This window comes from Sus scrofa, chromosome 10, assembly GCF_054392235.1.
Source record: "Sus scrofa isolate SSC_HxYL_T2T_F1_AM1 chromosome 10, Sscrofa_HxYL_maternal_Yorkshire_Landrace_v2.0, whole genome shotgun sequence".
Classification (NCBI taxonomy): domain Eukaryota; kingdom Metazoa; phylum Chordata; class Mammalia; order Artiodactyla; family Suidae; genus Sus; species Sus scrofa.
This window is the reverse complement of record NC_139392.1, coordinates 14,262,035-14,381,449: the sequence shown is the minus strand read 5'-3', so window position 1 is coordinate 14,381,449 and position 119,415 is coordinate 14,262,035. Positions and strand designations below refer to the sequence as shown.

The following is a 119,415-nucleotide window of genomic DNA, read 5'->3' as shown; positions in this document are numbered from 1 at the left end:
TAGGATGAAACAGACTTGACCTGGGAATCTCCATATGCCACAAGCGGGGCCCTAAAAAGCCGAAATAAATAAGTAAATAAAATTAAAAGCCCAGCCCAAGGAAACCCCTTGTCTGTGGAGCTGCTGTAGCCTGTGAGCAGTGAGATCCAGGGACAGAGTCTTAGCCTCGCCACTGCCACCCAGAGACTGCCGAGCCCCAGCCTGTCTGCCGCCACCCACTCCAGACACAACATCCAGTCGTGGATAAAAATGCAGAAGAACCAACTGGCTGAGCAGGCTGAGCGATATATCGATGACATGGCAGCCTGTGTGAAGTCTGGAACTGAGCAAGGAGCTGAATTATCCAATGAGGAGAGGAATCTTCTCTCAGTTGCTTCTAAAAATGTTGTAGGAGCCCGTAGATCATCTTGGAGCGTCGTCTCAAGTATTGGGCAAAAGACAGAAGGTACTGAGAAAAAACCAGCAGATGGCTGGAGAATACAGAGAGAAAATTGAGACCGAGCTGAGATATCGGCAATGCTGTACTGTCTCTTGTTAAAGTACTTGATCCCCAATGCTTCACAAGCAGAGAGCAAAGTCTCTTATTTGAAAATGAAAGGAGACTCCTACTGTCACCTGGCTGAGGTCGCTGCTGGTGATGAGAAGAAAGAGATTGTGAATCGGTCACAGCAAGCGTACCATGTATTTAACTTTTTTTAGGTTTTTTTTTGCTTTTTTGCTTTTTTTTTTTTGATACTTGCCTGACATGCATGTGCTATAAAAATAGTTGACAGGGAAATAACGTGAGATGATGGCTAGCTTTGTTTAATGTCTCATGAAATTGTCATGAGCAATCCAAGCATAATTGTGAAGGACACGTGTACTAAGTTCAAGCAAGTGGAATAAAAGTTTTACAAATGGACTTTTCAACTTCTTTCTCTACAGGTTTCGTGGAAATTAGCCTTTTGGTTCTGAAACTTCTCTAAAGGAAATTGTACATTTTTGGAAATTTATTTCTTATTCCCTCTTGGCAGCTAATGGGCTTTTACCAAGTTTGAATACAAAGTTTATCATAACAACAAAATACTGCTAATATAACTACTACTGTTCCCAGCCATATCCTATACTCCCCTTTCCCCCTGGGGAAAGAAAAAAAATTTTTTTCAGAGGCAGGGGGGATAGATTGAAAAAAAAAATAATGTGTTCCCGTTAAAATTTTGATATATGGCATTTTCTAACCTAGGAAGCCACAACATTAGCCCATCATGACATTGGGTAGCATTAACTGTAAGTCTTGTGCTTCCAGATCACTTTTGTTTTTAAGAACTACTTGATACTTGGAGTTCCCGTCGTGGCTCAGTGGTTAACGAATCTGACTAGGAACCATGAGGTTGCGGGTTCGATCCCTGGCCTTGCTCAGTGGGTTAACGATCCGGCGTTGCCATGTAGGTTGCAGATGCGGCTCAGATCTGGCATTGCTGTGGCTGTGGTGTAGGCCAGCGGCTACAGCTCCAATGAGATTCCTAGCCTGGGAACCTCCATATGCTGCAGGAGTGGCCCCAGAAAAGGCAAAAAGACAAAAAATAAATAAAGAAAAAGAAAAAAAAAGCTATGTCCATACAGAGCCGTAAGTCCTATGACAGGTGCAAGAGAGAACACTCGGAAGGGACATCCAGCTGAGTGTCAGTATCGTCAGCTGTTTGGTGATGTGGAGGTAGCTACCTGAAGGATGGGAACGAATGGGAGTGTGGCGCTTGCCGTCTGCCTCTACGCGGAGAACAACGAGCCCCTGCCGCTACCGACCGGCCGCATCCCCTGAGCAGAGCTCCGGGTGGAGACCGGGAGCGAGGCCCTCTGTGCTCTGGGAAACTGGAGGAACAGGTCTTCAGAGAGTTAGATATTTTTAGGAGACTTGATGAGCGCAGTTCTTGCATCTGCTCCCATCCAGAAAACCACTGAAATCCTTCCTGGTGACGGAGGCCCGAGGCCCGGACCCACGGGAACGCTCACGAGCCCAGCAGCAAACTCTGTGAACCGTGGGCCTGCTGCGTGACCTCCCCTTCACCGTGAGGACTTGTGTCCCCAGGGTCCCCTTTCCTCTTTGGGGCAGAATTTCAGAGCTCTCTGAACCACCGCCTCCGTTAAGAGGACAAAACCAAAGATGTCACGGTCCTGAGACCAGCCACTCCCGAGGGTGGGCCAGTGAGCCCCGAGGGAACTCAGGGGAGAAACAAAGACTGGCCCCCAGCTGAGGTGCAGATCAAAGGGGTGATTCCAGGAAGCCCAGCCTCTTACATCTTCCCACAGAAACCGGCTTTCTTTAATCTGGTTTTCTGTAAATCTTTCGTTCCTGCTAACGTCCCTTCTGTTGCAAAAACTCATATATCTTAGCTTCCTCCCTCACCTCCTGGGAGTGGTTTCTCAGGGCTCCCTGAGATGCTGTCTCCTGGGCTTAAGTCCTAATTTCACCCCAAATAAAACTTAACTCTCAACTTTCAGGTTGTGTTTTGTTTTTGTTTTTTGTCAACAGCTTCTTAAATGTAAGGAGGGAGGAGGGAACAGGAGTTGGGAATTACAAGGAGACTTCTAAGCCGCCTGAGGAGTAGAGAGTGGTTAATGGAGATAAATCTACTACAGCCTCGCTCAGCGGGTTAAGGATCCGGCTTGGCCACGAGCAGTGGTGTAGGTCACAGGATGTGGATTAGATCTCGTGTTGCTGTGGCTGTGGTGTAGGTTGGTGGCTACAGCTCCAATTGGGCCCCTAGCCTGGAAACCTCCATATGCCACAGGTGTGGCCCTAAAGAGACAAAAAGACAGGTGTTCCCATCGTGGCGCAGTGGTTAACGAATCCGACTAGGAACCATGAGGTTGCAAGTTCGATCCCTGCCCTTTCTCAGTGGGTTAAGGATCTGGTGTTGCCGTGAACTGTGGTGTAGGTTGCAGACGCGGCTCGGATCCCGCGTTGCTGTGGCTCTGGTGTAAGCTGGCAGCTACAGCTCCAATTCGACCCCTAGCCTGGGAACCTCCATATGCTGCCGGATCGGCCCAAGAAATGGCAAAAAAAAAAAAAAAAAAAAAAAAAAACCAAAAAAACAAAGAAGCTACTACAAAGTATGTGAGTAGATATGGGGGAGAAAATGAAATGGCAAGGTGCTGGAACACACACTGGCATGAATATTTGACAAGTGAGGGATCCAGAGTGCTGGTAGGAAAAGCGGATCTGATGGAGAAAGAAAGGAATACAGGTGTGATGATGGGAGGAGGTGGGGCTGGGCTTCCAGGGATCCGAGAGGGACCCCAGCCCTCACCAGGCAGCTTTCTAACTTTGGGCAAGTCAGCTAATTTCTTTAGAAATTAATTTCTCGTAAGGTTGAAAATCATTCCCCATCTCAAAGTTTTGTGATTCTGCAGTTTGCAAAGTGGAAGTGAAGGGGTCCTAGACTCAGGCAGCAGCTGGCAGAACAGAGTGAGTCTTCATTTAATCCAGGACACAATTTTTGTCACAGGGACCGTACTATTCCAAGTGTCTGATGCACGTGATGGTCAGTAATGCTCATTGACTAAATGAGCAGATATTTAGTAAACACGTAAGTGGCAGGAAGATTGAGTTTTGGAACGTGGTAGAAGGGAATACTTTAGAAAATGGTAATATAATAGCAAATAATGGATTTAAATTCAAGTTGTAATACGAAATTCTGGAGACAATATCGTTAACTGTGCTGTCTTCTGGCCATAGATTCTGGTGAATCAATTTTCACCTTATAATTTTTAGTTACCGAAAGACTGATTCTATCTTTTCTTTAACCGATTATATTCATAGAAGAAAAACTAAAAGCTAATAGCATAATAAACTGACTTAATAAAGTACTATTCATTTTATTTAGTTCACAAACTCTCTTCTTAAATATAATGTTGTTTAATAATATACTTGTCTTTAAATGTTCAAGTGTAGTTCTATCTTCAGATTCAGTTAATTTACCTTGAGTGTCATTTAGTCCTTTACAGGCAAGGAAACTTGTTGCAAATAATTTGGTTGTAGTTTAGCAAATCTCAGTGTATCTTACAGATGGATAGATGTGCTCTTATGGTTAAAACAATGAGCTGATACAATTTTTTTTTCTTCTTAGGGTCACACCCATGGCATATGGAAGTGCCTGGTCCAGGGGTCGAACTGGAGCTGCAGCAGCCAGCCTGTGCCACAGCCACAGCCACAGCCACGCGGGATCTGAGCTGCAGCACAGCTCACAGCAATGAGTGGGGCCAGGGAGTGAACCCGCATCTTCATGGATACCAGTCAGGTCTGCTACCGCTGTGCCACAAGGGGAACTCCAGGGAGGGCATTTTTGACTGGAGGAAGGACGTCCAGAAGGGCGAAGGGATCCTCTTCGAAGCCGTCTGAAGAACCGCTTAGACTTCAGACGTGTGAGGAGGTAGGACAGTCACTGTGGGCTCGTGCCAACTCGACCATGCCTTCCGGGCTGTTCCTAGTCCACGCAGGGGTCTTCAGTTTCTTCCACTAGTGTTTTTCTTAGTAGAATTTTAAAAAACAGCATATATTCTCCTATGTATAAAGAACTATATTTTTTTTCACCTTCAGTTTAAAGAGTAACGTCAATGTAACACTTAAAATAAACTCCCTTATGCTTTAAATGTATCCAATGACTCATAAATGTTAGAATTTCATATGCACATTCAGATCTATATTTGTGTGTATCTAAACATACATGTGTTACATATAAATGATCATATAAATGATCAATTTTTTTTTTTAACTTTTTAGGGCCACACATGTGGCACATGGAAGTTTCCAGGCTAGGGATCAAATCAGAGCCTCAACTGCAACTGCCAGCCTACACCACAGCCACAGCAGCACTAGGTCCGAGCTGCATCTGTGACCCACACCACAGCTCACGGCAACACCAGATCCTTAGCGCACTGAGTGAGGCGAGGGTTTGAACCCACATCCTCATGGATATTAGTTGGGTTCGTTACTGTGGTGACACCATGGGAACTCCTGTGGAAAATTTTAAGAGAAAACTATTGAATTGATGAATGGGGGGGTTTATCAAGTAGGCAAGGGTAAGGATGTCTCAAGGCCAATGATACAGTGCAGATAAAAGCATGGATGTGAGAGGAGGTATTCGAATGTTAACTCCAGGCACCAGTTTGAGTCCAGTAAATTTCTTTGTGATATAACTTGATGGTTATGCACTATTATAATGTTTATCAACTAGCATACAGCATGCACACAAAATATGCCAGGGACCAGGCTAGGTAATGAAAAAAACAAAGATGAATTATAAACCAAGAAATAAAAAATTATGAAATGAGATGAAATGTATGATAGAGAAAAGTTTTTGAGGCTAAAGTCCTGGATTCAATTCCCAATTTTCCAATTTTTAAATATAACTATCATGACTCTGGGAAAATAAACATCTCTGAATCCCAATTTGCTCACAAGTAAAATAGGAATAATTGTACCAAAATGCTGTCTCATCCTGTGTGTATTAAATGAGAATATAAATGTAGTTAGTAAAATGCTAATATCATTATTATTACTATTGAATATTTGAGCAACACTGCTGTAAATGGTAGGAATTTGGCAGAAGGCACAAGAGTTGTGCCTTCTGCCAAATTTCTGGAGCTTAAATATGGGTCAATGAGTGAGTTTGAGAACCAAGTCATTTCCCCAATTTGGCCACTAGATGTCGACATTGCACAGCTTCAACAGCCTAGACTCTAGACCAATCAGAATAGAATCTGTGCTTAGAACAGGTATTGTTGGGTCAAAATGCCCCGTCTGTTCATTCCTGTGTGTTTGATTTTAAAAAGCTAGTATGAGGAGTTCCTGCAGTGGTGCAACAGGACCGGCAATGTCTTGGGAGCTCTGGAATGCAGGTTCCATCCCCAGCCCAGCACAGTGGGTTAAAGATCTGGCATTGTCACCTGGGTCACCTGTGTCCCAGATCTGATCCCTGGCCTGGAACTCCACCTGCCATGGGGCAGCCAAAAAAGAAAACAACAGCAGAAGTTCCCAGAGGTAACAGACCCCACTAGGATTCATGAGGATGTGGTTCGATTCCTGGCCTTGCTCAGTGGATTAAGGATTCTGGAATTGCCATGAGCTGTGGTGCAGGTCGCAGCTGTGGCTCAGATTCCGAGCTGCTGTGGCTGTGGTGTAGGCTGGCAGCTGCAGCTCCAGTTTGAGTCCTAAGCTTGGGAACCTCCAAATGCCATGGGTGCGGCCCTAAAAAAGACAAATAAAAATAATTAATAATGTAATAATTAATTACATTTCAAATCTAATTAATGGGTCTGAACACTTACTAGGAAAGAGTCCAGGCAAGCCACTTAATTCCTCCAAGTCTTATCTGTAAAATGGATACAAATACCTGTTTCTCACCTTACATAGTTGTCCTGAGGTTCATATTAAAAAATGTATGTAATTGTCAGGAGAAAAAGCTGTATTCCTACAAATGCTGTAGCAGAACTTCTGTCCTAACACTCAGCGTTGAAGTCAAATTCTCTCAGTTGAATCGCCCAGCTTCTTTGTTCACGCCTTATAGAAGCTGAAGGTATTATGTCCCCTGCTCTGAACACATCCGGTTATTGATTAAAACTGTACTGGAGGAGTTCCCGTCGTGGCGCAGTGGTTAACGAATCCGACTAGGAACCATGAGGTTGCGGGTTCGGTCCCTGCCCTTGCTCAGTGGGTTAATGATCCGGCGTTGCCGTGAGCTGTGGTGTAGGTTGCAGACGCGGCTCGGATCCCGCGTTGCTGTGGCTCTGGTGTAGGCCGGTGGCTACAGCTCCGATTCAACCCCTAGCCTGGGAACCTCCATATGCCGAGGGAGCGGCCCAAGAAATAGCAACAACAGCAACAACAACAACAACAGACCAAAAGACAAAAAAAAAAAAAAAAAAAAAAAAAACTGTACTGGAAACAGTGCCCCTTTGTCAGTAAAAATGCTGACTTAAGAGTCCATAGGAAGCAACTACTTCAACGCAATAAAAGTGCAACTTCCACCTGTCTTGCCAAGACAAAGGCAGCTTAAACCAGTCCTAATCAGAAGTTTTTGCTTTTGAAAGGTTATGATGGCACTGTGATTTCTTTATACTTCCTTCTCCTTGTGCCCTTGATGCCTTGGGCTCCTGGGACCCAATCTCTCCCTCCTCCCCCAGGCCAGACAGAGAGCTTCTACTAATGTCAGAAACCTCTTAATTAACTGAATGTTAAATAAATTTCAGAAAATACTAACTGATCTACCTTCTAATTTTATTAAGCTACTTGTTTCCAACTACATAATAAAAATCTCAGCACTACTTTAAAATGATGCCATGCATCCCACAGTAGATTTCTCTTTATTTCCCTTTTCTTTTGTGGGCTAAGAGGTGGTTATAATGGGGAGTATGATGGCTAGAAAACATTTTAAATCCTCATTTAAATAAAACATGTGTCCTCTAACAGATTGAGGTTCAGGTACAGAGGGTCTGTCTTATTTATTTTTCTATTTCTAATCCCTAGAATAACGCAAATTCTAAAACAACCCAGAATTGATGTTCGGCTGAATTACGTGTCACCTTGATTTGGATCTCGGGCGGACGAGGGTCTGCCAGCATCCTGTCCTGAAATCTGTCCTGAGCACCAGCCTCCCTGACAACACTTCTCAGACCCAGGCATGGCCACTTCTCCCAGTCCAAACCCAACCTCATTTCTCTGGCCTTCGAGAAGCCCAAATTAAGTGCTTTTGGATTGGGGACCACACTGTAATTAGCATACAATGTCTTCATGCAGATGTCTTGAAATGCATCAATGTCGTTTCTATTTTTTCCATTTCTAGCTCTGAGATTTCCCTTAAAAAATGCCTATTTACCTATATATCCATCTATTGTCAAAATACACCTTCTTTTTTTTTTTTTTCCTTTTTACCATTTCATCTTTTTTATTGCACACATCAGTATTTTACAGGAAAAAAAGCTCTTAATGTTAGACTCCAATTAATTACAATATTTACTTCTGATTCTTTCCAATGTAGACTTAAATTTTTACACAATCAGTAAATACAATAATTTATGTTCTAACACTTTTGAGTCTCATGTAACTGTTTTTCCATACAGTTTTACATATACCAATATTATTTAATGTCTATATAACAGTCTATGATAGCAACAGCAAAACATGAAAATTGACTCATCCAATTTCTGATTAGGGGGCTTTTTTGTTTTGTTTTGTTTTTTTGCTGTTTCTTGGGCCACTCCTGTGGCCTATGGAGGTTCCCAGGCTAGGGGTCGAATCGGAGCTGGTAGCCACTGGCCTATGCCAGAGCCACAGCCACGTGGGATCCGAGCCATGTCTGCAACCTACACCACAGCTCACGGCAATGATGGATCGTTAACCCACCAAGCAAGGGCAGGGACCGAACCCGCCAACCTCATGGTTCCTAGTCGGATTCGTTAACCACTGCGCCACGATGGGAACTCCCGGGCTTTTTTTTTTTTTTTTAACTCAAATGAATGAAATGCAGGAAATACCTTTATACAAATACCTTTATTTTTCTTTTAAAACATTTTCCTGGGCATATGCTACTCAAAGTGAGTTAGATCTATCAAGACAGACTGATTATAGAGTTCTTATTATATTCTCCTAAATAGTTCTTCAAAAAACTACTCATATAATAATGCTACTTGTATGAAGATACATTCAATTAAAAATTCTTTTGCTAATATAACTGCATGAACTAAATCAACCTTGCTTTAGTTTATACATTTAATATTAGGAAACCTGACTATCATTCAAAGAATTAACTTTTATTTGTATCTTCTCATCTGAACTAGATCCTTTCATCAATTTGCCCAGTAAAGAGCACAGAGCCTTAGAGATTTGAATCCACCTTTTAAAAAATACTGAGTACTTTATCCTGTGTAAGGCAAATAGCTTTCATCCCATCTCTTCTTCTGGCTTCTTCCTATTTAGTATACCTTTTACATTTTTCTTAGTTGATCTCACCTACTTCGTCAGTATTTTTCATTGCCATAAACTCTCCTTTGCAAACTGATTGGGGTGAGGGAGTCCCCGCCATGGTGCGGCGGAAACAAATCTGACAAGTACCCACGAAGATGCAGGTTCGATCCCTGGCCTTGCTCAGTGGGTAAGGGATCTGGCATTGCCATGAGCTGTGGTGTAGGTCGCAGATGGGCTCGGATTCCGAGTTGCTGTGGCTGTGGTGTAGGCCGGCAGCTGCAGCTCTGATTAGACCCCTAGTCTGGGAACTTTATAAGCCATGGGTGTGGCCCTAAAAAGCAAAAAAAAAAAAAAAAAAAAAAAGGAAATTGCGGTGACAATTGTACTCTCTTTTTTATTTTACCTTTTACTTATTCTATGTGGAAAGAACTGTCATCATATGTGAATTGCATCTAATTTCTTTTTTCACACTGATGTCCACTGACTCTTTCCACCAGCATAATTATTTTTCTCATTGGCTTATTAGTCTTAAACTTTCTACTCAACACCATAGTGTACATAGCAAGACTGCTTAACAGCATGTCTCAACAAGCTGAAGTGCAAGACTCTCTTTTTTCTCAAGTTAAAAAGACCTATCTCTGCTTGTGTATTTTCCTCAGTAATTTATCACAAGTCTGTGCAATTACCTCAAGCATCCCTTTGGAGGGTTCGGGAAGTGCAGCAAAGCTACACGTTAAAGTCCCTTTAGGGCCAGTCCTTTGGGTATGACTTCATTTACATTAATTTAGTCCTCACATAATTTCTGCAAAGCATTCTTTCTATTTTATAGACGGTGAAATGGAAGCCAAGCATGATTTTCCCAAGATTAGACAACTGGTGAGAAGTAAAGTGAGGACTACAACTTTAGTGTTCAGATTCCCTGTTTACTTCTTTCTCATCACACGAGGATGCACTGCTTTCAATCTGCTTCTAGATAAACCCCTTCCTTAATTTACCCCAAGGGAGTTGTAGAACTGTCTTTAAACGGCTGATATATATTAATACCCAAACACGTTAAACCGTAGTTTGTCACTGCTGGAGTCAGCAACTCCCTGAATAAGTCTTTTAGGACATTTAAAATACCACAAGTTTCACTAATTAAAAAGCCACATGAATAGAAACTACTCATGCTTTCTTTCCTTTCTCATTTATGAATGTTTATTAAGGTTTTCTTACAACAAGCTTTTTCAACCATATATCAATAAAAATGGTGCCAAGATTATTAATTTCTGCTTGAGAAATGTTCCTATATGTTTTCCTAAGAGGAATGATGCTAGTTCTTGGGTGTAAGAAATAACTTATTACAATGAGAAACCAACAAAATCATTACTAGAGATAATAAAAATGAGTAAATTTTACTAATATTTTTAAAGGTATATATAGTTAATACTTTGGATTTTTACTATTTTGTTCTGTTGATACTGATTTAATGGTTATTCTGTTAAACACCAACTTATAATTCTGAGTCACAGTAAATAATTATTTTTATGTTGTGTCTCATTTGCTAATATTTTGCATTTGTTCAGAATGAGACCCTTTTCAAAACGTTTGACTTCTAGTATTAAGGCCAGGTTAGTCTCAAAAAGCAAACATTAACACAGTATCCCTCTCATACATAAATAGACACTATTCTTTGAACTTTTGAAAAAGTTCACCAACAAGCCCATAAGGGTAAAATTCCAACGTGTCAGAAAATTATACTAGGTTATAACAGTCCCCGCTTTTTAAATGCTTTTTATTGATGACAACTTTTTTTCAATTTTGATTTGTGTTCAAGTAGGAAAGGAATTTATGCATTTTGTTAGTTTTTAAGTCCCTTAATTTACTGAACACTTTTTTTTTTCCGGTTTCTTTATCTTTGGTTCTACCATCTTTGCAACTCCTCACCATTCTTCTCAAATTCTTATGAATAAAAACATTCATGATGTTGAAACTTTTTTCAATAGGTCCAAGTTACCGATCTCCATTTTACTTAGCATCTTACATTCTTTTTTATTTTAACAACTCATTTTTAGGTCTATTTCAGACATTTCGCTGGTTTTGATAGGTTTAAAGTTTAGCATCCACCCAGTAATACACCTTGCTGTATTCAATATCTATATATAGTAACATCAATTCGTGAGGTCTCCTCTTTCAGTAAAGCTGCAAAGTACTTAACTCCTTCTTGTTTCATTTTCCTCACAGACAGAAGAGCAGCAAGACTATTCAGAGCAAATTTTGACCTAGTAACACCAGTTACTCTTTAAAACACAATATTCAGCTCAAAAGATACATTGAAAGGCCTTATTTTGTTCAAATTCAGACAAATTCTGCTTCAACAAGATTGGTAGCACGGCGCTACATGTTAAATCAATCTTTATTTTCATACTTTGCTGCCTCAACAATAAGCTGGGATGTCTGCCTGCTTCCCGAGCACCGCCAGCCTGCCTCCGTGACCATCTCCTCCTGCTCCCCCAAAGCACCCCCCTCTCCTAACAGCTGGCACTCACTGGAAAGGTTTTGAAATCATGAGAGCCTGTGCTCCGGTGTGGCCCTTCCACACACACACCAGACTCAAGAGTTAGGAAGTCTTGGAGTTCCCGACTTGGCGTAGTGGTTAACGAATCCGACTAGGAACCATGAGGTTTCAAGTTCGATTCCTGGCCTTGCTCAGTGGGTTAAGGATCCGGCATCTGACGTAGGCCGGTGGCTTCAGCTCTGATTCGACCCCTAGCCTGGAAAGCCAAAAAAAAAAAAAAGAGTTACGAAGTCTTTCCTTCCTCTTCAGAAATGTACCTGCCTCACAGGGCTGCTGAGCAGCTGCAAGGAGAGAGGACGCTAAGTCCACAGTAAATGCTCCTCCAGGACAAAGACCGGGACTAACGGGCTCGCTTCCCACAGGATAACCGTCCCCCGGGGGACTGGGGGCTGGAAGGGAAGGCCGTTCACTCCTCTAACAGCTCCTCGGGCTCTGCCACCGCTGGCGGACAACCAGCTTTGTGACTTGTGGTGGCGCTGGAAAAAGAATGCTTCCATCCCCTCGAGAACAGCTGAGAGGCAGGCGCTGATTCCGCAGGGGGTTAAGTCCTGGTCTGGGGGGTGGGCTCCACCAAAGAGGCGTGGTCAACCCTCCCGCCGTGCTGCTGATCAAAGCGGGGAGCCCAGAAGGTGCTGAGGGCCACCTGCACTGAGAACCCCTGGGAAATCCACTGACAGATTTCAAAAACCATCTGTAATCCCCAGTGAAAACTGCTCCATTCAGTTTCTCCTTCAGGATCTAAGGACCGGCGGCTGAAATATCTTTTCCTAGAGCAAGCTGTTTTTCCTTTTAGCCTGGATTACTGAGAAGTTCTTTGCTTTGAGGTGCCAGGGCAGTGCTCTGCAGAAATTTCCTGAAGTATTACACCAGAACTAATCTCTTGCCCTAGATTTTCCTTGGCCTGAACCTTCCAAGAAAGAGCTGACTACTGACTGAACTCTGACTCTTGCGCAATGTTGAAGACTGCAGGGGCAACCTTACTGGTTACCAGGGTCCATCAGGTAGGAGAATCACACTGCCACCTTCACAAACGAAGAACCAGGCAAAGCTATTCTCCCAACAATTACAGACAGACCTATTGGTCATATTGGCACTTGCATTAGTTGCAAACGCTGCCACCACGTCTATGTTTTTATTATGAACAAAAGATCCATATAATGCCCTCTGTATGTTTCACTCTTTGAGGCGGTAGCAGCTGTAACAGCTACAAAAGTAACTGAAGCATCCTTTAGATGTTACTGCTCTGTAGCCAATAATAAAATCTGAAGCCCATCTCCTTCCTTGAAGCACCACTGCTAAGACGGAACCCTCAGCTATACTCCCAAGTAAATCACGGTAACCCTGTTTCAGATCCTGGGTCACGGTGCGCATCCTGAAACAAAACGAGGTCCAACAACCATAAATCAGTTACCGAGGGACTGACAAAGACACCGGACGCCTGAACCTCTCCAGAGAACTGCAGAGAAGCTCCACGCAGCATTCACGACAGAACCACTTCTCTTACGCACAGAGAAAACGCTCCTTTAAGGAGAACTATTCTGATGCTAGGATAAAGGCCCAAAGTAGCATTTCCAGGTTGCTTTTTTCCTAACTTTGAAGGTGCGTTCCTGGGCTTTCTGCGGGTTTGCTTTCCCCAGAGGAGTCTCGGGTGGCCGTGATGCCACTATCGGCTCCCGGGGGTGCTGGCTGCTTGTCGCCACCATCGAAGTAAATGTCTTCCGGATGTGGCGGCGGGGGGCAGAATTCCTCACTTGGAAAGATCTCCTGGAAGAGCGTTTCGGCCTGCTTGACGGCGAGCTCACTGCCCAGCCCCGCGTCGGGCCCGGCACAGACGTACACATTGGAAGGCAGCCGGGTATACGAGCTTCTGCCGACGCCGGAGGAATCTCTCATGTTAAAATAAAGGGCCCACAGGAGCCTTGGCTTCCGAAGCTCTTCCTTGTCTGTTTCTGGGTCAGCGTACGGGGTGAATAACTGCTTCACCACCGGCTCCAAGTCTTCTCTTGCTGTTCTGGAAGATGAACAGGTCAGATGCACCAGCCAGGTGTCCTTCATGCAGGTCCTGGTGGAAGAACCCAGTTCGGTGACGCGGACGGCGCTTGCTCCCGGCTCCGCTGGAGGCACCATCAGGACGGAGATGGGCGGCTCGGAATCTGCCCTCAGCACCGAGCCGTCCGTGATCAGCACGGCCCGGGAGATCTGCTTGTACCGCACACGCGAGCATGTCTCCTCGGAAAGGTAACTATCCTCCACGATGAAATAGGTCGCGTTTATTCTCTGACCCAAGTGATCTATGATGGCCTTACATCTTCCGGATTCTTTGTCAACTACAAGGCACTGCACTTTATGACGAAGACAATAGATTCCACCGAAAACCGCACACATCCTGCAGAAACACTGGGGCACTTCTCCTTGGCCATACAAGGGAAATAAAAAGGGAGTGTTGCCAAACCGTCCAAGACACTGAAGAAAGTTTTTGGTGGCTTTAAGGCCATCTATTGTAGTGCAAGACGACTCCGAGGTCATTGCGATTGAGTGCAGGACAAAATGTTGGAGGCTGGGGGTTAATTTTTTGGCTTTTAAGTACTCGGAAAATGAGCACTGCATGAAATCTTGGTATTCATCAGGATGACGCTCATAGTCTAAACAAAATGTAAGAAATTTCATCAGCACCCTCTTTTCAACCATAGTGAGCGCTTTGCTATTAAAGACGTCTGCTCGCGAGCAAGGCACCTGTTCCACTTTGCCTTCTCGAAACGCAAGAATCCTGGTGACATTTTTAAATTCTGCGTAACGACTAACATTGGATTTGATTAAAAGATCAATCAGCAATCCCTGAGAATAAAGCAGTTTTGATACCAAATCAATATTAAACCTCCTGCTTTCTTTCACTATTTGAGCGTAGGTAATCCTCTTCCTCTTTGGCGGATTGCCGTGGTCTTCCAATACAGGTCTGATGCCATCTTTAGTGCCATCTGAAACTGTGTGTTTACAGGTTTCACCTCCACCATATTCTTCCGTCACCAGGGTTTCTGATCTATCAGTCATTTCTCCACCGTTTTCTGGAGTGTCTTTGGCAGGCGTTTCAGAGCCAGTGACGTACGAGGGTGTTTCTCCAGACAAGCTTGCAGAGTCCTGAGGTTTAATGAGGGTGCCAGGTGCCACCCAGGAAAGATTTTTCTGCAGAACATCAATCTCTTCAGGATTGTCATCCACATCCTGACTGGCGTAACAAAAAACTTCTGGGTGTTGAATGGTTTCATCCTTCCTTCGAAGAGCGATGGCTTCTTCTGTTTCATGGATCAGGTCTTGCCATGAAGCAGGACTTTCTTCCTCAGGGTCACTGCTTTGCTGATATTCCTTCACCCAGGAGAGCAATCCTGAAAAGCTGAAACTAGCCCAGTTTCCTCCATAGTAACTTCTTGAATCGAGATGCAGAACCCGACGACCACTTCTGGAACATGCAGCTGCAAGGATGGATTCAGGCAAACCGGTCCCTAACACGATCACATCAAACTCTGCTGGGAGACTGCTGGCCATCCTGGAACATCAGACATCTGGTGACAACTTCCAGGGAAGGAAATGTGCATGAGTCTAGGCTGAGGGCTCAGACGAGGTGCGAAGATGCTGGAACACCTTGTACTGTTCCAGATCACCCCAGAGTACCGAGGGTGCAGGTCCTGGGTGTTTGTTACCCTTTTTAGTATCTTTTTTTCCTTACAGGTCAGCAGCATAAAACCCTGCTGAAGTACATCCAATCACACCTGAGAACACTACAGCAAGTATGTGGATCTCACGTCGGCGTTTCGTCTTAGCAGCAAATGTCACAACGTGTCACCCGTGCTTTTGTGACTGGAACCCTTCTCTGAAAGCAGAAAATTCAAGAAAGAACACAGTGGTCAACAGTATTGAGAGAAAGTAATTTCATGCAACAGCAAGTACAACCAATGGAGCCAGACGTGTAATTAGGACATAAACCTCTACTAAATCAAGTCCTTAAATGCTTCCTCACGTTTCCTAATTTCCTGAAAATGAACAAAAGATAGCCATTTCACCAAATCAGGCAATTCAACAATGAAGAATGGACATAATAACATCCAACAAGAATAAAGAAAAACTGACATAATTTCGTAACTTTTGCTAAGCATGTGAATGACACACAACTGTGAGATTAAAGGAACTTGTGGCTCCACTGTGTTTACGGACACCGACTACGTACTCTGCGCACACTGTCATGATGAGGAATATTTTTACGGCCAACACGGTCTACGGGTGATTCTAGGACAGATGAATGGAAGGCTTTTCTTTATCCCACCTGCCTTTAGGATCTCGTGGTAGCAACATGGGACTATTTCAATTGACTTCGCCGCTCAGATAATTACAAAAGGATTAATTTCAACAAAACAAGTAGCATTTAAAAATATTTAGGTACATGAAACAACTGGTCTATCGAAAGGAAAATGTATGTATACAAATCCTCATCCGTGTATTTTTTAGATGTAAGTAGAAAAGGTAAAGGCCTGGGTCTGTATGTTAAAATGCCTTTTTTTTTTTTTTTTTTTTTTTTTTTTTGCTTTTTAGAGCTGCACCTGTGGCATATGGAAGTCCCCAGGCTAGGGGTTGAATTGGAGCTGCAGCTGCCAGCCTACACCACAGCTCACGGCAACGCTGGATCCTTAACCCAGTGAGCGAGGCCAGGGATTGAACCTGCATCCTCATGGATACTAGTCAGGTTTGTTACCAGCGAGCCACAATTTTCTAGTTGGCTTAGAAAATTCCTTCTGATTGGGGTGGGACCAGAGCAGGGATGATGAGAGAGAGAAAAAGGATGGAAAAGATGAGGAGACACATCAGGGTGGGGCTGCAAGATGGAACAGATGAGGAAGAGGGGGACGTTGGTACCAATAAAGACCCCAATACACTCGTCTCCAAGCTCCCGGGCACGGAGCTGGAATAGAAACAGAATTTACCAGCACAAAGTCTTTCTTGTAGATCAGAACTTTCACGTCTGTGACCCAGTATCTGCCACTGAGGATATGTCAGGCTCTGCATGAACGGCCCTCTTTAAACCTCAGCCCTGCCTGAACACTGCCGGCAGGCATCAGAAATTAATATAAAGAGTGCAATCTACTGCATCTATAGCAACACCTACACACACCTATAGCTTCCTCCCAGGTTTCAAGTCTTATATAGTTGAAGTTCTCAGATTAATGTTTATTGGGAAAGGGTTGGTATTATTAGAATATCAGAATCACTGAGGCCATCAAATAAGTGAAATTATGATTTCTATGACATTTTCTTGTTTCCTGCAAAATGTAAAAAAAGAGGGCTTCCCATTGTGGCTCAGCAGGTTAAGAGCTGGACACAGTGTCTGTGAGGATGTGGATTCAATCCCTGGCCTGGCTCAGTGGGTTAAGGATCTGGCACTGCTGCAAGCTGTGGTGCTGGTCGCAGATGAGGCTTGGATCCAGTATTGCCTGGCTGTGATGTAGGCTGGCAGCTGCAGCTCTGATTCAACCCCTAACCTGGGAACTTCCATAGGCCACAGGTGCAGCTATAAAAGAAAAAAATATATATATGTAGGTATGTATAAAGGAATCATAACATACATAATATTTGAATTTGTTACCACATAGGTTAGTGATTATCAATATTTTGATAATGCTACAAAGATTTTGCTCTTCTAAACCTGTTAAGATAAAAGCAATAATAAATTATTAGGGATTTCAGGACTTTTTAAAAGGAAACTTATGACCTGAGAAATATACATTTCTGTTTCAAATCTTTGTATAAATGAAACTTCTGGAGCACACACACAAAAGTAGTTTCTTTCCCAAGCTTGGAAAAATCACATCTTCAATGACACGTTGGGTAGCTCGTCCTTTGAAATGTCAATCTCAGTGAGATTTAAATCTTCAATAGGATTAAGAGTAGTTTTTAAAAAAATTTCAATTAACGATCAAGTTCTAGTTTAATGAAATCTACTGGCTGCATAGCTAATTATCTGTCCATTTCAGTAGGGGTTCTCTGAGCCATTTTTTGCAATCTCGCCTTATATTTTGGTGTGGTGGAACCTATAAGGAGGAAAATATAGTAAAAATAGCTTATAGAGCACAATTTGCATTCTGAGGACCTGAATAAAACTATTTCACTTCCTAGAAAGCAAAGGTTTACAACTGATAATGAGCATTTTTAAAAAAAATTTACACATTGCTGCTATGTCAGATTTCTACCTCTCATTTTAGCAAAATAATATATGAATTAAATCACTTCTCATCACCCTCTCCAAGTTTCACAAATACTACCACTTTTTTTCTTGAAGTTCTTGACTTCACCCTCTCGTTTCTTTCCTCAAAGTGTCAAAACCACTGTCTCGGGCCCTATTGAATTAAATCAGGAGGTGAACGCAGACAAGTGAGATGAGCTCCCGAGCAGGTGATTGAGGAGCTGCGGCAGCAGGCTGGGGTCTGGGTGGGCGAGGGGCCTGGGAGCACGGGGAGGGGCGGAGATCAGCGAGCGAGGAGGACCGGTGGAGGGAGTGAGGTCTGGGAGCGGATGAAGTGAGGCGGGGAGGCCGGAGTAAGAGATGTCGAGGCGGGGGAGGCGAGGTCAGGAGAGCACAGCCTCTAGGTCGGGGCGCAGGAGCAGGCGGTCTCCGCCGGAACTCACCCGACAGGCTGCTGATGAAGCCGTCTCACGCACCATCCGCGCCGCCCCTCTGTGGGGCGCGAAAGCCACCGCGGCCGCGAGAACGGAAGGCAGCAGGTGGCGGAGGCTAACGGTGAGCAGGGGACGCCCGGCGAGGCGGGGCTGCGGAGCCGCTGGAATTTGAAGTAGAGGACGAGCAGCAGCAGGATGCTTCCGGCGCAGCAGTGCCCCGCACCCGTAGTCGCCCCGATAGGCGGCGTGAGGCTGGGCTGCAGGCCCCGGGCCCCACGGTGCCCTCGCCGCCTCGCCACCTCTCTGGGTGTGCACGCCAGGCGCCGGCGCGCACCGCTCTGGGTGGGGCTCTGCGCGGGGCTCTGCGCATTCGGAGGTCCCCGTCGCCCCCTTCTGCCCTGCGCAGACCGCTGACGCCGCTCGTAACCCCGCCCCTTCCCGCCCTTTAGCCCCGCCCCTACCCCCTCCCTACCGTAACCCCGCCCTTTCCCTCCCTGTAGCCCCGCCCCGGAGCACCTCCCAACCTTAACCCCTCCCCTGCTCGCTGTCCAAGCTGCTTCCTGATTCGCCGGGTCCTCTCCCCACGCCCTGAGGTCCCCAGTAACCCGCCACCGCCGGCACAGTCCGTGGGGGCCTGGAGGCAAAGCATCGCCGGGGGCTCCTCTCTCCGCAGCCCTCCTCACCCAGCTGGAAGGGCTCTCCTCTTTCCCCACTCACTCCCTCATTAAGGAACATTTATGGCGGGATCCTTTGGCTTCTCCCTCTCAGGGAAGCTGTTACTACCCGCTCGCGTACTGCACACTTGAGGTAAGCCCCGGCTGCACCCCAGGCCTGCCCATTTTGCCCTTGCTGTCCTCCATGCAGGGGCGCTGTGGCGACTGAGGCGGCGCCCTCGAGCTCCAGCCCACATCTCGCAGTTGCAGAGAGGTGGGTGCTATACCTGGGGCAGCACCTCTGGCCTTTTACCCAGTGAAAATAGAGGGCAAGGCAAGCATAGGTCCCGGAACTGACCGTAGTCTTTGCGGGGTGCACAGTCCTGAGCTGGTCCTACAGGCTGTCCTGGGCGCCGCTGGCCAGCACTGTGCCTGTGCAAGGGCGAAGGAACTGCCCTCCACGAGGGAGTGTGTCTCCCACCTCCATTAGAAGATCCCTAGAAAATTGCTAGCTTCACTGAACCCCGGTTTTGTGGGCCTTGGAGATATAATCTAATTGTCAAGACAAGGTTACTTCCTATCATGGTGCATGGAGCAATAGCTGGTGATTTTTTCTTAAGGCTTCCGATCTGGACTTGTCCTCTAGGGGACTCACCCACCCAGTCCTTTTAAAAACTCTAATTTTATATTTTAGATTTATACAACCATTTAACAGGCTCTGTGCCTAATATCCGTTGTGTTTACAACATGTGCCTAGTCTACAGTAAGGTCTTAATAAATAGTAGTTTGATGCATGCTTAAACGAAGAGGGACTCTGTGTTTTTTCCCAAGGTATTCATTCATTCTTTCATTGGTGCTGAGTTCCTGTCCTCATAAAGCTTATGTTCCAGTGGTGTTGGGAGAACAGATGATAATCAAATATGTAGTGTTGTGAAATGTGCCATAAAGAAAATAAGACAGGAGCTCCTGTTGTGGCTCAACAGGATGCAGCCACTGTGACTGCAGTGGCTCAAAAAACATGGATTTATCATATGATCCAGCCATTCTGCTTCTAGATATATAGCCAAAAGAATTAATTGAAAGCAGGGGCTGGAATATGATTTTGTCCACCAGTGTTCATAGTAGTAGTATTCCCAATAGCCAAACGGTGGAAATAAACCAAATGTCCATCCACAGATAAATGGATACACAAAATGCGATATGTACATACAATGAATATTATTCCATCATAAAAAGAAATGAAATTCTAATATGTGCTGCAACATAGATAAATCTTGAAAACATTATGCTAAGTGAAATAAGCCAGACACAAAAGGACAAATATATGATTCCGCTTCTGTGAGGGACTGAGAATAGGCAAATTCTTAATGACAGAATGTAGAATAGTTCAGGGCTGCGGGGAGGGCGGGATGGGGAGTTAGCAGTTCACGGGTACAGAGCTTCAGTTCGGGAGGTTGTCAAAGTTCTGGAAATGAAGAGCGGGGATGGTAGCACAGGTAGATAGTTGATTATGCCACTGAACTGCTCACTTAAAATGACTGAGATGATAAATTTTATGTCCTGCATATTTTGCCACAATAAAAAGCATTTTCAGATTGTGCCTGCATCTCATTCTGTTAAAGTAGGAGAAGCATGCAGATGTAACCAGTTTACTGAGTGAGCTGGACTCGGTAGGTGCAAGTGAAATGAACTTGATCTCCAATATCTTTTTCCAGCTGTTCTTCACTGCCCTTGGTTGACATCTTAGTTCTCAAAGCCTTTCTGGTCACTGTTAAGGCATATAAATTCCACAGCGTTGTAATATTGAAATGTAAAAACTCATGGAAAACACCTGTTAACCGTCCAAAACGGAGCCTGCTGTGGCCTGGAGAACCTCTGGGGGGTAAGGGAGGGGGATGAGTGTGGAGGGAACAGCACACACAGCTCTTCCCATTTCCCTACCATTACCTTTATTTTATTTTATTTATTACTCAATGAATTTATCACATCTGTAGTTGTACAATGATCATCACAATCCAATTTCACAGGATTTCCATCCCACAGCCCAAGCACATCCCCCCACCCCCCAAACTGTCTCCTCCGGAGACCATAAGTTTTTCAATGTCTGTGAGTCAGCATCTGTTCTGCAAAGAAGTTCCGTCTGTCCTTTTTTCAGATTCCACATGTCAGTGAAAGCATTTGATGTTGGTGTCTCATTGTATGGCTGACTTCACTTAGCATGATAGTTTCTAGGTCCATCCATGTTGCAAAAAATGCTGGTATTTCGTTCTTTTTAATGGCTGAGTAATATTCCACTGCGTATATGTACCACCTCTTCTTGATCCACTCCTCTGTCAACGGACATTTAGGTTGTTTCCATGTCTTGGCTATTGTAAATAGTGCTGCCATGAACACTGGAGTACATGTGTCTTTGTGAGTCGTGGTTTTCTCTGGATAGATGCCCAGGAGTGGGATTGCTGGATCAAATGGTAGTTCTACGTTTAGTTTTCTGAGGCATCTCCATACTGTTTTCCACAGTGGTTGCACCAATTTACAATCCCACCAACAGTGTACTAGGGTTCCTTTTTCTCCACACGCTCTCTAGCACTTATTGGTTGTAGACTTTTGGATGATGGCCATTCTGGTTGGTGTAAGGTGGTACCTCATCATGGCTTTGATTTGCATTTCTCTAATAATGAGTGATGTTGAACATCTTTTCATGTATTTTTTGGCCATCTGTATGTCTTTGGAGAACTGTCTGTTTAGATCTTCTGCCCATTTTTGGATGGGGCTGTTTGTTTTTTTGGTATGGAGCTGCAGAAGGTGTTCATAAATTTTGGAGATTAATCCCTTGTCAGTTGATTCACTTGCAAAGATGTTCTCCCATTCTGTGGGTTGTCTTCTTGTGTTGCTTAGGGTTTCCTTTGCTGTGCAGAAACTTTGAAGTTTGATTAGGTCCCATTTGTTTATTTTTGTTTTTATTGTCAATACTCTAAGAGGTGGATCTGAGAAGATGTTGCTGTTGTTTATGTCAGAGAGTGTTTGGCCTATGTTTTCCTCTAAGAGTTTTATAGTGTCTGGTCTTATATCTAGGTCTTTAATCCATTTGGAGTTTATTTTTGTGTATGGTGTTAGGGAGTGTTCTAATTTCATTCTTTTCCATGTGGCTGTCCAGTTTTCCCAGCACCACTTATTGAACAATCTGTCCTTTCTCCATTGTGTATTCTTATCTCCTTTGTCAAAGATTACTTGGCTGTAGGTGCGTGGGTTTAATTCTGGGCTTTCTATCCTTTAAATGACTGCTTATTAACAGTTAACACAATCCAGATCTCAGATCATCAAGGGCTCTTACAAGACCAAGAAGGGATGTCATCTTTTACGGAATTGTCTTGTTGGTGCTGAGAGAATATTGCTCTTTGTGGCTGAGCCCGAATTCCTGCTGATGGGGAAGGTTGGTTAATGCATAATGCAGATACCCAATCCTCAGTAAGGAGAGAGAGGAGGCCGAAAAGCAGAGCAAATCTTTTATGTTTAAATTTTTTTGTCTTGCCATAAAATATGAAAAATAATTTCACAATGTCTCCCTTTTGACTATTGATCTTTCAATAGAAAGCATGAGATGATCCAGTATGTGGTCACTTGCTATCAGGGTGGTTGAGCACCTGTCCTGAGTCCTTCATGTCCCTTGACGCCAGGGCCTAATAGCCCAGTTCTTTGGGGGCGGGGGGAGGCGTGGAATTATACTAGCAAAATGTGCAGCAAAGACTGATAGACAATTCTAGGTTGTCCAAAAAGAATTAAGCCAATTTTCCTCATATGCGCTTTGTGTCATACCATTATTTTATAAAGAAATATAGACATGATTTGTAGATACAAGTCATTTAGACATCGTTATCCTAGTATAAGCAGGTGACACACAGTGTGAAAGACAAGAAATTATCACCTTAGAAGTTCCACAAACTGGAACTAAAATTGCCGGTAGGACCAACAACATCATTGGCAAAGATTTAAGCCAAGATCTTCCTCAAGCAAACCATTTTCCTAGTATTTTCTCTAAACTGGATATGGGACTGTTCAGGGCAGAAGTTTGACTCTTCATGGGTCATCAGATGAGTTTAAAAATAGCGTCGTCAAATGGTCACACCATTGGAAAACTGGTAGAAACCAGCTGCTCACATGCTGTGAGTGACATCCCAGATTGACAGGGGCTTTTTCCAAGGCTACCCATAGGTGACCTTGAGCCAAAGGAAAACCAGTTTTGTATCTTCCTAACCACACTTAGGAAGCCAAGGCCATTAACTTGTTCCCTAAACCCACTGGGTCCCGTTAGGAGCTACCCAATATTCAACATCTAATGAATGGGACTATTTATGGCCAGGCTCAGAACAGGCATTACCAATTGGCTGTGTAAGAGGGTATCACTCAATGATATTGGAGCTCCTGACGTGGCTTAGGGGTTAATGAACCCAGTTGGCATCCATGAGGATGTGGGTTCGATCCCTGGCCTCGATCAGTGGGTTAAAGATCCACCATTGCCATGAGCTGTGGTGTAGGTCGCAGACATGGCTCGGATCCCTTGTTGCTGTGGCTGTGCTGCAGCTCCGATTTGACCCCAGCCTGGGAACCTCCGTATGCCACAACTGCAGCTCTAAAAAAAACCCAAAAAAAGCCAAGAGTCTATCCCTCGGTGATATTGCTGGTAATGTTAGCTTGCAGAGAGCTAGAATTTTCTTTTAAAATAAAAATTTCTAAGGCCTGTCCAATGAGAGCCTTGGAGAGGAGAAATCACCAAGGCAAACTGGGGGTACTGGACACAAGTAATTGGCTTCAAACCAGCAGTTGGTTTGGTTTTTGAAACTGGCATATGATTGAGCCCAAGAAATACATTTGGTGCATGAGCAAAATTGTGAGCAGTTGTCAAAGTAATCAGGGTATAGGCTGGTCCAGCATCTTGGGTCAGCTGTCTACTTGAGATTTCATCTTCTTTTCCTGGCCTGGTAGTGCTGGTCTCAGTTACAGCTGTGGTTGGGTGTCAGAAATAGGAGTTGCAGTTCATCTTGGTTGAGAGGCCCTTTTTAGGTGAGAACTATGAATCAAGGAGCTTCCTCCCAAAGGAGCGAATGTTTTGCAGCACAGGGATTTTTTAGCGGTGCCTGATGTGGTCCATTCCAACATGACTGTAAGAAGTCCTTTCTCAGATGTCTTTTCCAGTATATGCATAATCTCATGCTTGCAGGTCGTGGTGAATCTGATCTTCATCCAAAGCTAGATTTTTACTGTGATCAACTTCAGCAACACATCTAGTGTCTTTTTAATAACCAAACTTTATAAGGACCTATTTGGGAAGTGAGTCTGTCCGTCTATACAGACCTCAATGAACAAAAGTAGAATTTAATATTGACTGAAACATAGCAACATTTTTCTCTCTACAATTATCCTCATATCTACCAAATATATCAAAATGAGGACTAATTTTTTTGCAAAATAAGTCTGGTTAATGGACCACCTCGCCTCTTTTAAATTGGCCGTGCTGGAACTTTTCATAGCAATATCAGACTGTACTTTAAAGAACCACAAGGCCAGGAAAGCCATACCAAAGCCACCTGTGATATCTGTAGATTTGGATAATGGATTTGGGCAAATTCCTCTATTCTCAAGCTCCTCCAAATGTCTTGAGACTCCTGCACCTGTCAGGTGGCCTTCCTTCTGTTCCCGTTAACGCTACCGGGACTCTAAGAGGTGTCACGGAGGTCTCCGTAGAGATTCTGGAGGTGTCACGGGGAGAGAAAAGATAAATCTTTCAATTCTACTCACAGAGATGAAATTTAAATTTCCTCATGTGACGAGGCCTGCTTGTCAACCCAGGTCCCGAAGTCAGCAGTGCCACAGAAATAAGAAGGAGGAGACACAGAAATAGAGTGGGGATCAGGGGGCCACTGCCTTCAAGAGGCAATAGCAACCCTCTGAGCCAATTCATGGTTTTTACTTGCTATTTTCTACTTCCTTGTATGTGCAGGGAATGCATCGGTATTTTACTTCAAACAGATTGGAAGCAAGATATGCTAGCACAGTCATTCCTAAGCACATAAAGTAATCATAAATGTTTTAGCCTCCCAGGCCATAGTTGGTTGTTTGCCATCTACGACCTCCCCCACAAATCCCCCAAGGCTCCAGTCCTGAGAATGTCAGAGCTGATGGTTTTCCATCAGCAACATGATGCTTCAGCAATCTTGTTTTCAAGATGCCATTCTTTGATGTTGTTCTCATTAGTTTTGCCTCAAGGGTCATGAGAGAGTCACAGGACTCTGTATAGACTGACCTTCTAGAGCACTCTATGGCGCCAGTCTTTTCTTTCCATTCCTTTTCACATCTCCTTTTCATGTCTCCAGCACTTGTGTTTGGAAAACACAGATTAAAACCAGCAATATGCCAGACAAAAAACCCAAAATCATAACGATGCTCATAAATTCACTCGGTCCTCTGTCACTAGTCCTTGATCTGAATCTTCTGTTAACAGTTTTATAAAGCCATCAGGTTTTCCATTAAAATTCGTTAATTTCTTAGCCAGTTCAGCAGTATAGTCTGAACATTAGCAGAAACCCGTACTTGTCAAAAAGTCCTTTTGGTGAATCTTCTTGAAGAAGAAACCTTTTTGCAAAATCATCAGAGTAAAATAACTGTTTACAAATGACAAAAGACTTAAAAGTCAAAGACCCAATTACAATGCAATTGACAAGGACAGTTGGTTACTGCTATGATACACAGCAATTTAAGATAATAACTACAATTACGACTGATATCATTTGTCAGAACATGTCAGAATTTCAGGACTTCCATATAATTTCTGGAGTATCTATGTTAATAACACTTACTTATATGATACCATCTAAGAAGTTTTACCACCACGTACTTGACGCTCCCGTATAGTTTAACATACCAAATAAGCCTAAGTTATTTTTGTCAAGGTGAAGACAAGACAAGACATTCTGTTAACACAGTTGGTCAGCTTCCTGATAATCAGAGAGAACTGACCCCATGGTGCGGGGTTGTGTCTGTTTTTATAGCCCAGGGAGAGGAGGGGTCTCAGGATACACCTGCTGATCTGCTGATTGGTTGGGGAAAGAGGGGTCTTGCGATACACTTGCCGGTTGGCGGGGGGCTTATAAGGTCCCTGTAGGGGCGGGGTGAGGAGTGGGCCACATACTTTCCTAGTTGGGCAGGAAGAAGGAGAGCAGGTGGCTCCAGGTGGGGGAGGGGGCATTTCAAGGAGAAGCCTGCTTTGCTGATAAGGGTGTGGTCATTCTTGTCTTGGCTAGAAATCCAAGTTAGTTTAAACTTACTCTCTGAAAGGAAAAGAAAACAAACATTTTGAGGTGATCCAGGGGCCCTTTGGAAAACCTCAAAGTTAGCTAGAGGTCCAATGAACTTCATTTAGAATTTGATGTTTGGGAAATTTGTCAAAAATACCAAAGTTTCAAAAACACCTGGTCAAATAGGATCATAGGTCACTGTGGGAAAAATACCTGATCATTTAACCAAAGGGACAATAAAAAGTCTCAAAGGTTGTAACACGTCACTTAAACGTTAAAGAAACACATCCAATCTACTCCCAAAAGCAGTTCAATATTTTAGGAAAGCTTTATCCTCTTAGAGAAACAATTAAATTCAGGTTTTGTACCCTTTTACCTTTAAAATTCATTTTCTTAATTAAATTCAATCTTATCTCAGCCAATCCTGACTCTGCAAAACGCAAGCTTCCTCCTCTGCAAACCAGCCACAGATTTTTCCGTACCCGTGTTTCTCTGTTCCTTATTTTCTTTTCCATTCAGAACAACCAGCTGTCGGGCAAGAAACACCCTTTTTTCCTTTTAAGAAAATGCATTTCCATTCTTCGTCCCTTATTTTACTGAAAACAAGCTTCCCATTTTCCTTGCATACGGAAATGTTTCCCTTTATTACTTTAGTAGCTTCAGTTACACGTACTATAATTCTTAGCCTCAAAACCATCTCTCGCAAAAACGAGGCAGGAGAGAAAGATGTTCCTGCGGTGCTCCCGCCCCTCCTCCTCTCGCTCCCCATCGATGGCGCCTTGCTTCTCCTGCAGGCCCAGGCCTCCTGCTGAGCTCCCTCTGCTGTGGTGTCTGCTCCCCAGCCCGTGCACCCCGCTCTCTAGCCCCTCAGGCCATGTCCACACAGCCACCCCTAGTCCTCTCCCTGGAACCAAGCCCAGGTCTCAGTGCCCAGCCACCGCCCGAACATCCCAGGCCGTGGTGTCCTGGGTGCTGGTGCTGATGGTCTGTGCGGCTCCCTCTGGGCTTTGCCCTCCTCTGTCGGCTGCTGAGCTTTTCTCTGAGGCTTTGAGGCTCCCCCTCCATCCCAGCTGATCTCCCTGTCGGGTAGGTGGCTTCCCACGGTGTGAGGTCCATTCCTCTTTCACGGCTCCCTGTCCAGAGCGCCGGTCCTGTTCTGATTCATTTTTGTGTCCTCTCTCTCTCTCTCTCCCTCTGGTTCTCCCCAGTTGGGTGGAGGGTTTCTTGCCCTTTGTGCAGGTCTGAAGTCTTCTGTCCGTGGTCAGCAGATGTTCTGTGTGAATCATCCTACGCGGAGGTGGGATTTTTTGTGTGTTTGTGGGAGAAGGTGAGCACCACGTCGTATGTCTTACTCCTCCGGCGTCTTGATCAGGAAAGTCCAAAACTGGACTCTTAATTCTCCCCTGGAAATCTGCTTTTCCCACTGACTTCCTCCCCCAGAGCAATAACCCCATCCTTCCAGTTTTTCTGGGCCAGAATCCCCGGCGTTATCCTTGACACCCGTTTTGCTCTCACACTCCCATCTAATCTCTCAGCAACTCTGTCACTTCTGCCTGCACACGATCAGGCCTCAGTTCGGCTTTGATCACTAGCTCCCTCGTCTACAGGCCTGTGTCTCTTAGGTAGATGACGAGATCGCTACCTACTTTGTTTCCCGGCTTCTCCTCTTTCTGTCCTTCAGTTTATTTCCACAGAGCAGCTGAAGCAAGCCTTTTCCAGCAGGAATCAGGTCCTATCAGTGTTCTTTTCCATAGCGGGTCAGTGATTGCGGTGTAGACGGCCTTACAACAGACCCCGCTCCCTAGCAGCTCAGTGACTGCTGTGTAGACAGCCTTACAACAGACCCCACTCCTGACCCTTGCATCTTAGCTCCCAGCCCGTTTCCCACCCACCTCACCCCAGTCACATGGCCTTTCTCCCCCTCGGATCCGTAAGCACACTTTGATCTCAGGACATTTTGCCTCCTCTTCCTCGGAACACAAGCCTACCCTTCATCCACGTAGCTTGTTTGTGCCAGGATAGCTCACTTTCCTCGCATTAGCGCCCAGATGTCCTTCGGTTAAGGAGGCCTTCTCTGAGCTGCCTGGCCCCTGACCTTTGCCATCTTCCCAAGCACACACCTTTACTGCTTTTTTTCTGCCTGGCACTTATCACCTTCTGAAGTACCATTTGCTTATTTGTGTTCTAGATTAAAAGTCCAAAAAGCTGTTTTGTTCACTGCTGTATCCTCCATGCCTGAAACTGCACCTAGCAGGAAGCAGGTGTTCAACAGATATTTGCTCAATGAATGAATGGTAACTATGAGAATCTTTGTGTTAGAATTTCAGGAAAGGTTGTCCTTCAGGGGTCACTCCTTAGTACTTTGAAAGCTTTAAAAGGAAAAGAGAAGGAACAAAAGGAATTAGATATTTTTCCTACACAAAATCTTACTCTGCCCTCCTGACGGCAGCCAGATGGATGCTGGGGAAGCAGTATGAGGACTGGACCTGCCCAGCAGTGGCGTCTGATCACTTCTGAAGAGAGGTCTTGCAGATGTTTTTAAAGATGGACTTCATCTGGAGTTCCCACCATGGTGCAGTGGGTTAAGAATCCACCTGCAGTGGCTCGAGTTGCTGCACAGGCACAGGTTCGATCCCTGGCCTGGCACAGGGGGTTAAAAGGATCTGGTGTTGCCTTCACAGCAGAATAGATCAAAGTTGTGGCTGGGATTCAGTCCCTGGCCCAGGAACTTCCACATGCCATGGGTGTGGCCATAAAATAAAATAAACAGGTGGACCTCATCTAACTCACTTAAACCGTAGGAAGTAAGTTAATTGTTGATAAAACATTAGACACGCCTTCCCATAAAGAGTTAAGACAGGAGAGCCTGATTCAATAGCAATTGGACTAAATGGTACTGGCACATGGAAGCAATTTGAGGAAGGCAGGTATGGAGAAAAGCCACTTCTCATGCAGCTAATAACACCTTGAAGACCCTTCCTCGCCGTCAGGAACTAACCCTTCCCACCCTGGCTTGCCACAGTGTTTTAACTGAAGGACCATCGATAAAGGAAGGCAAAGCATTTTTATTCTCTATGACCCGTGAACGTATCTTCACCTGTGACAGAAAGGACGCGTGCTGAAACGCATTCTTGCCTTCAGAAGCTCTTGTTACCGCACCCAGTGCAGGTGCAGGGGCGGGAATTTTGCTCTCTGTGGCGGCCTGAGGCAAGAGGAGCCACCGCAGGAAGAATATGCGACGCTCAGTTTCCTTGCTAAGTCTTTACCCCGTCTCCTCCCTCTCAGCCGGTGTATACACGCACCCACACACAACCTGTGGGAAGACACCCCCGTGTCCCCTTATGCAGGAAGGAGGAAGTGACAGAGAGATTATGATGCAATGAGGGCCTTGTGACTGACACTGTGACATTATGAGCTCAGGATTTTCCTGCAGTATTTGCCCACGTGACATGCATGAGACCTGACTCAGTGCTTCTCCTGGCCAACATCCCAGCGGCAGCGACTCTTACTGCTACCCACGGGATGGGATTTCAGTCAAAGAATGAGACCTAGGGCAGCAACTGCACCAGCAAGGAGGCGCTGTGACAACTGGGGGGGCTTCCACGTTGGCAAATTTGCACTGTTATTTCTGGACAGAAATACAAGTTTCCCTATGTCCCTATGGACAGCAGGGAAGAAAAACGCTACAACCTCGAACTACAGATGAGCAGTTTCAGGATAGCCTTGAGAGGATTTGAAAAATTGGTTGAACGGGTAGCAGCCCAGAAAAGAGATGAAAGAGCCGGCTTGTTTATCCAAAAAGAAGGTAAGATCAGTGATCACAAGGCAGTCCAGCGGGCTCTACGGATTACAACTGGGAAAAGATTTAATCCATCACAGAGAAGCAACACAGCTTAACAGCAGATACACCGAATGGGGGCAAGGAGGGAAGGCAGAGTCCTCATTCTGACTCTCCCTGAATAGCTACGTGGAGCTGGGGAAGCTCTTTTCATTTCTCTGAATGTTAGTTGTCTCAGATGTCAACTTAGGTTGGATTAGAAGTTCCCATCATGGCGCAGCAGAAACGAATCCAACTAGGAACCATGAGGTTGCAGGTTCAATCCCTGGCCTCGCTCAGTGGGTTAAGGATCCTAGTTGCCATGAGCTGTGGTGTGGGTCAGGCGGCTGCAGCTCCTATTCAACCCCTAGCCTGGGAACCTCCATATGCCACAGGTGTGGCCCTAAAAACACCAGAAAAAAAAATCACATTGTTATACAAGGTATGACCTAGCTTCAGCAAAGTGCACTAGTCTTAAGTGCATAACTGGGTAAATTTGGACATATGTGAACATACCTATAGTCACAACCAGATCAGGACAGAGACTAGTTCTAACATTCCAGAATGTTCTCTCATGCCTTTTTCTACAGATAACCACTAAGATAATGTCTGTCTCTAGTAATTAGTCTTACCTGTCACAACCTGTAAATGTTTTGTTCACTCAATGATTTTTTGTTTCTTTCTCTAGAATGTAAACTACCTGAAAAGGGGGTCTTATCTATCTAATTTTCCATTCTAAGTCCACTGTCTACCTCAGGTCTGACACATAACAGTTGCTTGATGCATATCTAAACCCTTCCTGTTCTTAGACTCAATAGCTATACCCCAGTGAATAATAAAATTTATCAAAGTCAGTATTCAATCAACGATGTGGTTTGTGTATGTGTGCATTTATGGCGTCAATTAAGAATCAGTCTTTGCTCTTTGCTTACTTCCATCTTCCACTCAAGATGAATTCTAGCAAACACGCCTGATTAGTAAAACATTTTCCCCATTAAGAAAGAAGTAATTCACTTTCTTATCTTTGTATTCCTGAACCAAATTCCTAAGATAATTGAAAATAAAGCTATGCAGGAGATCTCATCAAAATAAAATATTTTCGGAGTTCCCGTTGTGGCGCAGTGGTTAACGAATCCGACTAGGAACCATGAGGTTGCGGGTTCAGTCCCTGGCCTTGCTCAGTGGGTTAACGATCCGGCGTTGCCGTGAGCTGTGGTGTAGGTTGCAGACGCGGCTCGGATCCCGCGTTGCTGTGGCTCTGGTGTAGGCCGGTGGCTACAGCTCCGATTCGACCCCTAGCCTGGGAACCTCCATATGCCACGGGAGCGGCCCTAGAAATAGCAACAACAACAACAACAAAAGACAAAAGACAAAAAGACAAAAAATAAATAAATAAATAAAATAAAATAAAATAAAATAAAATATTTTCTTCTGATTAAGTAATATTTTAACTGAGAGTTTCCAATAAAAAGATCTTTAAAATATACAAGAATCTGGTTTTTATAGGTTGAAATAATGAAACAGATTAGCCAAAAAATGCAATATTGTCATTGGAGCTTTATGATAATGTTCTCGTGCTTTATTACAATGCAGATGTCATTGACTGTGACAAGTTTTATGCGACAGTACAGGAACTCTTTGGTCCGGAAGTGAAGAGTCAAGACGTGAAATGCTTTTACAGGAAACTCTGCAACAACCCTGATGCATCTATAGACTGGTGTGAGGTAGTCATTTTTCATTTTCATAATATGAAATCTAGATATTATTTTTCTTTGTTCAGGAAAATAATTAAAGTGTTACTTCCACAGGGGTTAAACTCACAGTATACATGTGGCACATTTAAATGCCTACATGGATGCAACTAGAGAGTCTCATACTAAGTGAAGTAAGTCACAAAGAGAAGGGCAAATACCATATGATATCACTTAGATGTGGAATCTAAAATACGGCACAGATGATCCTATATCTACAAGACAGAAACAGACTCAGGGACATGGAGAACAGACTTGTGTTTGCCAAGGGGGAGAGGGGAGGGAGTGGGACGGATGGGGAGTTTGGGTTGGTAGATGCAAACTATGGCATTTTGAATAGATAAGCAATGAGGTTCTACTGTACAGCACAGGGAACTATGTCCAATCTCTTGGGATAGACCATGATGGAAGAAAATATGAGAAAAAGAATGTATATATATGTATAGTTGAGTCGCTTTGCTGTACAGCAGAAATTGACAGGACATTGTAAATCAACTATAATAAAAAAATTAAAAACTAAGCTAGGGAGTTCCTGTCATGGCACAGTGGAAACGAATCTGACTAGGAACCATGAGGTTACGGGTTCCATCCCTGGCCTTGCTCGGTGGGTTAAGGATCCAGCGTTGCCATGAGCTGTGGTGTAGGTCACAGACTTGGCTTGGATCTGGTGTTGCTGTGGCTGTGGTGTAGGCTGGCAGTTGTAGTTCTGATTTGACACCTAGCCTGGGTACTTCCATATGCCATGAGTGTGGCCCTAAAAAGACCCCCCGCCAAAAAAATGCCCCTTTTTTTCCTCCAGGGTATTCTTTTATAATAATTTGTTTTCATGCAATCTCTGGAGGGTAGGGTTTGGAACAGTAAAATAGAGAAACCATAGTCTCTTCAATTCCAAAATTCCCCCTAAAAGCAATGAAAAATCTTGCCCAGGAAGATTTATGGAAAATAGGTAGAAATGGTTATTTGAGAGTGGCCAAATTCAGTGTCAAGATTCTCAGCTGAGATCATCTCTGATGAAGGCCAATTTGATTTCCTAATGAGTGCCAGCTCCTAGTTGAACTGTGAGTCTGAGCAAGGACACCAGCCTGGCACATGGGTTTATCCACTAGAAAGAAAAAAATCAATGACTGCTCAAAAATCATGCACCATGTTGTGTGTTGAATATATTAAACTGCCATCTGATGTTTATATCAGAACCTCCTAATAGGGTATTGGTCGTCGATCCAAGTTAAGACTTCAGATTCAGCCATCAACAAATCTTTCGCTTTACAGCCATTTCCGAGATATCGTGCATGTTTATATGTGTCGTTTGGGATTTCAGATCTTTGGATACTTCTCCTCTGAAGAAGGTTTTCTTACTTCCCAAATGGATGAAGAAAACTTGGTTTTCCTCGTTTCAAGAAAACAGCGAGTTGTCATTTCAGGTGATAATTTAAATTTCTCTAACGAATTAATGTGGGCTTTACTATGCTCTCAAAAATAAATGGTGGGAATATCACATTTGCATAGAACTATTTTTCATCTTATTTTCTTGATCAATACTTTGTAACAAGAGGGGAGTGACAGTATCAAATGCAATATTAGAAGACACTTGCAATTGAGTCTGAAGTATTATTGTTGCTGTGAAGGACATTATTGTTGCATGTGTTGGAAATGAGAGGGGGGAAAATTTACCTTTTCCTGAAGAGCTTCCCATCTCGAGTTAAAGCTCTCTGCAATGTCAGCTCATCAATGCATGCTCTGGTACCAAAGTGATCACATTTAAACATATGTGTATTCTTAAAAATGAATTTTCAAGTTTTCACTACCTAGGACGCTTTCCCCAGGTCTCACCCTCGATTAGCTCATGGAGGTTGATTGCTGCACATTTAAGTGTCTTCTCTCCTCTTAAGAAGTCCCCAGTTCACATATGTCAGTTGTTTTCAAGCGGGAGCCCAGGCCCAGGAACTCATTTCCCGCTCCACTCCTGACACTCTGGGCTCTCTTTCCTTTCTTCCTTCCAGAGAGGGCGAGGTCACGGATGAGGAAAAGCAGGAGCTCCCGCTGTGGCTCAGTGGGTGAAGAACCTGACTAGGATCCATGAGGATGCAGATTCAATCCCTGGCCTCAATCAGTGGGTCGAGGATCTGGCATTGCCACAAGCAGCAGCATTGGTCACAGAAGAGGCTTGGATCCCACGTTGCCATGGCTGTGGTGTAGGCCGGCAGCTGCAGCTCCAATTCAATCCCTAGCTGGGAACTTCCATATGCCACAGGAGGGGCCCTTAAAAAAAAAAAAAAAAGATGAGGAAGGGCAAACCTCAGGATTTGCCCCTGTTCGCCAGCATTGCATCTCAAATTCTGAGATGAAGAGCATAGTCTATGTCAAACCTGCTGTTCCTTAAAAAAGCCCCTGGTCTTACTCTGTGAACCAAGCCACCCTTGTCTTCAGCCCTTCTGCAGCCCAACCACAAGCCTCAATAGTGCCCAACTCCAGCCATGGGAACTACCGTCAGTGAATCCTGTCCCTGCCACCCTCATGGCTGAGCAAGAAGAGGCCAATGAGCAAGGGAGACACACTGCTGGCATCTTGAGTTAGAACTTTGAAAGCATCTTTCTATTTCTGTGTGTGTGCTCGTGTGGTTTTAGGGTCACACCTACAGCATCTGGAAGTTCCCAGGCTATGGGTGGATTGGAGCTGCAGCTGCTGGCCTTTACCACAGCCACAGCAAAAACAGATCCAAGCTGCATCTGCAACTTACACCAAAGCTCCCGGCAATGCCAGATCCTTAACCCACTGATTGAGGCCAGGGATCGAACCCTCATCCTCATGGTTCTTAAACCACTGAGCCATGACAGGAACTCCTGGAAGCATCTTTCTAGACAGCAGTTGGGATCTGCTGCTCATTTATCCACTCGGCAGATACTTGTTACCGTCACCTGTGTGGCCAGCTAACTTTCTAGGTGCTGGGGGTGAAGTGGTGAACGATTATAAATCTCTGACCTCATGGAATATATATTCTCATGGGGAGAGAGGCAATAAAAAAAAAAATCAAACACGTATATTACCGACTATGCCAGAGGGTATTAAATGCTATAGAAAAATAATAAAGCAAGCAGGTTGCGGAGATAAATAAAGCAGGAGAGTAGGAAGAAGTGGGCTTGGGGATGGGAGCGCGGTGCTTGGGAAAACCTGGAGCCGCCGTGAGAAACCCCGCACTGCGCCTGCGCACAGCAGCGGCGCGCTGCTGGGGGAGTAGCAGAAAGTGAGTTAGGGTGGGGACACATGTCTCGGGCTTGTGGCCACACTAAAGACTTGGGAAGGAGATGGAAAGCTCTGAGAGGGCCACGGAAGCAGAGACATATACACGGGAAGTTCCCTTCTGGCTTCCGTGATGTCAGTGGTCCACGGTGGGGAAGGAGCGGAAGCAGAGAGGATGGGGTGGCTGGGCCTGGGGTCGTATTCTCAGCCTTTTTTTTTCCATTGCGGACCCCCAAGGAAGCTTTTGAACATTTTTTCTTTTCTTTTATTAAATTATTATAGTTCTGTTAAGAATTTACATTGTTCAGTTCTGCTGGGCAGCAAAGTGACCCAGTCATACATCTAGACACACTCTCTCTCATGTTATCTTCCAGCATGTTCCATCACAAGTGATTGGACATAGTTGCCTGTGCTCTACAGCAGGACCTCCTTGTCTATCCAATCTAAATGTAACTGTTTGCATCTATTAGCCCCAAACTCTCAGTCCATCTGGACAGTTTTTCTTTTTCTTTTTTTTTTTCTTTTTGTCTTTTTAGGGCCCCACCTGCAGCATATGGAGGTTTCCAGGCTAGGGGTCTAATTGGAGCTGTGCCACCGGCCCACACCACAGCCACAGCAACATGGGATCCAAGCCATGTCTGCAACCTACACCACAGCTCACTGTAAGGCCGGATCCTTAACCCACTGAGCAAGGCCGGGGATCAAACCCGAAACCTCATGGTTCCTAGTCAGATTTGTTAACCACTGAGCCACGACAAGAACTCCTGGACAGTTTTTCTAACTGCAGGTTCCTCTCATCCCGATTCCCTTCCCACCTCCTTCCTCCCGCCACACAGACAGTTTAGTGCCACCCATATACCGTGTACTTCTATGTACTGTGTGGATATCTGAGCCTTTGACACAGACAGCAAGACCCGTTCACATGTTCTCTTTCTCTCCCCCCCCCCCCCCCCCCCCCTGCCAATAACAAATTTGTACCTCCTTGGGGGCAATATTTTCTCTGTTGATAATGCACGGATCTGGGTGAAAATACTAGAGTATGAGATTTGCTCACCCACCTTTCTTCTCTAAGAGCTAAATTATAAAAATGATTTAAATTACCCTGGGAAAGAAGCCCAGTATATATGGTTTATCATTTGGCACATAGGCCAAGACACATGAAAGCATTTTCTGCAACATGCATAATACAGTGAAAAATTTTAGCCTTAATAACAGTGGTAAGGTAATTTCATTCTTTTGTAATGGAAAGTCTGACATGGTATGAATTAGGTTTTTATTCTGTGTAAATCATAATAGTGGCAGTTCAAAGAAAGAATTCCTGAGACATGAAGGTCTTAAAATAGAAATGATTCTAAAAGACGTTTTGAAAACCCATTCTCTGAAATGTGCACGTGGGGGTGAGGGTGGGGTATGTATCTTACATTTTCCCTGGAAATTCATGCACCATGTTTGGTTGGAAAGTACTATGAATTCTGATTAGTATTTCTAAGGATGATTAAAAAGCAATAGTTTCTCATTTTGATGGTTTTCTTTTACTTTAATTTTTAAGCAACTTGTGCCTTCTAGCAACAAGTTGGTTGGGTGTTTTCTTTGTTTGTTTTTTAACAAAACTAGCAGGTGACTTTTAGGATCTTTCCTTCTGGGTGTTGACATGAATGCCGTGCCCTTGACAGGGAGCAGAAGACGGGATGTGGTTAAGTGCGTTGTCAAGGTTCCGCAGCTGGATTTACTGATAACAGCGTCTCAGAAGGGACTGATAACAGTCTTCAATAGCCAGGTAATTGCCTCCCTCCGTCCTTCCTTCTTTCGATTTGAGTGAGCATTATGCCTGCGTATCAGATACATCAGAAACTATAGTGATATTTCAGAGGTATCCCCCCCCCAAAAAAAAAACCCAATATTATTAAACAAGGAGCTGGAGCCTTTTGAGCTTTTGATAACTCCATATGGCACTGGCCCTCAGGATGCCCTGTGGAGCCCTATGGCAGTAGCACAGCTAAAGGATGATCCTGGGCACTTTCTCAGATAAAATCATAAAACGCACAAGCCAAGTGGTTTCGCCATAATCCTACCCAGTCATGGCAGGAGGGCTCAACAGGAACCTTGTACTTGAAAATTTTTTTTAAAAAAGGCTCACATTCTAGCCCCTCTATTTTACTGTCCTAGATGATGAAGTAGGGAACTTGATGAGCCAACTTGTATCTGTCAAATGAGGACAGTAGGATCCGTCCCCTGTCCCTCAGGGGACAGCAGTGAAGGTCAAGTGAGATAATGAATGTGGAAACACTTTTTGGGTTTTTTTGTTTGTTTGTTTTTGTCTTTTTGCCATTTCTTGGGCCACTCCCTTGGCATATGGAGGTTCCCAGGCCAGGGGTCCAATTGGAGCTGTAGCTGCCAGCCTACGCCAGAGCCACAGCAATGTGGAATCCGAGCCACATCTGCGTGACCTACACCACAGCTCATGGCAACGGCCAGATCGTTAACCCACTGAGCAAGGCCAGGGATCGAACCCACCACCTCATGGTCCCTAGTCGGATTCGTTAACCACTGCGCCACGATGGGAACTCCGTGGAGACACTTTCTGGCATTGCTGTTATCAACACCATTTCTTTCTAGTTTTCTGTCTCGGATTTCTGTTTCCAAAATATGAGAGCTTTTAATGGGATGTATAATGATATTGTCTACATTATACTTCACCATGAAAATAAATGTTTGGTGTAAAGTATCGAGAAATAGTTCCAATTATTAGTTTCTTTTCCAATAGAGACAAGCTTTACGCAAATACAATAGCTTTAAAGTAATCATCACACGATTACAAGTTCAACAGTAATTTCCAGGCTTTCAGGAATTTCCATCCCAGGCAGCTAGACTGTGTCAGAGGCGGGGGCAGCCTACGCCTAGAGGGGCAGGGGCGGATGCTGAGCAGGGGCCGAGCATCAGCAGAGTCCCCACCTCGCTGTTCGGGCTGCCTTTTTATTTCCAGGCCCCGGGTCTTCGTCCAGCCCAGGGAACATCCCTCCCTGGACAGTTGTGCCCTTTACTTATCTGAGTTCATAGACATAGAGCACTTAACATCATTGTAAACACTGGGTGAAGGTTGGCAATTACAGTTATGAACAAATAATGTGAAAATAAAAAGGACTCACCTCATTTAAGAATGAAAAGCTTCCTCCATCTCCCTTTGTCTTGGTGCATTATTTCCTTTTTCATTTTTTACCTTTATTTCCTCCAAAATAGAATGAATATGATATCTAAAGAAAAGCTGTGAGAAGGAAAACCATGGTCTCCATAATGAAGTCATTCAGTATTACATGAAATAAGTGAGATGGCATTATCCTATTTCCAGAGATGCACCACACACACACACGCGCACACGTGCTCACAGGGGCACAGGTGTGCAGTCACAAACGTGCAGATCTTCACATCTGTTTCATATAAGATGAAGCAGTTGGAGAAAAAAGATGGCTAAAAAATTAATTCCCTTAAGATGATGTACACCAGGAATAAATAGTATTTTGAATGCTGCATACATTAAAAATGGGATGGTACATTCTTTGAGGAAAGTAATTTGAGTAGGTTACATCACAGGAATAATTTGTTAAAGACAGCCGTTAATAATGCAGAATATCTTTTTTTTTTTTTTTTTGTCTTTTTGTCTTTTGTTGTTGTTGTTGTTGTTGTTGTTGTTATTGCTATCTCTTGGGCCGCTCCCTCGGCATATGGAGGTTCCCAGGCTAGGGGTTGAATCGGAGCTGTAGCCACCGGCCTACGCCAGAGCCACAGCAACGCGGGATCCGAGCCGTGTCTGCAACCTACACCACAGCTCACGGCAACGCCAGATCATTAACCCACTGAGCAAGGGCAGGGACCGAACCCGCAACCTCATGGTTCCTAGTCGGATTCGTTAACCACTGCGCCACGACAGGAACTCCAAATAATGCAGAATATCTTATACCCACAGTTTAGGCCCTATTTGAAGTAGAAACGATACATCTAAGGATTTTCATGGTGCTCTCTGGAGGGCTTGGTGGAGTAAATGGCATTAATAAAAATTCCTATGAAAAAGGCTGGATTTTAAAAATTCATAAGGTATCTATAAGGATTATGAAACTTTTAGAGCAAATAAGATTATTTTAAATAAGTTACTTCCAATAAAGATGGAAATCGAGAAATAAAAGAGGAATTTCTTTTCTTTTCTTTTTTTTTTTTAGAGCTGCGTGTGTGGCATATGGAGGTTCCCAGACTAGGAGTCGAATCGGAGCTACAACTGACGGCCTGCTCAACAGGCACAGCAACGTGGGATCTGAGCCACATCGGTGACCTACATCACAGCTCATGGCAACACCGGTTCCTTAACCCATTGAGCAAGGCCAGGGATCAAACCTGCATCCTCATGGATACTAGTCAGGTTCTTACCATTGAGCCACAACAGGAACTCCAAGGAATTTCTTTAAGCACCTTATTTTTCCTACCTAGAAAGAAGTCCATGGCTGCGAAAGCATTTTGGAATTCTTCAGATGAACAAGCAATCTGTGATGACCACAGCTGACAGCTTTAGCGATGTTATTATTGATTTACTTTTCTCCTTTCACACGGTCCATCCTTCTGGGCAGCCACCTTCTGGACTTGCCCCAAGTCCATTTGCACATGCAAAGGAAATTGGGTCGTTTATATACTTCCCTACCTCAACTTTGGGCTCGGTTAACTTACAGGCGTAGGAGGCTGCTCATGTAGACACTAGCTCAACGAACTAGTATTTAGTGTGGTATTTAGGATATGCTACTCATTCAGGAGATATTTATTGAGTAGAAGAGAAAACACACTGGATAGAAAGTTTTTAAGTCTCAGTAACTTGAGAGAAAGTTTTCAAATGAAATGAATTTTTTTCCATATTGCCCTGTTTAGCATTCTTATCCTTTCCATTAGGATTATTTTCCAGTCCCAGTTTTTTGGTTTCAAATATTGCTCTGAAAAGCTAAAGAATGTGAGGCAGTTTGTAAGTAGAGGGAAAAAATAACTAATAAAGTTTATGATTAGCACTGTCACCAGGCTAAAGACAAGCCACAGAGGCATAGATTTGCCCAAAGCAAACAGCGCAGTCCTCCGCACAGCTAGATTTCTCATAGGCAGAGAAGACAAAGGGTCTCACAAGAGTAGAAATGAGAAGCGAGATTAAACCAAGCAGATATTATGTTGCTTTAGAGCCAGCACTTTCATCTTTTTTTTTAATTTAAAGTACAGCTGATTTACAATGTTGTGCCAATTTCTGCTGTACAGCAAAGTGACTCAGTTATACCCATATGCACATTCTTTTTTAAAATATTCATTTCCATAATGGCCTATGCTAGGAGATTATATATATATTACCCTGAGCTATACAGTAGGACCTCGTTGTTTATCCATTTTCAGTGTAAGAGTTTACATCTACTAAACACAAACTCCGGTACCATCCCTCCCCCTCCCCCTTGGCAACCACGTGTCTGTTCTCCATGTCTGTGAGTCTGTTTCTGTTTTGTAGATAGGCTCATTTGTGCCATATATTAGCTTCCACATACAAGTGATATCATACGGTATTTGTCTCTCTCTTTCTGGCTTACCTCACTTAATATGAGAATCTCTAGTTGTATCCATGTTGCTGCAAATGACCTTATTTCATTCTTTTTGTGGTTGAGTAGTATTCCATTGTGTATATACACCACATCTTCTTAATCCATTCATCTATTGATGGGCATTTGAGTTGTTTACATGTCTTGGCTATTGTGAATAGTGCTGCAATGAACATAGGGATGCATGTATATTCTGAATGAAAGTTTACTCTGGATATATGCCCAAGAGTGGCATTGCTGGCTCATATGGTAGTTCTATATTTAGTTTTCTGAGGAAGCTCCATACTGTTTTCCACAGTGGTTGCACCAAGTGACATTCCCACCAACAGTGTAAGAGGGTCCCCTTTTCTCCACACCTTCTCCAGCATTTGTTATTTGTAGATTTATTAATGATGGCCATTCTAACTGGTGTGAGGTGGCACCTCCTTGTAGTTTTGATTTGTGTTTCTCTAATAATTAGCCATGTTGAGCATCTTTTCATGTGCCTCCTGACTGTTGGTGTGTATGTCTCTTCATGTCTTCTGCCCATTTTTTCAGTTGGGTTGTTTGTTTTTTGTTATTGAGTTGTATGAGTTTTTTGCATATTTTGGAAATTAAGCCCTTGTCAGTCGCATCGTTTGTGAGTATTTTCTCCCATTCTGTAAAGTTGTCTTTTCATTTTTTAATGGTTTCCTTTTTAACATTTTTATCTTTAATTGTAGTGCCAACTAGTGTTCATTATTCTCTTCATTTTTTTTTTTCATAGATGAGAGTTCAGACCAGCACCAATGTTACAGTAAGTACGTGAAAAAGTTTCTAATTAAGGCAAACAGATTGATGATGGTTCCTCCATAACTAATCAGGATCTCAATGAAGAGCATGACTCGGCTCGGCTCTAAGAATGAGATGTTTTCATAGATCGTAATTTATCTTTACTGACCAGGATCTGAACTTAAACCTCAAGCCACAGGAAAGAGGACACAGATATTGCTTTTTCTGAGTTAATTTGATTGCAGAGACTCCATCAAACTGATTACTCCTTGGAAACCAGTTTAAAAGCTTTGCCTGCATTTCTAACTGCTCACTTTTTCTTTTTCTTTTTCGGGCCACACCCACAGCATATGGAGGTTCCCAGGCTAGGGATCAAATTGGAGCTGTAGCCGCTGGCCTATACCACAGACACAACAACACAGGTTCTGAGCCGTGTCTGAAACCTACACCACTGCTCATGGCAACACCAGGTCCTCAACCCACTGAGTAAGGCCAGAGATTGAACCCATGTCCCCATGGACACTAGCTGGGTTCTTAACCTGCTGAGCCATCATGGGAACTCCAAAGCGGGGCTTTTAATGTAACTAATCTACTCTGTGGTAGCGTCATTATGTGATAGAACAAAACACAATATTCCCCAACACAGAATTCCAACCCTGTGCTTTTCCATCAGGACACCTCCTGGATCACAGGATGTGACTACCTCTCGCAGCTGAAGCGAATTGTTGCTACGACTGAAAGGACCATTATTGTCTGGGATTATAAAGCTCAAGGGAGCAGCCAGGTACTGTGCCAAGAGGAGTTCTCATAGAAATCGGACTGTCTTTTCCCTGCGGTGTGATATGAGCAGCCCACTTTCTCTGCTGAACATCAGTTTCTACATATATAAAATGAGGGGGTTTAACTAAAATAATCAAGTCCAGCTTTCCTACTCCACGAGTCTTCATTGAAAAGGAACATTTTTGCATTTAGTGCATGTCTGATTTGATTTGTTTTGACTTGTTTTCAAGAGAGAAAATGATTAGTTCTTCTTTTATACCTTTCTCTGAATCTAAGTATTATCTTCTGATTATGTTTGTGTTATCAAGCCTTTCTCTCCAGTCCAGGTTCATTTGGTAAGAAAATCACTAAAATCAAATGCCTAATTCTGGGAAAAAAAAAAAAATAAAGTGTCAGATGGTAATGTTTACCCCTTCGGTAGCTGAGATGTTAACCATTTAACCAATTTACAGTATTTATTGAGCATCTGCACATGTATAGAAGTAATGAATATTTTCCCTGCATGCAAATAAAATTCACTAAGTCAGAAAGAGAAGGACAAATACATATGACATCACTTACATGTAGAGTCTACAATATGACACAGATGGTCCTCTCTGTAGAACAGAAACAAACTCCTGGACATAGAGAACAGACGTGTGATTGCCAAGGGGGAGGGGGTGGGAGTGGGTTGGATGGGAGTTTGGGGTTCATAGCTGCAAACTATCACATTTAGAATGGATAAGCAACGAGGTCCTGCTGTACAGCCCAGGAAACTCTATCCAATCACTTGTGATAGAACATGATAGAATATGAGAAAAAGAATGTATATATATGTACAACTGGGTCACTGTACAGTAGAAATTGATGTATCATTATAAATCAAGCATACTAAAAATGAAAAAATAATAATAGAAAACAAAACAAAACATTAAGCTAGAGGGGGAGGCAGACATTGCACAGTGTAGTAATAAAGTCTCCTGAGCTAAAAAAAAAAAAAAAAACCCAAAGCAAAAAACCTCAGTCTTGAAGAATCTCATAAATAAACATATATATATAACATAATGGTAGAGCAAATTATACAGCAAAAAAAAAAAAAAAAAAACAAGTGCAGCAGGAACTCAGGGAAAGGTGAGATCACTAAGTATTTGGGTTATTTTAAAAAGCCCCAATAAAAAAATTTTTTAAAAATGTCCTCAGGAAGTAGGCTGACTTCGAAGAACATAGAGGATCAAGAAATAACTTAGGAGTCCCATTGTGGTTTAGCAGGTTAAGAAGCCAACATAGTATCTGTGAGGATGTGGGTTTGATCCCTGGCTTTGCTTAGTGGGTTAAGGATCTGGCATTGCTGTGGCTGTGGTGTAGGCCAGTGGCTACAGCTCCGATTAGACCTGTAGCCTGGGAACCTCCATATGCTGAGGGAGCGGCTCAAGAAAAGGCAAAAAGACAAAATAAATAAATAAATAAATAAAGTGCACATCCCATTATCTGGATTTTATCTGTTCTATTCATCTGTCTCTCCTCTAGGATAGAAGCGCCCCAAAGTCAGAAACTCGTTCCTCAGCATACAGCCCGTGCCTAAAACAGTTCTTGCCATGTTGTAGGTGCTCAGTAAATATTTGTTGAATGACTGAATGAACCTCTACCTATGTTCAAGTCTCCCTCGTTCGATAGGAAACAAAACAAATTTTTAAGAATTTTAAGGACTTTTTTCTTCTCTCTTAGGTAGAATCTAAGTTCCAGGAGAGCAGTGGCTATACAGCTTAGTGAACCCAGTTCAGTAGGACAGAGTCCGCTTGATAGATACTTGCTGAACATTGCTGGGTAAATGCAGATGTCAGGGTATTTTTCTCCTTGTAAAATAATTAGGACTTTTATACTAGATTTTCCAATTTACCATCCATTTTGCTTTCAAGGGTCTTTTAACACCTGAACTTTTTTCATGCTTCCTGTTAATATTGCCTTGCAACCTCAAGAAAGAGATATTCACAGTAATACATCAGAAAACCTCACTGATTGAGCCAGAGATAGGTACCTCAAACAGTTTCCCCACAAAACTCCCCAAAGCACGATGTTGCGCTTACAGTGAGTGTTCCTGGACGTCTACTGAGTTAACTTTGTTTTTTGCAAGTTCCTTTAACAGAGGGACTATCTAGCAGTTCTCACTGTGGGGAATGGGAACATTGGCATCTTGGAAATGCTGGAACGCAGGTTCCATCCCCGCCTGGCACGGTGGGTAAGAGATCCACTATTGTCGCAGCTGCGGCTTAAGTCACAACTGTGGCTGCGATCTGATCCCTGCCTTGGGAACTCCATGTGCCAGGGGGCGGCCAAGAAAGGAAAAACAAAAAACAATGGGAGTATCTAAAATGAGAAACACCAGAAAGTGAAAACTTATCAAATAATAAGAGCAGTATTTAAAGTTAACATGTAGATACGTAGAGCACCATGATAACTTATGAATAGTGTTCTTCTTTTCTAGGAAAACTATTTTGTCATAAAGCCCATGGATCACTGCCTCCTCTGCGTGTGTGTGGCGTCCCTGCCTGACCAGCTCTGCCGGGATGAGATCCTCTTGGGGGATGATGGAGGTTTCGTGAACAAATTCACGGTAAACAGTGATGACTTTGGACTGAAGCAGGCAAAATCCAAACACAAATCACAAAGTCAGGTCTTAGACTCAAAGAACTTTAAAAGGTAAGGTTATCACATGCATAGTTCAATGGTTTTATTTTTTACTGTGTTTATTTAATTTATTATTAATTAATTTATTTATGTATTGGTTTTTAGGGCCACACCCACAGCATATGGAGGTTCCCAGGCTAGGGGTCGAAACAAAGCTGCAGCCTATACCACAGCCACAGCAACGCAGGATCCAAGCCACATCTGTGACCTCCACTGCAGCTCATGGCAACACTGGATCTTTAACCCACTGAGTGAGGCCAGGGATCGAACCTGCACCTTCATGGATACTAGTCAGGTTCATTACCTCTGAGCCACAACAGGAACTCCTCCAATTGTGTTTTTTGTTTGTTTGGTTTTTTTTGTTTGTTTTTTTTGTTTAATCTTTTGTCCTTTTAGGGCAGCATATGGAGGTTCCCAGGCTAGGAGTCTAATCGGAGCTATTGCTGCCAGCCTACACCAGAGCCACAGCAATGTGGGATCTGAGCCACATCTGCGACGTACACCACAGCTCACGGCAACCCCATATCCTTAACACACTGAGCGAGGCCAGGGATTGAACCCACAACGTCTTGGTTCCTAGTCGGATTCGTTTCCACTGTGCCACGACAGGAACTCCCCTCCAATTGTTTTAATATAGACATTGTTCAAGTATTTATGTAGTTAAAATAATGTGCCAGACCCCATGGTAGGAATTATAAATACAAAGATGAAAAAGAAATATGCCTTACCTCTAGGAACTTCCAGCATAACAGAGGATAGACAGGAAAGTTAACAACTGAAATTCCTATTTTAAGTGCTTTTGACAATTAAAATCTATAGGTACTTGAATGAATTAAAACATTCAATGAAAAATTAAATCATGGCGTTCCCGTCGTGGCTCAGTGGTTAACGAATCTGACTAGGAACCAAGAGGTTGCAGGTTTGATCCCTGGCCTTGCTCAGTGGGTTAAGGATCCAGGGTTGCCATGAGCTGTAGAGTAGGTCGCAGACACGGCTCGGATCTGGCGTCACTGTGGCTGTGGTGCAGGCCGGTGGCTACAGCTCCGATTGGACCCCTAGCCTGGGAACCTCCATATGCTGTGGAAGCGGCCCTAGAAAAAGGCAAAAGATTAAAAAAAAATTAAATCCTGACAAAATGTAAAAGACACATGTGATTGTTTACTAGTACTTGAATATGGAAGAAGACACTAAATATAAAAGCAGCGGATACAGAATTCAAAGAAAAAGTTTGATAGATTTGACTGTGCAAAACATCAAAAGATAACACTAACAGTAAATAACAAGCTGGGATAAATATTTATAACAAATACGACAGAGGGTTAATACTCCTTAATAGGTATTAGAATTCAATTTAAAAACAATTCCTCAGGAGTTCCCGTTGTGGCTTGTGGTTAACGAACCCGATTGGCATCCATGAGGATGTGGGTCCAATCCCTGGCCTTGCTCAGTGGATTAAGGATCTGGTGTTGCCGTGAGCTGTGGTGTGGGTTGCAGATGTGGCTCAGATCCCACATTGCTGTGGCTCTGGCGTAGGCCGGCAGCTGCAGCTCCGATTAGACTCCTAGCCTGGGAACCTCCATATGCCATGGGTACGGCCCTAGAAAAGACAAAAAAAAAAGACATATGAAAAACAATTCTTCAAGATAAAAATTGGCAAAGGCCATGAACAGGTAATTGACATATATGCACACACAGTACAAGCAGTCAATAAACATTTCAGAATGATCATCAGGTAAAAATGCTAATAACAGGAATCTCCAGCTGATGAGGTGATGATGGGTGATTTCTATTGTCTGCTTTATAACTGTAGTGTTTTAGAAGTTTTTAGAGTAAGGCATATAGTACTTTTATTAGCAGGAAAACACATTTTATACTAAATATAAGCCCTTCATTAATCAAAGAAGTACAAGGTAAAATCAGATACAATTTCTCACTTATAAAATGAGAAAAGATTAAAAATGGGTACAATGCTGAGAAGTGAACATTCTCACATACTGCTGGTGGTGAAAGTATGGGTTGAATTCCTTTCTGGAAAACACTTTGGGCAGATGTGTCACGTGTCTTAGTAAATATTTACACACTGAGACCTGTGATCCCCATGTGTTTAAAAAGTATGATTATTTCTAATACTAAAATAGCTACTCTCCAACAACAGGGGAATGATTATTTTAAATAAGTAATCATTTAAATAAACAATTCAGATATTATGTAATATGTAATATAATATGAATTCTATAAATATATTTATAGATTTTATAAATGTCCATACATATGTAGTACGTGTATATATATAAAAAATACATTTTTGTCAGAGTCCTAAAAATATTTAAGATATCAAGGGCAGTCCATAAGTCATAGTGTAACCATATGAGAGAATATGTCATGCATCTCCATTAAATTATGTTTTGAAAAATATTTAATAATATGGAAAATGTTCATAATATATTAAGTGAAATATTTTATGCACATTTGAATCCAGTTTTATTAAAAAGTACATAGACCTCTGTATATGTGTGCATGTGTGTCTGTGTATTTCTACTTAGAAAAATATTGAACATGAATATCCTAAAATGTTAACAATGATTCTCTTCAGAACTTCAACGAGATCATTTTTATTTTCTTGATGTTTTTCTACTTTCTAAAATTTGTACAAAGTGTTCCTTTCAGATTAAAAAGAACTTTTAAAAGTACAGGATTATATGTTGTTATTATTATGACAAATATCTGATCCCGGAGTTAGAATATGTGATCAAAAGCTCATTACTCTATTGCTGCAGAGGAATTAATTCTAGGCCTTTGCTCGAACCCTAAGAAGGATACAGTGCTTAACGCTCTGGTTCCATTTTCTGTCCTTGGTATGTGAGCCGTATGACTTAGTTCCACCGCAGCATCAGGCTCTCCTGGGGATCTTTCCCAACATGTGATGTGCTGCTCCTTCTACTATCAAGCATTTTATTCTGATCATGATAGGCTCAGAATAGATGCTGAGACCTGAATCTTCTCTTTACTGTGATGTGTGTCACTGGTCAGAAAATTCCAAGGCCTGTTTTCCATCTCTGCTTCCGTTAGATATGCTAAAATGAGCTTGGGGGATCCGAGGAATTTGAGGAATATGAGTACAGTTAAATGAATGCTGATTGTATTGGTTCTTGCGTAGATGATTCAGTTATGCAGCTGATCATTATTCAGACTGACCCTGTGTGTGTGTATATATATTATATAATATATATATATATATAGGCTGAGTGTTGAGGCATTTTCTTACACCAGGAGATCCTGAGACCCAAAAGAATGAAAACTATTAAGGTTAAAGGGGTAGTTAAATTCTGGAGCCTTCATTAATGTTCCCCTGCATTTGATTTCCATGTAATTCATTCACTGAATGAGTAGGGGTGGAAGGGTGGCTCGCAAACACTGGAATACAAAACATTGTAGAAATTAAAGAAAGAAGTAGCCAGGATCTCGCAGTTCCTGTCGTGGTTCAGTGGTTAACGAATCTGACTAGGAGTCCTGAGGTTGAGGGTTCAATCCCTGGCCTTGCTCAGAGGGTTAAGGATCTGGTGTGGCTGGGAGCTGTGGTGTAGGTCACAGATGCAGCTCAGATCTGGCATTGCTGTGGCTGTGGTGTAGGCTGGCAGCTACAGCTCTGATTAGACCCCTAGCCTGGGAACCTCCATATGCCGCAGGTGCGGCCCTAGAAAAGGCAAAAAAAAAAAAAAAAAGTAGCCAACTTAACAGCATTTGAAATTTTTTGCACAATCTGGCATGGAAAAAGAAATCTCCCTCCGACTCTGTTTACTCCAACATTGCCAAACTTTCCTGCCTTGAGTTATAAGTGTGTCTATTCCTCAACTATAGTCTAAGGAACTTGGGCATAAGACTTTTTATCTTAATCATCTTTATATCCTTGGTACCTGGGATAAATAGGTGCTCAATAAATGTTAGCTGATGAGAAAACAAAAACATTGTAAAATACAAGTCAGTAAACTACCACGAAGATGGCTTCTTCAAGGCTGAGACAAGAAAAGTTTTATGGAAGAAGTTTTGGCCTCTAATGCTAAGCCTCAGGCACAGATGCCCTGTGTACTGGTGAGCAAGGCTTTGATGACGAAATAGGACGGCTGTCCCAGCCTCAGCTTCACCAGGGATCCAGGATTATAAACTCCCTAGTTCTTCAGTTTTGAATGTGTCCATGGGAAACATGAAAATGAATCGACTCTCATAAGTTAAAAAAATAGAAAACACAGTCCTGCATTTGGATGACACAAATATGCTTCAGTAGGGTAAAGACGCTTGTGCGAATATTGGATTGGAATTCTTCTAGATTATTCCTTTAATCCCAAATCTATCGCTCAAAATCTGATAATAACCTTTTATTTTTCCATTTAAAATGTGCTAGATGGTGAACATAGTGTTACTCAGTTGACAGTGGTATAATGCACACAACAGCGTTACACATGCAGGCTGTACCACAGCTCGAGTGTGCGTAAGGTGAAAATGAAGTACCAGATAAAAACACGACATAATGTATTTGTGTGTCTAACATAACTCCCCTTTTTTTTTCTTTTTAATTCCTAGTGTTAAAAGAAAGCTACATAATGACTGGGTTATGAAAATTAGATATATTTCAGCTCTAAATTGCTTCGGATCCTGCTCCTTAGATAGTGTTCATTCATTAGTTTTGGAATCCTTGAAGAGACTTGAGGATAATTTGTAAGTACGACAGTTTGTATATATACATAAACATTCTGCGACTTTCAGATGTTTTCCAGTGGGTAAACCTGTGACAGCCTTGGAGCATTTATACTGTTTTTTAGAAATATCAGATGTTAAGTCCTCCATCTTTTTCCAAATTAATTATATTTTTTCCAAAGATTAATTAGATTTTCAGGAGGCAATTGAAGTCACCATGCAAATCTGAACATATGTCCTCCCAACAGTAATTTTGCTCATTTGTTGTTTATTGCTATAATCTACCAAAATAAATAGGTATAGGTATGTCAATAGGTAAAACCTTGTACTTTAAAAATTACTCTTAGGAGTTCCCGTCGTGGCACAGTGGTTAACGAATCCGACTAGGAACCATGAGGTTGCGGGTTCGATCCCTGGCCTTGCTCAGTGGGTTAACGATCCAGCGTTGCCGTGAGCTGTGCCGTGAGGTTGCAGACGCGGCTCGGATCTTGCGTTGCTGTGGCTCTGGCGTAGGCCGGTGGCTACGGCTCCGATTCGACCCCTAGCCTGGGAACCTCCACATGCCGCGGGAGCGGCCCAAAGAAATAGCAAAAAGACAAAAAAAAAAAAAAAAAAAAAAAAATTACTCTTAGGAGTTCCCGTCGTGGCTCAGTGGTTAATGAATCCGACTAGGAACCATGAGGTTTCGGGTTCGATCCCTGGACTCACTCAGTGGGTTAAGGATCTGGCATTGCCGTGAGCTGCAGTGTAGCTTGCAGACATGGCTCTGATCCCACGTTGCTGTGGCTGTGGTGTAGGCCAGCGGCTACGGCTCCGATTAGACCCCCAGCCTGGGAACCTCCATATGCCATGGGTGCAGCCTTAGAAAAAGACAAAAAGACAAAAAAAAAAAAAATTACTCTTAGAAGTCAACTGACTAGCCAATAGCCAATGAGTATCTGTAGCACAACCATCATGTTCCATATGTAATAAGTACACAGAAAGGCTTTCTTATAGACAGGAGTGTTTGAATAGTGTGTAGTCTTGTTTTCTGTCTGGTTAAATATTAGTAGTTATATTTCTATATAGTAGGGATATATTGATATATCGTAGCTAGAACACAACTTCTGTATTTTAGTTTTTGTTTTTAAGAATGCATTGAGATATATGTTAACAACATGGATAAACCTCCACACTATAATGCTAGATGACAGAGGTCAGGCACAAAAACTTCATATTGCACCATCCTATCTATAGGAAATGTCTGGAAGAGACAAATTTATGGAAGTAGGAAGTAGATTAGTAGATGCCGGGGGCGGGGGGGAGCAGGGGTCCCAGGTGGGTGTGAGAGAGCTTTCTGGGGTTAGGAATGGCTAAAGAAGAAAAAAATCACACAGTCACATCAATGGATGCAGAAAAAAGCATTTAAGAAAATCCAACACCCATTCCTGATTAAAACTCTCAATCTAGACACAGACATTATACCAATCACAGAAAAGCAACTCAAAATACCTCCCGGACCCAAATACAAAATACAAAATATGAAACTCCTAGAAGAAAAATTAGGTAACACTGGGTTTGGCAGTGACTTATAAAATACAACATAAAAAGCACAATCCATGAGAGAAATCATTGATAAACTAAACTTCATTTAGATTAAAACCTCTGCTCTGAAAAAGACACTGTCAAAAGAACAAGAAGATGAGCCATAGGCTAGGAGAAAATATTTGTGGAAGACAGATCTGCTAAAGAACTGTTATCCAAAATATACAAAGAAGTCGAAGTCTTAAAACTCACAGTAAGAAAACAATCAACCTGATTAAAAAATGGGCAAAAGACCTGAGTAGACACATCACCAAAGAAGTTCTACAGATGTCAATAAGTATATGAAAAGTTGTCTCACATCCTACATCACTAGAGAAACACAAACTAAAACCACAGTGAGCTGTCACCACACACCTATTAGAATACCCCAAATCCAAAACCCTGACACTGTCAAATGCTGGCAAGAACATGGAGCAATAAGAACCCCATTCACTGCTGGTGGGAGTGCAAAAAGTGGTACAGCTACTTTGGAAGACAGTTTGGCAGTTTGTCTCAAAACTGGAAATACTCTTGCCATATGATCCAACCATTGTACTCCTTGCTATTTATCCAAGTAAGTTGAAAATTTTTGTCAACACAAAAACATGCACATGGGGTGGAGGATCTGGTGTCGCTGCTAACTGTGGTGTAGATCGCAGATGCGGCTCAGATCCAGTGTTGCTGTGGCTATGGTGTAGGCCAGCAGTCACAGCTCCGGTTCAACCCCTAGCCATGGGAACTCCCATAGCAGAAAAAAAAAGCAGAAAAAGAAAAAATATGCTGAACCCAAATAAGAATCTTACGTGTTGCAACAGGAAGCAAAAAGTCTTCCTTAAACGTTGTCTTAAGAATGAACATAAATCTATCAAAAATATTATGGGTTAAGAAAATATGAGGTGTTTATATATATATATATATAAACACACACACACACAAATACACTTACAATGGAATATGACTCAGCCTTAGAAAATGAAGAAAAATATGCCATTTGCAACGAAATTGTTGAAACTGGAGGGCATCACCCTAAGCGAAAGAAGTCAAGGACAAATTCTGCACGGTGTCACTTCTATGTGAAATCCAAAAAAAAAAAAAAAAAGTAGAACTCATGGAAAGAGGAGAACCGTGGTTGCCAGGGAATGTTTGGTAAAAGGGTAAAACTTTCATGTAGGTTTTTAAAAAATAAAAACCTATAATTGAATCAGGACTGAAGATCTGATATAAAACACGGTGACCATAGAGAACAGTGCATCGTGTACTGAAAATTTTTGGTAGACTGAGAATGTTCTCCTCTAAATAAATAAGCAAATAAATACATGTAAATATGTGAGAGGATGGAAGTGTTCATTGACGCAGCGGGGAATCCTTTCCCAATGTGTGTGTATCAAATCAGCAGGTGATACCCTTTATTTGACATCCTTCTCTTATCCCTTTTAGAGTTTTCTTGATGTATAGTTAATTGACAAGGTTGTGATCATTGCTGCTGCACAGCAAAGTGACCCAGTCATACATGTACACACACCCATTCTCTCTCAGAACCCTGTCCCACATAGACTGTCCAATGACACTGAAGAAGGGTCTCTGTGCTACACAGCAGGTCCCCATGGGCCAGTTGTTCCATACGCCTCAGTGTGCATGTGCCAATCCCAGTCCCCCAGTCCATCCCTCCCACTGCCCCCACCTGTCTAGAAACTGTCGGCGGTTCAATATGATTAGAATATGATTAGAATAGAGGGGACGAGTTGGGGGAGATGAGGCTGGATAAGCCCAACTGAAAGTATCTGCCTACTGGGCTAACGAGTTAGAATTGTAACTTGAAAGCTACAGGAAGCCAGTGCATACTGTAGACAGAGAGGTGGTAACATTTTTGACGGGTCACCCTAGCATCAGGTGGAGAATGGATTGGGGAAAGGCAGGCTGAAGAGCGAGACGGTTTGGGAGGATATGGGAATTATTCAGAAAAGAAATGGTGGGAGTTTGAACTTAACCAGTGAAAATGAGGATGGAAAAGAACAGATTCTTGCATAATCTACAAGGCTTGATGACCTGCTGGATGAGAGAAATAAAGGAAGAGAGGTATCTAAGTTTCATTTTTTTCATTCTCAATGATAATTATTGTATGACCATTATAGATCAAAAACTGATCCAAGAATTGATATAATGGTATACAAAAAAAAAAAAAAAAAAAAAAAGAGTAACCCTCTCCTCTCCTAGAGACATGGTGTAGTGGGAGAGACATATCACAAGCAAATAATCAAATAAAAATCCAGATGTAGGTGAGTAGGTGTTGGCACTGCAGGGGGATCATGGGTAAAGAGTGAAGGGGAGGCAGCATTTTGACGGGATGGTCACAAGAGGCTGCTTTGAAGAGACAGCCTTTGATCCGAGTTCTGAATGAGCTGAAAAGCAAACCATCCAAAGAGCAATAGAGCAGCAGGTGGCTGCCAGGTCTGTTTGGAGGGACTGTTTGTGTGGCTGTGCTTTTCACTGCCAGAGAATCTTAAGTGAAGGAACACATTTACAAGGGAGCAAATGAGTTCCTGCCGCATCAGCCACTTATTTAGTGGCTAAGAGTCTTGAGCGTGTTATTTAACTTGTTTAAACCTCAATGACATGATTCCTAAATGGGGCTAACACCTTCTTGTCTCCCGGGATGTTTGTGCTACTCAAATAAGCTGAAATGGGTGAAGGTGCTTTAACTGTGGAAAGTATCATTATTCATTTATAGATATTTAAGGTCTCTAACAGAGACTGGATTTTTTGAAGAACACCGATTTCTAGGTGCTGTCAAAGTCCATAATAATAACAAAGACCCCGGCCCTGGAGGAAGCGAAATATGCACGGTTGCCTTTGGGAACCAGTTATAGGGGCCAATATTCCCTTTTCCGATGTTAGGAGTTGTTCAAACATATACACTGGGAGCCCTGCGTGGTATCTACATTTTATCTTGTTATGGAATGCACAGTAGGGGCCCACAATTTACTTGACACCATGAGTCGAATGCTGTGCTGCTGTGGACAGAGTTTACAGGTGGGGGCTCCCTGACCCCTGGCCCTCCACCCTGTTCCCAAGGAGGGGGGACCTGGACTCAGGTCCAGACACCAAACCAGACACCTCAGTGCATTGTAACACACGAGTGAAACCTCTCTTCACTCTTCAGATGGACATGCTGTGGAAACACTAGTTGGTCTTATCATAATAAGTTTCTCACAGTGTTTGATGTTTTAGAACACTGGTATGTAACAGAGGAAGTTACATCCAGCAACAGAATAAAAAAATCTGTCAGAAGCTATGTCATTGAATATGTATATAAAAATATCTGTAAACAGCTCATCTTTCAAGGTTTTCTCCAAGTTGACATCAAGTATATGATTCTTCCTAGTTGAAATCAGTTTTTATGTAAAGACACGGTTCAGGAGTTTCCCTGTGGCTCAGTGAATTAAGGATCCAGCATTGTCGCTGCTGTGGTTCTGGTTATAGCTGTGGGACAGATTCAATCCCTGGCCCGGCTGTGGCCAAAAAAGTAAATATGCAGTTTGCTTGTTTCTAATCCATTTAATTATGTGGGCCAGGAAAATCAATTAATTTATCTAATGTGCAGGTGTTGTAAGGAAACAAAAAATTTTAAATGTGAAGTATGTGTGAGCCCCATTTCACATACTGAGACACTGAAGCAAAAAGTTGATAGATTTATTCATAGTCAGCTAACAGGATATTAAGTGGTTCTTTTCCTACCTACTATCTTAACATTTCAGCTAAAGTTCCATTTAAAAAAAGACATACTAGGGAGTTCCCTTCGTGGCTCAGTGGTTGGCGAATCCGACTAGGAACCATGAGGTTGCCGGTTCAATCCCTGGCCCTGCTCAGTGGGTTAAGGATCCCGTGTTGCCGTGAGCTGTGCTGTGGGTCGCAGACGCGGCTTGAATCCCATGTTGCTGTGGCTGTGGCTGTGGCTGTGGCATAGGCTGGCGGCTACAGCTCCAATTAGACCCCTAGCCTGGGAACCTCCATGTGCCACAGAAGCAGCCCTAGAAATGGCAAAAAGACCAAAAAAAAAAAAAAAAAAAAAGAAAAGAAAAGAAAGAAAAAGAAAAAAAGACATACTAAACCATTCTCATGGAATTAGAAGGTAACCAGACCAGTCCCATGACCCTTTTCTTCTCATTCACCCCAGCAAAGAAGAAGCAACTAGCAATGCTAAAATAATTAAAAAGAAGGATGAAGGTACCTAGCTGTGGATCTATGGGGAGTGATGAGGCATTTTGTCCACCATCTCCAAGGTGAGGGTGGAGGTTGAGAGAGAGCTTCCCCTACCTCAAAACAAGGCAGGAGATCTCCAGGAGAGCCTGCTCCAGGAGAACCTGCTCCAGGAGAGCCTGATCCAGGAGAGCCTGCTCCAAGAGAGCCTGATCCAGGAGAGCCTGATCCAGGAGAACCTGCTCCGGGAGAGCCTGCTCCAGGAGAACCTGCTCCGGGAGAGCCTGCTCCAGGAGAACCTGCTCCAGGAGAGCCTGCTCCAGGAGAACCTGCTGCAGGAGAACCTGCTCCAAGAGAGCCTGATCCGGGAGAACCTGCTCCAGGAGAAACTTCTCTAGAAGAACCTGTCCCAGGAGAGGCAAAAGTGAGGAAATATATCTGGCTCCCCAGTGGCTACTTGCTGAGGCCCAAAAGCACACAGGCTCACTTTAGACAAGCTTGACATGTGACATACGCCCACAGGGACCATTACCTGCTTCCCCTTGGGGAATTCTGATGGCTACGGCCTGTGGCTGTGGGCGCTTTTGCCGTCATCTGTCCCTCCCACCATAACATGATCAGTACATGTTATTTTTTATTTTATTTATTTTATTTTGTTTTTTTATTGGTCTTTTTGTTTTCTTGGGACCATACCCGTGGCATATAGAGGTTCCCAGGCTAGGGGTCCAATCAGAACTGTAGTCGCTGGCCTATGCCAGAGCCACAGCAACACCAGATCTGGGCCATGTCTGCATCCTACACCACAGCTCACAGCAACACCGGATCCTTAACCCACTGAGCGAGGCCAGGGATCGAACCCACATCTTCATGGATACAAGCTGGGCTCTTAACCCACTGAGCCACAACAGGATCTCCCTTTTCCCTCTATTTCAACAACAATTAGAACATTTCCGAGGGCTCCCCCCTCCCCACCCCAGTACTGTGGGCCCTGGCCTCTGCACCTGCTGTACCTAACGCACACGTCCCTGCCTGGCTAGAGGGACCCTCGACAACAGTGTGGGGCTGCCGGCCCATTGTCACTGTCTTGCACACTGGCTTGTATGAATTTCCCTGAGTCCCTTCAGTTGCACAGTGTGTCACTGGCAAAAGTGTAAATAAGTTCCCAGAGATAAGTAGAAACTGCTTCTTATCTGGAACATTTAAACATTTTCACGAGTCTAAATTCTGCCTTTGGATGTATGTTACCAAATTAGGCTGCTTTTTCATGAACTGTGGATAAGTTGTCATTTGAATAAGTAGAGCTACGGTTTACCTCTGCGCTAGCTAGTCAGATCACTACTGTAAACCCAATTTAAGTTTTTTAGAAGAAAAAGCCTTTTAAAATATTTTGGGAATATCCTTTTTCACAGAAGTAATATAATCTATTCCTCTATTTAGTAAACTCCCCACTGAGCACTTAACTACTTTGTGTTTCTTGAACTCGAAAACAAAAAGAGTGATTTTTTTCTCCTCTAAATGATCATTCTCAGTTATGAAAATTGGAAATTTTGTCTAAAATACTGATGTTTTATCCTGTATGTTTTTCAAGATATAGAAACTGTCTCATTCAGAGATTGCCAACAGGCAGCTCACGAGCTGCACGCAACCTGCAAAACTGTGTTGTTTGGCAGCGTTGAGGGTCATTGATTTGTCTGGTCTTTGCATGGGCTGGTTGGGATGAGCCTGCCTTCCCTCTTGTTAAGCATCAGCTGGCTGGGGACCCGGGCTCCCCTTTCCCACGGGATGGGCGCTCTCAGCTCACCCTCCGTGGTTTCCTCGCAGGCCCACCTCTCCCGTCTCGCCGACCTGCCTGCAGCCTGCACACATCCTCACTGATGAACAAGGTCACCTCTGCTGTCAAGTTCACTGCGGTTTCCCCTAGACCAGTGCCAGACCTAGAGCTGTCACTCAGGCAGTGTTGCTGGGGTCCTATTAAGTATGCTCAAAAACTTTAGGTTTAATTCACATCCATTTCTCTTTTAACTGAAATCCAACAGTTGGGCACGTATAATGAAAATTTCTTCTTACCTGAAGTTTAGGGTGATAACTGCAACCCCGGGTATTTCCCCTTCTTATTATCCCAAAGATAACCCCAGGGAGTTCCTGCTGTAGCTCAGCGGGTTATGAACCCGACCAGTCTCCGTGAGGCTGCGGGTTTGATCCTTGGCCTCGCTTAGTGGGTTAAGGATCTGGTGTTGCCGTGAGCTGTGGGATAGATCACAGATGTGGCTCGGATCCGGTGTTGCTGTGGCTGTGTTGTAGGCTGGAAGCTGCAGCTCCGATTCGATCCCTAGCCTGGGAACTTCCACATGCCGTGGGTACAGCCCTGGAAAAAAAAAAAAAAAAAAAAAAAAAAGTCACTCTGGCTGCATATGGAGTAGGGGTGGGGAAAGAGGAATGGAAAACGGTGGATGCTGAGAGATTGGCGTTAAGGCAGTAGTTCTGGGGAGAAGGGATGGAGGGTTGCACCGAGGTGTCGTGTTGGGAAGGGGAAGTTGTCGGGTGTCAGGTCTGTTTAGAGGTCACATCACTGAGGCAGCAAGCTGGATGTGGGTGGTGAGAGAGGGGACAGACGGTCCCAGTGCATTCCTGCCAGTGTGCGCTCCCAAACAAAGCCGTGCTTCCTGGGATGCTTCTGTAGTTCCCTAGGTGCCTCCAGGCAGACTCATTTAGCCAAAAGCCATATCCGTTCTGGCTTAAGACACCATCTCTCTGTGCCCATCCTTCACGCCAGCACAACCTCAGCACCAAGGTGGAGGGATGGATTTCTCCTTAAACAGAAACACTGCGAACACTGTATTAATATCACCTCATGCAGTGTGTAGATTCTGTGGGTCAGTGAGAATTTCATCATTCCTTATAATATCGTCTGTGGGTAAATGGATTCATAACCCCCTAGAAATGAGCCTTTTGCGCATAATATATTTATAAGTTAGGAATAAGGAAAATAAAGAGGTTTTCCATCTAATTTGTGTTTCCAGGCCTGTCAGAGAGTTTTCCATGCCGAGAGGAGCAAACACTTTTTGTTACTGTGTGAAAGCGAACGTGATCGTCACTGGAGGTAAGAGACCCTTCGAGTTGCACAGAGGTGGCCTCCTTTGCAAACTGTCCTTAATTAGCGCAGTTAGAGAATTGCTAAGTTTGTATGGATTCGCATCTGTCCATCTTTTCCTTTGCAGCTTTTTGATTTGGGGGTACACGTAGAAAGGACACCTCCAGCCTGAGAATATATGAAAAAAAAAATGTAAAGGTAAAATGCTAAACCAATATAAACCAATATAAATTTTACCTTTAGATTTTTTTTTTTTTTTTTTTTTTTTTTTTGCTTTTTAGGGCCGCATATGTGGCATATGGAATTTCCCAGGTGGGATCAAATCAGAGCTGCAGCTGCTGGCCACAGCAGCAGCCACAGCTACGCCAGATCCGAGCTGCATCTGCAACCTACACCACAGCTCACAGCAACGCCAAATCCCTAATCCACTGAGCGAGGCCTGAGTTCCTAGTCAGGCTCGTTTCCGCTGTGCCAGAACGGGAACGCCCTCCCTTTAGATCTCTGTTCTCTCTGGAACTTGCTTCAGGGTGTGAGAGCATGAATTCCTGGCCAGGGGCCCATGTGGGGCCTTGAAGGGATTCCGGCAGACCCTGAAACTGTGGGAATCTGTGCATTTTTCTGGACAGAAAGTCCCAAACTTTATTAAATCCTCAAAGGGGTCTCTGACAAAAATCTCAAGAGCCAATGCTTTAGCTTTAACAGAGAAGCAGACCAAGTATGCTGCAATTTCATGATAAAAATATCTTTTGGGGGGGTCTTTTTAGGGGCATACACATAGCATAATGGAAGTTCCCAGGCTAGGGGTCAAATTAGACTCCAAGCTGCATTTGTGACCTGCACCACAGCTTGTGGCAACCCTGGATCCTTAACCCACTGAGCAAGTGAGGCCAGAGATCAAACCTGTGTCCTCATGGATTAGGCAGGCTTGTTACTGCTGAGCCACAATGGGAACTCTTAAAAATATGTTTGAAAACAGTGATTTTTGTATTGGAGCAACATTTACAATATATTTTGTGTGTATCAAAGATAAAAATTAGTGATAGTGATTCCTAAAAATAATTCCAGTAAATATAAATGGAAAAATGTTATTCTTAACTGTGAAAATAAAAAGTCTATTTGTAAGAAAAAGAAGTTAACTGTGACAACCTATAGAAAGTGGAACTAGGGACTATAAGGGGACAGAAGACATTGTTATAATAATTATACCCTTCTATAATGCTCACATCTCTTCCTGTGTGCTTTTATTTCATTTACTTTATTTTATTTTAGTACCTGTGTGATTTTAACAGTTAAGAATGTAGGATCTATGCCAAGATAGTAACTATATATAAATTTGGTATATTTGTGGGTACGTGCTGAAAAAGGAAGATGAAAAAATGGAAACAGTCAATTTATTATAGTGGTAAAGACTATATGCAGTGTTCCACTTTCTTTGATTCCTTTTGTTATTAAAATGTTTGCGAATTTAAGAATGTGAAAACAAAAGAACAGCTGCCTAAGTGCTTTGAGGAAGTAAAGTATAAATAGTAAGTCATTAATGCATGAATGACTAGGAAAGTATTCAATCAAGAAGAGGATCCACAAAATATTAATGAGAATTCACATTTATACGTGTGAATACAATTATTATAAAACAATCTTGGAGTTCCCTTTATGGTGCAGCGGAAACGAATCCGACTACGAACCATGAGGTTGCGGGTTCAATCCCTGGCCTTGCTCAGTGGGTTAAGGATCTGCCGTTGCTGTGAGCTGTGGTGTAGGTGGCAGACGTGGCTTGGATCTGGTGTTGCTGCAGCTGTGGTGCAGGCCTGTAGCTGCAGCTCTGATTAGACTCCTAGCCTGGGAACCTCCGTATGCCGTGAGCGCAGCCCTAAAAGGACAAAAGATAAAAACAAAAACAATCTTGGGAAGAAGCAGATCCAAAATAAGGTAGCCTCCTCGGAAGCTGATCACAGACAGCATCCTGGAAGAAACAGACTGCGATTTGCTATTAGGAGAAAGGTAAGTGTATGATTAAGGGTGAGAGGAACTCTAAACTCTGACCTCCTTGATTCCTGAGCAAATGCCTGATGCTCCCGTTCGTGTCCTTCTTTCAGGAGATGATAAAGTGCTCCGCTTGTGGCACCCCAATATCAGCACCAAGCCGGTGGGGAAGCTCGTGGGGCACATGTTCAGTGTCATGGAGATCGTGACAAACGAGAAAGACCAGCATGTCATCAGCCTCTCTTCTGCAAAGGTAACAAAGGAAACAACAACAGCGACACAGAAAAAATTCCTTCCCTTAAATCAACTCTTGGAAAATCTAGGATACATACAATTTGTTATAGAAATGGCTGAGAGTCACAGAGAAAAACCTGTCGATGTGCAGAAGGAAGTGATAAGGCACTGTCTGTATGGTTTCATTGTCAGATAGAACACATTTGAAGACAAGGGTGGAAGGAATACGACACTGGGAAGAGAGCCATTGTCATCAGCAGTAAAACTCGAGAAGGCCCCCCCATCACCACTAAAGACAAAAAAATTAAGGATTTCCAGACAGAAAACAAACGTATGGTTACCAAAGGGGCAAAGGGATGGGGAGGGCTAAATTCAAGGTTTGGGATGAGCGGACACAAACGCTACACATAAAATAAACGCCAAAGTCCTGAGGCACACAGGATACCAAATTCAATATCCCGTAATACACCGTATGGGGAGAATATGAAGAAGAACGTGTGTGTGTGTGTATGTGTGTGTGTGTAAAACTGAATCACTATTCTGTACACCAGAAGCTAGCACAACATTGTAAAAAAAAGTTTAAAAGAAAAAATAAAGTATTTCGGTATTTGCTACTACCACCCAGTTTTTTAATGTTCTAAGCAATGCAATAAGACAGGAAAAAATGATTTATAAATACGAGAATGAGGAGGCTGCATTATTATATTTGAAAATAATATGATTGCTGGAAAAATTCAATAAAATCCACTTAACATTTTTAGAACAGACAAATTCAGTAAGGTGGCTGGTTATAATAGCAATTTATAAAAATAAATTTCTGGAGTTCCCATCATGGCTCAGCAGTTAACACATCTGACCAGCATCCATGAGGACGCAGTTTCGATCCCTGGCCTTGCTCAGTGGGTTAAGGATCCAGCGTTGCCATGAGCTGTGGTGTAGGTCACAGATGGGGCTCGGATCTCACGTTGCTGTGGCTGTGGTGTAGGCCGGCAGCTGTAGCTCCGGTTAGACTCTTAGCCTGGGAACTTCCATATGCTGTGGGTGTGGTCCTAAAAAGACAAAAAAAGACGAAAAAGAAAAAAAGAAAGAAAAGGGAAAGGAAAAAAAGAGAGAGAAAAGGGAAGCGAAAGGGAGTGAGAAATCCAGTGTGTAAAAATAAGGATTTACTTGGGAATTTATTTATTTTCCCCCAGTTTTGCTGAGATATGATGGACATACAAGATCAGATTTAAGGTGTACAGTACAACAATCTGACCTGCATACATCATGAAATGATGACGGCAATAGCTTTGGTGAACGCACGTCATCCACTATGGATAAAAAAAAAAAATGAAATGAAAAAAATGCTTTTTAAAAACTTGCAATGAGAACTCTTAGGATGTAATCTCAGCACCTTCCTCGTAACCATACAGCTGTAGTCATCACATCTGTAGTACCTTTTATCCTCTAACAGGAAGGTTGTACCATTTGACCACTTTCCTTTAATTCCTCCTCCCCCCCAAATTAATAATTTATGATCTATCCTTTTATGTGATAAAATTGTTATATAGACTTTCACCATTATATATATATGAATACTGATACAAAAATATGTAGATAATATGTAAAATATAACAAAACAGTACATATTAACCCATTTTAAGATATATATTTGTCAGAGTTCCCATCATAGCTCAGGGGGTTAAGCGCCTGGTGTAGTCTCTGTGAGCATGTGGGTTCAACCCCTGGTGCTCAGTGGGTTAAGGACTTGGCGCTGCTGCAAGCCGCAGTGTAGGTCGCAGATGTGGCTTTGATTCGTGACAGTGGCGTGGATCTCAGCTGCAGCTCCAATTTGACACGGAGCCTGGGAGCTTCTGTATGGACTTAAAAAGAAAAAGAAAAGATACATATCTCACTATCATATATTATCAACAATGATTACCAGCAAGATGTTAGGGATTATCTGGGTAGCAAGATTGTGGATGGATTATTTTTTTTTCCCTTGTGTGTTTTTCTTTTCCTTTCTTTTACTCAGATCTATTTTTTTTTTTTTTTTTTTTGTCTTTTTAGGGCCGTACCCGCAGCATATGGAGGTTCCCTCAGTGGTGTAAGGATGCAGCGTTGCCGTGAGCTGTGGTGTAGGTCGCACGTGTGGCTAGGATCTGGCATTGCTGTGGCTGTGGTGTAGACTGGCAGCTGCAGCTCTGATTTGACCCCTAGCCTGGAAACTTTCATATTCCTTGGGTGTAGCCCTAAAAAGAAAAAAAAGACGTTGCTATTTTTCTTAAATTTTCACATTGGAAGTGATCGGAAGAGACCCGAGAAAAGGCAAAACTTTGGGGTGTGGGCGTGTCTAAGAGCAAGAGGTGATGTCCTGAAACCAGGTGCCAGGTAGAGAACTCAGAACAAGCCAGGCAGGTGGCCTCTCTCGCCTTCAGTTTGGCTGGACTTCATCTTACTCACGACTACGCCTAAGACATTGTCCTGAATGAAGATTTTGCTACTGTCTCACCTCCAGGTACATGGCTTAAGGCATGGCCTCTAACATTGGGTAAAGTTAAATTGAAGTTCTGGCTCTAATGGTTACAGGGCGTACCCTTGGGTGAATAATTTGAGACAGTTGAGGAAGATAATAGACTACAGACAGACCTCATGTTATTGTGCTTTGCTTTATTGCGCTTCACAGATAGTGAGTTTTTTTACAAGCCAAAGCTTTGCAGCAACCCTGAGATGAGCAAGTCTATCTGTATTTACTCACTTTCTGTCTCTATGTCACATTTTGGTAATTCTTGCAATAGTTCAAACTTTTTCACTATTATTACTATATTTATTTATTTATTGTCTTTTTGCCATTTCTTGGGCCGCTCCCGCGGCATATGGAGGTTCCCAGGCTAGGGGTCGAATCGGAGCTGTAGCCGCCAGCCACAGCCACAGCCACAGCAACGCAGGATCCGAGCCGCGTCTGCAACCTACACCACAGCTCACGGCAACGCCGGATCGTTAACCCACTGAGCAAGGGCAGGGATCGAACCCGCAACCTCATGGTTCCTAGTCGGATTCGCTAACCACTGCACCACGACAGGAACTCCTGATTTTTGTGTTTTTTTTTTTTTTTTTTATTAAAGTGTAGTTGATTTACAATGTTGTGCCAGTTTCTGCTGTACAGAGCAGTGACCCAGTCATACATATGCATACATTCTTTTTCTCTTAATATGTCTTTCTCTTCATATATCTTCCTTCATGTTCTAACCCAAGATTGGATATAGTTCCCTGTGCTTTACAGTAGGACCTCATTGCTTTAAATGTAATAGTTTGCATCTACCAACTGCAAACTCCCCATCCATCCCACCCCAAGGCAACCACAAGTTTGTTCTCCATGTCTGTGAGTCTGTTTCTGTTTTGTAGATAGGTTCATTTGTGCCGTATTTTAGATTCCACATATAAGTGATATCATAGGTATTTGTCTTTCTCTTTCTGATTTACTTCACTTAGGATGAGAATCTTTAGTTCCATCCATGTGACTGCAAATGGCCTTATTTTGTTCTTTTTTCTGACTGAGTAGTATTCCATTGCTTATTCGTACCTCCTTTTCTTAATCCATTCATCTATTGATGAACATTTAGGTTGTTTCCATGTCTTGGCTATTGTGAATAGTGTTGCTATGAACATGCATGTATCTTTTTGAGTTATAGTTTTGTCTTGATATATACCCAGGTGGGGGATTGCTGGATCATATGGTAGTTTTATATTTAGTTTTCTGTACTGTTTTCCATAGTGGTTGCACCAAGCCACATTCCCACCAACAGTGGAGGAGGGTTCCCTTTTCTCCACACTGTCTTCAGCATTTGTTATTTGTTGACTGGTTAAAGATGGCCATTCTGGCTGGTGTGTACAGTGATTCTTACACCCCTGGGCAGGAAAAGGGGGAAGTTCTTAGAAACCTCATTTAGTAAGATGTCCCCATCTTCTTAAGTCATGAAAGAGCAATTTGAAACCCTTCCCCCCATTTTTCTAATCCACATGTAAAAAGAAATGTGGCTTCAGCTGACCTGTTAATTGTTGTGACCAGTCCTTTACTAGTCCTCAAAATTCTTTTTTTTTTTTTTTTTTTAATCTTTTTGCCTTTTCTAGGGCCTCTCCCGTGGCATGTGGAGATTCCCAGGCTAGGGGTCTAATCAGAGCCGTAGCCACTGGCCTACGCCAGAGCCACAGCAACACGGGATCCGAGCCACGTCTGCAACCTACACCACAGCTCACCGCAACGCCAGATCCTTAACCCACTGAGCAAGGCCAGGAATCAAACCCACAACCTCATGGTTCTCAGTTGGGTTCGTTAACCACTGCGCCACCACGGGAACTCCCCTCAAAATTCTTAAAGGATAATAAATACCATGTCTTTCCCTCCTTTCTGGAAGGATAGAAAAATCCAGTTTCCTACATGATATTAAGGAATAATGAGTGAACCACACACTAAATGAAAGTTTAGCTCATCCCATAAACCACACTTTGCTCTAAGTTTTTAAGAGCATTTTGCAGACTCTGAAAATGCTTCAACAAAATAGCTTTGAGTGGGGAATGAAGGTGGAGCAGTGGTGACCTGTGTTCTTCATCCCCCAGGTTTTCAGGGTGTGGGACATGCAGACCCTGTCACTGCTGCAGGTCTTCCACGACAGCCAGGGAGGACCAGGAGACATGCAGATTTACTCGATGGTATTTGATTCCAACCACGGCATGCTCATTACAGGCAGGTGAACCCAACCAATGGCCAACAAAACTCCTATCTTGATTTTTGACCTTTTTTTAAAGGAAAAAAAAAAACCAAAAAACTAGCACTTGCTCACTGGCTAGAAGAGAAACAAAACCAGATGAGGAACTTATGAACTGTGATTCTTCACAATAGAGGGCCGAATTCAGTTCTGTTCCTTCCTATCTTTCTAAGCCTTAAACCTAGGGTGTGAGGAGTTGTGGGGGGGTGGGGGTTAAGCAGAGAAGTGAGATGTGAGCTGCTGCAAGGAGAGCAAATCCAGCTCCGTTTTGACTGCTGGGAGCAGGGACATGAGCCATCCCAGAGCGGCAGCACGGGCAGGCTGCGTCCTCTCCCTTTTCTTCAGAGAGGCAGTTTGGCCCCATACATTCTGATGCCGAGACAGTTACTCAGCAAGGAAGGTACCACCCCTTCCACCTGCCTTTGCTGCTAGACAAACCGCAATGGAGAGAGAGGACAGAATCCTGAATGGCAGACCCCCTGCCCCAGCCCCGAGGCCAATAGATTGGTTTTCCTGCTGCCCCTTAGAAACAGGTTCTTACTAAAGAGACAAAAGACCCCATTAGACATTGACATTGAAGACTCTTCACGTCCATGCCCTCAGAAGAAGCTTGAGAAGAAAGGAAGGATCTTAAGGGTAATTATTCCTCTGGAACGCCAACCCAGAATGCCTTTCCTAAGCATTTGCCCACTGACCACCTGTTCTGAGTTCTGTGGCATTAATTAGGGCAGAGAAATGATTGGTGCTATCTCTGCTGGTGGAGAAATATAATTACTTTATTTTTAACATTGGGTGTTTTGTTGTTGTTCTGGATTAAAAATGAACGAACACTTCATGCTTGGTAAGTAATTTTCCGCCTTGTAAAACAGAACTTAATTCCAGTTGTAAGCACCTTCCTCTATCCTGCTTCCTGTAAAATTTACAAAAGAATGTCCACGAGCGGATTTTCTCTTAGTGTCCCGACACACGTGTGAGTGCTGGCCTCGGCATTTCCATCCCATTTAGCATCAGAGTAACTTAAAAGTCAAGTATCCAGGCAAACGAACCAAAAAAGCGCCATGAAAAATCATCAGAAAATCAGAATTTCTTTCCAATTTTATGTAATCCTGACAGTACTCTGCTGACAAAAATCTAGAACACTCTGTGTGGTGGTTAGTCACTAACATCCATCCATGGACCGCAGCCATCAACCTGACATCAGAATCGCAGGAAGCGCGCTGCGACTTTCACTTGTGCGCTCATTCGGATGAAGCAGCCGCAGTCATCGTCTAAACCTCAGTGACAGCAGCCCTGTCACCAGCTCAGCGTTGTTGTTAGTGCTACCCTAGTAAGACAACTATCTTTCGATTAGTTCTTTCACAAAGGGCTTTCTTTCATGGACTTTATTTCATTGGGTCTGCACTCCGCCACCACTTGAGGAAGGAATTATTGTTCATTCGCTGGTTAAAACAGCTTTCTGGAGTTCCCGTCGTGGCGCAGTGGTTAACGAATCCGACTAGGAACCATGAGGTTGCGGGTTCGGTCCCTGCCCTTGCTCAGTGGGTTAACGATCCGGCGTTGCCGTGAGCTGGGGTGTAGGTTGCAGACGAGGCTCGGATCCCGCGTTGCTGTGGCTCTGGCGTAGGCCGGTGGCTACAGCTCCGATTGGACCCCTAGCCTGGGAACCTCCATATGCCGCGGGAGCGGCCCAAGAAATAGCAAAAAACAAACAAACAAACAAACAAACAAAAAAACCAGCTTTCTAACACCATATCCTGGTCGCTAAATGGGAGCTGTCCCTCAGCAGAAGGCTGAGCATCACGGTTGCTGCTGTACATGATGAAGAGGCGTGTGGCAGGCACTCTAAAGAAGGGAAAAATTGGGATCACTGAGAAGAAAATATCAACAAAGTCCAAATGCCCTATGCTTGAAAATTAAGGAAGCCCCGAATGAGTGCTTTTCTCTGGCTGAATCCTCCCGGCTTTCTTTGTCAAAATATTTTTGAATAAAGGAGTATATTTTCACCCCATGAAATTTCCTAGGCATCGAATCATCTCACTGCTATTGATAATCTCACTGATCAGACATTTCAGACACACCTGGTGGAGTAAAAGCCTGTGTAATTCACCTCTTCTGAGGTTGGTGTCCCTGAGAGTCTTGTTTCTGTTCCAGGATCCAGCGTTGTGGACATGTACCCTCTGACGAGGATGATCCAGGATACAAAACAGGTTCCTCACACGCATGAACGAGAAGTCAACGCCATGCTGTACAACCAGCATTTTCACCAGGTGCTCACTGTCTGCTCTGAGTCCGTAATTAAGGTGCGTACCTTGATTCCTCAGGAAGGAAAAGGCAAAAAGGCAGAATTTTCTCTTCTTATAGGTAAGTCTTTGAGTGATTCGATAAAGGTAGTGGCACTTCTGACGGGACCTACATTAGAGACGTTTGTAAGCTTTGAGGAACATGTGAAAAACAAGCATTTTGAGCTAATTCGGACTGCTTGCTGTTATGCTACATGCCCCATTAAATAATGAAGCTAGTCCTTATCACCACAATAGGAGTTTTAAGGGAAATAGGTCAAGGAGAAAAAACTAGGGGTGTGTGTGTGTGCGTGTGTGCACACACACACTATATATATATATTTATGTACATATATATATACAAATTTTAAACTGAGCTATGGGAAGGAGAGAATGTTAGGAAATAAGGGAAGGAAATGTACAGCTGTTTACTCTAACCCCATAACCCCCATAACCCCTATAACCCTATAACCTCTAAAACCCCTATAACCCCACAACCCCTATAACCCTACAACCCCATAAGCCCCATAACCCCATAAGCCCTATAACTCCCATAAGCCCTATAGCCCCATAACCCCTATAACCCCATAACCCCCATAACCCCCATAACCCCATAACCCCCATAACCCCTATAACCCCATAACCCCTATAACCCCATGACCTCTATAACCCCATAATCCCACAACCCCTATAACCTCATAACCCCCATAAGCCCTATAGCCCCATAACCCCATAACCCCTATAACCCCATAACCCCTATAACCCCATGACCTCTATAACCCACAACCTCATAACCCCCATAACCCCCTAACCCCTTAAATCCACAGTCCTGCTTAACCCTCACACTAGTTCTCGGGGACGGATACCGAGTTCCATCCCAAAGATGTGGAAACTGAGACTCGGAGATGGGGGAGCTTGCCCCGGTTCACCCAGCTAGAAAGCGTCGTGGCTGGGATACGAACCCAGGTTTGTGGGAGGTGAATGCCCACGCCCTCTCCTCTGCCGTCCTCTGGGCCTGTCATTCCCGTGTCCCCTGGAGACTGGGGTACTTCATCCTCCTGACACTGAAACCATCTAGCAGTGGCCGGCCGGCCGTGTTTGCTTCGAATGCTTAGGCTTTTATTTCGTGCCTGCTCCCAAAGGAGACCCACGAGCGGTCGAACCAGTTCCTCTGGGGACCGTGCAGATGCCCTCTCAATCTGTGCGCTTCTGTGCTCGTCTGCTGGAGATTTTATCAGCCCCAAATCTCCTAAGTTCGTTTAATTGTCACGTTTCTGATAAGTTGACAGAATAAGCAGAGGGAAATGAAAACTAAAACCTGTCTGTTTTCATAAAATGCTGACCCCTTAGGGGAAAGTGTCTTCCCTGCAAGGGGAGAAGATGAAAGGAAAACATCTGGTGAGGTTTCATACCTGATTGGCTGGAGAGGGGTTATAACTTGGGCCAGGAAACAGGTGGACTCTGAGGCCCCTTCACAAAGTGGCCCTCATTCGTCTTTGTCCCTTCAGGACCTTGTCTATACCCGGGGGGGCACGAAGAGGGTGAAAGCAGGGGCTTAGGGTGAGACTGGCTTCATTCGGCGCTCGGCTGGGCCGCTGCTCGGTCGTGGCCCTTTGTTCCCTGGTCTCCAGACCACTCACGACGTCAGTCCATCTTCTCCCCCTTGCCTCCTCCAATCCAGCTACAACAACCGACATTCACTTTCATTTTCCTGGAGGAATAGGGAACATTCCTGGCTCTGGCCGTTTGAGGATGCTGCTCCTGTCCCCAGATCCCTGGAGTTCCACTATCCTGTCTCGCCAGCTTGGTTTTGTTTCTTACCGGCAGTCTGATACACACGTAACATCGGCACGTCCATAAGGACGCAAAGGGTCAGACAAAAGCCTGCAGGTCTAAAGCTTCTGCTGCATTTCCAGGGGCAGTGATGAGCCTTGACGTGTTTTGAGATTTTCTGATGACACCCCAGTCTGATCACAGACACAACCTTCTCTGAAATCTTGGCGTCCCCGGCTGCCTTCCCTTTTTTCTCTCTCAAGAGTTGGCCCGGGTCCCCAGTCAGAATGCTCCTTGGAAATACCTGTGAGCTCTTTCCTCAGTGCTCCCTCAGATTTCATGCCGTTAACCACACATCCTGCCCCGTGACCCCCTAGCTACTGTGGGTGATTTTCAACAGAGAATCAATTCAAGATGATTTCTTTGTCGGCTGAACTCGTAACTGTTCCACTTCTGTCTTTCTGCTAATCTTGCTTCATGCTTACAGGAGAAGTTGACGGCTCCCCCAACAGCCAGGGCTGCCTGGAAGCATCACTGCTCAGCTCAGCCCACCTACCTGCGGTACCTAAGATCACACCGTAGCTATTAGACAGCACTGCTTCTTTTAGACGTTTCTTTGATCAAACCAACGTTCACAGCAGAATGTTAGGAAAAGTATTAGATGTGCATTGTACCAATTTTGAGGCTATTTTGAATATTGTAAAATTGATGAAAACCGAAGGGCTTATGGATCATTTGATTGTTTGGGGTTTTTTGTTTTTGTAGGTATGGGAACTCGAGACTGGCCTCCAAATATACCAGATTTTAGACCCGCATGGCTTCAATGTTGAGCTGACTTCCGCAGCCCTCGATGAGAGTGGGTTTCTTTTTGCCACAGGAGCACGTAATGGTGAGACTAAAATCGGAACGTGGTCTTCCCCACTTTAGTGTCCTGGGAATTTGTTCTAGATGCTCAGAACCAGTGGTTGGGTTAGAGGGGAGGCATGAACCAGGCTGGAACATGCCAGTGAGAGTGCTGTGCCTGTTCACAGTGATACGCTCTTCTCTAATGGGCGTTATGTCCTGATAGTGTCATTCAGAAGAATCAGTACCTTAGATCGCACTAATACATTGCTTTTCAGTTTCAGAGTCTTTCCCATATACCATCCCAGCCGTTTTGACTGGGACTTATCCATGCTGCACTGACTCATTCTGTTCCGTCGTGTTTGGGTACCATCAGCAAAGAGACATTTGGTTTCGTGTTTGCTGATGATGTATTTACTGAATACAGAACCAGACAAAGTATCCATTCAGCGTTGCTATATCACATCTAGAATTCCATGCTGGGCTTGTTTGTAAGTCTAAGACCCTCCAGGGCATGTGGCATGTCACACCTCGGATGTCGTGCTCCAGTTGTGCTGTGTCATTTGATGCTCTTCGTGCCATAAGGAACCACACAGAACTTGCTGGGACCAGAGTGCTACAGCCTGCCTCTTCCTGCACCTCACCTGGTTCTGAACTCCCATGAAGAGCTGCTTTACCTAGATGATACGACCATCTGTATCTGTACTTGGAATATATTTATTCTTGTAAGCCAGGGGTTGGATTGAGTGACTATCCTGATACGAAAGTCTGAGTTTTTAAAGTGTGAGCAGATAACCATACACATGACATAAAAGCATGAATACAGAGTTGATGGGATGAAAAGAAATGCAACAGCTCTTCATGTGGGACAGTTCCTAAGATAGAAGTCTTACCACTCTGTAGGTGCATCCTGCATACGTATGAAAATTGGAACTTCTGAGCAATGCGCATAACCATTGCCCGACGTTGGTGTTAAGAATTCATAGAGGTGACAGAGACAGTGTTACTTTCATGCAAGCGAGTCATTCTTCACTTTGTTAGTGCTCGAGTCCAGAGTTCTTTTAAATATGGACAGCTTGTCCTCCTCAGAGGTACATACATTAATTGGTGAAGATGCTGGGTCTAGGACACCCTGAAAAGTAGGGTTCTCTGGCTGTCAGAGCAGCTGCACCCACAGGCTAGCAGTTCCCTCCCTATCTTGCCCACCCAGCCCCTGGGAAGAGCTGAGCAGTACCGTCCCTGCTGTCTGTCCCTCTAAAGCTTACTGCCGAAGTCCTAAGGTAGCAGGAATTCTGGGCGGGGAGACAGTGGTCACACCCCCAGGGATGAGTGAGAGCCTGATGGCTTCTTTGAACTGTTTATATGACTTCCCACAAGACCGAAAAGTCCCTGCGGGCAGGAACGGCGCCTGCTCACTTTTCATCCCCTTCAGCCGACACTGTGATGGGACTGTAGGGAGAATTTAATCAGTGTTTGTAAAGACGTCAGTAGTTAAAAAAAAATTAAAAAAAACCAAACCACCCCAGTGACAGGACCGTGCATATTGCTGAGGGACGGAACTTGGCAAAAGGGAAGGAAGACAACACAGCGAAAACACTTTGGACGTGCAGCCGGATTAAAGCTAGAGGATAAGAAGCAGGAAGAGGGGGGTCAAGGTTAGGGTAGAGGGAGGAGAGGAAGGGGCTGTGAGCGGCTGTCCACTGGATTCTAAACCAGAGGTCACTATGAAAACCCACGTTAGGAGATAATTCTCTGCACTGAGTAATGACCTACATTCAACGAGTGCAGTGACGATCATCCTCCCTGGCCCCTTCGTCAGGATCTCCTAAATGAGTAACGACGTTAGCTATCAGGAAAGAATGACTTCAAGTGTACAGAGAACCTCAGAAAACTAAATCTAGAACTACCACATGACCCAGCAACCCCACTCTTGGGCATATATCCAGACAACCCCTTCCTTGAAAAAGACACATGCATTCTCATGTTCACTGCAGCACTATTCACAATAGCCAAGACATGAAATCAACCCAAATGTCCACCAATAGATGATTGGATTAGGAAGATGTGGTATACATACACAATGGAATACTACTCAGCCATAAAAAAAGAACAAAATAATGCCATTTGCAGCAACATGGATGCAACTAGAGACTCTCATACTAAGTTGAAAAGAGAAAGACAAATACCATATGATATCCCTTACATCTAGAATCCAATGTATGGCACAAATGAACCTTTCCACAGAAAAGAAACTCAGGGACTTGGAGAACAGATTTGTGGTTGCCAAGAGGGAGGAGGAGGGAGTGGGATGGACTGGGAGTCTGGGGTTAGTAGGTGCAAACCATTGCATTTGGAGTGGACAAGCAATGAGATCCTGCTGTGTAGCACTGGGAACTATGTCTAGTCTCCACTTGTGATGGAGCATGATGGAGGAGAATGTGAAAAAAAGAATATATTGTCTGTGTGTATGTATATATATACATATATATGCATATATGTATATATGGGTCACTTTGCTGTACAGTAGAAATTGAAAGAACACTGTAAATTAACAATGATGGAAAAAAATAAAAACCACAAAATTAAAAAGAACAAATGTAACAAGAAACTTGACACCTCATTTGTATTCCTTCTTATGTAAAATCAACAAATCAACTCAAAGCCTGATTGTTTCTCACCTGCTGCGATTCTTTTAAACATTTTATTACTCAGGAGGAGCTGGTCCTAACACAAGTGATGCTACTGCAGTGATTTCTACTTAGTAATAGTAATTGTGGCATGATATTAGATAGATTGATATACAAGTAATAGATAAACAGATAGATAGATGAAGGACAGATTATAGATGATAGATGTAGATAGATATTGGAGGGTATTTAGCAATCTGGAAAGCTTTGGAAAAATAAAGGCAGAAAAGATCCACTTAAGACAAGCTCAAGAGAGTGAGAATTTCAAAGAAAACGGTCACACATTTCAAGATATTTCCTGGTCCTGTTTATTTTTTATCAGCCTGTGACAAATAAAAGCACACGGAAATGTATTTTGCACACAGCAAAGCTAGAGGGACTCACATGTCAGTCTCAGGAAATAAATGTAGGATAAATTGTTGCCGAAAGCTTACAGCAAGACCAGTTTTCTCTGAGATGAAAGCCATGCTTTGTATGGGTGATTTTTGGCCATGCAGTCTTTTCTCTGTGTGTTCAGGAACAGTTAAAGTCTGGGACTTTGGCAGCGGGCAGGAAATGAAGGTGCTGCCAGAAGGGAAAGACTGGAAGGACGATGAGCACTGGCTGCGGCGCCTGATTTTCCTGAAAGCCCAGGAAAAACACCAGTACTTTCTCCTCGCTTTGGAGTGCGGTGGGAAGATCAAGATGATCCAGGTTTGCAGCCCCATTTTTACGTACTCCAGGTGCTCTTCTTGGGAAAATCCACTGAGTGTGGATTTTGTTCATTTAACTCCTCTCTTGACAGCCAGCTGAGCTTGTACCTCTCCACCAGCCTCCCTAGGATGCTCCTAGTTCACCTCATCCAGGTCCAAGCAAAGAGCAAGAATGAATAGCTGCTTGGCCACAGCATCCTGCCCATCTCGAGTTTGCTAAAGGAATGGGTTGGGATCCTCTAAGCTGGAGCGGGTATCAAAAGGATTCAATTTACATACAGCTGCCACCTCTGCCCTAGTTTATACCCTCATTTGGGGAAAACTCACTGGCAGAGCTGCTCCCCAGCAGACTCGGTGAAAGGAGCAATGATTCCTCCCCACCTTGTCACCCAGAATGCATTCGGAGATGCTCAAGTCACTTTTCCAGTTTGTCACCAAAATTGCTTTGTTTACTTTAGGGTTAATCATGCAGTCTGCTTGGGTTGTTTTGGGAAGATTGAGGTAGATTTGTTTATTTTTCCTGTGAAAATACCTAAGAATGCTAATGCCTCCTTCATATTTAATATGAAAACTAGGTTAATAGATGCAAACTATTGGCTTTGAAATGGATAAGCAATGGGATCCTGATGTATAGCACTGGGAACTATATCTAGTCACTTGTGATGGAGCGTGATAATGTGAGAAAAAAGAATGCATACATGTATGTGTAACTGGGTCACCTTGCTGTATAGCAGAAAATTGATAGAACACTGTAAACCAGCTATAATGGAAAAAATTAAAATCATTATAAAATGAAAACTAGATCATTTATCCTGGCTCTTATTGATGGATATTTCCCTGCCTAGAACTCAAGGATTCATTGTCCTCTTTATTCCCTTTCTGAAAGCTAAGACCAGAAAAAAAAGTCTTGAATTGGGGTGCCATTGATTAAGATGACTGATGGCCCTGTTGTTGGAAAAAATAGTGGAAAACTTTCTTCTACTACTTTTTTTTTTTTCTTGGTCTTTTTAGGGCTGCACTCGCAGCCTATGGAGGTTCCCAGGCTAGGAGTCGAATTAAGCTGTAGTTGCCAGCCTACACCACAGCCACAGCAACATGGGATCCGAGTCGCATCTGTGAACTACACCACAGCTCAGGGCAACACCAGATCCTTAATCCACTGAGCAAGGCCAGGAATTGAACCCACATCCTCATGGATACTAGTTGGGTGTGTTATCGCTGAGCCATAATGGGAACTCCCTTCTTTTCTTTTCTTGTGTGTGTGTGTGTGTGTGTGTGTGTGTGTGTGTGTGTGTGTGTGTGTGAAAAACTTTCCTGATTCAATTACTCTTTCTTTGTTGTCGGAACAATCCAAAATGCCACCATGGAAAGGCATTTCTTAGTAATACACTCAAAATGCAACAATGTATTGATTTCCCTGATTTAACTTAGTGCATTTGACCATCAGGATACCCTTCCTAACAGACAACTCTGTTGTTATAAACACCCCCCTTTTTAATTAAATGATAGTTGATATACAATATGCCAAAAGTGGCATGGTGCTGTTCCCACATCAAAATTGCTTTGCGTTCACCTGTAGCATCTTTCACTTTGATTATTTTGGTTTCCCAAGTCTCCAGAATCCATAGATTGAACATGATGATTCCTGGAAACCTCTCTTATTCATTTTTGTTTTCTTGTTCTGCCCAGAGCAGGCACTCACTAAGGATTGATAGAATGAAGAAATATAAGAAACCCCTTGTAAGGTGTACAATAGCAAATCTATGAGGCATTTTAGGACTATTTTTATTCATGTTGGGGGGAGGTACAATAAGGATATTAGATAGATTGATATACAAATAATAGATAAACAGATAATTATTTACTTATTTATTATTATTGACATTATGTACTTATTATTTCTCTATGTAAAGTAAAATATGGTTTGTATTACAAACATTTTCTAGAATACTTTCATTCACTCATTTTTTTCAGTGAGCACTTACCAAAGGTTTACCATAACCAGGAAGATATATTCCCTTTCACAGTGGAACTTACAATTTAGTAAGAAAGACCGATACTGCTCTGCCTATTACGAGTGCTATGAGGGCTTGCACAAAGCAGTATAGAAATCTGTGACGGTGGGGGTGGCCTCTGTCCTAATCTGGGAGTCAGGGAAGATGTCTCTTTCCACTGATTTCCAATTAAATTCAACACAATTCAAGAAACTGTGTGTATTCCACGTGTGTTAGGTAGTTTTCTAAATCCCAGGATCCTGTATTAGTGAACTAGATTCTTCAAACCAATGCTCCACTGAAAACCATAAAACGTTCTGGATAAAATATTTTCTAAATCTCCTAACCAGTATTAAAGAGATGACACTGCTGCCAAACCCAGGTTCAGCTCTCTGCTGATACATGCCAATAATGTGAGAGGCAAGCATCCGTAGAAAAGCGTTTTAATCAGAAAAGTGGCTATCTGGGGAGAAGGGGGGCTCGGGTCCAGAGACCAACTCCAAAGATTCCGCTCAGCAGGAAAGTTTTTAAAGGGAAAAGTGGAGGGAGAAGCGTCTTCGTGAGTCACAGAGCAGGAGGTGGGGTCCCGCATCCTTCCGCATTGCCGGCAGACTGGCCGAGCTTCAGAGGTTATCTTGCCTGTGTGCTCTGCCTGCGCGATCGCTCAGGGGGAGACCCTTGAGGGTAGAGAGCCAGTCATTTTAAACTGCTTAACTCTTCATTCTGACTTCTTTTTCTCTAGGAAAGGAACAAGTTAGATGAGGCAAGGTGTGCATTCAGGAGAGCATGATTGAGGAGTGGGTTTCCATGGCTTAGTGATCACATGCCTGTATTAGGTTCTTTTAAGGTGAGAGGGGAACAGAAATGGGCAGATAGGAGAGGAGCGAAAGGGCTGCTTTCAACACGGGAGGGGAAAATAGCAGCCCAAAATCTCAGTGCAAGCGGAGAACGAGAGAGGTAAACTGAGAACCAAACCCCTGAAATCACACCCCTTCTCAGGTGGGACTGGAATCCAGCCAGAACGCAGATTGGGACTTGAACCCCTGATCCCTGATCGAGGAGGAGACGCAAGCCCACTGTTTTTAAATTAAAACCACTCAGTTTGTGTCAGGGCTTATTGAAGCTCAGCTTCCTTTGTCTTGATGCAGAAAGACTTCAGTGTGAGGCAAAGTGGCAGGCAAAGAGTGGGTTTATTGCACAGGACCCTTGAGCGAGATCTAAGCAGGCAGGCAAGGGAGCAGATCCCCAAGAACAAAGGCAGACGCGTTTTTGCAATTAAAGAAAAAATGGGGAGTTCCCGTCATGGCGCAGTGGTTAACGAATCCGACTAGGAACCATGAGGTTGCGGGTTCGGTCCCTGCCCTTGCTCAGTGGGTTAACGATCCGGCGTTGCCGTGAGCTGTGGTGTAGGTCGCAGACGCGGCTCGGATCCCGTGTTGCTGTGGCTCTGGCGTAGGCGGGTGGCTACAGCTTTGATTCAACCCCTAGCCTGGGAACCTCCATGTGCTGCGGGAGCGGCCCAAGAAATAGCAACAACAACAACAACAACAAAAAGACAAAAAAGACAAAAAAAAAAAAAAAAAAAAAATGGCTGGGGGAGAAGACCAGGTTCTTGAGTCATCATTAGCTCACAACAGTCTCCCAAACTCCCTTAAAGTGCCCTCTGTGTAATCTCTAGTGGGGTTTTTAATCTAACTCTTTAATGATCCGACTCTGTCCCTATCGACAGCAATGCTTCTTTTGTCCTGAGGGCATTTCCCAAACTAAACTCGGTTCAGTTTTGGAAACTCACCAGATTAGAAGGGGCAAAAGAGTCAAAGCCCCAAGCCTGCAAAAGGCAAGGAGTTTATACCAAGTCCATGATGCGCTGGGACGCCAAAGCTTACACTCTGAAGACGGGGTTGGACCAGAAAGAAAAAAGCCAGCCTCCCAGGGGCGATGCAGGACAGGGTGCCCTCGCAGGGTGCCAAGCAGGGAGCAAAGGGAGAAGAGGAGGAAAACGAATCAAGACAAACCTCGTCCCTGAGAAACGGACTGCAGGTGGGATCCCATAGCAGTTTGAGTGGAGAACAAATGCACCAAAACTCTAGCTGCCCAGACTCTCGCTGCATAAAGTAAACAAAACAAACAAAACCAGTGACTCCTTCAGTGGCCCCATTCAGTTCCTCAGGAAATATTGCTAATGCCTTATGAGCAAAGGGGAGTCCCCAAAAGGTTTAGTTTTATTTTTTCAAGTCTCTGAAAAATGCTTGTGCAGCTGGCTGATCTTTTCACAAACTGTCACTGTACTAGCTTTTCTGGACAAGGTCTTCTAGTCATGTCATCAAGGTCTTCTCATCACGTCATGGGAGGGCAGATTTTAGATTGACTGCCCCATGAATAAAACTTCATATGCCACAAAGAAGAAAACAATATTTTTTTTTCATAATCTCAGTTTTAGGAGGATAAAACTGCATTCTGCATATATAAAAATTTTGGTTAATTTGGAATAAATTTGTCTAAAACCCCTGTTGACAAAATCAGGTTGACCAGAGGTTGCTGTTCTAATGCTATGAACAAAGCACTAGGGGAGTTCATGAATTTTTATTAACCCCGAATAGTTCATATTCTAACACTGCACCTATTTCTTTTTCTTTGCTTTTTCTTCTATTAACATTACTCTGTGAATCTACTCACTAGCCTTATTCGTGAGTCCCTTAAAGGAAAAGACCTTTCCTTTGTGAAGCAATTAACATAATACATATTCATAGCGTTATGCAAATTGCTGTTTTCCTGGAACACCAATTCTTCAAAGCCTGTCAATTCCAATCTGAGATTAAAACTTTCACCAATAAGAGATAAAAGGAAGAAAATAAGAATAATTTTTCATAAAGCTAATTTTACTTTAAAAACTTTTAAGACTTTGTCTTTTTTACTTTTTGTATTTAAATAGCTTTTTTTTTTTTCATAAAATGATGATAGTAGAGGTTTGTATCCTTTTCCCTGTGTCCTCTCTGGATAAAATTAAATGTTAATAACTCTAAATCAATCTTTTAAAATATTTTTAATATTTTACTACTCTGTGAATTCAGGAACTTTGAGAGCCACCATTCTGAGGGGTTCAGCTGAAACCAGCTAAACCTATAAAAACCACGTAGGTGTTCCCATGGTGGCTCAGTGGGTTAAGAACCCAGCATTGTCTCTCTGAGGATACGGGTTCGATCCCTGGCCTCCCTCAGTGGGTTAAGGATCTGGTGTTGCTGCAAGCTGTGACATAGGGCACACCTGCAGCTCAGATCCAGCGTTGCTGTGGCGGTGGTGTAGGCCTGCCATTGCAGCTCCATTCAACCTCTAGCCCGGGAACTTTCATTTGCCACAGGTACAGCTGTATAAGAAAAGAAAAAAACACTGTAGTCTATTTATCCCATCAGGGGGCCCCAGGGCCCTAACTCAGGACCAAGCTACTATTCAGTATATCAGTATCTGATCACTGTTGAAATGTTGCTGAGATTTCCTCTACTACCACAATGGCACAAACTCTAACAGAGAAGCAACTAGTATGTAGGAGTACTATTGGCTCATACTTCTAAATTAACATAGATTTGAGTTAACAGATATTAAATCTAGATCTAGAAACATAAAGCCTTTAAAAATGGAAGGACTTTTATCCAACAACTAGCTGAAGTTCTCATTTTACAAATAAGGAACTCAAATCCCTCCTAAAGATAATGTACTTTGGCCCAAGGTCTCACTAGAACTAAGACTGGAAACCCACTGTCATCATGCCTAGACCAATGTTCTTCCCACTTTACCGCAGCTGCTTTTCAACCCAGAAAGATCCCTGCTTTGCTAGAAAAATAACCAATTTTAAAATATTGGCTTTTCTTCCCATATACAAATAGAAAATTCAAAACTAACAGTATCTCATCCATAATAACCTATTAAAAAACAGAATAAATGATCACAACAACAAACACAAATCTATGGTAGTTAAAATAAATCTAATAAAAACAAAGAAGAGTTTTGTGGGCCAAAAAATAAAAAATAAAAAACATCTTAAAGGCATAAAAACAACCTGAATAAATGGAGATATACCATTTTCATGGATGGAATATAACAAAGATATCTTTACTACAGTCAAATTAAAAATACACGTTTGTGTAATTGTAATGTATACATGTAAGGATAACCTGACCCCCTTGCTGTACAGTGGGAAAATAAAAAAAAATTATAAAAAAAAATACACGTTTGTCTTAAAAAGCAAAGTAGAAAGGCAAGTCACAGACTGAAAAGACAACTGTACTCCAGGTAAACTGAGAAAGGATTAGGAACCATAATATTGAAAGAAACTCCACAAATCCAGAAGAAAAAGAAACAGCCCGACAGAAAAATGGAAAAAGGACAGTTGGGAAATCCAGATGGCTCACAAATACATGAAAAAAGTTCAACTTATTTCTAAATTAGTAAAACATGATTAATGTAATTAATAGATTTTACAATTAATTTTAAATGTTCTATTTTAAATCCATTAGGCAGACAAAAATCATTTTTTTAGAGAAATTAATTAAAACCAAGTGTTGGCAAGAAGGTGGGCAAAGGAGGACTCTCATTTTTCTCCTGCTGAAAGTGGAAATGGACAACACTGCGATAAAGAGCCATTGGGCAAAACCAGGTGAAACCCATGGTGTGCCTACCTTACAGCTTGGTGATGCTACACCAGGCTCATGCTCTAGAAAATATGGTACCTGTCCATAAAAACGCACTGCAAAAAAATGGGCAACAAGCTGAACATTCATCAGTAGGAGAATGGAAAATAAATTGTAGTGTATTCATACAATACTACAAAACATTTTAAAAAAATGAACCACAGGTCCATGAAATAACATGTATAAATCTCAAAAATATATTAAGGGAAACCAGCAAGTTGAAGAATCCATACAGTTTGGTACTATTTATAAAACAAATTAAAATCCTGAAAGCAATATCATACATCATAAATATGTATGTGTGTGTGTATATATGTGTATATATATAAGTTTTCATGACTAAAACCATATTTGGGTTACTAATGACCTCTAGAGAGTGAAGAAAAAAGAAGAACTATCTTAGGGAGGGCTGGGCAGGGCTTAAGATTTGATAAAGCCGAATGGTGGGTAAATCATTGCATGTTCTGTTTTTCTCTATATATTTAAAACAGTTCAAAATAAAATAATTGAATTTTTCCTGTCCTCACTGGATTTCTGGTAAAGGGCAAGGAGGATGATATTTACCTCGCGGTGATCTGGGAGCTGCCCGACGTTGTGCCTGTCCTACGAGGCGGGAGTCGGCTCGTGCATCTGAGGATGTCCACCAGAGACAGGAGCTCGGCCATGCCTTTCCCAGATGTGGAGCTGATGGTTGAGAAGAAGTTTTCTCAACATGTTCGTGTGAGTTTTCTTTCTTAACTTTTTCCTTTTCACTATGGAAAATTAGAAACATATGCAAGTGCACAAAAAATAATACTGTGAACTTCTATGCACTCTCACCCAGCTTCAAAAATTATCTCCTCGTGGCCAGACTTCCTCCCCAGTATTCCTGCTACTTCCCACCAGCACTGTCAATGGATGAATTATTTTAAAGGGAATCTCAAACCTTGTGCCATTTCATCCCTGAATATTTCGGGACGTATCTCCAAATGATAATGATTCAAAAAATAACAATAGTACCATTATTTTCTCAAATATTTTATAAAATAATTTACAAGTCCTTAATATAATTACATCACACACTTCAAATTCCCCACATTTTCTCATACATTTTTTTATATAGTTTCTTTCAAACAGAATCCAATACATGTCCATTTTGTTGCATTTGGTTGATCAGTCTCTTCAGTATCTTTTAATCTGTAATTGTCTTTCCATCTCTCTTTTTTCCCCTTGTAATTTATTTCTTGAAGATACTGGATCATTCATGCCATGGTTTCTCATTTTCTGGATTTTACTGATTGCACCCCCTTGGTGAATTGAAGAAGTTTTTCTTGGAGTTCTGTGGTGCAGAGTGTTTAAGGATCCGGTATTGTCATTCCAGCAGCTCGAGTTGCTGCTGTGGCATGGGTTTGATCCCTGCCTCGGGAAATTCTGCATGCTGTGTATGCAGCCAAGAAAAAAAAGAAAAAAAGAACTGTTTCTTTATTCCCTTAATCTGGTAGACATTTCTAGTGCACGCAGCTTTGATTTTTTAAAAAAGATAAGCCTCTATAGTACATGGAGGTCACTATAGTACATGGGGTCATGTACTTCCATCAAAATTCATTTAGTGACCAGTTCCCTTTTCTGCACGTCAGCATCTGTTAATGATCACTACCTAGGTTCATTATTTCTTTCAGAGTTGCCCTCCTACCGTTCTCATTCATTTATTAGCTGGAATGGGTCGTTCTATTTTTCTTTTGTGGCAGCACCTGAAGCGTGTGGAAGTTCCTGGGTCAGGGGTCAAACCTGAGCTGCAGCCGTGACCTACACCACAGCTGCAGCAATGCGGGGTCTTTAACCCACTATGCCAGGCCAGGGATTGAAGCAGTAGTGCCTTCAAGGAGACACGCCAGATCACTAAGTCCCTGCACCATAGCAGGGACTTCCTGGAATGGGTCTTTAAAGAAAAGAAGGACAGTCCACTGAGGTACAGTTCAAAGAGGACATCAAAGTAAGTGATTGATTCTCTCCTTATGTTTGTCAGTTTCCAAAATAAGAAACTGGTTCCAGCATCAGTGGTCAGAGGATTTTATTTGTTTCCTATCATCATCAAATCACAAATTTACATATTCCTGATGTGTTTCAGTATATTGCATTTGCTGTTTTTTTTTTTTTTTACTGGCTAATTCTCAGATTATCCCCTGCAAGTGAGTTGGGCACTTTTCAATCTCCTGAGTTCTAAGGACACACCTCTAATGGCTCTGGATATCTTCCAAGCTTACCTTGTGCAGTTCTTGTTCCAGATCTAGAATCCGCTACATTTCCAGGTTATCCTAGTTCTTTGTAGTGGGATTAGTCTTATTAAATTATAAAATCAAAGTACTACTAAGAAACTACAAACTGAATTTTAGGGATGTCATTTGCCACTAGGTCGATTTTGGGTTTCAGACCTTTTCAATGGACAGAGCTAGGAAAAGATTTAAGAGAAAATACGTCTTTAGCTTGGACTGATATTCCCATTCAGACTTAAAATAGCGTGGCTTTACTGATTTTATTTTATTTGATATCTTTTCCTCTCACAGAAAATCTTTGTTTCTAATGACGTGAACATAATTACTGATTTGCTTTATTTCGATATTTATAATATACCCTATATAATATATACAGTTTTAGATATATTATAGTATAGTGTGTTAGATTATAGTCAGAAAAAATAAAATAAGGAGAAATACGATAGCTGAAACAATTCAAGATCTTGTTTTCTTTGAAGGGAACTTGCTTGGGCAAGGGGCGGGGCTTGAAGAGAAGGTTCCTGAAGAAGATAATTGCAATTAGATCTTGAAGAATTAGCGGGAAGGAGTTGCCTCCCATATAGCGCTTTCCAATTGTACAGTAATTGACACTTTATCTGAATGCTTTAATTGTGTTATAAGTTTCTCCAGGTCATAGACATTCCATTTGACTATATATTCTAAGAACCGACCATAGCAGATGCCAAAAAAAATGACCTGCAGCAAGACAATGAAAAGTATCAGATAGCACGGCAATAGAAAGTCCTTAGTAATGATTAGAAAAGGCTTTCACAGAGTGGCCTGGGTGAAAGGAAGGTCAATAAGCTAACACAGCTAATACAGAATATTCTTTCAAGAAGTTTGAAGAGATTAGAAAGATGGCAGGTGATCTGATGGTTGGTGGGTCAAGGATGAATACGTTCAGGCTGAAGGAAGAAGACAGTAGAGAAGGAGAGTATATTTTTGTTGTTTTAATAAATTTTACAATTAAAAAATTTTAAGCCAAAAAGAAATAGATTTCACTGAAGTTCACACGCTAAGATTTTATACACACACACACACACACACACACACACGCATATATAAATTTTAGGATTTATAAATATATTCATGAAGTAAGACAACTTGTTTTCAGTTAACGACAGTTTAAGAGTGTGTTCATTCTTTTTTCCTGTGCTTAGATACTGTGTTCATGATGGTCATTGAGTCTCTTTCCTTCCTTCTTCAGAATCCTGCTACCAACACAGAAGTCAACTGCATTGATTTATTACAAGCAGAAGGATATAATTTGATAGCTGCCGGGACCTTAAACGGTGTGATCATCTTATGGAATTTTGTAACCTCTACTGTCAAGGAAGTGTGAGTTGCATTGTTTTCCTTCAATAATACAATCCTTTCCTCAATACATTGTACTGCAGAAGCGCCAAAGTAACATTCTCTACTTAACAAAATTAAAGGCAAGATGATAACTCGCTCAAGGAGCTTTTCCTGGAGCTTATGTTCATGAGGCGATGTCTCAATCCCAGAGTGACAGGAATAAAGTGAACCTTAAATATGTGTATTCCCAAGTTCCGTTGCCCTTAGTCTTCTCACTCTGACGTATGCTTTCCATGAGTGACCACGTCCAAATTCATAACCTTAAAAAACATAATAGTTTAAAACGATAACCTCCTCAGAGCCTCAGGCACTCACATCCAGCTGCCTACTGGAAAAGACCCTCTGAGGGCCACCACGACCGTGAATGTCCACACGCCCCAGACTTCTTCCCAGGCTGCCCGCACCCCCCAGCATCTCCTTCAGTATTCCCGGTAATACCACCAGATGCCCCCGCACCAAAGTCAAATGCTGAGAGCCATTCTAGATGGGTTTTCCCTCTCATTCACTCCAGGGCATCTGCAGTCCTACATCCCAACCAACTGGATTTGCTCTGTTCCACAGACTTTACCGCCCCCACCTCCCCGCCCCGCCATCCATTTCTTTTTTTTTTTTTTTTTTTTTTTTGTCTTTTTGCCATCTCTAGGGCCGCTTCCTGCGGCATATGGAGGTTCCCAGGCCAGGGGTTGAATCAGAGCTGTAGCCTCCAGCCTACGCCAGAGCCACAGCAATGCGGGATCCGAGCTGGGTCTGCGACCTACACCACAGCTCACGGCAATGCCGGATCGTTAACCCACTGAGCAAGGGCAGGGACCGAACCCGCAACCTCATGGTTCCTAGTCGGATTCATTAACCACTGCGCCACGACGGGAACTCCCCATTTCTGATTGTACTTAGCACTGCTGTAAAGGAACTAGTGGAACACTGTAGGATTTGCTATGGATGGATTACAAATAATTAGCTCTCTAAGCAAGGGCCATGTGTGAACACCTTTTACCAAGGAAGTTTGTCAAATTGTCCTTTGAGGTACAAGATGGCCAAGAACCTTAACAACGAATTAAAAATAAAATGTATCTAAGCATTTGGGGGAAGGAAGGAGGGAGAAAGGAAGAAAGAGGAGAGTCAGAGAGGTTAAGGACAAGGAAGAAGAAAATGCATATAAAATTTCTACTTATCTAGCGCCAGTGCCTTTGTCCTACTGGTCTACCCGGACTCCATGCCTTTTTCCAGGCTAGGCCTGAGCCTTCACTTTTAACCAAGTTTGGAAGGAAATCCTTTCTTTTTGGGCCCTGGAGGTATTTTTACTTTAGGGAAGGAGCTGTTTCTGCAGATCCCTCCTTTGAATCTCAGCCCAGGCTCTGCTGGGCGCTGCCCCTAGAATTCCTGCTATCCTTCTGTTCCTTCTCTTTGACCCTTGCCCTTAGGCTTTTCTCACAGACTGTATACTTGTCATTTTACTCCTAGAGCAACATACACTGCACCGTTCCTGGCCTTCTTGTTGATTGAATCCTTATCCTGTGTCAGCTGCTGTATGACTCACTACTTCGGGAAAACAGATAGACTAAAAAGGCAGAGACCATTGTCCTGATGCCAGAGCTTAAAAGAGGGAACAGCTCCCCTGAGAATATCCCCACTTCAAAGGTGCGGGTGTTTCTTGTTGAAGTGATAGGCATTTTGCCAAATGCAAATCCAATACCCAATCAAAAAAAAAAAAAAAAAATCTGACAGGAGTTCCTGTTATGGCTCAGTGGTTAACGAATCGAAGAACCATGAGGTTGAGGGTTTGATCCCTGACCTCACTCAGTGGGTTAAGGATCCGGCGTTGCTGTGAGCTGTGGTGTAGGTCGCAGATGAGGCTCAGATCTGGCATTGCTGTGGCTGTGGTGTAGGCTGGTGGCTACAGCTCCGATTCGACCCCTAGCCTGGGAACCTCCATATGCTGCGGGAGCAGCCCTAGAAAAGGCAAAAAGACAAAAAAAAAAGATGATGATATACAAACAATTCATTTAGAATCAGTGGACTCTTTTGCAAAGCATATAGGTTGACACAGAACTCTCGAAGGCTCTCGAGCTGTAGTTCCTCGTGGAGGCCCTCTTCCTCTCCACCTCAAACTGTGTCTAAGCTTCCCTCACCCATCAGGAGAAATAGCCCTGCTCTTTCTGTCCAAAGCACCGTGCTTTTTCGGGCGCAAACTAGAAATTGGTGCTGCTAATGAACAATCCACCATTCAGTTCATCTGCAGAGCAGACCTTATATTAAAAAGTCTGAGCTCAGCAAGTCAGCATTGAACCTATGGGCTCTCTTTCGAGCTTGGTTCATTTCACAGGAGGGCCTGCATTACTATCTATTCAAACTAGCAGAGGCAATTTCCACTAAAGGAAACATTCCACTTGCTAGAAGCAATGCAGAGCCAACCATGAGGAGTTCCATTGTGGCGCAGCAGAAACAAATCCGACTAGGAACCATGAGGTTGCGGGTTCAATCCCCGGCCTCGGTCAGTGGGTTAAGGATCTGGTGTTGCCATGAGCTGTGGTGTAGGTCTCAGACGAAGCTCGGATCCTGCGTTGCTGTGACTCTGGCATAGGCCAGCAGCTACAGCTCTGATTAGACCCCTAGCCTGGGAACTTCCATATGCTGCAGGTGCGGCCCTAAAAAGCCAAGAAAAAAAAAAAAAAAAAAAAGCTAGCCATGATGTGCCAGGGCAGGTAATGAGCAACGATCACTCTCCTCCCAGGAAACTGCCCAGCAAGGTGCATGGTTCTTAGGAGCCTAGGTCAATGGTAGATTCAAGCACCAAGACTAGAGTAATCAGTGAATTTCCTGCTTTTCTTCTCCACTTCATTATAAGCTACTGGAGGGTAGGGACTCCAGCTCATTCAGAGGTACCACTCCACTCAGCCCGAGTACAGTTATATTCCCTAAATTGTACGAAACTTCTGGGACATTATATAAGCCCACTCTCTGAACTATCGATGGGAAAACTAGACCAGCGAATTGATTTAAAAGCCTTTTAAGCACTGAAAGAGCATAAGATCATGTTGTTATCCAGAGGCTTATTTAGGAAGATGTGTTCTCTCCATATTCAATGAAAATCGGCATTTCAGGAGGTGATTCGTTCGGTATGGGATAGATGATAGAAGGCATTTACGTTTCCCACCTGTAATTCTTATCTTGGAACTGATGCTTATTTCCAGGTACAGACCTGAAGAGTGCGTCACGGTGGACCCTGACTTGGATCCTAAGCGCTACAGAATTAATGACATCCTTTTCCTCTTCCGTAACCCTGAATGTGCAAGGTGACTCGGTGTTTACTGTGGGGACTTCTGTGGATGATGTAGGTAGCGTTGTCCTCATCCCAGCATCGTGGGAGGTACCACCGAGGGAAGACAGAGTGGGGCTGACTGCTCGGCTTCCGCTCTCTTCCTTCTCAGGGTTTTTCTAAGCATGTGGTCCCAGGGGACCATCTGACTTGCCGTGTGGGGATCCAAGTTCCCTTCTCATGCCAGCCCCACGGCTCCTTTTACAACAGTAGCAGAGATGGAGAATTCTCCCTTGACCACACTCTGTGAGAACTGACGGAAAGCAGAACAAAAGGATTTACAGAGCAAATACAAAAAATCCTGTGGCAGCATGTTTCTGATGCCATCGCTCATGGCAGAGCAATCTGCACCCATTTCTGAGGGAGCGGTTTTGTTTTTTTTTTAAGGACAGATGTTCTTCTTATTTATAGTTGCCTGAGAGCTCTGATTTTCAGACACTCGGCCATGGTAAGCCCACCTCTGGAGAGAAATCAAAGTCCTGTAGGAGCATGTAACCACACAGAGGGGAGCCAGGATACAACACCCCCCCAACGCATTGACTTATCCTGAGAATATTTTGAGGTCTTGTCTATATATCTGCACCCAAACCCTAAGCCCGTTTTCAGCCCCATCTGGCAGAATTAGAGACTGTAGAGCAGAAGGTGCTAGGTTTTCCAGGACGCCACAGCCACCCCATCCCCACCCTTTCAGCATCAGAGCCTCGGACTAAATCGAGCCTTAACAGTGGGGCAGGGCAGATTTTCATATTCCACCCCGTGCGGCATCCACAGCAGAAGATGCACAGCTGACAGAGGAGTCATCAGCTGGAATTAACGTGCAGCGCCCTCTGCTGATGATGGAATATCTTAACCTCTCCTCCTCCGGCTTCCTCCCTCCCCTTGTAGGAGATCAAGTCAGGATTCCATATGTTCTTCGTCCCAGTGTGAGTCCAGTAAGGGGCCACAGAGCAGCAAGGTAAGCAGGAAAGAAGGCAGGTATGTCTTCCTGTTATACTCAGTGCTGGTTCAAAAATAGTGAGCTGTCGGAGTTCCCCTGTGGCTCAGTGGGTTAAGAATCAGGTATGGTCACGGAAGCAACTTCTCAGGTTGCTCCTGTGATCCAGGTTCCTGGCCGGGGATCATCCACATGCCACGGCTGTGGCAAAAAAAAAAAAAAAAGTAATTTGTTGCATTCGAGCCCCTCCCTTGTATGTATGTAATTTTTTGTTACTTTTGTCATCTTTGCTTTTTGTTTTGGAAGGTTTTCATATTTGAAAATAATTATGAATAAAATAAGTTATATATGCTACTTTTGTGTTCATAAAATAATAATTTTAGACTATCGCTTTTGCTCTGTTCCAATTTTATATATTTTTATACATTTCATTTCTAGTTAGGGTTTGTTTGAAGGAATATTTTCACTCCAAAAATCAGTTTTAAGCGCTAGCATGGTGGGAACAAAAACTTATAAGAATGTAAGTGTCAGAGGGATCCAAACACTCCATTTATTATCTGATTATTTATTATCTGATTAGCTTTCGAGATGTCACTTAATCTCTTGAGTTTCTGTTTCCTCATCAGTAAAAAGGGAATAATAAATTCTACCTGACGTGGTTGTTGATGGAATTAGATATAATATACACCTAGAACTTGGTAAACACTAGGCATTTAATTACTCTCTGTTTTTCTTTTAAAATTTTATTTTAGGGCCACGCTCGCAGTATATGGAAGTTCCCAGGCTAGGGGTTGAATCCAAGCTGCAGCTGCCGGCCTACCCCGTACCACAGCAACGCCAGATTGGGTTGACCTATGCCACAGCTCTTGACAACGCCTGATCCTTAACCCACTGAGCGAGGTCAGGGATCGAACCCTTGTCCTCATAGATACTAGTCAGGTGTGTTAGCTCTGAGCCACAGTGGGAACTCCTAATTACTCTTGTTATTATGCTCCACCCCAGCCATTGGGATATGGATAACCTATTTATGAACATGAAAACCTCTGTAATGTATTTTTTCAAAGAACTAATTACTTTAATGTTCAGAAATGTAAGATTAACTATTTGAAAAAACTGCTTCCCCAGTATATCTCATTTCCTTACAATGTCATAGAAATAGTTCCTATTTGTCTCCCCTAATTCAGGGAAGCAAACAGAGCATACAAGACAGTGAGATCAAAGGTCAGTATGAAATCTCTCTCTTCCTTACAATAAAATAATTTTTTGGCAACAGGGAGTTTAGGTGATAGGCTTGTAATTAGTATATATTCCTTTTGTGACTAAACGTTGAGGTGCTATATAGGATTCAGTAGTCTAAGAAGCAGAATTTCCGTTATGATGATGTCTTTTTAACTACCAATTTTAGATTTTAAGAAATCCGAAATACTGCTGAGCCTCTTGGTCTCCAGTCTATTTCCCTAAAACTTATACTAGATTCATAAGTCACTGCAATGTGTTAAGTGTGGGTGAATATATCTAGTTTCACCTGGCATGTATAATGCAGGAGCTTGTACCAAGCTCTTTAAGTTTTTTCCAGTGATATGGGATTCCTTTTTTTTTTTTTTTTTTGGTCTTTTTAGGGCCACACCTGCAGCATATGGAAGTTCCCAGGCTAGGGGTCCAATCAGAGCTGTAGCTCCTGGCCACAGCCACAGCCACAGCCACAGCAACACAGGATCTCAGCCTCATCTGTGACCTACACCACAGCTCATGGCAACGCCAGATCCTCAACCCACTGAGCGAGGCCAGGAATGGAACCCAAATCCTCAAGGATGCTAGTTGGGCTCATAATCACTGAGCCATGACGGGAACTCCAGGATTCCATTTTTTAACGATTTTCTTGTTCTCTGTACTGATTGAAGTTCTCTGGGGTTCAAAACATTTTTTTTTGTTTTGTTTTGTTTTTGTCTTTTTGCTATTTCTTTGGGCCACTCCCGCGGCATATGGAGGTTCCCAGGCTAGGGGTCGAATCGGAGCTGTAGCCACTGGCCTACGCCAGAGCCACAGCAACGCGGGATCCGAGCCGCGTCTGCGACCTACACCACAGCTCACGGCAACGCCGGATCGTTAACCCACTGAGCAAGGGCAGGGACCGAACCCGCAACCTCATGGTTCCTAGTCGGATTCGTTAACCACTGCGCCACTACGGGAACTCCTCAAAACATTTTTTTAGGGGAAAGAATGTGGGGGTGTTGTTACTCTTGTTATTGTTCTTTTGTTTTGCTCATTTCCTACCTGCCTCCTCTTTTACGTTTTATAAAATTTGATATTCCAAGCATTACATACACTGGTAACTCGTTAATTTCCAATAGGTGAGCAAACAGATGTCACAGCAGGGAAGCAACCGCCAGTGGACAAAAAACATCTCGGAAGCGCCAGTCCAACGGATGCTCAGCCACCTGTCCTCGTCACCGCGCATGAGGACGGGCACCTTCGCTTGTGGGCAGTGGAGGTGAAGAGCCTGTTACTGGAATAGCAAAGACGGGAAAGGTCAAAGGGGTTAGACAAGACTCTCACCTTCCAGGCACCACATAATTCTCGTGCTGTCCAACTGCCCAGCCCAGCTGCTGGGGTGGCAGCCAGCTCACTGAACATACAACTCAAAATGTGTAATAGTCAGTTTGGGAGCTCACATGATCACATCATCCGAACTTCTAAGTCAGCTACTCTGATTCAAACCTTTCTGGACGTGGAGCTACGAGTACATCCCACTGGCTATTTCACTGGATATTTCAGTAATCTTAGATAATATTAATGATGTATTATAAAGAAAGAATATAAAAACAGTGAAATGTTGAGTATACATAAATTTGTAGTTGTCCAAATTGTTGGAAGAAGTTATTACATTGTATTGCATATTCCACCCCCCCTTTTATTTTTTGCTTTTTTGAGGCCCGACCTGCAGCATAAGGAGGTTCCCAGGCTAGGGGTCAGAATTGGAGCTATAGCTGCTGGCCTTCACCACAGCCACAGCAATGCCAGATCCAAACTGCCCCTGTGATCTACACTGCAGCTCACGGCAGCTGGATCCTTAACCCACTAAGCAGGGCCGGGGATTGAACCTGCATTCTGATGGATACGAGTCTGGTTCATTTCTGATGAGCCACGAAGGGGATATTCTAGACATTTTACAATGAAAAAATTAACTTTCACTTACTGAAAGAGTGTTTTGTTTTGTTTTGTTTTTGCCTTTTTTTTCCCCCCCAGGACTGCACCTGAGACACATGGAACTTCCCAGCCTAGAAGTTCAGTCGGAGCTGCAGCTGCCGGCCTATCCCACAGCCACAGCAACACAGGATCCCAGCCACATCTGCAGCCTACACCACAGCTCATGGCAACCCTGGATCCTTAACCCACTGAGTAAGGCCAGGGATCAAACCCATGTCCTTATGGATCCTAGTTGGATTCATTACCACTGAGCCACAGCAGGAACTCACACATTTACTGAAAGATATGAAGTGACTTAGGATGGAAAGAGGGGCAGGGTTTGTGTTGGGAGGACAGAAATAATGAAAGGAAGCATCTTGAGTAGACTGATGATGCTGACAGATTCTCAGAGAGGCAAAGAAGGCGGCACCACCTGTGAGTTCCTTCCTCGAGGGAAGCTCAGAAAACAGCAAGTTTGTATGAGATCCCACAACACAGAACAACACCGCTGTCTGATGCGTAAATGCTCCAAGTGATCAGCCGATCCTAGCTTATTAGTAAGGAACTCTTGCTTTGAAAATAGTAAAAAATATTGTAACGAGAACTTTCCCTGAGATGATCCTGGTACTGGAACGGTGCCTTTTATTTTTCCTGATAGGTAAATAAAACTGCAGGAGCAATAGGAGGGGAAAAGATTATATCCACCGAAATCTCAGGAAACACGTAGCAGATGCAAATTCTTTCTTCCCAAGCTTGGATGTTTATTCTCCACGTGGAGCCATTGGTATGAAGGATGTGTATGTCCTTCCAGTGGCAGCCTATACTAAGCACTGACGGTCTGCCAAATTGGAATGTCTTGCAATCTCTTGTCTTGCACCAATGTTCACCCATAACCATTTCTGAAAAAGCATACAATTCTTGCTTAAAATAAGTGAACTGCACTGAAATCTGAAAAGCATGTTTATTTAAAAGGAGAATATATCCCTGGAAAATGAACCTTAGGAACTGCAGGAAAAAGGTCATGGGAAGTGACAGCAAACAACCCCCAGGTCAATCTGCCAAAATCAGAGTCCAGATGCTTTGTAATTACAGTTGTCTCCACTTTTACAAATATTTCATTTCAAGGACATAAGTCCCTACAGAATTGTTTCAAATCATTGTTATTACGAAGCAGAGAATCATGTTTCAAGTAGTAGACATAATTTACAGTGAAACTCAGCTCCCCTGTTGGTATTTGATGGAATTTATTATCGAACCTTATCCAGGGAAGGCTGCTGAAAGATATTCTGCCTTTCACGAAACACGCTGCCATCTCCCTGACCTCGCTGCACACGGATTCATGCACCAGGATACTACTGACGGGCAATGTGGGTAAGTCCGTGCTCCGACAGAGCTGGCCACAGGTGTCCTAACACCTCCGTGACATAAAAATGAATACAGAAGAGATGTGACATTTATAGAGACAAACGGAAGGCGAGGAGGGATGCCAGGTGAACAGAATGGGTGAACGTCAGGAGACCCTGGCCTTTCTAGCTCTTTATTTAGAGTAAGACATACAATTTCTTTCCTCTTAAGTTGGGTATAGGACTTACCCCACCCGCTTAGCTTACATCTTGGGAGGAATGCAAAGTTTTCATTTTGAGCTTTAAAAGGGTTATGCTGCATAATCTTCATATTAAAGGGAGTAGTGGGAGTTCCTGCAGTGGTTTACGAATCCGACTAGGAACCATGAGGTTGCGGGTTCGGTCCCTGGCCTTGCTCAGTGGGTTAAGGATCTGGCATTGCTGTGAGCTGTGGTGTAGGTTGCAGACGCGGCTCGGATCCCGCGTTGCTGTGGCTCTGGCGTAGGCCGGTGGCTACAGCTCCGACTCGACCCCTAGCCTGGGAACCTCCATATGAAAATATATTTTTAAAAAAATAATAATAAATAAATAAAGGGAGTAGTGGCATAAATCAGAGAAGAAAGGGATTAATTTTTCCCTATAGGGGACTTTTTTATACTTATCGTTATAACTAATACAGTTGGTCTTGATTCTTTCATGTAACACTTTTTTTTTATTATTTTATTTATTTTTGTCTTTTTAGGGCCACACCTGCGGCACATGGAGGTTCCCAGGCTAGGGGTTGAATCGGAGCTGTAGCTGCTGGCCTACACCACAGCCACAGCAACACCAGATCTTTAACCCACTGAGCGAGGCCAGGTATCAAACCCATGTCCTCATGGATTCTAGTCAGATTCATTTCCCCTGAGCCACGATGGGGAACACTGTTTTTTAAATGCTTCCTCCTATTTTCTTTCTTCTATCTTTTGAATTAGCTTACATTTTCTTTCTTTCTTTTTGTTTTTTGTTTTTGTTTGTTGGTTGGTTGGGCTGTCTTTTCATGGCTACACCTGTAGCATACGGAAGTTCCCAGGCACCAACTGAATGTGAGCAATAGCTGCCACCTAAGCCGTAGCTGCCACCTAATCTGTAGCTGCAGCAATGCCAGTTCCTTTAACCCACTGCACCAGGCCAGGAATCGAACCCACACCTCTGCAGCAACTCAAGCCACTGCAGTAGGATTCTTAACCCACTGCACCACAGCAAGAGCTCCAGCTTAAATTTTCTTATCTCCATTACTTTAAAAGATAATGTATATATGTGAATACAGGTTTTAATTTTATTAGTGTCTTTATGTATCTTTATGTATCTGTTTTCTATTGTTCATCACTAGTCCTTTTATACCTGACATTCTTACTCTTGTTATTTTTATTTAGCTATCAATCTCCCTGGCCTTGCTCAGTGGGTTAACGATCCGGAGTTGCCGTGGTCTGTGCTCTAGGTTGCAGACTCGGCTCGGATCCCGTGTTGCTGTGGCTGTGGCGTAGGCCGGTGGCTACAGCTCCGATTCAACCCCTAGCCTGGGAACCTCCATATGCCTCAGGTGCGGCTCTAAAAAGACAAAAAGACAAAAAAAAAAAAAAGAATAATTTCTCAGGATACAGAATTCTAGGTTGGTGAGTTTTTCACTCAACGCTTTCAAATATTTCACTCCATTCCATCCTCTTATTACTTGTGTGGTTTCTGAGAAGAAGTCAGACGTGATTCCTACCTTTGCTCCTCTATAAGTAAGGTTTTTCTCCCTCTGACCTCTTTAAAGATTATTTCTTTATCTTCGATGTTCTGTAGTTTGAATATGATATGCCTAATCTAGCCATTGTTGCTTTTTGAAATCTAGTTTTTGTAGCTATCATTTGTGTGTCCATAGCAGCTTGAGCTCCATTTGGTACTGGTGTGCTCATTTCATTTCATCTACTCTGATGTTTGGAAGACCTTTGACATTGAGCCTACACAGCAACTGCATTACAACTTATTAAGCCAGAACTAAAAAGAATTGTACGTGTAAAAATTGATATGAAATGTCTTTGTTCATTTCTGATTTCTCAGATTCTGCTTTGCTTACCATTATAAATTCCTGAATCAAAGCAATTTGGCTGTCTGGGTGGTTTTTACTTAGACGACAGAATATCTAATTAAAGATCCCAATGTTTCAATTTTATGCAGAAGGACACGTTATCCTTTGCAGTATTAGTTCCTTCCTGGATCCACCTCATGATGAAAAGGTAAGAATTTTAGTTTTAGCTTGATTAATGAATCAACACATTTATTTAGCATTTATTTATGTTAGACACCACAAAAGGTAGAAATACATGAGACTTACTCTCCAGTCATATATAGAACTACTGAAACTCAAGCTATAAGATACATAACAGCGGCTACTGCGGAAAGGAGGGGACGATGGGTGAGCCAGCACTGGTCGCTTGCTACTTCAGGTTTGGACTTGTTAGAATCTACATAGAAACCCAGAGCTTGAAAGAATGCATATATTACCTAGTCCTCCATAGTCATTTTTCTATTTCTTATACAACTCCACAGAAGAACACTCCATTATTTTTCCTTGCAAGCCCAACCTAGTGCCCAGCCATTATTATTTTCAAGAAACTTTTCCTCCCCTCTAGTGTAAATCCAATTAGTAACCATGAGGTTGTGGGTTTGATCCCTGGCCTTGCTCAGTGGGTTAAGGATCCTGTGTTGCTAGGAGCTGTGGTGTAGGTCGAAGACATAGTTCAGATCCCACGTTGCTGTGGCTGTGCAATAGCCTGGCAGCTACAGCTCCGATTCCGCCCCTAGCCTGGGAACCTCCGTATGCTTTGGATGCACCCCCAAAAAAGAAAAAAAGAAAAAAAAAAAGAAAAGAAAAATACTTGCCTTAGAGAATCCCATCCCAAGGCAGAGAAAGATGAGCAAATGTTCTTGAACTGCTTTGAGATAAGAAGTAGAAGAATGTAGATTTTATGCTGGCTCTCTAAGAACAGGGAATGGAATCAGAAGGCCAAGAAATTTAGGAGGAATTGTGCCTAACCTATGTTAAAGTATACATGAACACGAGCCTCATGGAACTTGCAGAGGCCAGAATTCTAGCTACCAGGTAGTTGACCAGGAAGAGGTAGGGTCTTAACCTGGGTTCATCAGTGATAGAGAGGGAACTCATTTTAAGGGGATATTCCTGCAGAGCAAGCTTCCCAGTTGACAAATCTAGTTCGAAAGGTTTAGAAATATCTTCTGAAGCCCAGTGAGGGGCTCTAAACTCGGGGATCATCACATACTGAAGGAACATAGCAATCAAGTCTGAAGGGGTCTTTGAGAGAAGAAGCTGGGCCCATTTCTTCTGTTGAATCTTTGCGGCGTGTAGTTCAAACCCCGCCACCACCTCCACCAAAAAAAAAGAAAAAAGAAAAAAAAAGAAAAAGAAAAAAAGCCAGGGATCTCTGAATAAACCTTGGAAATAGGAAAAGTCTTTGCTTGCCTGGCCTTTGGTCTTTGCCTCCAGCTTGCTCTCTCCTGACCGTCTCCCTCGGTGTCCTCACAGCCCTTGCCCTCATGCTCATGAATCAGCTACATGAATCGCTAACCCTCAGGTCACTGATAAATGGCGAAAGATGTAAGATCCTTCCTGTCCCAGGGATGTGCAGAGATGACTAAATATCTAAAAGTAGAATTTTGGTACCTCAACAAGCAAGAGAAGGGGGAAGTGGGGTGGGGGTCCCTTGTCTTGCGTAGATGTCCGCACCACTCATTCATAAGTTTAGCTCTTAAACAACTGGTGGTTTTGCTCAAAGCCAAGTTTAGATCAGTACCTCCTTGTCACAAGGGATATGCTTTGTTGTTCCCGTCTAGAAATTCAAACAGCTGCTTGCCTGGCGTGCTCATTCTTTAGAAATTGTTCAAATAATCTACATAGAAGACAAACAAGTGGTGCTAACTGCTTCCATCGATGGCTCAGTCAGGTAAAGACCTTCATATTGAGAATAAGGGTTTTGAGTATGAGAGGTCAAGGATTTGAAGCGAAAGTTTAAGTATATAGCATAAATGCAATCTTTATTAGCTGATGAATACAATTCATAAACAAACAAATAAAACGTGGCACAAAAGGGCTTTGAGAAGGTGGCTGCTGATTCGTAATTCTTTTCCACACCAAGGAAATGAGATGCCGTGTTCATCAACAGTTCCTGCTGTGGCTCAGTGGTAACAAACCCGACTAAGATCTGTGAGGATGCAGATTCCATCCCGGGCCTCACTTGGTGGGTTAAGGAGCCAGCATTGCCATGAGCTCTGGCGTAGGTCCCAGATGCAACTCAGATCCTGTGTTGATGTGGCTGTGGTGTAGGCCGGCGGCTACAGCTTCAATTCAACCCCTAGCCTGGGAACCTCCATATGCCGCGGGAGCGGGCCTAGAAGGACAAAAAGACAAAAAAAAAAAAAAAAAAAAAGGTAGGAGACAGATGTCAAGAAGGACTCCTGGCATTGCAAAATCGAGTGGATGTGGTGCCATCCGTTGAGAGAGGGGGCGCCAAAAAAGAAAAATATTTAGAATGCAAAAGGGTGAAAAGCTTTGGAAATGTTATGTCCGTGGTGGATTTGCGGGGTAAGGTCCTATTTAGGAGCAAACAGAGCTGCTTCCTCTGTCAAAGAGGAGCTCTGTAGTTTTATTCATAGGAAAAAATAAGAAAAGGATTCTTTCATCATTAGAGGTGTTTTTCACAACTCTGCCCCTTGGGTCTCTGCTCCAGCTTATTTTCAGCTGCCTATCATTAGAAGGGATAATTGGGCATTTCTTTGAGCTGTAATGAGCTGCATTTCTTGGGCATTGCTGTGTAGCTCTCAGACGCAGCTCGGATCCCGCCTTGCTGTGGCCATGGTGCAGGCCAGCAGCTGCTGCTCCAATTCGACCTCTAGCCTGAGAACCTCCATATGATGCAGGTGCAGCCCTAAAATGAAAAAGAAAAGAAAAAGGAAAAAAAATAAGTACAAGTTTAAATGGACATTTCCAAAATTGTTGTAGAGTCAAGTTCTAACTGATAAAAAAAAAAAAGTTTGTCATGAACAGCTCTCGGTATTTCATGGAAGAGTCCTGAACTGAAGTTTTAAAATCCCTGTTGTGCCAGTGAAAATCCCTATACACGATCTCATGAACAGAATTTTGCCCTGAATTCCGGTTACCCTTTGCTCCCTATTTTCCGATTCCTCAGGCTCTGGCACGCGCTCAGTGGTCATTACTGTGGGTACTTTGGGCAGCGACGGATCTTTGAAATGTCACAGACAAGTGACTTTATTTTGCCTTGTGATGTGAATGAATATCCCGTAGAAATAAAAGAAGAAAGCAAGTTCACAGAGAAGAAGCAAAAGTATGAATATCCTCTGGTGTTTGACCGGCAGAGGTAAGAGCACCCAGTTTTCTTTAGATGAGCAGGTGAAATTCAGCTATGTGACACTCTGACTCTGTCCTGAACATGAGAATTCAAAGGTGAAAAGTCTGGAACCCTGCAATTATGTTGCCGGTCAGTGAAATGAAGAAATAAGTAAACAAAAGCTACGCTTTGGTGTAATAGTACCTCTAGGAATATCAGTTCTTTTTTTTTTTTTTTTTTTTTTTTTTTTGTCTTTTTGCCATTTCTTGGGCCGCTCCCGCGGCATGTGGAGTCTCCCAGGCTAGGGGTCGAATCTGAGCTGTAGCCACCAGCCTATGCCAGAGCCACAGCAACGCGGGATCCGAGCCGCGTCTGCAACCTACACCACAGCTCACGGCAACGCCGGATCCCTAACCCACTGAGCAAGGGCAGGGATCGAACCCCCAACCTCATGGTTCCTAGTCGGATTCGTTAACCACTGTGCCACGACGGGAACTCCTCAGTTCTTAAAATAATCACAGAGGGGGAGTTCCCGTCATGGCGCAGTGGTTAACAAATCCAACTAGGAACCATGAGGTTGCAGGTTCAATCCCTGGCCTTACTCAGTGGGTTAAGGATCTGGTGTTGCTGTGGCTGTGGTGTAGGCCAGTGGCTACAGCTTCAATTCGACCTCTAGCCTGGGAACCTCCATCTGCTGCAGGTGCAGCCGTAGAAAAGAAAAAAAAAAAAAAAGACACAAAAAAGTAATAATCACGGAGGGGTAAATAGCATGTAATTGAACAAAGACCAAAGAGGTGGTTGCCTAAGCAAAGGCACCAAATCATGAAAGACTACAATATAGCCTTTCAGGGCTTGGAGTCCGGGAGCAGGTAGGGAGGCCGTGATAGGAGATAAAACAAGAAAAGTCTGTAGGGCCAAAGCACGATAAGACTTTTATGGACCCACATAAGAAGGATTTTCCAGTTTACAGAAATCACTGTGACCGAATACGTAGGGGAAGAGTAGGCTGTGGAACAAGACAGTCAGCTTGGTTCACGTCTGAGATGCTCGTGGAGATACTCAATGAGCACCGAGGCAGACCTGTCTGAAGCTCTCGAAAGAGGTCAGGCCCATAGGCGACCATTTCTGTGTCATTAGCAGAGTAGTGTTTTCCATGTGGATCAGTCTCTTAGGTCCTACGTGTAAGGTGAGAAAGACAGAAAACGAAGGAAGAAATCAAGAAATAGTCTGTAAAGATCAGGCCAAGGAAGAGAAACCAGTGAAAAACATTAAGAGGAAGAGCCAAGACACTGAACCTCATAAAGAAGTAATTGATGGAGACCAGTGAAAAAATTAAGAATAACGAAGATACTAAAAGTCATAAAGAAGTAATTGATGGAAACCAAGGGAGGAGAACAAGAGAAGTGGCCTAGAGCACGCGTTTGTAGAACACAGCAGTGAAATCAGATACGACAGCAGAGAAGAAAACCCTGAAACTGGCATGTCTGTCAGCTGAAAGGTCCCTGGTGATTCTAAAGCATGAAATTTCAAAGAGTGATGGGTAAAAATCGCATTGTCATGGGTGAGAAATAAACAGAAGATGTGAGGAGATGACAGTATAATTAGTAAGGAAGACAGTGATGAGGTTGAAGAAGACTTTGTTTCATGAGCTTGCTTGTTTTCCTAAAGACTTGGGGTGGGGGTGGAGATAGTCCCCCAGCGAGAATAAAATATTGGAAAAATTGTTTTATGCTTTTGCAAAGCTCCATCCTAGTTTTGATGATGGCTGTCTTGTTATAATGAAAGAGATGGGTGCACGTCTGAGCTCCGCATCAACCAAGCTCCCTCCTACCTGGTAGGCGTCTAAACATCTAGCTCTCAGGGACCAGACTGGTAATAGCCAGCAGCCCAGAACTGGAATAGCTGACAAGTTAGTCCAAAGTGGGAAGAATCAGAGAGGACCGTCTAGGATAATCTTCGAGGGAAATCCTAAGTGAGTCAACGCTGGGGAGCCCCAATGCCATCATCTAGTTCAAATTGTTGGTAGAACGACTATAAATAGGAATTGAAATTGAGAGTCACAAACCACATGGCATTTGTATCAAAACTGGAATAGTTTGGAGTTCCTGCTGTGGCACAGTGGGTTAAGGAGCTGCCATTGCCACAGCTGTGGCACAGGTCACAGCTGCAGTCAGATTCAGTCCCTTGCCCTGGAACTTCCACATGCCAAAGATATGGCCAAAGAAGAAACAAAAACAGAAAAACAGGAATGGGAGCAGTTTGAGAACAAGTAACCAGGGTTCCAGGTGACTACCAATCCCGCTGAAGTGTCTAAGACTTGGCTTAGCTGGGGAGAGGAGCGCTGGGAAGCAGCCTAATTAAAATGTGAGAGGGAGGGGTTCCCGTCATGGCTCAGAGGTCAACAAACCCAACTAGTACCCATGAGGATGCTGGTTTGATCCCTGGCCTCAATCAGTGGGTCAAGGATCTGGCGTTGCCATGATCTGCCATGTAGGTCGAAGATGTGGCTCGGATTTGGCGTTGCTGTGGCTGTGTTATAGGCCGGTGGCTACAGCTCCGACTGGACCCCTAGCCTGGGAACCTCCATGTGCCGCGGGGGTGGGTCTAAAAAGCAAAAAAATAAAATAAAATATAAAATGTAAGAGGTAGTATATTGGAGCCAAGACTCCTCAGAATATGTTACCATATGTTACCGTACGTTCACCAAGCAAAGTTGATCCATCTCCTTGAGTCATTGCTGAGCCTTGGACATCTGTATATCTTGGTACTTAGAAGAGTAAGTTCTGTTTGGCTCATATGCATCTCCTCACAGTCCCCGCGTTCCCTGAGGACTCAGACCATGTTTACCCATTTTATATAGTTCTTAGCTCAGTGCCTGGCCCACAGTTCGCATGTCTCCTCTGCAGTGATTGGGCCTTCTGTTGACATACCCTGATCTTAGGACATATTGTTATCTTTAAAAGAATGCTTTTAATATTTAGTTATGACTTTTTAAATATGTGTATACGTTTTAAAATCCAAAGGTTAAAGTTTGAAGCTGCACTGAGTCACAAAGAATCAAACCTTGATTTTGTAGCGGAGATTGCCTCGTCATTACTGTACAGTTTTTCCAATGGGTACGAATGCGTGTAATGACATGGCATGTTTCGGTTTGGCAGACATCGCTGCAGTTTCTTGGGAGGGGAATCTGAGAAGCCGAGTGGAATAACAATTAAGCGCTAAGGTCACGCCATTAGGACTGGTGTTATGGGAGCCAGAGAATTCAGAGGCAGACAAAGAAAGACGTAGCTGAGACTTGTTGCATAGGCAGAAAATTCAGGCGTGGTTGTGTGCTGAACGGTTTCTTTTTCTTTTTGTATCTTTGTATGCAGATGGAACAAAATGAGCTCGATGTCTCTGCTTTTCAAACGTACACCTCCTAAGGCCTTTGAAGTGGACCACGATTTTAAGTTCTTCAAGTCTCTTTCTTCTCCCAAGGTAGCTTTAAAAAAACAAACAAGACAAAAAATTCACTTGTCTGAATGTAGATATGTCCAGTATATTAGTTTTCTTTTCTTTCTTTTTTTTTGGGGGGGGGGGCGCTTTTTAGGGCCTCACCTGCGGCGTATGGACCTTCCCAGGCTGGCAGTGCATTCGTTTTCATTGCTGCTGTTCCACATCCCTACGAACTTGGGGCCTCACACAACACAGATGAGCTATTTCACGGTTCCCCAGGTCAGAGGCGTGACCCAGGTCTCGCTGGTGTTGCCAGGACTGTGTTCCGTTCGGAGGCTCTAGGGGAAAATCTCCTACTCCTTCCTTTGCGGGTCTCTCCTTCATCTTCAAAACCAGAAATGGTCGCATCTCTCTGCCCATTCTTCTGTGGCCACGCGTCTCTCTGGCCAGTGGGGAATAGTCTCTGCTTTGAGGGATTCCTGTGATTAGATTGGGCTTAACCGGGAAACCCATCTCAGGCTTCTTAACCACAGTCACATCTTCAAAGTCCCTTTTGCCAAGTGAGGCAAATACACCCACAAATTAAGGGTCAGGACACCTTTGGGTGCCCTCAGAGATGGAGACACTTTTCATCCATGCAGAAAGAGGGGATTAAATGTGTGTCACTCTCGGAGTTCCCACGGTGGCTCAGCTGTGGTGAGCCCGACTAGTATCCATGAGGATGCGAGTTTCAATCCCAGGCCTCGCTCAGTGAGTTAAGGATCCAGTGTTGCCATGAGCTGTGGTGTAAGTTGCAGATGTGGCTTGGATCCCGTGTTGCTGTGGATGTGGTGTAGGCCAGCAGCTGCAGCACCCATTCGACCCCTAGCCTGGGAACGTCCATATGCTGCAGGTGCGGCCCTAAACAAACAAACAAACCAAAAATGTATACCACTATTTATTCTATATTTAACACTTCTGAAAAGTGGACATAGCATGAATCTTTAGGCTAAGGTTTGGCATTCATTATTTGAAATGGGTTTCCTTGGGAGTTCCTGCCGTGGCTCAGCAGTAACGAATACAACTAGGATCCATGAGGATGCGGGTTTGATCCCTGGCCTCGTTCCGTGGGTTAAGGATCTGGCGTTGCTGTGGCTGTGGTGTAGGCCGGCGGCTGCAGCTCCAATTGGACCCCAGCCTGGGAACCTCCATGCACGATGGGCATGGTCCTAAAAAGACAAAAACAAAAACAAAAATAAATAGCTAAAATGGGTTACCTCAAGATTTTCCCCAATACAAACCACATTTACCTCCTGTTAAAACGTATCTGCCATTACTCACCTATGGTTGTCCAACACTCTACAAAGCAAACTAGTTGTTGTTTTCGGGAACATTCCTCAGTCTTCTGCCCCTACTGTTCACCTGAGCTACCTTGCTCTATCCATGATCTTTCTCTGAGTATCAAAGTCCATCTTCATAACTGACAGAGGATGAGTGTCCAGAATAGGAAAAATCCATAAGAAGAAAATATAGTTCAGCTTCAAAAATGGCAAATACTTGAATAGATATTTCACAAAAGAAAAAAAGATTACTGGAGTTCCCGTCGTGGCACAGTGGTTAATGAATCTGACTAGGAACCATGAGGTTGCAGGTTCGATCCCTGGCCTTGCTCAGTGGGTTAAGGACCCGGCGTTGCTGTGAGCTGTGGTGTAGGTTACAGACACAGCTCGGATCCCGCATTGTCGTGGCTCTGGTGTAGGCCGGCGGCTACAGCTCTGATTGGACCCCTGGCCTGGGAACCTCCATATGCCACGGGAGCAGCCCTAGAAAAGGCAAAAAGAAAAAAAAAATTACCAACAAAGCCATGAAAAGATGCTCAATCTCATTAGCAATCATGAAAATAAACATCAAAAAAATTAGAAGATGCCATTTTGCACCCGGACTGGCAGACCCCTCAAAGTCTAACAGCACCTGGGTTTGTGCGTATTTGGGACAATCAGATGCTCATGTGCTGGTGGAAATTGTGTGAATTTTGCTAGAACCAGTTTGGAAAATAACAGGACAGGCATTATATAGTAAAGATGAAAACTGGCACACTCTACTCAGCAGAAATTCCTGAGCATGTGTTTAGGAGGCAGGAACAAGAAAGCTCAGAGCAGTTCTGTCTATAACAGCAAAAACCGGAGACAAAAATAGCAAAAACCAGAAAGCTCATCAACAGTGTAATTGATAAATAAACTGTATGTATACATTGAAATACTATGGAGCTGTAAAAACATATGAACTAGGAGTTCCAGTTGTGGCTCAGTGGGTTAAGAACCTGACTAGTATCCATGAGGACGAGGTTCAGTCCCTGGCCTCGCTCAATGGGTTAAGGATCCAGTGTTGCCACAAACTGCGGTGAAGTTCCCAGGTGTGGCTTAGATCTGGCGTTCCCGTGGCTGTGGCATAGGCCGGCAACTGCAGCTCTGATTTGATCCCCAGCCCGGGAACTTCCATGTACCATGGGTACAGCCCTTAAAAATATTAAAAAAAAAATTTTAAATACAAATACATGAACTAGGATAATATGTTCATGAATGTTTGAAACGCATAATTAAAGTACTTGAATTTCAGTCAGGAGAAATGAGAAACATTTTACATAAGAATATATACATCGAAAATCCATGGAGTTCCCGTTGTGGCTCAGTGGTTAACGAATCCGACTAGGGACATAAGGTTGTGGGTTCGATCACTGGCTTTGCTCAGTGGGTTAAGGATCCAGTGTTGCCATGAGCTGTGGTGTAGGTTGCAGACAAGGCTCGGATCCCGAGTTGCTGTGGCTCTGGCGCAGGCCGGCAGCTGCAGCTCCAGTGAGACTCCTAGCCTGGGAACCTTCATATGCCGTGGGAGCGGCCCTAGAAAAGGCGAAAAGACAAAAGAAAGAAAGAAAAGAATATATACATTGCAAATTCATTTGGATTAAAAATAGAGAAGAGGCAAAATTAAGTAAAACACTGTTTTGGCAAAAAGCACACGAGGTAAAACTATATAAGCAAAAGCAAGAGAATGAAAAGCACGGCGTTCAGATTGTCATTATGTTTGAGGGCAGAGGGCAAGGACTGAAGCCCGAGAATGCCACCCCAAACCCCTCACAGCTGAGGCTGTGGTTCCAGTTTGCGAAACACAGCAGTGCTCCTTAGTCATTCTTTCACAGCATCACCTTCATATTTAATAAAGACTTCACACTTTCCAATATGAAGCGATTTTTATAAACCCCAGCTTTCTGTCCAAACAATTCAGATAGCTTCTCCCAGAGGAGAGGGTGACCGGCACGCAAGGGACTGGCTGTGGGATGTGACACCTTATGTTTCATCTTAGACAAGTTATTTGATCTCTTTCCTCATCTGAAAATCCCTCAAAGAGTTGTTGCAAGGATTAGATGAGAAAGTTCATGCAGGTGCATCATAGACACTCAATAAACGTTCCTTCCACTCCCCACATGCCCCAGTCCCCCTACTTTGTCCTCATAACCCGTGCACTTACCATGTCTACACTGAATTTGAATTATTGGCGTATTTACTCTCCCCTCCACCAATAAACCCCAAGTTCTTTATGGGCAAAGATACCAGTATAGCAGGTAACAAATGCTCAGTTTTGTTGAACAGCACACTTACACACCTATACAGCAAGATCAGTGTTTTTGGTTTTTGTTTTTTTTTAATTTCAGGCTGCACTTGTGGCATATGAAGTTTGCAGCCTAGGGATCAAATCAGAGCTACAGTTGCTTGTCTACACCACAGCCATAGCAACACAGGATCCAAGCCACATCTTCAATCCAGGACAACATTGGATCCTTTACCCACTGAGCAAGGCCAGGGATTGAACCTGCATCTTCATGGATACTAGTGGAGCTCTTAACCCACTGAGCCACGATGGGAGCTCCCTGGTATTCCTTTTTGATATTCTCTTCCAATTTGAAAATAAGAAACAGTTTTTATGTAATTTAACTGAAATATTAAATTCATTTGCTGATATCTTTAGAAATGTTTTTAAGTTCTTGCAGTAATTGAATGCCCCAAATATTATAAGGTTTGTCCTCTTTTTTACTACGCTTTTTTGTCTTCTCAGTTACTTGGTAAAGTGACAAAAGTTTAATACTCAGCGTGAGTTTTCACTTAGGAAACTCTGATTTCTACCAGCAATCTTGTTTTGCCCCTTTTCGTTTTTCTTTTTTTTTGTCTTTTTTTTTTTTTTTTTTTTTTTTTGTCTTTTTAGGACTGCACCTGTAGCATATGTAAGTTCCCAGGCTAGGGGTCGAATCAGAGCTGCAGAGCTGCAGCCAGCCGCTGGCCTACACCACAGCCACAGCAACTCAGAGTCTGAGCCAGGTCTGCGACCTACACCATAGCTCACGGCAATGCCAGATCCTTAACCCGCTGAGTTGGGACAGGGATCAAAACAGCATCCTCATGGATCCTAGTTGCATTCGTTTCTGCTGAGCTGTGAGGGCAACTCCTGTAATGTGTCCTTTTCATTAAACATTCACTCCTCTGTTTTACAGATTCGAAGACATGCCTTGGAAGGTTTCATGACTGAAAACCGAGAGGCAGGGATTGTTTTTGGTTCTCTGCCTATATACAGGGTGAGTGGGGGTGTCCAGGACTATAGCGGTCAGAGAACTACAGGGAGTCTGACATCTCACTCCTGACCCGGGGCAGCCTGCAAGGCTGCATAACCACGCAGAATGAATGGTGCTTCCGCCAACGTGCTACGTCTGATCCCCGAGTCTTTGGTTCTCTGTGACAACAGCCTGGGTCCCTTGTCTATGCCATTCCACTCTGAACCACACTACAGAAAACTGTTTCAGACTTCACCATGGCTCCTCATCACCCACGACATAAAATCCAAATGCCTTTAGCCTGCTACGCAAACCCTTCGGGGTCTGGCCTGTGCCTGAGCTGTATAAGCTCATTTGCCACCACCTTCTCCCGGGTACCCTCTACTCCACCTCTGCTAAACTACTTCCCATTCCTCAAGCATCACCGTTCTTCCATCCTCTACAGCTTTGCCTCTCCTGCCCCTCGCCCATAACTCATCTGTGCTCCCCTCCCAATTTCTACTCATCCTTCACGTCTCTGCGCCAGATGATCTCTGTGAAATTAAAGAATGAATGAATGAATGAATTCACTAAGAATAATAAAACAAAGGCTAAATAGGAGTTCCCGTCACGGTGCATGGAAATGAATCCGACTAGGAACCATGAGGTTGGGGGTTCAATCCCTGGCCTCACTCAGTGGGTGAAGGATCCGGCGTTGCCGTGAGCTGTGGTGTAGGTTGCAGATGCAGCTTGGATCCCGCGTTGCTGTGGTTGTGGTGTAGGCCAGTGGCTACAGCTCCGATTCGACCCCTAGCCTGGGAACCTCCACATGCCACAGGTACGGCCCTAAAAAGACAAAAGACAAAAAAAAAAAAAAAAAAAAGACTAAATATGACAACTCAGTCTTTACCTGTTGTTTCTTAAAATGTCACTTGTCTTCTCCGAGAACATGGGATCCGTATCACAGGTCTCAACGCTTCAACTACAGACAATGCGGAGGGTAAAGCATTAGAGTTAATAGTGGGCTCCTACTGCCCCCCCCCCACTTTACAGAGGTTATGCTTTGTGTCTTACCAACTCTTTATTTATGGCTTCTAGGTGCCAAGCCCCACTAGTCTAAGGTTCCTTCCACTAATTGGTTCAGAAGCTCAGAAGGACTCGTTAGACGGCGTTACAGGAAAGAAGAAGGGAGCTCACGTCCAACATGAGAAAGTGAGTCGGTACTTAGAATCCACAGTGGATCCCATTTCTCTTTGGATTGTTAACTTATTTCTGGGCCTAAAACTATCTCAGTTCCTATTCTGTTTACACATATTCCGAGATGCATGTATTTTAGCTCAGTGAGACCGAAATCATGCATTTCCTGGACAGAGGGGAAAAAATCAAATAGGACATCTGAGCCAGAACAAATAAAAGTTTCTTAGGGCTAATTTGGGACTTGGGTCCACCGACTGGTTTTAAAAGCCATGCGGTGTGACTCGCTGTATGGCCATCCTTGCTTCCTAATCTTATCGTACCTGCAGGGTGGAGCCAGGGCGTCAGTCAGTTTCTGGTTCACCAGCCAAGTCAAGAAGAATGTTTTCCATGTATTAATAGCAATAACTAAATGCAGAACTTTACAGGTTACATGATGTTTTATAAATGATGCTCTGGGTTTTCACAATAATCACAATGAAAATGTTACACGCATCCTAGAATTGGGAAAAAAAGGACCCAAAATGGAGGCTACTTGACTTGTAAAAAGATCACATAAGGATCAAGTCAGAGGGAGCTCCCTTCGTGGCTCAGCGGCTAACGAACCCGACTAGGATCCATGAGGATGCAGGTTCGATCCCTGGCCTCACTCAGTGGGTTGGGAACCGGTGTTGCCCTGAGCTGTGGTGTAGGTCGCAGACGCAGCTCGGATCCTGCATTGCTCTGGCTGTGGTGTAGGCCGACGGCTACAGCTGTGATTTGACCCCTAGCCTGGAAACCTCCATATGCCTCCATGTGACTCTAAAAAAGAAAAAAAGAAAAAAAGAAAATTAAGTGATAACCTGAGGTCACCTTCTGACTCCACAATTCATGCTCCTTCTCTTAAACCACAGCCTTAAAAACTCAAATCCTATCACTCTTCTACTAGTTCTAGGAAGTTTATATGAGCCTAACTTAACCTGTGGCCCTTTTTCTAGTCATTAAAATAGGTCCAACATTAAGAGAAAATCTAACCTATGGTCATTTTCATAAGCCTCTATGCATGTAGTCAGACTAAAAACCTGTACCAGATGGTTCTTGCTGCTTATGCCTAATTGAATAACATGACTGCCAACAACGAAAAGCTGCTTTATTTAATTAATGTAGAAAACTACATAATTTTGTTAGCGGTACACTTAATGAGACAATGCATGATTCTTATTAGTTATCAACACTACCAATTTGAGTAAGAATTCTTGGCAATAGGAGAGTTTTCTATAAAAATAATATCATTTCCTTTTTTTTTTGTCTTTTGTCTTTTGTTGTTGTTGCTATTTCTTGGGCCGCTCCCGTGGCACATGGAGGTTTCCAGGCTAGGGGTTGAATCGGAGCTGTAGCCACCGGCCTACGCCAGAGCCACAGCAACATGGGATCCGAGCCGCGTCTGCAACCTACACCACAGCTCACGGCAACGCCGGATCGTTAACCCACTGAGCAAGGGCAGAGACCGAACCCGAAACCTCATGGTTCCTAGTCGGATTCGTTAACCACTGCGCTACGATGGGAAATCCGTTCATTTTTTTTTTTTTTTTTTGGTCTTCTTGCTATTTCTTTGGGGCCGCTCCCACAGCATATGGAGGTTCCCAGGCTAGGGGTCGAATCGGAGCTGTAGCCACTAGCCTACACCAGAGCCACAGCAACGAGGGATCCGAGCCGAGTCTGCAACCTACACCACAGCTCACGGCAACGCCGGATCGTTAACCCACTGAGCAAGGGCAGGGACCGAACCCGCAACCTCATGGTTCCCAGCGGGATTCGTTAACCACTGCGCCACGACGGGAACTCCTCATTTCCTTTTAATTGTCTTCGGTAATGAATGAAACACAGTGGCACAGATAATCCAAACCTAAAGGCAACCAAAAGAGCATTTGTTTTAGGTTTTACAATTCATGTATTTCATGCCCTATATTTGCATTTTTGTCTGTTTTGTCTCATCTGATATGAAATAAGCTTTACCTTCTCTAAGTACAAACTAAGTGATACAAAGGAGGTGGCCAGTATGTCTTAAATGTCAAGGGGAAGATAAAAATAGAATTAAAAATTATGGCGTTCTGTTGTGCAGCAGAAACAAATCCGACTAGGAACCATGAGGTTGCAGGTTCGATCCCTGGCCTCGCTCAGTGGGTTAAGGATCCGGCATTGCCATGAGCTGCAGTGTAGGTCACAGACGTGGCTTGGACCTGGCGTTGATGTGGCTGTGGTGTAGGCCGGCAGCTGTACCTCCAATTCGACCCCTAACCTGGGAACCTTCATATGCTGCAAGTGCGGCGCTAAAAAGCAAATAAAATAAAATAGTAAAATGAAATAAAAAAGACACAGTCTCAGTCCACAAAGCAGGGCTTCTGCTTAAAACAAACAACCCCCCAAAATTAGTCATGGTTCATCTACATAATAATCTAGACTCAGATAAGCAGAAATGGATTCTACTATGGTTAATTTTATCAAGGATCATAAAATATGATAAGTCATCAGCTCAAACACAAAGGAATTTTTAATATATCTGTTGTTTTAAAAGACTGATGCCTTATTTTCTCTTAATCACGCTGACACATCATTAGCCACACACGAGAAAGGCAACAAGAATTGATGTCTCCATTTACTTACAGAAAAGGGCCCATGAAACCCTGATTCAAATTTACTTCTCTGGTTTAAGGAAGGAAAGAGTGAAGTGTGGGCAGGACGTCAAAATTCATTTCCAAAGTAAAATCAAGACCTTTTCATAAAACTGCGCACCGAGCAAGATGACAGTAAAATCTGGAAACTGCGTAGATTAAAGCACCACTCGGTTGCTTGTCTCAATTTTAGGAACCCAAACAGTCTACATGGGAGAAGAGGGTATGAAATCTAATCAATAAATGACAACAGCAAATGCCTCTTTTCATAAAAAGCACTTTCAGGAAGGTAGGGATCAAATTACCCCAGGAAGTTTAGTGTTCAAGTTCTTTCTTTCTTTTTTTTTTTTTTTGGTCTTTTTGTCTTTGTTGTTGTTGTTGCTATTTCTTGGGCCGCTCCCGCGGCATATGGAGGTTCCCAGGCTAGGGGTTGAATCGGAGCTATAGCCACCGGCCTACGCCAGAGCCACAGCAACGCGGGATCCGAGCCGCATCTGCAACCTACACCACAGCTCACGGCAACGCCGGATCGTCAACCCACTGAGAAGGGCAGGGACCGAACCCGCAACCTCATGGTTCCTAGTCGGATTCGTTAACCACTGCGCCACAACAGGAACTCCCAGTGTTCAAGTTCTGACCGTATAAAACCAACATTTGTAGAGTAACTTGAAATAGCTGATGTGCCCTGCCCTCTGCAGGCACCAAGACACCATTCACAGATCAGGGGCTCTCGGTGGGGAAGAGAGAGACCCCTCGGAGCAGAGCCCAGGAACCCTTCTCTTTAATCTCTCTGACTTATTACTGATTTGCTTTTTGCTTTTACAGCCGCACCTGTGGCCTGTGGAAGTTCCCAGAACAGGGGTTGAATCGGAGCTGCAGCTGAGGCCTCCACCGCAGCCACAGCAACACTGGATCCGAGCCTCATCTGGGACCTACACCACAGCTTGTGGCAACACCAGATCCTTAACCCACTGAGTGAGGCCAGGGAGCAAAGCGGCATCCTCACAGGGACCACATCAGGTCCTTAACCCACTGAGCCACCGTGGGAACTCCTGACCTGTGATTTTTTTTTTTAAATAATAGAAATACTGGTACCAAGTATGAATGTCTTTAAATGGTTTGTAAATCTCTTTAGAATTAAAGTTACAAGATAGTACCTGTCACAGAGAAAACCATAAATCAGAGCACAAGTTCATGATGCGTTTTCAGCTTACGTGTGGGACGAGAGGGGAGTGTTTGAACTTTGTGTTGTGTAATCCATTTTCAAAATTGTGACAACATGTTCAATAATAGAAAAAATGATGACGCCTCTGAAGAGGAAATGGTGAAAGAGTCTGTATGTGGCATATACTCCGTAGTCTTTCCGAAGAATATTTGAATCACAGGAAAACGCTCACAGCTTTAGGTGAGACGCGTATCTGAGCCACGAGGGGCATTGCCAACGAGGGTGGCTAACACCTGCTCTAGGGCTGTGCCCCAGGGGCCAGGCTGAGCACGTGCCATGCCCTCGTTCCCTTCATCCTCACAAGAACACTCTGCGGGAGGTGTGGTGATTGTGCCCGTTTTTCCGTGGCGAACACCGAAGCGCAGAGGCTCCGGGTGTATCCAAGGTCCGCACAGAAGTCCGAATAGAGCTGGGGTGGTAATGCAGCGCTTTGACGGGAGAGTCTATACACTTCAATACGGTGCAGGGTCATTCAGAGGCAGGCAGACCCGGGCCTCTCCTGGTCAGAGTGACCGTCGGAGAATCCACAGGTAGTGACCACCGAAGAAGCCTACCTCCAGGCACACTCTCTCCCCAAACCCTAGGTCCCCCGCCACCCCGGCCCCCAGCTCCTGACACTGCTTGACCTGAGGCTGTAGAAGAATCCATAGCACGTGTATGGACCCATCCCACTGGAATGTGAGATCCATCAAGACCACACATGGCTGATTCTCTGAAGAAACTCCCAGGGGTTTTTTTTCCTTGGGGGGAGGGGTTGGCAGTGCCCAGGGCATCAAACCCATGCCATAGCCGTGACCCAAGCCACACGGTGACAATGCCAGATGCTTAACCACTAGGCCATCAGGGATCTTTATTTTTGGTGGGGGGATGGATGGCTCCCATGTTGAGAATAGACTGACCTATAAATGTCCCTTCAAAAACATTTGCTTAAGGAAAGAATGAATGAATGAGGAGGAGGAGACTAGAAAAATCAAAACCAGCTTTCATTTTTCATTTGCGGGATCACCACTTGCTTTTATTTTTTTGAAAGTCATCAGACTCTGATGATATTCATGTAAAAATACCTATGTCTTCCAACAACCTAGCAAGCTTGTTTCCTTTCTTTTAAACAATGCTTTACAGAGTGGGCAGCACATCCAAGAATGAATAACTGCCCAGTTAAGTAGTTCTAGAGCTTCGAGCTTTGACGCAGAAGGTTAAGGAGCCAGTGATGTCACTGCTTGTGGCTTGGGTCACTGCTATGACATGGGTTTGATCCCTGGCCCTGGAACTTCCACATGCCACCAGCATGGCCGGAAACAAACAAACAAATAAACAAACAAACAGATGCTTGTGCTCACTCTCTCTCTCTCATATACTCTTCTGGAGCTCCACCTCCTGTTTTTTTAAAAAGATTTTTACACTGGAGGCATACAGCATACTTTAGTAAATAACTACACTTTCTAGAGGATTAGATTCTCTACAAAAATCAGTGATACAATTTGACTCTAGAAAATTGTGTTTGTCATATAATGCCAGTTACTGACACACCTTTTTTTTCCCCCCACAGGTACAACGGAGAAGAAGTCTGAAAAAAAATCTGGTCCCACAGATCAATCTGGCCTCTTCTTTCTTCCCAATCATCCCCAAGTGAAGAGAGAAAAATCAGAAGTGGCCTCTGTGCCCTGAGCTTCACCTCCAAGGGCAAAGGTCTGACTGATGCTCCAGCCTTCGTTTCAGGAGGGAGAGGAAGATGCAGCAGACCCCATCACCGTCTCTGGATCCTCAGGCCGTCCTGCTACTCAGGTTGCTCAGGCAGCCTCAGCTCTGAATGCCAAGCAAGCAGCAAACCGTCAGTTGGCCAACTTCTTTCATACATGGAAATCCACGTACTGAATAGGAAATATTTCTTATTTACTGTCAAGAAAATGACACATAAAGAAATAAAATCAAAAGCATAAGTAGATCTAAAATAATGTGGTTATCAGTGACTAGCTTTCTACCCCATGTCGTTCACCTTAATGCATAATCAGAATTGTTATCAGAATGTGTGCAGTAAGAGACAGATTACTTATGTGTCATGCTTTGTGGAATACAAAGAGAATTATTATTGAAAAGAAAAATGTACCAGCCAAGCCTCCAGCCATTTGTCTTTTTCATTTAGAGAAATATCATATGGAAGAAATTGATCAGGGCTTCCTAGGTAAAGTCAGACATTATTTGCATTTAGTCTAGAAATGACTCTGGATAACAGAACTTGAGTGGTTGTCTGAACTTGCTGGTTTGCCTATATAGGGATGCTCATACGTTTATGATCAAATTGAAATGAATCCTGAATTCATTCATTGTGGAAGACACAATTTTGGTCATAAAATTCTGGCTATTTTTATTCCATAATGTTTTGAAATCCCATCTGCTATTTAATTCAGCAAGTTTTGAAGCCCAGTCCACCCAAACTTCTGTTCATGGCTAGGATATTCTGGGCAATACCTTTCACATTTCAGCATGACATAATTAGATTTATTACAGCTAACCAGATTTTACTCCCACCAAGCTGGGAACAACTGTCAATAATTATCAGGGTGATGATAATCACCGGTGGTGATTTTTGCATGAGGCAAAAATAAGTCTAAAATACACAAGCCAGAGTTCCTGTTGCGGCTCAGCGGGTTAGGAATCCGACTAGTATCCATGAGGATGTGTGTTCTATCCCTGGCCTCGATCAGTGGATTAAGGATCCAGCATTACTTCAATCTAAGGCAGAGGTTGCAGATGTGACTCAGATCCATACTGCTGTGGCTGTGGTGTGGGCTGGCAGCTGTTGATCCAATTCGACCCCTAGCCTGGGAACCTCCATATGCTGCAGGTGTGGCCCTAAAAAAAATACATATATGTATATATGGACCAAAGTGTATCCTTTCAATATAAGCAAAGTATCAAAAAAGTTTATATACTTCAGCCTTCTCTTTCTGACTTACTTAGTATGAGAATCTCTAGTTGCATCCTTGTGGCTGCAAATGGCATTATTTTGTTCTTTTTCAGGCTGAGTAGTATTCCACTGTATATATACCACATTTCCTTAATCCCGTCATCTGTCGATGGACATTTAGGTCGTTTCCATGTCCTAGCCATTGTGACTAGTTTTGCAGTGAACATACGAGTGCATGTATCTTTTTGAATTATAGTTTTGCTGGGAGCTGCAAGCAGGGTTGTGCACGTTCACCTTCCAGCTCAGAATTTCCATTCGGAAAGCCGTTCACTTCAGCTTTCAGATTCCATTTAGCAGGAGGACCAGCCCTGTGGCTGCCAGCCCAGGTCTGTGTCCTGTGAGGGGCCGAATTGCTTCCTCAGCAAAGTTCGTTCGGATGGTGAAGCCCCAGTGTCCCCTTCCTCGGGGTGGGACCTTATTTGGAGGTGGGGTCTGTAGAAAGGGAATCCAGATAAAACAAGGTCATTAGGGTGAGCCCTAATCCAATGTGACTGATGCCCTCATAAAAAGGGGAAACTTCATTGGTGCAGCATTGGGGTTTTTTTCTTATCTATTTACTTATTTATTTTACACACACACACACATTCTATTTCTCACATTATCCTCCATCACAACATTGTAGATTAACTACTTTCATAAAAAAATTTCAACTGGAGTTCCCATTGTGGCTCAGAGGAAATGAACTTGACTAGTATCCATGAGGATATGGGTTCGATCCCTGACCTCACTCAGTGGATTAAGGATCCAGCGTTGCCATGAGCTTTGGTGTAGGTTTCAGACATCTGCTCGGGTCCCACATTGCTCTGGCTGTGGCGTAGGCTGGCAGCTGTAGCTCTGATTCAACCCCTAGCTGGGACCTTCCATATGCTGCACCTGGACCCCTAAAAAGAAAAAAAAATTCAACTAAGAAAAGGGGGAGGGAACTTGGAGATGGGCAGGCATACAGGAAGAACGCGGGGGTGAAGAGACACAGGAAGAAGATAGCCATCTGTGACCCAAGGAGGGGGCCTGCCTCAGCTTCCCCTCCCAGCCCCCCACCCCTCCATCCTGGACTCCCAGCCTCCAGAGCCATGAGATGATGCATTTCTTTGTTTAAGCCCCCCAGCCTGGGTGCTTCGTTACAGCAGCCTGGGTGAAGGAACTCACCCTTCAAGGAGCCCCTGGCTTCCCCAGGGGGTTCCTGCTCACCTTGCTGGAGAGGAGAGGAGCAGGTCTCCCAGCAAAGGGACCCAGCAGAAGCCAATGCCCAGAGACGGGGCATCCAGGGGGGCCAGCTGGGGGCTCTGGGGAAGGAGAGGTGATGCGGAAGCAGAGAACAGGGCAGGCGGCCTGGCTGCAGCATTTAGATGTGAAATTTATCCCAATATTCATTCGATCTTTGATCCACAGAGATTGCAGGAGCGGCGTCCAGGTTCTGCAGTCTCAACTCTGACAGAAGCCCAGGCTTTCCGGGTGAGTTTTTTTTTTTTTTTTTTTTTTTTTTTTTTTTTTTTTTTTTTTTTGTCTACTGATGGAAACAGGAAGCAGGTCCCCAGGGTCTCCCCAGGGACTGGTGAGTCTCCTCTGGAGTCAGGGCGGGAGCGGCCTCTTCAACACCCACCGCAGGTCCCTGGGGTTCATCCCAGTGGCCATTCCCCTTATAACCCCCAGGTGGCGTTGCAGGACCACAGCGCTGAGCCCTCAGCCCAAGGCTCCCCCAGAGCCTCCCTCACGGGCTAGAAACCCAGAGGCTCAAGCTTCAATTCAAGGCCTGGCCCGCTTTCATGTCCCCAAACCTTCTGGAGCCTTCCAAATCAGTGGACTCCAAGGCATCTAGCATGTTCCTGCCACCTGACGTCAGAAGTGGCAAAGTGCTGGGAGCCCAGCTGCTGGAATTCACAGGCCAACTCTGAGTACCCTCACCCCACCTGTCTTCGCGCCCAGAGGGCCCCCTCCCCTTCCCGCCCTCCCGCCAGAAGGAGCCCCGCGCCCCCTCCACAGACACTCGCCTCGGGGAGAGAAACCTCTGCGAGGCTCAGGCTCACACAGACAAACAGGAGCAAACGCCAGCAGTCTGCACACACGGAGCCTCTTGGCCGGGAAAACGGCCCCCTCCCCACCCATGTTCTTTCCGAAATTTGTCCACAGTCAGGGAGACTTACCCCCCAATAGCCCCCCATAAACACGCCCCACACACATCCATATTCCACATATCACACACACATGCACACACACACACACGTACACACGTGCACACATCTCACACATACCACATGCACACACAGACATACCCCACATATGTACACACATCACACACACAACATATGTACACTCACATGCTATATACCTAACGCACACAACACCACACACCACACACACACAGCACATACGCCCACACCGCATGGCATCTTTGAAGTGTGATCCCAGAATTGCCCCCAGTGTGAAGTTCACAGTGATTTGAAAACTGCTGAGGGAACATCCTTCTCTTGGTCACAAGAAGAGCCAGCCCCTCCAGCGCCACCTCAGCTGAGAGGCCCGGCGGACAGGGCGCCAGGCTCTGCAAAGACGGCGCCTCGAGGCCCACATTCCATCCAGGCTTCTTGAGACAGAAACGGCCCCCATGGACCCACCTGGTGCCTCAGTAGGGAGCGGTCCACCTGCCAGCCCCCGCATCTCAACAGCAGCCAGGGACTGTCCCCCAAAATGAGGATCGCCAGGACTTGCCAAGGATAACCGTGCCCAGGAGGCCTGGACAGTTAGAATGGGGGTGACTAGATTGAGCCCCCTCTAGTCTAGGGGTTGGCTCTAATTCTGCCGGCAGGCAGGGGTGATCCCGCTTCTGTTCGAATACTTCTAAGGATGGGAGGCCCCTCCTTTGTAAAGTCAGCCTGCTCTCTTATTGAGAATATGCTTCATTCTTGTATTGATGCAAAATCTGCTTTCGGAACTTTGACCCATGGGTCCCAATTCTGCCGAAGGGCCTCCTCGTCCCGCCAGGCAGGAAGACCCGTATTGGCTCAGAGGGTTACAAACCCGACCAGTACCCATGAGGATGCCCCAGGCCTTGCTCAGTGGTGAAGAATCCAGCTTTGCTGTGGCTGTGGTGTAGATCAGTAGCTGCGGCTCCTATTCGACCCCCAACCTGGGAACCTCCATATGCTGCACATGAGGCCCTAAAAAGAAAAGAAAAAAAAAAAGACACACAGTCACTGTGGTATCTCAGAGACCCTTCTGTGGGCAACATCTCTTATACGGTAGTTGCTCAGTGAAATCGTGAACAAATTTAGGGTTTTGTGGAGATACTGGACAAGGCCCTTGGCCTCCCTAGAACCCAGAAGGTGGACTCCAGACCAGAGGCCTCATCCACACCCAGCCCCACTGTCCACACCTGTGACCAGCAGGCCCTGCCCAAGGCAGAAATGCCTGTGGAAGGCCACATGGGGGCCAGAACACTTGTCCCCACCCCTCCTCAGGTTGTGCCATGTGCTGGAGTCAGGCTGGCCACCACTCTCCCTGTGGGGGCAGAATGCAAGGGAGAGATTTCTGGAACACAGCCCATGTCTCAGGCCGCACTGGCGGCCGCGAACTCAGCCTATTGTGGTTCTCCTTCCCTTCGCAGGGCTTTTATTGGTATTTCCCACTGGTCTTCCAGACTAAAAAGAAATCTTCAGAAACCACAGGAAGGGGAGGAGGGCTGGAGAGGAGCCCTGCAGGCCAGCTGCTTCTGGAAGTTGCTGATCTCCAAACAGGAAGGCTGGTCTTTCCTGTTTAGACATCGTGTCTGCCTAGAGGAAGTTGTGACAAAGTAACAGTAATAATGACATCAGCCCCCGATGTGTCCACATCCCTCCTATCACAAATGGCTGTTTGTGCAGGGCGGGCCAAACCTGGTGGGCACAGCTCCACTGGGGCTCTAGGGGCAGATGATGAGCTGTGGAGTTTGGAAGGCTTGACCGGGGAGGGGATCCCTTGGGGACAGTCCTGGATGCCCACGGACCCTTTGGGACCAGGGAGAATGGGCCTTTGGGCAGAAGGAGAAAGCCGTGGGGTCAAGCTTTGTTCTCAGCCAGGTGCCAGCCCAGCCCAGCCCATGCCAGCTGGCAGACCTGACCCAGTAATTCAGCTCCTCTGGATGCTGAGCCAGAGAAAATCCCCAGCTGCTCTGCGCGCATGGCCCATATTGCCCAGACTCTTGACCGTTTTCCAGCCACCTGGAGCCACCTGGCGGAAGTGTATCGGCTCCCAGTGCAAGTGTCACTGAATCTTGAGAAGAGGGCTCGGAGTTCCCCCTGTGGTGCAGCAGGTTAAGGACCCAGTGCTGTCTCTGTGGTGGTGCAGGCACCACCCAGTACAGTGGGTTCAGGGCCCAGCATTGCCGCAGCTGTGGCGGAGGGACAGCTGCAGCCCGGCTTCCATCCCTGCCTGGGAACTTCCACATGCCTTGGGTGTGCCCAAGAGGGGATGAGGCGGGGGTAGGGGGAGGGAGACTGGGTTTCCAGTGGGAGAAGCCGTGGGTCCCAGGCTTGATCCAGCTCTTTGGGAGCTGCGTGGCTCCACTTAGTAAAACCTCTCATCCCCTTAGCAGCTGCTGCTAAGGTGCCCTCTGTCCAGTGCAGTCACTGTCCACACGTGTGTGCTCAGGGCAGTTCTGCCTTCTGCTGACAGCTGCCCCTACGTGTGTCTGTACACACACACAGGGGACCAGAAAGACAGCGTGATGTGGTTCCCAGGATCCAGCGTGGCCTTGGGGGTGGGGTGGGGGGAGGGGACCGTCTCTGCTCTCCCTTAGCTACTGAGAGGGAGCCTTCCCCCCAACCAACGCCACCAACGCCAGCTCTCCCTCATCTGTGTTTTTCCTTTTTTTCTTTCTTTCTTTCTTTTTTTTTTTTTGACCACTCCGCAGCACTCAGAAGTTCCCAACCCAGGGACCGAACCCAAGCCATAGCAGTGACAACGCCAATTCCCCAACCCCTAGGCCACTGAGGAACTCCAAGCGTGGCCTTTGAGTGGCATTTAAATTAATAGAGCCCTAGAGGGAATGCTGGTTAAACACCAGAAGACACTTGCTGAGCGTGAGGATTGCGTGTGGAGATTCTGTTTCTTCTGTGGCTTTGTTTCAATTCTTTTCGGATGTTTCAGCTCCGCCAGGAAGAACTAACAAAGGAAACCCAGGCACCTGCTCACACAAGCGACTTGCACAACCCCAGGGCATCTGGAGAGCTGTGTCCAGTTGGCTCGCATTAATAGTGTCTTCTGTCCGGTCACAATAAGCAGCCTGCCTCTGCTGGGCTGTCTTGGTGCTTTAACTCGATGCTTGTATCTGTTTAACTGTCTGATGTCTTCCTGAGAGACCTCAAAGACCTTAAAAAGAGTAGTCACTGAACAAACTGTGAGCAAAAAAATATACGCATTAAAGGCTAACTTTTTTTTTTGTTGTTGTTGTTGTT

The 119,415-nt window shown here is 43.9% G+C and overlaps 2 protein-coding genes across 7 annotated transcripts; one reads left to right on the top strand and one right to left on the bottom strand.

Annotated features, from left to right (window-relative positions):
- Positions 1-8,526: 8,526 nt before the first annotated feature.
- Positions 8,527-18,586, bottom strand: CHML (CHM like Rab escort protein). Of its 2 annotated transcripts, XR_014817441.1 has the most exons (3): positions 18,168-18,586; positions 11,625-15,363; positions 8,527-9,116 (listed from the first exon to the last, which is right to left on the bottom strand). XR_014817441.1 is itself a non-coding variant. In XM_021064370.2 (2 exons), exon 2 carries the CDS (start codon positions 15,036-15,038, stop codon positions 13,086-13,088), a length of 1,953 nt encoding a protein of 650 aa, XP_020920029.2. In that variant the 5' UTR covers positions 15,039-15,363; positions 18,168-18,586; the 3' UTR covers positions 9,447-13,085. The 2 variants fall into 2 exon arrangements, 1 of the variants encoding a protein (XP_020920029.2); XM_021064370.2 differs by lacking the exon at positions 8,527-9,116 and having other exon boundaries at positions 9,447-15,363.
- Positions 18,587-18,774: 188 nt separating this feature from the next.
- On the top strand, positions 18,775-112,973 carry WDR64 (WD repeat domain 64). Of its 5 annotated transcripts, none has more exons than XM_021064368.2 (28): positions 18,775-18,965; positions 31,511-31,641; positions 32,987-33,089; positions 36,579-36,682; positions 41,257-41,286; positions 41,935-42,045; positions 44,503-44,717; positions 49,284-49,418; positions 58,178-58,257; positions 60,345-60,484; positions 65,062-65,188; positions 67,362-67,510; positions 70,028-70,151; positions 73,310-73,485; positions 80,707-80,883; positions 83,644-83,774; positions 86,984-87,085; positions 87,994-88,063; positions 89,227-89,263; positions 90,394-90,533; positions 92,494-92,599; positions 94,774-94,832; positions 96,448-96,557; positions 97,800-97,988; positions 101,330-101,435; positions 105,916-105,996; positions 107,050-107,163; positions 112,571-112,973. In XM_021064368.2, the coding sequence occupies exons 3-28, from the start codon at positions 33,032-33,034 to the stop codon at positions 112,652-112,654; spliced, it is 2,955 nt and encodes a 984-aa protein (XP_020920027.2). In that variant the 5' UTR covers positions 18,775-18,965; positions 31,511-31,641; positions 32,987-33,031; the 3' UTR covers positions 112,655-112,973. The 5 variants fall into 5 exon arrangements, with proteins under 5 accessions (XP_020920027.2, XP_084835290.1, XP_084835289.1 ...); XM_021064369.2 differs by lacking the exon at positions 18,775-18,965 and adding an exon at positions 29,520-29,905; XM_084979164.1 differs by lacking the exon at positions 65,062-65,188.
- The last annotated feature ends 6,442 nt before the right edge of the window (positions 112,974-119,415 follow it).

Bases quoted from the DNA above. Each gene is read 5' to 3' on its own strand.
- CHML (XM_021064370.2), bottom strand. From the start codon at position 15,038: ATGGCCAGCAGTCTCCCAGCAGAGTTTGATGTGATCGTGTTAGGGACC.
- WDR64 (XM_021064369.2), top strand. From the start codon at position 29,761: ATGGACAGCAGGGAAGAAAAACGCTACAACCTCGAACTACAGATGAGC. The intron at 83,775-86,983 runs GTGAGTTGCATT...GCTTATTTCCAG, and splicing joins ACCTCTACTGTCAAGGAAGT to GTACAGACCTGAAGAGTGCG. The intron at 96,558-97,799 runs GTAAAGACCTTC...CCGATTCCTCAG, and splicing joins TCCATCGATGGCTCAGTCAG to GCTCTGGCACGCGCTCAGTG.